The 144179-nt window shown below is 40.8% G+C and overlaps 6 protein-coding genes and 1 long non-coding RNA gene across 8 annotated transcripts; 3 read left to right on the top strand and 4 right to left on the bottom strand.

The window, feature by feature from the left end:
* The first annotated feature begins 18054 nt into the window (after positions 1–18054).
* LOC120955556 (calcium-independent phospholipase A2-gamma-like) lies at positions 18055–20253 on the top strand. The gene is made up of 5 exons (XM_040376540.2): positions 18055–18175; positions 18241–18323; positions 18414–18825; positions 18887–19107; positions 19198–20253. Exons 1-5 carry the CDS (start codon positions 18154–18156, stop codon positions 19864–19866), a joined length of 1407 nt encoding a protein of 468 aa, XP_040232474.1. The 5' UTR covers positions 18055–18153; the 3' UTR covers positions 19867–20253.
* Positions 20254–20521: 268 nt separating this feature from the next.
* On the top strand, positions 20522–38697 carry LOC120955558 (uncharacterized). Its single transcript, XM_040376544.2, has 3 exons — positions 20522–21854; positions 37372–37445; positions 38662–38697. The coding sequence occupies exon 1, from the start codon at positions 20978–20980 to the stop codon at positions 21833–21835; it is 858 nt and encodes a 285-aa protein (XP_040232478.2). The 5' UTR covers positions 20522–20977; the 3' UTR covers positions 21836–21854; positions 37372–37445; positions 38662–38697.
* A 1069-nt stretch (positions 38698–39766) lies between these two features.
* Positions 39767–46230, bottom strand: LOC120955557 (ankyrin repeat domain-containing protein 13C). Of its 2 annotated transcripts, XM_040376541.2 has the most exons (7): positions 46207–46230; positions 45993–46112; positions 45352–45393; positions 42904–43008; positions 42025–42827; positions 41699–41946; positions 39767–41296 (listed from the first exon to the last, which is right to left on the bottom strand). In XM_040376541.2, the coding sequence occupies exons 2-7, from the start codon at positions 46093–46095 to the stop codon at positions 41239–41241; spliced, it is 1359 nt and encodes a 452-aa protein (XP_040232475.1). In that variant the 5' UTR covers positions 46096–46112; positions 46207–46230; the 3' UTR covers positions 39767–41238. The 2 variants fall into 2 exon arrangements, with proteins under 2 accessions (XP_040232475.1, XP_040232477.1); XM_040376543.2 differs by lacking the exon at positions 46207–46230 and having other exon boundaries at positions 39767–41276; positions 45993–46200.
* Positions 46231–51700: 5470 nt separating this feature from the next.
* On the top strand, positions 51701–53704 carry LOC120952913 (uncharacterized). Its single transcript, XM_049610028.1, has 3 exons — positions 51701–52033; positions 52114–52421; positions 52503–53704. Exons 2-3 carry the CDS (start codon positions 52208–52210, stop codon positions 53690–53692), a joined length of 1404 nt encoding a protein of 467 aa, XP_049465985.1. The 5' UTR covers positions 51701–52033; positions 52114–52207; the 3' UTR covers positions 53693–53704.
* A 168-nt stretch (positions 53705–53872) lies between these two features.
* On the bottom strand, positions 53873–55508 carry LOC120959603 (uncharacterized). Its single transcript, XM_049610029.1, has 2 exons — positions 55138–55508; positions 53873–55009 (listed from the first exon to the last, which is right to left on the bottom strand). Exon 2 carries the CDS (start codon positions 54985–54987, stop codon positions 54034–54036), a length of 954 nt encoding a protein of 317 aa, XP_049465986.1. The 5' UTR covers positions 54988–55009; positions 55138–55508; the 3' UTR covers positions 53873–54033.
* Positions 55509–68520: 13012 nt separating this feature from the next.
* On the bottom strand, positions 68521–69738 carry LOC120956209 (uncharacterized). Its single transcript, XM_049608338.1, has 2 exons — positions 69291–69738; positions 68521–69214 (listed from the first exon to the last, which is right to left on the bottom strand). Exons 1-2 carry the CDS (start codon positions 69329–69331, stop codon positions 68521–68523), a joined length of 735 nt encoding a protein of 244 aa, XP_049464295.1. The 5' UTR covers positions 69332–69738.
* A 1501-nt stretch (positions 69739–71239) lies between these two features.
* Positions 71240–142096, bottom strand: LOC120956611 (uncharacterized). The gene is made up of 4 exons (XR_005751864.2): positions 140494–142096; positions 139561–139656; positions 77298–77381; positions 71240–77218 (listed from the first exon to the last, which is right to left on the bottom strand). It is a non-coding gene; the product is annotated as an uncharacterized LOC120956611 (long non-coding RNA).
* Positions 142097–144179: the final 2083 nt, after the last annotated feature.

The following is a 144179-nucleotide window of genomic DNA, read 5'->3' as shown; positions in this document are numbered from 1 at the left end:
GCTCTACCTAACAAAATAAGTCTCAAGAGCTCCCAAGGTTATATGTTCTACATATTGTAATCTACACCATTGACTGTCATTTGGCGAAATAAATCGCTGCGACGGAGCTCGCCACAAAAGTTATGGAATATTGTTTTTTTTTTCTTAAAAATTATTTTAAAAAATACTGTCTAGTCCAATATTTAAACATAAATAGCAGCAGCACTATCTCTTCGATATAACAATAATACCAATCAAATATGTTGAATGTTAACATTCATCACTAGTTTACGCGGTTTCATATTTCATGCAACAAGTACTCGTGTCTTACAGTTTTATTCCGGCATTTGTTCAAATTACCCACTGTGCAGTGGCAGCCAAACACCTTTTGTTTACACTTTTTTTGACTATTATTTAATTATGTATTGCAGAAATGATACCGGGAGAAGTGTAATTGAATGTAACAATTTGAAAAGTGTAGGAAATAGTGAATGTTAGGAATGAATGTTAGTTAATAAATTAAAAATAATCGATTTTTGACTTTTCATGGGTCCTTTCATGGTCTTGACTTAAAAAATAGGCTTTCGAAGAAATTATAATGATTGCAATAATAAAACTTTAAGTTAGCGTTAGATGTAATATTGTAATATTTTACTCTAACGCTAACGCTCATTTAAAAAAACGGATTTTTAAAATTGACTACACTCGAATTATTGTATCGTTTATTAGTGCGATTTGATTTAAATCAAACCCAGACAAACATTTCACGTCTCAAATCGAAAACATCATTAATATTAGAAGTAGCATCTGCTCAGCAGCATAAATCAATTGATTTTATTACCTCCCACATCGGACCAGCAGAGCGTTCACGTGTTGGGCCGTAGCGTATGCGCACGCTTCGTCGACCAAACGGTACGGTTCAATCTAAACCTCGCCCCGATCCTTTGGGGTGTTCTTTTGTTGTTAGCTTGTCAGCAGGGTGGCGGCAGCGTAGGCAACCGGTAGCACCTGGCCCATTAATCGTCGATCATCCGTTGTGCAAGTAGCCGATGAACGCCCGGCAGGATTCAAAAAGACCTTAAGAACCCACGCAAAGGACACGAAGCGGTAAGAAAGAAAAAGAATAAGGCGAGCACGTGCTTGTTTTGAAGCTACTCATATTTTAAATGTTGTAATCGTAAGAAAAGAAGATGATCCATGTGTACCGCTTTAGGTCTTGTTTGTTAATGTAATGTAACGTAGATGCATAAAACCAAATGTGTTCAAAAATGGATGAAATTAAATGTTTCTTCGTTTGCGCCTATTTGCTCAAGCTATGATCACAAAAAATCATGAACAATTGCCCAAAACGCAAGGATAATAGATGTCGCACTTAGTGTGTCGTGCGCGTGCTACAATGGTTGCTGGTTTTTACTTAGCTGAAGATAGAGCAGAAGGAAAAAACGAACGTAACCAAAATCAGATTCAGCTGGAATGCTTAGCTCTCAAACGATCAATTTAGATATGGATCGGAGATGGTTACGGGCGACTTAGGGTAACCTTCATCATTCAATTATTGTACGATCTACAACAGCATAAAAAACCCGTCTTCTACGAATGAAGACGTGGTAAGATGGTGATAACGATCGCTGAAAACGGTTTATTTGTTGAACGATTTCTACACGGTCAAAGATGAAGAATTTGACCAATGTTGATGGAATGCTCCGATATTTCTTTCACTATGTACACATTCAGAAAAATAAATAGATGTAGACACCATTCGTCGATCGCTTTAAGTCAGGGGTTGGCAAAGTTCGGCTCGTATATCGAGTGCGGATCGCGAGCTTTATCTAACTTTCTCGCAATAACATTGATTCGGCTATAGCGCTGATAGAAGAAAAAAAACCGTAGATGAGGAGACAATTTAAAAAAAAAATATTTATAGAATAAACATTTGATTATTGGAAAACTTCTAACATCAAAAAGGGGTTAGCAGTTGTGTACGTAAAAATGAAAAATTATTAAATGTGTATCATACTTCCCAATCTGTTAGATGTATGCTCAATTTCAATACTCTAACCTAATTATTCGTACTGTTCGGCTAGTGAAAAATAATTAAATTCAGAAAAGTTTTCATATCTCAGCCGATTAGAGTTAGCAGATTAGAGTTTTTATGAACAATTTTGTATCTATGCGGGGGTTTAATTTGGAGTGAATTATTGAAATGTAAAAGTGTTGCGCTGCGATGTTCGCTACGGTTGTTTTAATATCAATTGACATCATTTTATATATTTTCTTTTGCTGGAATTAGGTTTCAAACGTAGGAAATATGTGATAACACATTATTTGTATCACATTTCTATCGACATTAAAGATTAAACACATTTTTAGCCTCGGTAGAAGAATTCTCTAGTCGAAGGATTGGGTCTGAATCAAACCCTATTAAAGCGTTGTTACTGATATAGCAAGTAGTTTAGCTTAAAGGTAATGGAACATTGAATTGGTTGTATTGTTTCCAGGCTGCAAAAGCTATATCCGGTGACATTAATTTTTATGTGGAAAAAATGTGTGTACGAGCACATGATGGCTTCAGATATCACTCAATCCCAGCGGGTTCATTTTACTTCATTATATTATTGTAATGTTATAACCGTGTTCCATGAACCACAGCTTTGATGAAGTCTCTCTGCTTCGCCTGTTTTAATTTACATTATTGTGATATTATTAATAAATATTATTGAGTCTCAACTATTTAATTCAAACATATTTCAAACGAAGTAACTCGCAATATTTGCATAACAGACCATGTAATATGTATAAGATTTTTTCTACTCCATTTTCCGTACAAAGGCGTGCGAACCATCGATTATTTTTTCTGGATGCTAGCAGAATGGTGAACGTTCACAGAGTCAGACTCGATAACGGCAAAGAGATCGTGCCAATGCTCTCACATCTCTCTTATAAATACTATTATTGAAAAATTTATGAATGTTTTGCTATCTTCTTTATAAGTGACTATTTGTCTACTCTCGTCGACTAGCCGGTCTCGTAGTACAGTCGTCAACTCGTACGACTTAAAAACATGCCCGTCATGGGTTCAATCCCCAAATAGACCGCGCCGCCATACGTAGGACTGACTATCCTGCTATGGGGGGGAATCAATTAGTCACTGAAAGCCAAGACCACTAGTGGGTACAGGCAGGCCTTGACCGACATCGGTTGTTTTTTTTTTTATAAATGTTTTATTAAAAACGTGCTTAGGTTCTATTTAACATTAATTTTTACAATGAACAACGCAGAACTTCTATGTCAATCACAGCATCATTGTTTCCAATGATGTGGATGACATAGTTCGCAAACAAACTTAGGATATGGCTGCGTTTACCTGCACTAATGCCGTTTAGTACAGGCAAACGCAACAAACCGAACAATAACGTTGACGAAGACGGACACCCTGAAATTACAACGCTAATTCGCTGGTGCAGAATCTGCCAAGCATCAGCAACTCTTCTGCAGCCAGCGAATTTGTGTTCCAGGGTGTCTATTGCAGAACAAAACGAACATGACGGAGATGGGACGCGGTTCATTCGATGCAGCAGCTCTCCATGGCTGATCTTGCCGTTTACCAGCAAGAAGAGCGTGCTGCGTTGAAGGGACGATAGACAGGAACGATGAATATTGCGCCAGAGTAGCCGCCAATTCACTGACGGATTTTCCAAGGCTACCTTCGGCTCAAGAAGCACTTCCGTCATTGTTTGGCGAATCCAGCGTGTCGTGATGGTGGCTGATGGGGGTTGGTAGCCAAGTTGCTGTATGACGATACGCAGACACGGGTACGTTGACGAAACAGCGGCGATGTTCGGAGGATTCCCAGCACAAGAAATGTGCTGACCTCCGACTCGTAGACAGTCCTGTTCCGTAACATACCGGTTCGTCAACAGCGCCTTGGCCATGATGGCAGGAAGGTGAAGGTTAAGCCCACCACGGTTGCGAGGCAGCGCCAGTTGCTGCAGTGGGACTCGGAAGCCTCCGGATCCATCCCAGAGGAACGTGTTCACGGTGCAGGTCACCTTCGCTATGTCCATTGCACGGGCGCCACAAACCGATGCAACAAACCACAGCTTGGGGAGTAGGAAGGTGTTCAGCAGAACAACCTTCTGCACCACGTTTAAGTCCCTCACGCGATGAAGCCACACCAGCTGTCGGAAATGGTGGATCAACAGGTCCCAGTTGAGGCTCATAGCTTCTCGTACATTGTTGGTAAACAATATACCGAGGAGCCTAAGCCTCTCCACGGTACGAAGCCAAGGGACCTGAATGGCATTTGATGTGGTGTATCCCACGTCGAGCGCGATGGTTTTGTCGACGTTGAGGCGGGCTCCGGAGACTCTGCCAAACGCTTCAAAAGCCTCACGCACCAACTCGATTTTTTGGGATGAGGTAGTCACCACCGAGATGTCGTCGGCGTACGCATTGACCAGGTCATCCTGGTCGCAGCATATGCCTTCTAGTCTGGTGATGAGGGGATGAAGGTATAGGATGAAAAGGTGCATGGAAAGTGGATCCCCCTGACGAACGGATCGTCGGATGGAAATAGGGGGAGATAGGGATCCGTTGACTAGGATACGGGAGGAGGACTGATCACCAAACCTTCTCAAAAGCCCCACCAGCCCAGGATTGAAACCCATAGAAACCATGTTATTAAAGAGGAAGCCTCTATCGACGCGATCGAACGCCTGCGAGAGATCAAAGGAGACTAGTTTACCACACTTGCGTTTCATCTTCAAATCAACCACCCTCTCCTTAACAGAGAGTACAGCTTGAAAAATGTTGCAAGGTTTGTTGCAACACTTTTGCGCTGTCGAGATTATCCCCCATTTCCCGATTATACAATCGAGACGGGGTTTAATAACCTTCGACAAAAGCTTGTAGTCTGTGTTAAGGAGTGATATAGGTCGAATTGAAGACATGGCATCCCCACCCCCCTTTTTCCTCACCAGCACTATGACCCCGTCGACGAAGCTTCGAGGAATCTCTCCGCGGAGTGCCTCACTGAGCACGAGCCCAAGCTCGCGCTCGATGACGTCGAACGCGCGGAGATAAAACTCCTTGGGTATTCCATCTGGGCCAGGGGACTTTCGAGACTGTGAGTTTTTGATCGCATAGAGGATCTCACCAGAAGTGATTTCCTCCATGCAACCATTATTGATCTCACAATCCTCAGGAATGACGCGTGTGCATGTAAATGTGTCGTCTGTTTGTGTGTTGTCTGTGTTGTCTGTGGTGTATAGCTCTGAAAAGAAGCTCCTAATGTGAACATTTATCGCGTCTTTATCAGTTAAGGATGTCCCGTCTTCAATATTTAGTTTTTCGATCACAGTTCGCCTCCTCCTCCTTTCCTCAAGCTGGAAGGTCGAGATGTTTTCGCCACATACGCGGGTTTCATTGATACGTTTAAAGTCCTCGGAAAAACGTCTCTGAAGGAGAAGCATTTTACCTTTTATACGATTGATATTCGTCAACTCGTTAGGGTCAGACAGATATCGCTCGTATGAGGACTTCAACCCTCTGTAGAGGAGTTCGTGGTGCAAGTGGAAACTTCGGAATCTCTCATTTGTTTTCCAGCGGAAAAATGATTTTATTTTAGGCTTCGCGAACTCCACCCACCACGAGATCCACGTGCCGTAGTTTCGACGCTGTTTAGTCCAGTTATTCCACTTGCATCTGAACTCCTCCAGGTTTCTTTCAGTTAATACGTGTGGCCTCAGCTGCCAATAACCGTTGTTGGTCAAACGATTGGGCGGGGTTGGGAGGCAGAGGCAGTTGTTGAGCAAAAAAAAAAAAAAAAAATTGTCTACAATTAAAACATAATGAATAAAAGATACATTACAATGTTAGTATATTTCAAGTGGTTTTTGGCTAATTACCACAAACGTGAGGTGCATTTTTGTAATCCTCCCATTTTTAACAGGATTTTCCAAGTCACTTACAAATGTAAACATTGGTGTTCATCGCGTGTAAGATGTTAATCTACATTCAGGTTGATGTTTCATTTCCGTCATAATAATTTTTAAATTTCTTCAGAATGATTTTCAACACGACTTAAGCTGGATTGTGTTTGAAAGTTCTTTGTTATGTGTTGAAAATCATGTGTTGAAACTGAGTTTTCATTATGAAGCAAATACATCATTTGAGATGTTGAAAAACATCTTGAATGTTGTGAACAATTATGTGCACATTAGAAATTGACTTAGAAAACCCTGTAAAGGTAATTGAAAATTAAATAGGTGGTATTGTTTCCAGGCACAAGCTGCACAAGCTATCTTCGCATGATCGGTAACAGTAAGTTTTAGGGGGAAATACAGGGTTTTACAGTTCTTTGTTATGTGTTGAAAATCATGCTGATGAAAAAAAAAACGATTATGGAAATGAAATATCCGATTGATGTGGATTAACACGCACGCGGTGAATAACAACGTCTACATTCGAAACTGACTTGGAAAACCCTGTATTTTTGATGCTCGTGAATTGTAATGTTTTTCTTTCAACTAAATCAATTATTTGGTAAACGTATCGGTTCTTCGTTTTGGCGTAACGTCCTATGCGGACATGCCAGTCGCTGCAGGCTTTCGAAACTTAATCAGTACCACACAGCCGGATAGTCAATCCTTGCTTCTTGCTGGAGAAATAATCCATTCTAGACATGAATCAATGACGGGCATATTGTTTAGCCATTCGAGCTTACGACTGTACTACGGGTACTACTCTCCCGTGTATCCATTGCATTTCTAAAATGTCATGAAATGTGAAAGAAATCGTTAATAATCACAACAGTTATTTACAGCTGATCGATCAAGTCTGCACTTAATTACACTGCATACATTTCTATAGTCGTGTTGTTTGTTTTTTTCCGTTATCGCATTAGTTCAATGATAAACCCAAACATACATGCATTATCCTCTTTTACGGCAAAAGGAAAATGCCACTACGAATTGCTGCGCGGATGCACCTTGAGCTAATATTAAAAGTAACGTGCAGAACGTGCTACTCGCCATAAGCAAATGAGGTTGCATAAATATCATAGGACAGTATCGAAATGCACTGAAGGTAGGTGGAAGATAGGGCGAACGAAATTTCTTGGGATTTGTCATTGCATTCCACTGCACTGCTGCACACGTGCGCATTAGGATCTTTAAAATATTTTTTCTCTGTTACCGTGCAACTAGACATTCCGCCAAATGGTGTCGCGCCGTGACGCCTGAACCCAAAATTGATGACATTCGATGATATTTGATGAGAAGTCCACACAAAAACAATCAGTTTCACGGTGAATATTTTGATATTGTATGGGCGCGTGCAAATTTTGGCATTTCATCGAAAGTCAACGCACCATACAGAATGACAGCTGGGAACATACATTTAGGCGTGAAATATTTCAGCCATGTTGATTTTGGCTACCCTTTTCACGCTTCACGGCGTGAAATTGTCTCGATGTATCTGGTTGCACGGTGACACATTACACATACAACTTTTGCGCCAGAGATGAATCTTATGCTCCATGCTTCCAAACAAGAACAATTTTCTTTCCATCTGAACCACCAGCATAATGTGCTAATTGAAACCACAGGTGCCTGTAAAAACACCATGCAACCCGTACGCATTGCATCCTAATTAACCAACGACGTATGCAACGGTGCAGGCCTTAGGGTGCGCTTGTATGCGCGAACTAATTAGCTTCCCTTTTATTTACAAAGTGCTAAATGAAAATCACTGAGCTGAAACGACAGAAGGTGGCTCTACTGATGTGATGTTTTGAACAAATGCAACATATGAGAATAGATTTTCCACGTGTATTTGTATATAAAAAAACAACATTCTTTGTAATTGCTAAGTGATGTCGCTGACGAACGAAAAGGTTGAGAAACAGACACAGGTTTAGATGGATTACATTGCAACAGTTGTATCGTTTTTATATTACTGGTTAGTTTTCTTTATTTGTGTTTGTTTCTAGTTTACATGTTGTTGTAGTTTTACTAATATTTGGTTTTATTTATTGTAAATTTACAGTGAATAACGAGTTTCATCCGTTCCAGCGATTCACTCGTTATGCGAAATGCTCGTTATGCGAGAGACTTTTGCTCTTATAATAATTATTTCATGCCCATATAATTTCTATTAATAAAAGTAAAGTAGAAATAAAATAATTGATTCCAGAATCAAAAATATGCTGGTAGAAAGTGCATATAGGAAGCTAAAAATATGAAAAATGTCTTCATAATACGTCTTATTCTTCTTCTTTGGTACAACACAACCGTTGTCGGTCAAGGCCTGTCTGTACTACTAGTGAGTGTGGCTTTCAGTTACTTACTGAGTACACATAGCAGGATAGTCTTACGTAAGGGAGCACGGTCCATTCGCGGCTTGAACCCACGACGGGCATGTTGTTAAGTTGTATACGAGTTGACGAATGTATCACCAAACCGGTCCCTTCATAATAATAGCCATTGGTAGGGGAAATCGCGACAAAATGGGCATGTTAAGCAGTTTACTGAATATTCCTTTGAATAAGTCACAACACACAAATTATTCTTACATTATTACATGCCTACACATAGGCAACATAAAATTGCCACATATCCTGAAAATAACTTAAACACATGAACAAAGTTTGAAATAAAAGTTTATGTTTTACGAGAAGCTATGTGGGACAAAATAGGCATAACCTTGGGGCAAATATGGCATATGTAAACAATATGTGCAACAACTGCGGTTAGGCAATGGTCTATGCATTTGCGCACGTTTCGCTGAAATGTATTCTCGTCCTATCTTTTGTTTCGCTGTTCAGGAAAGCCCTTAAAAATCTTCCAAAAATATGTTATCAATATTAAAACAGTTTTTACACGTTTCAAACTGCAAAATCGAATCTTTTGAAGCTGTGCCTGTTACCATTATTGTGGGGACAAATACAACACCATACCTTCACCAAGCGCCATATGTCATAAACATCTGCCCATTTTGCTCCAAGCGTAACTGCCCATTTTACCCCACGTAAAGCATTTTTGTATTTTTTGTTATATTAATCATTCAATCTCCTACGCATTCAATACATACAAAATACGCATTCAATCTCCTTGCTTTCTTCAGACAAATTGTATAGAAATGTCATTCCTTCAAAAATAAACCTTGTAAACCTTCCACGTATCCCTGTGACACTGGTTTAAGCTTATTTTCGAAGTGACAAAAATGACTTCAATATTCTACTATATCTTATTTTGCATTTTTCTTAGTTATTTGATATTAAAGGGCTATAAAACTTTCGAGCATTGGAATGTATCTTTTTAGTGAAATAATGCTTAAATAGAAGTTGCCCATTTTGCCCCACATGCCCATTTTGCCCCGCTTTACCTTACATCATGCGTTGATCAAAGTTTAGAATCAAACGCAAAAAACACTCGTCAATATACTACACACTTGTGCACAATTATACGGTACTTCTTCTCCAGGAAATAGTTGTATATTAATCGATTCTTAGTATCGAAACTTATTTGCCTAAGCGATAATCAAAATTAAATAAAGGCTCAATGTTCGTGATCGTGATCTAGATGTCAGATTACCTCCCAAAAATGTTTATAGAAAACGAATGAGGTATTTTTTAGTATTTAGATTGGCTCGTTATGAGAGGTTCTACTGTATAGCTATAAAAAGCCTAGCTTTTGAAACTCCTACAAATGACCGACTCCTACAAATAGTGAAACGCGATTTAATTCAAACAAATCATTCAAGAAAAGCGTAATGAATAAGCATATACAAAAGAGCGTCGATTATCCGGGGTGCTCCGGTCCGGAACGTTGCCAGTTAATCGATTTCTACAGATAATAGTCATAGGCTTATTAGACGATGGAAAGTACTGTCACCTTGGTTTGGTATTTTTCTGTCATTTAGCAATTGCGTTTCAAAGTCCACCAGCTGACAAACGACAACGGCCTCAGGCTGATAAACTTTACCTCCTCCAAGCACATGAGCATCCGCAGCAACTTCTTCCAGCATGCACACCGCCTTAGTTACACCTGTAGACACCTGAGGGGTGATTCAAAGTCCCAAATCGACCACGTTCTGATAGACGGAAGGTACTTCTCGGATATTATCGACGTTATAACGTATAGAGGTGCAAACGTCGACTCGCACCATTTCCTGGTCATGGTAAAGTTACGCCAGGAACTCTCCATGGTTAACAACCAACGGAGTTAGCCCATCCTAAGGCTCAACCTGGACCGGTTGAAGTGTGCTGATGTGGCGGAGGGGGCGCTCAGGAAAGCGCTTCCGGCCGACAACAACATCGCCGCGATGCCCCTCACAGCTCACTGGCGTTAAGTGGAACGAGCCATCGGCACTGCAGCCGAACACAAGATCGGCCGCATACCACGTAGAGAGAAAAAGGAATGGTTCGACGAATAATGCAGACGAGCACTATCCGGGAAGAATGCAGCGCGCGCCCGCATGCTACGGCATGAAACCCGTCAGAACGTGGAGATCTTCAGACGGCTGAGGAAACAGCTAACCCTGCTCTTCCAGGCCAAGCAGCGCCGTTTTGAAGAGTCAGATGAACAGCTATTGGAGCAGCTTGCTCAGTCGGGGGACACCCGCTTGTTCTACAGGAAATCGAAGGAGGCACGGTGTAGACGACGAGGTGCCCCCGCCATCTCTGGATCAGATTTCCAGCGCCATCAAGCAGCTTAAGAGCAATAAGTCTGCCGGCAGCGATGGACTGGCGGCCGAGCTCTTCAAGATGGGGCCGGAGAGCGCGATCGCGAAAGTCTGGGAGGAACTACCGGAGGAGTGGAAGTAACACCCAGACCCCCAGTCTACAAAAAGGGCGACAGGTTGGATTGCTCGAACTTTCGAGGCTGGATTGCTCGAACACCACCGACCAAATTTTCACTCTGCTGCAGATCCTCCAGAAGTGCCGAGTGCGCCAGTTCCCTTCGCACCACCTGTTCATCAACTTCAAGGCGGCCTACGACACCATAGGCCGCGGGGCCATGGGACTTTCTCAAGCCGAGAAATCATTCTCAAACACTCATTTAAGTTTCTCAAGCACTCAAAACTTGTTCTCAGACGCGAGCCCGTGGCCGTCGTCAGTTTTTCTCACTTTGAGAAACTGATATTGCCACTCATGCTTTATTTGGAGCTTTAAATAGAAAATATATTTTTGATTGCATTTTTTTTTCAATTATAAACATTGAATACATTTTCCAAAGTGATTACCGAAAAACAAATAGCACAATAGCTCATATTTCAGTTAGCCGATCGCTGCATCGTCAACTTTCTCAAAGATTCTCAAAGATTTTCAAACCCGATTTTGTTCCGATTGGACAAACGCTGAGAACGAGGATTTCTCAAAAGCACTCATGAGTGCTTGAGAAAATGAGTGCTGAGAATCCCCATGGCCCCGCGGCCATAGACCGGCTATACCATAGACCGGCTATACCGATACCACTTCCCTGAGAAGTTTATCCGACTGTTAGAGATCATCAATTGTTCGAATCTCACAGGGGCCTGAGGAAAAGTGACGGACTCTCCTGTCTGCTCTTCAAAATCGCCCTGAAAGGTATCATTCGAAGCGCGGAGCTAGACAACGACGTCCGTGGCACGATCCTCTACCATCGACATCGACATCATCGGCAGGACAACAGCGAAGGTGTGTGAGGCGTACACCCAACTCAAACGCGAAGCAGCAAAAATTGGATAGAGAATCAATGCGACGAAGACGAAGTACCTGCTTGCCGGTGACTCAGACCATCAGTGTATTAGTTGACGGCGACAATCTCGAGGCAGTCGTCACTTCAGAAAACGACATAAGCAGCGAAATCCGAAAGTTTGCAGGGGAATCGTGCATACTATGGGCTTAACCAACTGTTGAGATCCAGAAGACTGCGAGACCTCACGAAATGTGGGATATATCGTACATTGATTTGACCGGTGGTCCTCTACGGACATGATCCTGGACCAACCAAGCGCAGGATGCCAACGCTCTGGGCAACGCATCATCCTTAGAGCGACGCATCCTCCGGATCATCTTTGGCGGTGTGTTCGAGCTGGAGCGTGGAGGAGAAGGATGAACCATGAACTTGCTGGGATGTACGGCAAATCGAGCATCCTGAGGGTGGCGAAGGCTGACCGGACACGATGGCTGAGGCATGTTATGAGGATGCCGGACTCATGCCCCACCAAGAAGGTGTTCGACAGCGATCCCTAGCCTGGCATAAGGCGCAGTACAGACGAAGTACAGTGTAACCGATGGCTGGACCAGGTGAAGCGAGACATTTCGGAGATCGGAGATCTATCTACATAGATGGGAGGCTGCATCCTGGGACCGAGCATTCCGGAGAATTGTTGTTGACCGGGCCATGTTACATCGACGTGGCCTATCGTGAGAAGGCCAACAAGAGAGAGAGACAGTGTGTGTGTGAGAGAGAGAGAGAGAGAGAGAGAGAGAGAGAGAGAGATTGACAGATATCTACTGGTCTATAAATCGGAATTCGACGTGATCATTTCCTATTTGCTCCGGAGAGGATTTTTATATCAAAGTTGATAGAAGTACAGTAGGTGACCGCTAACTGAGAGTTTACATTTGTGACAAAAATGCACATCTGCTATGAATTTTTCTTCGTTACATTCCGGATGTTGACCTTTATGTGTTTTTTAGCTGAAAAAAAAACAGTTAACGAACTTCTGCTTAAAACAAACTCCAGTAAAACACATCCAATTTGCGGTCACCAACTGTATTTGAATTTATTGTTGGACTATTAATAAATTAGATGAAAAATGTAAAAATAAATTGGATGAACTGACAGAAAAATGATCATGTCTTATTACACATACGGCAAGATTTTTTGCGTCAAAACCTTAGTTTGACAGAAAAATACCAAATGAGGATGACAATACTTTCCATCGTCTAATAACCCTATCACTGGTTATGTTAACAATTGTCCATATTATCAAATCAGTGTTGATACCAATCGATACATCATTAGTAGAATAAGTTTGAAATCAATAACTACACGTTTAACAATTATTATTTAATTACCTTAATCAATAAAAATAAGTTCGAAAGTATCATTAGACACTAAATATCTGCACACTGTTTTTTATACCAACCTGACCAACGCAGCTAATGTTTGCCACGATTAAACAGCTGTCAAATTCATGCAGACGTTTAAGCTGTCCGCCGATTCATCCGCCTCTGGATAATTGTAGTTCTACTGCTCCTTAAAATCAAAATGTAATAATAGTCTTTTTTACAAAATTGAAATTCAACAAACTGAACAAAAATAAATAAAACAGCTATGAGCATATTGCATTTCTAGGGTAACACATCATAATTACAACATACAAAGGAAAATCACACACAATGGATACTTTGGCTGATAGAATTGCTATTTTAAACAAATATGTTTTAGAACTTACGATCAACATAACAACATAGAACTGTTAAAATTAAATTCCATTACAATCCGCATTGTTATCGTCCTTGGGTGCGATGCAGTTTACTACAATCCGTAATTCCTGTTTGCTGCCCCATTACCGGACCATCGGTCCTGCCGGACCCGGATTGTGAGTGTGTGTATCAATCTTCTTTAATCTCGTCAAACGATCCAATCGGAAAATAATCTGCTTTTGATTTACATCAATCATTACGCGCTCACCCATACCCTAACCAGGAAAATGGTTCTTGCGATGGAAAGGACTCACGACATGAGGCGTGCTGCTGGGTGTGAGGTGTGTTTAGCACCTACACTGCGTGCTTTCTCCCACACTGACCGGTATGGATGGGTAGGCACCCGTTTGCTTCCTTTCCTGCACCGAAACCATCGCTTTAATCACACTGGGGTGAGTCCATTTAACATTAATCGTTAGTGGATAAAATTTATGTGAGAAAAGCGACATATTTTCACCAAGCGTGTCCGGCGGTGCATTCGGTATACCATCATACCCTCGTGATGACCACGGAAAATCGAATTAAATTCATATTAGCACTCGAAACAAAACTTTTGATAGAGTATTGCGGTGGCTTTAAGTGAAGGTCGTACATACTTATGATGTTGAGTCGATAGATTTAAATGATAATCCCAACGCTAATGATACTAGTGTAACAATCGCATGTAACAAAATCAATATTTTTCGTAATGCTCTTTTAGTGTTGTGTAGTAATTTAGACACAAAAGGTTATTTGATTATGACTCAAGTTGCGCAATTTCAAGATAATGTTATCTTTGTTTGAGAAAATTAAACAAGTTATATTTCGAACAGGTAAATATTTAAAAATAATGTTAATTATCTGAATAGGTTTACATACATTACTCTTAATCCAATCAATTCTAATAAAAAACTGCAACTAGCAATCGAGATTTTTGGTTGAAATTGAACTGTTTCTATTGCATTCTGCGCGATATTGCATGTGCTATTCAACATAATAAATAATAAATGACACTTCGTTGCACTTGTAACAATAATTGCAACCATAATCATCATTTATTCGACAACTAAGGCTGTAATTTAAAAACGAATCAAAATGATTCCAAATCAGCTTAAATTAAATGTCTTCTTTTTAACAACTTGGTGTAATCTTTTCAGACATTTATTAATAATCATTGAACCAACATGATTATAGATTGGTGTGAACTTTAAAATTTAGTCGTAAGAACTAACAACATACCCATAGTTTCAAGCCTCGTCATAGTTTCAAGCTTCGTTGAGTGGGGGGGGGGGGCGGTACCTTACCAAGTCATAGACAAACAAGTCCATTAGTGGCGCATGGAATGTCTAGAACGACTGCAGTTGCTGCACCGAAAAAGAATGAATTTTAGGATTAAATTAAAGATAATTAATAAATAGAAATCAATATAACATGAATTAAAAAAAAAAAGAATCCGTAAGGAATAGTTTGTCCATTATGTGCCGTTATTTTAACTGAACAACTATCTACGTTATACAAATTGCATACAAAACGGCGTTACAGCAATAGCTTTAGATTCAAAATATCACATAGAGATGGCGCTATCGTTAAGAATTTGACCCCAGAAATTATGCAATTTTAGAACAATTGTTCTAAAAAGGTTCAATTTTTGACGTTTCGAGCGAGGGTTTCTGAGGGTCAGTGTGGCAAGATTATTTTGGCAGATTTCGGATAGGAGCACCAACATTTTACCTTTACAGGTAGTGCCTGAGCTACGCGGTCCCTCTTATACAACACCAACGACTGATATTCAAATCTCACTTCCTTCAGTGCTGGTGGTTAACATTGGAGTTTAGTATTTAAACCACCGACAAACCGACGTGACACTTCGAACAAAATGAGCTTCAAAAGTTGTCACCTGATTTCAAATGAAAATACGTTAAACACTAGCGCCATCTCTATAATGATTCGCTTACTACACTGACACAGAGAAGAAACTGCTAAATCCCCTTTTTGTTTTTCTTCGCAAATTCCAATGCGTATTGTTTTATGTACTTCTCACATCTTTTGCATTGATTTGGAAACTTATAAAATGATTTTCCTGGGTGTTTTGTCCAAAAATTCTCACAAAATCTTGCCTCACACTTCCTTCGCAATTTGTATAAGTTGTTTACATCGAAGCAGCAGTGAACAGAGCTTACTTTGACAGAAGTGATCGCCTCACTGGTAAATGACAGTACTTTCGTGTGGGACACTTTTGTAACGCCAGTTTCACGTCGGTTTGTCGGTGTTTAAACAACCGTATCGTCGTTCTAGTTCTAGCGATGCATAACTTCAATGCGAAACCAAATCCACATAGCCAGCTCGAACTCGATTTGCTCGGTGAAGGTGATTTGAGGCAGTTTAACCAAAAATCGTTCTGACCACTTTGTGACTGGTTAAGAGATAGACGGTACTTTGCGGATTTATGGCACTTTGCAACAAGCACTCCGTACTGTTAGGAACCTTGCGGCTGATTAGCCTGATGTGTATGGTTCATGATGTAACTTAAACGCTTGTTAAGCACGTGTACCGAACTTAGTGGAACTTGATAGCTTTTTAATGCATGACATCGGCACGAGGTGGCTCTTGTCAAAGAGTCAAAAAATGATACCGTCAATCAATTCATTGCTATTGCACAAGTTAGATTCGTTAATTGAAGAAGGAATATTGAGTAAAGTGATTTTAATTGTTTAGTAAATTGTGTGACATTTTGTAGAATTTATGAATATTAAGGATTTAAAAATATCCATATGTACAAAAACGAGCAGATATTCTTGTTTATTTCATCGATGGCGCTTGCTTGAAAATAAAACACAAAGAAAAATAATCCCCGGCACCCTGGCACAAGGAAGCTACTTAGGGCGGTGGCAACGCTGATCGGATGCGATTTTATCGGACGAGATTTATATAGGATTTGATAACGTCGGACATGCGCGAACGACCAGGAGTACGGAAGCACATACAATTTTCGGACATGCGATTTCGTCGTCCGACGTTATCTGTCAAATCCCATATAAAAATTTGACAGGCCATCCGATAAAATCGCATGCGAAAAAGCGTTGCCATCGCCCTTATGCACTATTTAGAAGGACCGCCTGGAACTTTGATGCTGTTTAAACAAACAGCCAAAATTCCTTAAGCAGCTAATTTTGGCATGCTAAAGATCGCTGCTTGAATTCGCCTTTTGCATTAAATAAACAGCATCAAAGGTCCAGGTGGGTCTTTCAAACAGCGCTTAAGCAGTTTCCTTATGCCAGGGTACCGGGGATTATTGTTCTTTGTGTTTTATTTTCAAGCAAGCGTCATCGATGAAATAATCAGCCGTACCGGCGAACTCGTTCGACGAGAAACATTCGTCGCTCATGAGTGGACAGGGTTGTACCGCTAGGTTGGCCAGTACAAAATCTATACGGTTTTCTAATTTTTGATCTAGAGGGCTATGAAATGAGTGAAAATGAGCGTCGCGGCGAACGTTCCCAGGAACGAACTAGTCCGCCGGTATGGCTGAATTGTCGATTTACAACAAGATTTGTTTTGTTTAAGTTCATGTGTTTATTTTTAAATCCTTAGCATTAATAAATTACACAAAATTTCACACAATTTTCTGTACAATCACAATCACTTCACTCAATATTCTTCAATTAACTTATCTAGCTTGGGCAGCAGCAACGAGATGATTGACGGCGTCAGTCTTTGACAATTTGACAAGCGACCGTATCGGGGTGGTCGTTCGTCGAAGAACGTTCGTCGCTCATGAGTGGACAGGGTTGTACCACTAGATTGGGCAGAACAAAACCTAGACGGTTTTCTAATTTTTGATCATAGAGGGCTATGAAATGAGTGAAAATGAGCGTCGTGGCGAATGTTCCCGGGAACGAACGACCACCCCGATACGGCCGAAGAGCTACCTTGTACCGATGTCATGCATTAAATAGCTATAAAGTTCCACCAAGTTCGGTACGCTTTCTTAACAAGCCTTCAAGTTCTATCGTGAACACTACACATCAGGCTAATCAGTCACAAGGTTCCTGAGAGTACCATGTGCCTGTTAAAAAGCTCCATAGTTCCGGAAAGTACCGTCTATCTCTTAATCAGCCACAAAGCACGACATCGGAACGATTTTTCGTTAAATAGCCCCAAATCAGCTATAAAGTGCGAGCTGGCTATTTGGGTTATCTACTGCAAACGACGAATTCAAACAGCGTTATTTAGCTTGCCAAAAATCGGCTGCTTAAGCAAATTTGGCTATTTGGGCAATTTATACTGTATTGGACAGTTTTTGAAGCAAATTGTACAATTTGCAAGGTGTTATAAATGACAAGGTGAAGTTGTTCAGAGCAAAATGACATTTCTCGACTTGACATTTCTCTTCCGGGTGCTCCGGTATAAAAATCGGGGAGAGCTGGTGCGGGGTATTGAAATTTGTATGCAGAGAGTGACAGATGTCCCCCACAATGTCGCCCAGCAAAAGCGATAAAAATCAACCTTCTAAATACATTATCCTTGACAATTTGGACATTTGATCTGTCAAATTGACACAACCGCGCATATCCGAATCCGCGTAAGTCGAGAACCGCGTAATTCGAGAACAGACTGTACAGATAAATCGGTATTTCTGGTCACTCTGGTTGTAAACAATTGTTGGGGATTTGTTTTGGGAAAATGTGTCGTAATTTTTAACAATTTTAGTCAAAGTAATGTCCAGCTGGAGGACTGTTGGTAAATAATCCGTGAATAGGACTACGGTTCAAATAAAGTAAAAACTAACGTGTTTCTGCCCGTAGGTATCTGCTCGCCAATACTTGCCAGCGGAAAGGTATCGCGATGCGTACCACAACAACAATGGCACCACAATCGCCAACAAAATGTAACCAAATCCCCGTTCTCGTGTGGTTGGCAAAGCAAGGGTGGCAACAGCTAATCATAGGGATTTTTCTTACCTTACCTTCGATTGCAGCGTCAAAATCAGTCACAAACCCGACATGCTCTGCTGGATTTGCGCCGCAAGGCAATACCAGTTGATCGGCAGCGGCAGGTACTGTACGAGCTGGTGGAAAAGTTCGAAAAGCTACCGCAAGAGAAAGCGTTCGCGATAGAGGAAGGCGCAATCGAGCTGCTGAAGGAGCTGGAACACTCCACCGATCCTGCCATAAGGCAGCATGCGAAGCTCGGTTTGGCGCTGCTCGGGTACGTCCCACCGTTGTCAAGCGAGGGGATACGCATCCTGAGCATTGACGGGGGAGGCATCCGCGGTATAATCGTGATGGAACTGCTGCGCAAACTGGAACGACTCACGAATCGAAGAATATTCGATCTGTTCGATCTAGTGTGCGGCGTCTCGACTGGAGCTATATTGGTTTGTGCGTTGGGTAAGTTGGTGTGGGATTTAGATTGATTTGCGCCTAACCCCTTTGTGTCGTCTGCTTTTAGCCTCCGAGAAAGGGTTAACCCTTGCCGAAGGCATTCACCTCTACAAAAAGATAGCCTACAAAGTCTTCCATCGCCCGACGACGCTGGATAAACTTTCCGGAGCGTCGCGCCTGTTTTCGTCGCACGCTTACTACGATATCGAGCTGTGGGAATCGCTACTGAAACGTCATGTGGGCCACCGTCGCATAATCGACACGGTGATGCTTCCAAATGTGCCGAAGGTGGGATAAAGACGCATGGGTAAAACGAAACCTCCATTGTTCAAACGGTTCTCGACTAAGGAAATGCTGTCGCTTCCTTCTATTCCGTAGTTCTGCTGTATATCGACTACCGTTTGCGACGAGTACATCGATGCGCATGTATTCCGCAACTACACATTCCCTCAGAACGTGCAGTCGGTGTACGCTGGGTCACACACCGCACGACTGTGGGAGGTAGTGCGAGCGTCATCGGCCGCTCCGGCGTACTTTGGTGACTTCCCGCTGAACGGTCAGCTGCATCAGGACGGTGGCATACTGTACAACAATCCTACCGCCGTGGCAATCCACGAAGCCAAATGTCTGTGGCCGAACGATCGCATCCAGTGTGTGGTGTCGTTCGGTACGGGACGAACGCGCGGCAAATCGAACGATGGTCAAAAAATTATAAGCCGTAAAATACTCGACCAAGCTTCGTTGTCCAGCTCGTGGAAGACAAAGTTCCTGCGTATTCTCGATTCGGCCACCGACACGGAAGCGGCGCACACGGTGCTGAGCGATCTGCTACCGGCCGGTCACTATTTCCGTTTCAATCCGTACCTTACCGAGTTCCTGTCGATGGTTGAGGTGCGGCCGGAAAAGATTGCCCAGCTGGAGAAGGATACGGCAATGTACTATGCGCGCAATGAGGACAAGTTCGAGCAGGTTGCTGACCTGCTGCTGCGCAAGCGATCGATCGCACGCAAAGCGTACGATGTGGCACGCTACGTTTTCTATCGCTAGTGTTTCTTGAAAAGTGTTTTTGCTGCTAATTGCCAAAGAGATTCTGCTAGTATTGGTAACGTCAGGGCAGAAGGTGAATGTTGTTATAACATGATAACAACAGATTTTGTGTTTCTCGTTTGCTTGTATGAATCTTTTAGTTGCTGTACTACAGTCACTACTGACATACCTCTCAGTGAAGGTGAACAATTCAGGTTTTATTTCGGTATTACATCTTTTTAGTATTTTAGTATTACTAAGCTTGTTTGGATCCCCGTATAACGACTGTCCATGGATATATTTTGTTTTGCGATTGTGTGTAAATGTTTGGTTTATGTTTGTAAATTGCAAATAAAGTTCTGTGACGTGTAAGAGTGATCTTAAACGTAATTAGAATGATTCACAACATATTGATGCATATTCAAAAAGCCGATGATCGATCCATAGATCACAGCAAATGTCCACACACCAATATCACAGCAATGCGACTCGATAGAATGGCCAAAAATCCAAATAATCCCAAAAGAAACGAACGAAAACGAGCTGGAAAAACTTCCCATTTCCAAACTCACTTGCTACGCTTAAGCGAAGATACCTGTCCGTTGTTGATGTGAGAGAGAAAATGAGAGAACGGGGAGATTTCCTCACGACCGTATGGTTCGGTTGCTGGTTGGCGCCTGTACGAAATTGACCCGCGCAGGCAAAAGAGGACAGGTTTTATTTTTAAGCAAACCGACCGACGAACTCATCCCGATCGGTCACGATCTTCCGTAGTCGTGCACTGTTCGTGACGCACTGCACACCAGCACTTTGCTCGACTGAGCAGTTCGTCAAACAAGTTAACCACCGTTTTCGAGATTTTGTGTAGGGAAATCGAGAAGAAAAAATAAACAGGAACGGCTTGGAAAATATGTGTCTCTACCGGAAAGGGCATCCATGGCCTCGATACAGTTTTCGACGAAGTTAATTTGTAGTGAATTTATTATCTCGATCCCAAGGGAGGAAAGCATATGCATGTGTGTACGACTTTACGGAATGTAGGGTGAATGTGAGCTTGGTGCGTGATAAATAAGCGAGAATTTATACGATTTTTGTAACGACGGTGAGTGAATCGAGAGGAACAAAGGGCAGGATGAGCAATATGCAACCAGAAGAGTACGAGAATACGGGCTGGCTGTCGTACTTTAGCCGGCACAAGACGACCTACACTGCGTCCGATATTCACAAGATCAGCAACGAGCTGAACAATGTGCGCAAGAACCTGACCGCCACCCAGTACGCGTACGGCGAGCTGAGCAGTGAGCTGAAGGCACTCAAGAGTCTCCAGGAGCAGCAGCGCTTGGTGGACGAGTACGAGCAACGGGCGGCAGGCAGCAAAGGCTCGAAATCGACCGACAAGCGGCTGAAGGAACAGGCCGACGAAATCAAAAGTCTCAAGAGTGATCTTGCGAGCTGCCGGAATGAGCTGTCCAAGCAGATCGCCGCCCTGAAGGTGTCGGTTGGCGAGCAGAGCAAGAAAAAGGGTGTGTTTGGAGGTGGTGGCAAGCCTTCGCACGGCAACCCACCGCCAGCCGGCAGTAACGCCATGACCTTGAGTCTGGAAAGTCGCATCATTGCCGCGGAGGTACAGATCGATCAGCTGACAACCGGGCACACTGGCCGGTTAAGTGCTCTGGAGCAGAAAGTAGGTCAGCTAGAGCAGACGGGCGGCAGTTCGTCGGTAGATTATGAGGTACGGCTGAATGCTCTCGAGCGAGATTTTACGCGCAAGCTGCAGGATCTGACCGATCTTGTGGTGGAGCTGCAGCGCAAGCTAGCTAAGAGTGAAGCCAAACAGGTGGAAATGGTGCAACGGTTGTCGACGGCCCAAACCACACTGTATGAACAGCTGGAGCAGCGGTACGATGAGCAGTGCGGCAAACTGCGAGAATTGCAAGTTCGGCTCAGCCATCTTGGCCAGCATGACGACGTCGACTCCACGTTTGTCTGAGGGAACCGGGCAACGAGAGGTAAATAACAGAATTCATTTGGACAGTTGTACAAGCCAACGGGTGGATCTATATATGCGGAATGTTCTAAATATTATTATGAGGCGTTTATTGATGGGAGATGTATTGGCATAAACAAACTATCAGCAACGCCCCACGGCCGTCAATGCTTGATCAGATTGTCTGGATCATTTCACAGGAATAGCAAAATTAATTTAAGCGGTTTACCGCCGAAATGGTAAACTGTTTTGACCGGAAGACTAAACAGTACATCAAACAAGGCCAAGCGACACCTACACGAAGGTACAGTATGTGCTCGAGAAACGCCGATTCTGGGAGGCATAGTAGTTTTGGGAAATACTTGGGATTCGAATCTCCGAATCCCAATACCAATCCCATTTTGGGTTGCGATAAATGCATGACTATGCCGTTTTTGTTCCATGTGATTTTTATTGATTGCTTAAACTTTCTCATAAAGCCTCATTTCTCTTAAATTATTCACGTTTTACTCCATAAATTTTTTTTTATCAAAAACGTTAGTTTTCATTAGCGATTCTACGAATTGGGCGTTTCTCAATAATCCTATTGGGAGTCAATTTATATTATATTATATTTATTAGATTACTATCGCAATTGGAATTGCAACCGTATCCCCATGTAATCGCTATCGATTCCCAATGGAATCTTAACCGTATTCAAAACGTACAAACGGGAACCGATCAAATCGAATCTTTGTAGATATTGAATTTTCGAATCGTCCGAATCCCGAATCTCCCAACATTAATATGAAGCCGAGTGGAAAAGCGTGGTAGAGAAGTTTTCAGTTTCAAATTGATGTGTTTATGCGGGGAAATCATATTAAAGTTGTAGGAATGGGAATGGGAAATATGAAACTGCCTTCAATAAATCGTTGTGGCGTTTGAGCTGACGACTAGGTAGGTTTTTGTTAAATGGTCTTAGATATTTTTGTTCATCTTTTTGGCGTAACTATCTTTGGCCGGTCTCGTAATGCAGGCGTCACACCGTATGACTTAACAACATGCTTTAACCCTGAACAACATTGATGAATTGGCTTCACCACTAGCAACCATTTTTAATAAATCACTTCGCACTGGATTCTTTCCTGACCAATGGAAAAAGTCATGGATATTTCCTGTTTACAAAAAAGGCGACAGAACGTCTATCTCAAATTATCGAGCTATTTCCATGCTATGTGCCCCCAGTAAACTGTTCGAATTATTGGTTCATAAACATATAATGCATGGCGCTATTAACGTATTTACTCCTTTGCAACATGGCTTCCTACCTGGACGCTCCACCGTCACAAACTTAGTGCAGTTCTTGCATTTTACTTACAAGCAGCTAGACAAAGGGTTCCAAGTAGATTCTGTTTATACTGATTTTCACTCTGCTTTCGATAGCGTCAATATCCATACTTTGACTAGCAAACTTTTAAAGCTTGGTTTTCATATCAGTATAGTTAAGTGGCTGAATTCCTACCTATCGTGTCGTTCAGTACGTGTTAAGATTGGGGATTGCATCTCTAGTGAATTTAGCAGGGTATCTGGTGTTCCTCAAGACAGCATTTTAGGGCCTCTATTATTTAATCTCTTTATTAACGACATTGTCTACGCTATACCTGACTGCCCGGTTCTACTATACGCAGATGACCTTAAAATGTACTTTCCTGTGCGTAGTTCTAATGACTGTCTCCGATTGCAAGGCTTTCTTTCTATTTTTAATAATTGGTGTTCCTTAAACTGTTTGTCACTCAACGTCAGTAAGTGCTCGGATATTTCGTTTACTCGTGCGAGAGCTCCTTTATGTTTTAATTATGTTCTTTCTGACACTTCATTGCCTCGATCTGAAACTGTTAGGGACTTAGGCATTATATTAGACACTAAACTTTATTTAGACAAACAATTTGACGACGTAATTGCTAGGGCCAACAGGACTCTTGGACAAATAATTAGAAGTAGCAAAATGTTTCATGACCCTCTCTGTTTAAAATCACTTTACTGTTGCCTTGTTCGTCCTTTGATTGAGTACGCTTCAGTTGCTTGGTTTCCGGAGCAAGTTACTAGAATTGAGAGGCTTGAGAGGATCCAGCGAAAATTTACCCGGGTAGCTATTAAGCGGCTTCCGTGGAGACATAACGACGTACTACCAGCTTATCATACGAGGTGTCAGTTGTTAGGGCTTGAAACTTTGGAAAAGAGAAGAATGGTTGCCCAATGAATTTTTATTTTTAAACTATTAACTGGAAGAATCGATGCACCTCTATTGCTAAGTCAAGTAAATTTTTATGTCCCTACTAGACCTTTAAGAACTCGACAATTTTTAATAACTGATTTTCGTTATCGTCTTTTCTGTGCTAGGGATCCGTTGCTATTGATGTCCAAGAATTTTAATTTATTTTCAAATGTTATAGACCTGTCCTTTAGTATACCAAAATGTTCTAGTGTCATACGAGAATGCATTATGTCTAATTTTAGAAACACATAGTTTATAAGACATTAGTTTTAATTGTGTATGGAGGCCATGGAGGCTCGATACTTTATAATAATAAATAAATAACCCACGAAGCCCCGACTATCCTGCTATGGATTATCAATGGGTTGCTGAATACCAAGCGCTCTAGTGGTACAGGCAGGCCTTCACAGGCAACGGTTGTTGTGCCAAATAAGAGGACCGGCATACCATCCTATGTGAGCTTCCCCGAGATTTATTAAAAACCATTCTCTCGGCTTAGTAACTGTTTGATACGAGAAAACCCTTCGTTTGAGAAACTACCAGGAAGCCTCAGAGAAATATGAATTAAAACTTGAACACATTGGAGCACATTGAAGACGAATGCAGTTGGCAGGTACAAAGCAAGTGCAAGAGAACGAAACAACTGAGTAACAGCTCGAATGGGAATTTAACTGATTTGTCTGGTTTTACATGAGCCGGAGTGTACTGCCCATGGACTAACAACTACGATTCGAAACTAGAGGCGTTAACATAGATTAAAATTCTAGAAAATTGTCCTTTGGATGACATCAAACTAGAACTGGAAAGGTTCTGATAGAACAATAAATAAGCACTCAATTTCATTAACAACATTTCTGAATTGAGGATGATCGCGAATCATTTAATTGAGTATCGAAACAAATCAGGCTCAGCTGGATAACATTTCGGGTTTGATTGTTGCTTGAGTAATAGTGTTATCCATCATCAATTAAAGTTATTGTTGTGTAAGGAGCTTTAGAGCCACGGGGAGCCCTCATCTCTTTACAGCAAGAATTCTCACCACCTTGCTCGGTGGGAATATGGGACTCTTTCTTTAATATTGTGGCATCAAGTATCTTGATAAAATATATCTTTGCATAGTGCATTTTACCTATTCGTTAATTACACATGGCAAAAACAATTCTTATTAAAACCCTTTATTGTAATGAAAGAGAAGCTTAAACGCTGCTGTAGCCATATAGGATGTAGTTAATAAAAAATGCTCAATCCAGTTTTACAACCACAGTGACAAGCAAAATAAAGTACCAACTGCTTACATTTTCGCTCTTCTATTTTGTTTTTTTTTGTTAAAAGTTAAATTTACAGTACATTATGGGGCGGCCTTGAACAAACCGCGGTCATAAGTCATGTTTGTACTATTCACGATATGTATTACATGGAATCTCTATTATAAAATTCTAGCAAAGGCTGATCAGCGTTACTTTCCACCGGATGCTTGGATGTTTTTTGCTTAGTTTATATCCATACAATGGCAACCACATCGACTGTAGAAAACGCAACGCCGACTTAGTTTTTAGTGTTTTGAAAGGTATGGAGAAGAATGATATAAGTTACAGTCAGTATTTAATAATTGAACTTTTTTCCGTGGTCTTCTACGACGTGTAACTAAAGTTTTCCAATAAGTAGGCCAAAGAACTGTTTAGCAAGCCTCAAAATCTGAAGATAGGTGGCTTACTTTAGGTGGCCGCCACTATAAGTGCGAATGTAAGAAAACGTAGCGAAAACATTCATACGAAAAAGTAACTGAAACAAATAACATATTTTTAGGAGTAACGGGTCATGCCGGCCTATACAGGCTTCCGATAGTTAATACCATTTAGCCGGATAGTCAATCCTTGCTTAAAGCAACGGTCTATGAGATGGGCATGATGTTAAGATGTCCGAGTTGATGATAGTACCGCGGGACCCCTCGATGCAACAAGAAATAAAAATAGGAGAACTGGACTGAATGGTTCCATTAGTGAGTTAGATTCAGGTACTATTCAGGTCCCGAAATATAAAAGGGAGCAGTATCAGGGACCGGTACCAGGATCTGTTCCATGATTGATAAGGAATCTTAATCAGTTCAAGGATCAGTATGGGGTTCAGTTTCAGTACCGAATGGTATATGTTGCAGGATCTGCATGGGATCAGGATCAGTTCCAGAACCGTTATAAGTTCAGTGTAAATTCTGGTGTGAGATCGGGATCAATTGCAAGGCCGTTACGGTTTTTTTGGAACCATTACACCGCTATATATACAATTTTAGTGCCGGTAGGGTAAATGTATTAATAATGGTGCAATTTTCTGGAGTACAGATTTGCTTTAATAGATTTAAATTATCAGGAAGGTAAATTTATGAATATTTTAATACATAGCAATTGGAATATGTTTTATCTTTGCAATCACAACCATTTTTACCATCAAACAAATTTACAAAAATATTTTTTTCGAATTCGTTGTTCCTATAATGGTGGTATAGTTTCTAAAGTCGTTGTATTGTGTTACTATAGTGTTGGTAAACAAAGATTTCCAAAAACTGAGTATAATATATATGGAACATATTTTTGAAGTTGTTTTCGTATAAATAGCAATCCACAATATTGATTTTTATTAAAGAATTTCTTTTTACTTTAAAGAAATTTCTTCTTACCGTAAAAAATGTGTAAATTTGAGTGATACAAATATTGACTAAAAAACTGTATTAAGACTGCCGTTTACCCAAGCCAGGAAGTGTGTGCTTGATTTGAAGTCAATTTTTCACTTAGTTAGATATGCGAATTTAAGCCTTTTTTGGTAAATTACTTACAGGAAACTTATTTCTGTAGCTTATTTTTGTAAAAACAATACAAAATGTTAACAATATCTCGGAAAAAATCTAAAATGTCCTGTTTTTACTAATTATATAACTATGGCCACTATAAGTACATCCCTGTTTTGTGTACCTATAATGGCACTATTGTAAAAAAAACACATAAAAATGCTTAAATATGTTGTCAAATGTCGTCATTAAAAGCGCTAACAAAAATATGAGTTTCGTTATGAAAACCTAAGTATTTTGGAAAATCTTCACACATTTCACAAAATATGGGGTTTCTCTGTCACTTTAATGGAATGACCCAATTTTAAAACATTTATAGCCTTTTTAAAAGACCAAAAAACATTTCACAAGCCCTTGTTAGAGCGCATTTAGAGCCATACCACCACTACATGAACGTTTACTCTATAGGGTCTAGATATAATTCACATCCGGTATGGGAATGGGATTAACTTCACGATCGGTATGGTATCAGGATCAGTTACAGGACCAGTAAGAGGTTAGGATCAGTTCCAGTATCTCATGACTAATCCTAACACCTATACGGGATGGAATCAGTTCTAGCGCCAGAATAAGGTCTATAAAATTTTAGGTTCAGATGGGTCCGGGATTTATCCCAAAAGCGATATGAGTGATAAATCATTTTCTTTTAATCACTTGGAATTAAAACCACATGGAATTAGCGTCGTCTTTAAGAAATCCGTTGCACGCATTCTTAGGTTATTGTATACCCCAGAAATTATCTTACATAACCCTGTAAACGGGCCAAATTAACTAGTCTTGTTCAAAATGGTCAATTTATTTGTAAAGCATTATTTTAAGCGTTGGACATGCAGATAGCGCTACTGTACACCGTTTTTGCAGGGGTTTTCATATGTTCGAAATATTTTGACACACAGTATAGAGACATTCGGCCCAATAACGAGGCTGAGCAAGGGGATCATTGCGTCATACTCTAGGTGTTGGTCTTCATACTCTGGGGAAAGTCTTTATATTGGGTGCCAAAGTTTTTCTAACGTGTGAAAACCCTGTATCCCTTAGCTGTACATCGCCACAGACACATATTTCAATTGGTGAATACAATCGACTCGACGAATCGGATGTATACTTACTTACTTATCCGGCACTACAACCGCTTTGCGGTCTTGGCCTGCCTCAGGAGTGTCCGAAACCGCTCACGGTCTCTCGTTTTCGACTGTCTATATTGGCATTCTATCTTCTATCGATTGTAGGTACTGTGCATCTACCTATTCCGAAGCGTTTTTGACGGCTTCACAATAATGTTCATTATGTTTGGTGTCAGTTTTTTCACTCTTCCATCGAGAATTGATCGAAAAAGTAAGCTTCTTTTTCTTTTCTTTTGTGATAGTTGGACATTACAGATTTACAAGCACATGTAACATTTGTAAATTGTTACAAAGTCTAATTTTGCCTTCACTAATTTTAAGCAATACCGAGCAAAGCCGTCCCTCACGAATAAAAAAAAATGTTACTATCCGGAAATTGTTAACCTCATTTCTCGCAAGCATACTGTACTGGGTGGAAATATGTAATGGTGAAAGCGTGCCCCATACATCAATGTAAGGTGTCGGGAAATACAAATCTAGGGACAGAGCTTGTCAAGATTGTGAAACTGGGACTCGCTTTCGACATCCCTTTTACTGCTGTTCTATATTATGTATTCCCACAAACGGACATTTTTGAGCATGATTAGAATGAAGTAATAAGTAAATTCTGGGATAGCGTTTAAGCAAACAAATCGTATTATGTTGATAAAATTTTGTTGGCTAGCAGTGTATTACAAAACTTTAATTTAAGGTAATGTGAAACTTATATTCTGACAATCACGCAACATTTCTGGCAACGTTTCTACTCCCTTCCATTTCCACTCCATCAATTTGCTGATCGCCGCTCATTTCCACCGTCGGAAAATATTTCCGTCATCACCCCACCATGGCATCCCCTATCGTTAGCTAATGGTGCAAACACTTTCCGTCCGTTCCATTACACCAAGCGGCTTCGCGCGCAAATGGCGCAAATCGTTGGGCGTTTCGGAGTTTACGGTTCGGTTCGCCGCACGGGCCAAACACAAACAAATCCCCACCAACGATGGAAAAACAACAACCCCAACCTGTCAGCTTCAGTTTTGCTTGCGGATCATTAGACAAACAAATCATCGCTCTTGATCCGCTGCTGTCTCATGCGACGAAGCCAAAGCAAAATGTAGTTTTCCCCTCTTAAAATGAAATGGTGGTGGTGGTGGTGATCGATGGTGATCTACTTGGTAAATATGATCTACTACCGGTTGCTTCGTCGCGAGAATGATCTCACATGCGTGTGTGTGTGTGTGTGTTTGTATGTATGTCTGTATGTGGTGTTTGTATTTATATACGGTTTAGTGTCCGGTCAAATGACGTTTTTACATACTACACACCCCAACCGTCAAACCTCTTTTTTCTGCCAATTTTTTTTTTTCATCTCCCACTAGAGGCCGTTGTTTTTGTTCTTGAGGATTTAGTTAAAATGTGCCTGTGTTTTGACGGTTGTCTGTCAAAATATAGACAGTTTGAATGAATAGCAATCAACCGTCATTACAAAAAAAGGCAGATGTGATGGAGACGGCTTGTCGTTTGTACAGAACTAAAGGCACACCATAGCCATGGCCAGAGAAATTGATGAATCGGAATCAAATGTCTCTCGATCGGTAGTGATTTTGTTCGTGTCGCTCGAGCAACACTACGCACTGTTTGATAATGTAAACAACAACACCAAAACATACAGCGTCAGAATAAATACCATTCAACCCGAATACGCAACGCAAACAGCTAACACCACGACCGGCGTGAGGCGTCGTCGTCCTAGCGCTAGCGTGCGTGACAGTTGTCGCTTTTCCGGGGGTGATAAATTGACTTACACGCTGCCGGCGCTGTAGAAAGTGGTTCCTTCTTTTTCCTCCTTCATTACTGCTCCCATTTATTCCCGCTTTTTCGTTCGTTCTATGTGTTTTCATCTGCCTACACCCGCTGCCGATTTACGTCGTTTTGTATGTTAATCGCTTACCCGTCCGAAGCAGAAGAGGCTCGCTCATTTTTCGATTCGTTTTTGGTCGTTGTTATTGAATGTTTCTCGTTGGTGTCATTTTGTTTGCGTGTGGTTGTTTTAAAATGTTTTGAGCGTGCATTGGGAGTTAAAGTTCTAATGATCGTTCAGCCCCTGGGTACGTATTTTTTACTAAGCGTGACGGAAAACTGATGGGAAGGAAATACTTGAACATAAAATCTGGTCCCATGCGTTGATTTTCTTGAGTTCGTAAAAAGTAAAACAGAATGCGTGAAATTGAGAGAGATAGAAAATATAGAAGAAAAAATGCATATCGATATAAAAAAATGGTAAAAAAATTGAGAGAAAATGCGTTCGGTCATACTGACAGGTAGATATTTTTACGACACGGGCACTGTTCGTTTGTTCTAATTTATGTTTCTCTCGTGCCGTTAGGCGTGGTAATGAATGGGACAGCCGTTTCACCTATGCTTTGGTTAACAAATTAGGGTGTGCCGTCCTTTATCTTTTCTCATGTGAACTGTCCGGGACAAAAATGCAAATTGGTTTCATATATTTTAAGCTTTTAACACCAAAAAAATAGAATGTGGGTCCTCGTTGATGTGGTCTGCAACGATGTTGCAAACGGTTTTTTGTGTTTTTTTAATTACAATTTTATTCAGTACGTAATCCCTAAATCACCAAATAATAATATTGGTGATTTAAAGATTTAGTTGTTTAGCTGTAAGGAAAAAAAAACATTTTCATTCAAATAAAACCGTAAATTGTAAGTAATGTAACGATAAATTAAAAATCATGCACAAGAAAAGGAATTGATTCATCAAATTTCCTTAAATCTATAGACTCTATGTTTTAATTATAGCCGAACAAATGTTTCTTAACACTTAACACTTTATTCAAATTAGTCTCTTGAAGTCATTTTCGACTTTTTTGTGAGCGTGATTGGGTAAAATTCAATTCAAATCTAATGATCCCTAGCGTTTCAACGGTTCTTTGGTCTGATAGATAAAACATTGGTCATATGGTCTGCTTTTCCGGTTTCGTGGTACGAAACAGTCGTCAACTCGCACGACTTAACAACATGCCCGTCATGGGTTCAAGATCCGAATAGACGGTGCCCCATGCGTAAACCTGACTATCCTGCCATGAGTAACCAATAAGTCACTGAAACCTATTCCCACTAATGGTACAGGCCGTGACCGACAGTAGATGTTAAGCTAAATAAAATAAAAAGATGTGCTAATATTTCTATCCCGGCAGATGGTAGTACGCGAGATTATTTTATCCGAGACTTTACTGCATGGTGAATGTTTATTTTTTTGTGTTTGCATTCAAAATATAATTCTCAATTATACGTTCTAAATAGCATAGAATATCCATTTTGGTCAATTGTTGGTATCTCCTTCACCAAATAATTAAGGACTTATCCTTGGACATACAATCTAATCTACATTGTTTTGTTGTCTCCATATCATATCAAAGTCTTCACTATACATTATCAATTATGTGCAAATAAGAGAGTATAAAAACAAGATTATATCAAAGAATAAAAATATTATTATTAAAATAAGTAGTAAGTAATAGTAAGTAAGTAAGTAAAGCAAATCAATTCATGATATTGACTCACGGCATTTAAACATTCTTATGCATTACTCGAGACAGGTGCAGACATTGAGGCTTGCTGACCAGTTCTTTGAACCTCGGATATCGTCTTTACACATCGATGAAGGTTCTCTTCTGCTTTGCAAGTGCAAAAAATAAGACCAGTAACTAAAACTACTCATGGAAAACCAAGCATAATAATTGTTTTAATTTTCGGAACTAGTGTTATAGACATAGATCATAGGTTATAGGCACACGAAGTACAAATGCAAAGCCATTTGATAACGATAATGAATAATAACGATAATTAATAATTCAAACACTACATCGGTCATAATTACCTAGCCATGTAGTAATTTTCTTGAGGAAAAGAGACTATCCAACCTGTCGCCTTTTTTAAGTGTTGGTTTTCCAAGATTTATTAAGATAATGGCGTGATTTTTTGCAAAATCTAATGCGAAATAGCTAAATAATACGCTCATCAATGAAGAGAAAAAAGTGAAGAAGAGGTATACGTGGTTTCGTAACTATCAAAAACGGCCTCAGAGAGTGCCAGCACTAAACAACTACTAAAACACATGGTACATCCCTCATTTGCGGTTACCTAACCAAAGAAGCCAAAATTAGTAAATTTCACTCCACTCTTCCACTCTTCCACTCTTCCAAGAGTCCACTCTTAGTTAAACGAGCTGCAAAGACTGAATGTTGAAACATTATTCCTAAGCGGATCAAAATTAGCACACCCGTTGTTATTGTCTTAATCTGCAACATATATGATTACTGCTTCATTCAAATAACTGCCTAAGTTTTTCGCGGGCCGTATGTTTGACAAGTCTACCCTAGACTCTATTTCGGAAATATTTGCAATCATAATATGCAGTCCATACGGAGTATCAAACCGTGACGGGAATGTTGATCAGTCTGCACATGTAAATGTGTACTTAATTCATGTTTGTTAATTCCATAAATCATAATTTCACAGCAAGATACGAAAGAAAACCAAAACGTGGAGACACGTAAACAAATTAAACGATTCATAGCTAACAACATCACAGAAGGACTAAAATTAAAAACTTTTTTGTCAAACATGTTAATGGATCGATTCCGACAGTCAACAGATTAGTGATGGGAAAAATGAATCTCAGAAGGGATTTGAATCTTCGAATCCCAATCCTGTATGAGATTCGAATCTTTGAATACCAATCCCAATTCCAATGTGGTATAGCGTGTTATTCTAGTTTGCAACACGGGGGGGGGGGAGGATTAATTAGTTGAAGCTTGAAGAAGAGGTCATTCTGTTTTACTCCAAATTATTTAACTTTGCAGTACTTACATCATAATTAGTACAGGTCCCCGACATGCACCTTTATTCAATATCAAATCAAATAATTTATTAAGTGACTATAACTTCTCATTAAATGCTATATTACACGAACATTTGCTACATTTTGACTGAAAACTGCGTGATTCGACTTACGAAATTAGAGATACGTGGTTTCTCTCCACCCCCATTAATAGCGTATCTCGGGTAGAGCCTCTAATTTCAATCGCAATCCCAAATCCAAACGAAATCGCAATCAGAATTCCATTCGTAATCCCAATCAGAATTCCAATCGAATCCCAATCCCAATCGGAATCTCAATCGACTCCCAAACGAATCCCAATCCCAATCGATTCGTAATCAAATCCCAATCGCAAAGAAATCTTTTAGGGATTCAAATCATACAAACGGGATCCGATCCAATCGAATCTTTCTAGGGATTGAATCTTCGAATCTTCCGAATCCTGAATCTCCCAACACTACAACAGTTACACGCTGGTAACGGATTATGAAATACAATCTTACAAAAAAGAAGACTACAACGAATAAAGACCGTTGATATATGCTGAAACTAAAGTATTTAACATTTAACATTGAGAGTTTAAAATGATATGTAATACAAATTTCCTTCATTTAAAATAATGAACTACAACCTTTCCCCAATCGATTACTTGGCTTCAAACAACTTCCTTTGAACAGCTGCACCGACTTAAACAACATTTTTTTGCACCACAGCAAAAAGGTAAACCAAATGCTATGCTCTCCGTAAAGTAAAGATAAATAAACTGTGCAAACCAACTGATCGGCTGCGTACTTCATCAGCCCCAAACAGGAGTGTTGAACGAGATCGGATGTTAACGTGCACAGCATAATCGTCCATCATGGCGCAGGTCGAAACATCCTAACCTTGCACCGCGTGTTTCTGTGTTTCTAAGTAAAATAAACACTTTCTAGGAGGATTAAGGCGAGAAGGAAGGAAATAAGATCCAGTGTTCCAGGAAACGTTTTGTTTTCTTTATTCCACACTAATCTCCTGGTTGTGGTGTTTTGGACGAAAACCACCATTATTTGTCTTTAAAAAAGTACCATTGATCTTGGCCTCCTTTCTAGAGTACGCAATTCACACCAAAAAAATAGGAAAAAAATATCCAGCAACATCTCGGCACGGGAAATTGTGGCCCATAATGTTATGCCTCTCCGCAATGCACACCAACTAAAGGGTTTGGCTTGTGCCGCGCAGTTGCCAACAGGGATTTGATGCTACAGTTTAATTTGATTTGTTCGTTTTTACTTCACCTCTTGCACCAGCCCTCATTGCCCACAGTGGTTAGGACTGACCAAACGCTTTATTTATAGTCCGGAGAGACGCATTTCCAATCGTTTAGCCACATTCGCGTAGCGTCCCATCGAAGACGACGTTAGGAGGTTGTGTTTTGCTCTTTTCCCTCCACTTTCGTCGTCGCATGACAGTACATTGGCCCGCGGGTGAAATTCGTCGGGATACGTGTTTGGATCGATGCTTTTAGGTGTAGTTTTTGGCACATCGTTAAACGTGTTTTGTTTTTAGCATGGTTTTTGTTGCTCGTGCTCCTTTTTTTGTAAATGATTGAAACCTATGATCCACGTATTTTTGATAGAGTAAAAAGATTGAATGATTTTACGAATTATAGTTAATTTTGTGAACGTTTATTAGATTTTTTTAATGCTTCTATAAGGCTGTAGAGCGTGCACTATTTTCTTCATCAAATACTAAGTATTTTGCTCACAACTTCACAAAAAACGGGTTCTACCAAAAATACCTATTAACTAGAGCAAAATTACAATATCGCTCACCTAATTTCGAGCCAGTAGGTCGGTAACACCAGTACAAAATGGGAGCACTTACTAGGTTATTATTGCACGCGTCGTGGCCATCTTTAGCTTTACGCTACATCGCCGCATTACGATCAATGACATAATCTATAGATTTAATACCAGATTTGGTATGCGTCGTCCACCTGCTGGCTGATGGATTTACCGATCGTTATGGTTTGAAAGCGATAGCTTTACCTCATTCAAAATAAAACCATTTGCAATTGGAATAACTGCCCTCATGCATGTTCCACTTCCTACACACCGATGTGTGTGTAATCGAAGGAAAAAAAATCCCACTCGATAGTGTAATATACGGGAAAAAGTTCCTCCCCACTATTATAATTCCACTTTCGATTGATCGTCGTGTGAAATACAAGTCCCATCCACTATTCCCCACTCAACAATTTGGTGCATTGTGTCACTAAGGGCGAAGAAAGGGGGTGTTGCGTGTGGGAAAGAGGAAGTTAAAAATTCAGTTTATGTCGTTTTACGCTTTACGCGACTGGTTACGATCGTGCCCGAGCATGACAGTGTGGCCAGTGTGCAGTGTGTAGCCGAGTTGCATACAAAATAGAACGCGAATTATGTAGCGCGTGGTGGTGGTGGTGCGTGTTGGTGGTGCTGATCTTCCAGTTGATTTGAGGTGGTTGGAAGTATGCGGGAGTGTGATTGTGGATGACAATTTCGGTAGCTACGGAGTGACACGGCGAGCATTATCACATCAACTATCACATCGTATAAGCTTCGGAAACAGTTGAAGCGGTAGGTTTAAGTATGATTTTATTATGTTGAGAAGTACCGTATTTAAGCGTGTATAACGACCCCCTTTTTTATGTAGAAAGAGACTAAAATCTGATAAAAGGGATCGTTATGCAAGGGTAGTAACTTTTCGAATACCCCTGAGACATTACACTCGACCCCATAGAAAGGTAGTCTGGTACATGGGTATCCACAAAAAAAAACTAGAAAAGGGAAGGAATATTTCCAAGGAAATGCTTAGGGAAAAAGAAAACGATTTGGAAACTGAGGAAACAATTCAACTCACTAGTTCTTTAAATTAGTGATTCAAATGTATAAAAAGGAACCACTTAATCATGAGGTTAAAATCTAAAGCCCAGAAAATACCAAAAGAATACGAAGCTAAACTGGTGGCCTTCCATTCGCTTGTACTAGAAGCACGAAAAAATCTCATTTGATCTGATCCAAATTGGTAACATGGACACCAAGTTGTTTTGAATTTTATGAAATTATGAGTAAAACAACTCTTTGTTGCTTTTTTATATATTTAATAATTCATTTATTCGGAGGGGTCGTTATACACGCTGTTATACGGAAATTATATGGTTATTTTATAACCATAAGACGTGAAACCGAAGTTTTGTCTTGCATTCATTTAAAGGTACAATGGTTAACAAATATTAAATAAGCTTTTGATAAAAAAATGATATATTTTAGTAAAATAAATTACTAAGATTTTTCACAATTTCTCGAAAATAGTTCACAACTCGTTCTACATTTAGCTCAAAGGCTTAGAAAAATATCAATATGCTGAACCATTTAACATGTATTGTTTTTTCAGCACATTACAATTATAAGCACTGTATAATTTAAAATTGATTTTTGTTAGTTTATTTATGTTTATACATGTTTAAACTATGTAATTATGTTCATTTTAATTATTCTTATTCTTGAAACAATTTTAAAACATAAGTGAGCAAATTCACCTAACACCATGCACCTCACTGTAAGCGTGCTGCCCAATGCACCGCATGTGTTATGTTTACTTCCGCCGCCATCCTTATCATTTGGCGATTTGGAGTGGGAAACGCTCAAATTGCCATTTTGAACAGTAACTGTCTTTTACCAATGACCCTCCCCACCGTGTGTCTAACATACAGGTGCATTGACCATTTCGTATGGAACGCAAACAGTGGTAAAGTGTCGTATTGTTTAAAACCCGTTCGTTTATGGGAAGAAGTGGTCAGTCGTGTGGCGCCAATACGAGGTACATCATCGAAGTTTGAGTAATCAGTTAGTATAGATAAAGTGTGGGAAGTGTTAAGGAAACATGTCGAAGAAAGTGAGTAAAAATCCCGAGTCAATCGAGGTGATGGTTTATGAAACTATTGTTTAAGAGTGTTCAAACAATACTAGTAGGAAATGATTTATACGTACTTACCTATCTAGTGCTATAACCGCTTTGTGGCCATGGCATGCTGCAGCAGTGTCCGAAGTATCTCACGGTCTCGCGTCTTTGTCTGGTGTTCTGCCATCTTGCCAGCTCTATCCTTGTTTGTAAAAATGTTGTTCAAAGTTGGATGAAATTTTGTGTTAAAAAAAATTACGTAACATACTGAAAGGATCAACTCAGATGTGTGAGATATAGGTTGATGTACAGTAAATATACTATAATATGGGATGTAAATTTAACCAAGATCGCAAGAACTTTTGCATTTAAACTTTTTTTTAACAGAATATCTGATCCTTTAAAAATGCTGTACTTATACAGACCAGGCGCCTCCACCATAACGAAATTTTGACTTGACGACCTAGTGTGAGCAAACAAACTTCACAGTTCTCTAATTATAGGTTCTTTTCTGTGTTCGTTACAGCCAGTATTACTTGCAGCATCATTGACGCTCATATTATCGATTCTGCCGCACTCCCTGGCTAGTGATTTAGAAAGGTAAGTTATACCGTACAAAAAGAAACTTCAACATATAAGCGATATGAGCAGTAATAAAAAGCATGTTTATAACACAACTGGTTCTACTGTACGCATAATTTTAGACAGTCATCTGATACTTTTTTGATTACTACTCGTACGCTCTTGTGGTAACCTCGGTACAACCGATAAATATACCTCAGTGTTCCTGGCTTTTTCTTTTTCGCGGCTGTTAAATACATCCACACACACGCAACATCATGAGCAGCATGATACGTGCTAAAACCCTTAATACGAAAACGAGTACCCTCGTATCGATAAAAAAATGCCTTGCATAGTGCTACCACCTTCTTTCTTGTCTTTAAACAAAGTTCGACCTTTAACCCTGCCGCGATGGGAAAACATGCCGGAATGGGATAGCTGTGCAAAACGTTAACCATCTGCCAAAACAAAGTGGAAAACCAATACGAACTCCAACCCAGCGGGTACGAAGCGGCCGCCGCCGAGTTTTACCCCCTTAGACACCACACAGTGAATTAAGTAAACAGTTGCTGTGGTATGGGGAAATCGATTAGTGTGCAATTAGGTTGTAAATTGGTCTGGCGAAGAAAACCAACCAAACGGGCAAAGAACAAATACGTTACGACGAGCCGTATGAAATCTCTGGTGGGTTGAAATGATGAAAGAAAGAATTGTAGAGAGCAAAAATAGAGAGAAAGAGAAGGTAAGCAAAATAGGGAGAAAATAAATAGAATATATGTGCCATAATTTACCTCAAGCGCGTACGAACTTTTTAGCCCCGGGCGTTAATGGACACGTTAGAAGATACCTGTGTGGTGGGGGGATCTTCTAGGGTGGTGGGGAGTGGGATCGAAATTGGCAACGTGCCCATGTTTGCAGTGGCCAGAGTTTCCAATTATTGCGATTTAATCTTACGAGAGCCGACCAGTGAAGATTGATTTTGCCCATTTAATTTGCCACAAATGAGACTGAATTATGGGAGCAACCAATGGACGGGACCGTGGCCGCCGTGGTCTTACAAGTTTCGATCCATTTCCATTTGTTCCATTAATGAAGTGGCAGGCTTGACGTTGCGCATGATTAAATGCGCTTGAAAGATATATTATAGAACCGGAAAGCGATGCTTTTACCGTGCTGGCCACATAAGATTTAATTTTGTTCTGTTCTTTTGGATTCATTTTCCTTTTTCTCTCTCACCCGGTTACGCGGGATCTAGCTATGCTGCCAGCGAAGCACTCGCCCACCATCATGCTCATGCTGACCATGAGTTAGTGCACCATCATCCGGAGGCGCTGCTGCACAGCCTGGCGGCACAAGCTGACCATTCGCTCTTACATCACGACGTGCACCATGATCTGCATCACGACCTTCACCACGATCTGCATCACGATGTGCACCACCATGATGTGCATCATGTGCACCATGATCATGTCGTCGTGACTGCTACGCCGCAGCCGACCGGATTCTGGAAGAAGAAGTTCATCTGGAAGCCACGCTGGGTGAAGAGCTGGCAGGAGAAGAAGGTGTACGTCGGTGTCTGGAAGCGCGTCTGGGGACCGGTGCAGGTAACTGAATGGGTGCCAATTCCGAAACCACCGCCGGGCTGGACCAAACATCACTGAAAAGCACTAAGGCGTAAATAGTACTGTTAATGCATACCGTAGTTCTATACACGAACGTTATTCCTAAGTCATTCATTGCCGTATGGTTAGATGTAAAACAATAAATTCACCATTTCACTGTTGTGTAAAGTACAATAATTTGTGAAAAAGCTTGATATTAAAAACAATAAAACCAAATTCTATTCCATCGTGAACCTATTTCCATACCAGCAGATTGAGTCCCTCGGTCCATGGATCTAATTTATTCCTAGACAAAAACATATACTCGGAGCTGCCGGTGCCAGGTACTTGTTTGCTTGCATTCCATTCGAGCGCGAAACATTACTTGGCAACCGTGCCAACAAAACCAATCCCAAAACTATTAAGATCCGTAATGAGATAAATTCTACAAGCAGTATGCGCTAATGCCTCGCCTCGAATGAAGAGGTTATCGATGGAGGGAAAGATTTTGGGAAAGATGTGGAAAAGGGTACAGCAGCAGTACGTTCTATAGGATGATTAATTAACCGGCACTTTGTTGCCTTTGCAAATCCAATCCTTTGGTGGCGTCTTGCAAAAATTGCACTGCGTCTTAGTTCATCGCTACTACGCTACATCGCTACGTAGTTGTAAAGCTAAAAAGATGGCGTTAAAGAAGATTATTAGGTTGATTGGGATTAATTTTCTTTTTTTTTTCTTTCAACTTCAATACAAACATGGTTTAAATGAATGTTCTTTGTCATATTTGTTTTCTTCTTCCTCATGTTTTCCATTTCTTTACTCGACGCACAGTTTGTCCATCTAAGAAACATCTTACAAATTGCCGATTTTGGTTTAGAGACATCATATGTATGTATATCCGTTTGGTAGCAAGTGTTCGTGATTTGTATTCTCGACTCCTTCTCGACCCTCCCTCGATTCCTTTGACCATTGAACATGCACGACACTTCCACGAACCAGAGTTTTACATCTACACTCTTTCTAATGGGGTTGAACGACATTATCCTGGCCGACTCATATACACACACACATGCGCCCAAATAGTGAACACAGTGCAGCATCATGCAGCATCAAGTCACATACTAGCAGGAATTAAATAATATAATAGACAAATGGATGGGATTGGTAGAGCCAGGTAGATTCCATACACGGCAAAAGTTTGCGATTATCAAACATCTCCTTTCCTTCCTTCGACATTGGTATTTGGATTTAATGAAATTTGGTAAAATGTGTTTGTATCGTTCGGGCGATGCGCTTCTGCATTCCATTTCTGTATAGTTTGTTTAGTTTATATGTTTGCCAAATGCTATTATAAATTCGTTACCCACTACGTACACCAAAAATTTGTCTTCTTTTCTGTTTCTTAATTGCCTCCGCCCCTGCGGTTTACGCCTTGTTGGTCGGCAAACAATCCAAAATGATCCTCCAGTATAGTATTTATCGATTGCTCTGTTTTCGCTGCATTTGCCAACAAATGATATCGTTAGTATCTCTTCTCTTTTCGCTATTGCAGATATCGGTCAGCTGGAATTTATTTAGATAAACATAATATAAAAAAAACCTGTGAAACATTGCCCTGTATGTGTACGTTACTTATATCTTGTTGACTTTTACATTGTTTTTTCCTTCTAACAAATAAAAAGAGATCCAACAGCGGCTTGAAAGGTAGAAAATGTTACTAGAAGCCAAACTTCCATTCAAACGACCGTACCCCCTTCACACGTTTACATATCGCCGCTTTAATACAGCATGTGTAGGATAATAAAATACTATTCTAACAATTTTAATACCGTTTCCTCTACTGTCCTCTTATAACGCTATGAACGCTTTCCGCGATCTTTTCACGTTTACAACCTCACCACAGTATAGTGTTTTCCTGATTGGAGACAACCTCTGCTCTCTTCAGTGGTACAAATCATTCAAAACCAATTCGTAGATTATACCCAGAAACCGGCGGCTTAGAGAGTAAAGAGAACAACATGTCAATCCGTCCTGGCGAGTCTACATTGCTGTGATGAACAACATTCCTATCGTCGTCGACAAGCACGAGCCCAATGGCTGCGGAGGAGTTGAACACGAATAGTTCGCACCCCGGACACCGCGACCGGCTGCAAAGGCAGACAGCAGCGGAGCCAGCGGCTGCGGTACGGTTTGTCCAGGTTGGCTGGCAGCTAGCAGCAACGAGCACGCATTTAGTCGGTCGATATCGAAAGGTCATAAATCAGGAAATCTATGAAGTAAATAAGAAACCTAGCCGCGTTAATTATCGTTATCATGGGTGCCGTTACCAGGTGGACGGTGTGCTCTCACAGCAAGAAGGCATGAATATAGGCGTGAATCGTTTAGTTGAATGTTGGTGGCGTACGTTTGTTGTGCATTTTGAGAGACACAGGTGTGTGTGTGACAAATCAAGTGTATCGTGCGTTGATGTAGGTTGGTGCGAAATAAAATCGGGACGCGGACGGAAAACAAAATAGGATCGAAATAGAGCAAATATTCAGCAAGGGACGACAGTCGGAGTGATACAACAGATTACACAGAAAACGAAACACAGAAAACAAGAAAAAGAGCGAGAAGAAGAACGAGAAAGAGAAAAAACAAACGAGAGCAACGCATTAGATGGAACGCGGGAAAGGATATTGGCGGGTTTACCTCATCGTGTCCTCTTTGTAGTCCTCCGGAATGACGAACAGATCGGGCGAAATGTCGTCCCGGAACTCGAACTTTTGAAATGTGATCTTGGCCGACACCGTCGGTAGGATGGGGATGTCGATCTTCACCGGGAAGCCGCTGGGCAGTTTCAGCGTCACAAATTCCCGCAGCTTGCTGAAGTGCTTGAACGGTGCTATTACTTCCAGTACGTTTAGCAGCATGTCGACACTCAGCGGGAAGTCTTTGCTCTACGAAGGGGAGGAACATACGGACGCATAAAATACATGTTCATGCTGTATCTAGGGGTGTCCGACGGTTTTACTCACCATAGCTACTGTTGCTTTAAAATTTTTACTCGATTCCTTATAAACTAATTCACGACCCAAGTTTGGATACTGTCCTGGCTCAGCCGAAACGTAATCCTGCCAGGTGACTTCACAGTTCGGCGGTGGCTGGAGCGATTCCCTTCGATAGATCTCGCCATTCTGATCGATGCCGCCCTGCTGACCCTGGCCGCCCTTCGTCAGTGACTCCATCAGCGCTTTGTTTTTCTGCAGATCGTCTCGAGATAAGTGTTCGCGGCGCTTACGCTGCTCCAGCGTCAGCCCGTTTATTGTGTAGAGATCACTGTCGTACTGTCCGGCCACCGTTTCCCGCCGATCCTCGCGAAAGATCCAGCCGGATTGTGCTTTCGTGAAACTGATACCCTTCGTTGACATCTGCGCCGCAAGGATGTCGCTCGACATCAAGATATCGACCTCATCCTCAATCTCCATCTCGGTCTCTTCGTGTCGCACGTGCTGGTAACAACGACACTCGTTGTCGAGCGCCGTCAACGAGTCCTTTGGAGGGTTATCGCCTTTGAAAATGAACGAGATGTCGCCACGCTCCCAGCGCATATCGGAAAAATCAACCAGCGTCGTATCCAGCCGGATCGAACAGCCGGATTTGTGAATTTTGCACACGTCAGAGGGAAGGATACGGGAGATAAGTGGCACCCAGGAATGAAAGTCCCACTTGAGCTCCATGTAGAAGTCACCCATCTGCTTTAGGGCTTTCACCAGGTTCGGGCGACGTTGTTCCATTTGTTCGCGTGCCTGTTGCTTCAATTTGCGCAACAGTGAACTTACTGAAAAGCGGAAAAAATTAAAAACATCAACTTTGATAAAGCCGAGACGAGGGGGGCTGTTCAAATCACGACGTACTTATTTGACGATCTCCGTATGAGATCGCTTCCGCTAGGGGTGACCATCCTTGAGAATTTTTCACTTTAACCGGTGCGCCATGTGCAAGCAATAAGAAGATACATTCTGAAAGATGTACAACAAAATAAAAACATTAATAATTATAAGCAAACAAAGTAGATAAATATACAAACTAATTAATAAAACAATGTTAAACTATCTAAAACTAAGCCGGGCAATGATTTCTCATGCCAAATTTCATTTGTGTTTTGAGTAATCCGAGTACAATGAAATATGATAAGAGGACCAGAAGAAAAAGAGGTCTAAGATAAGCCCGATTACAATGTATTGCTCTGGGAATAAGAAAAAATGTTTAAACAGAAGGTAAAAGACTAGGAAGAAAATAAATAAAATTATTTTTTTCATCTGATTTGATTTTAACAATGTACATCTATTATGAACTTTACCAGAATCGATAGAAACGTTGTTTTATTACCATTTGCGGCTTAAAAAGCATTTCAATCGAATAGAGGGATAAGAGTAATTTCAGTATTATGCGTTTTCAGCATTTCATTTTTTTCGTAAAAGTATTTCAGTCTAAAAGACGGATAAGAGGAATTTCAGTATTATGCTTTTCTCGTTATGCTGCTCATCGATATTTTAAAAATAAATATTTTCGCACGAATTTTACTACACGATCGCTGCTACAGTGAAGGGAGAAAAAACACATTAAAAAAGGATGCGCTTGGGTAGCGATATTGGAAAAAAGTGTGAAAAAAAGGTCGCTTCAAAAATGAAAGCTTCTTTCGCAACCCGCACATGGACAGGGACTGCTTCCTTTCGAGCCAGGAATGTAGTCAGTTGCGTGACTATAAATAAACAAATGAAAACTCCACAGCGCACAGCGAAGCTTTGGTTCAAAAGACCACACCAACACGAGCCATCGAACCGCCGCTAGCCATGGAGGTCAGCGAGAGCGCAATCAATAAAGATGCTAGAGTGAAGAGGAAAGATTGGGTAAAAAGAAGGTTTGCCGCGAAAAACGGAAATCAAGAATCCTCGGCTGTCTTCCACGTCCATTTATTTCACCGTATCTTTTCCATCGGCCGTAGTGCAGTGTATCGCGACTCGGCAATAATTCCGAGGGCAAGGCGAGGAAGGTAACAGGGCTAAATCAAGGTTACTATTAAACGGCGGTATTCGTGTCGTTTCCTTCTAACTAATAATGTTCATTGAGGTCATCCGGTGTACCGGGAATGAGAACGTCTAGGATAATAGCAAGTGCAGAAATAATGATAGAAATTTCTATTTCTAATCAAATTGCCTACGGCAAAGATGAATCATTAGTTTGAAATGTTGAAAAAAGCTCAATGCATTACTTATCTGAATACAATCAGAGGGAATTAAAATAAACGTTTTAATCATGATTCTATTTTATCTATATCTATAAAATAAGTCGACAGTCACCGTGAGTAGATTTCAAAGCTATTAAAATTAATTCTTTTGCCCAAAACGGATTGGCTTTCTATCATTTTGTTGCAATTTCCGGATGAGTAACATATAGGCTCATGGAGTTCGTAGGTATTGGCAAAACAATTTTTCTTATCTCAACGTTTGATGCGAACTTCTGCTAACCGATGTGCTTCTGCTCTATTACATTGTCACCATTGTTGATTATCTAACGGCAAAGTGTGACTGGGGAGAAGTCTATTAGAAAACGATTCCAATTAAATTGCTCCCCTTCTCCAAAAGAGTAGTATAAAGATTTTTTTTCGGTTTCGAGTCGATTTCGTCCACCGGCAATGAGCAGCCACCTGTTCAAGTGGCCACCGAATGCGACACTCGGCTGATAAGCGTCAGACGAGATGAGAGGTGGAGTGTATGGGTACAACTTATGGTTTATCAGCACCGGCAAGGCTGAGGAACTCGAGGGAATGTATGTGCCATTGTACTAAAGATAAATAACTATCAATGAGGTGTGCTTCATCGGTAACAGACACTGGCAAAAGCTATAAACCTGCCGCAGATCAACATGGTTCCATCCAGTTTGTTAAGGTCGCTCTCATGCACGGTTTAAACGTGCGGGCAAACACACACACCACACACACACATACACACGACACTGTTATCACTCATCTGCACGCAGAAAATGCACCGAAGCGTGTCACTGTGCAGATCATCTCGTTACACCGCAGTTCGCCGTTATGTAGCTTGCATAATGTCTTTCGGTTAACTCTCCTTTCGAATACACCACACTTTCTAAACAAACGGTGCAAAATTTGGAGACCTCATAAGACACACACACACACTGTAGTCATTAAACATTGATTTCGTAATATTGAGTTTATCAGAAGCTTCGATGCACAAAAATGACCAAATTAGAAGCAATCGAATGAATGTGAGTGGCCATTTGAGCTGACTAGCGAGGTGCCTGATTTGTTGACGACATGCTCCTGCTGATATAATTACCTTTCTTTCCCAGCATAACAGCCAAATGGAGTGGAGTGTTTCCTAAAATGAAAAGAAAAGTAAATTGAATGATTCATTCGAGTAAGATAACCATAAATTGTTCAAAAGGAGCACCACTGTTTACATGGTAAACTATTTACAAACAAAACTATTTCGAGAGTCGCGATTTCGTTCTCTCTCTCACTCTCTCACTCTTCCTCTTTTGATGTGAGTGGATTTTCCTTCCGAAATATGTTTTATCTCACTCATGCTACAGCGCAAAGCTACACTAAAGTCTACCGCAAATGTACACTAACGCTATTCGTTTCTATATTGACGAATTGACGCACAATCTTGAATTCCATTAACTGATTAAGTCAGTCACTTTGGTTTGACTAATGCTCAATCATCCCCAAGTATACAGCCCGAGTGTAGCCTCAAAGGAAAGGAACATGAAAGGAAAATAAAATCCAGGTAACACTGCCTCGCACCATTTCGCTGTTGCGTGGATACCCTCAGCGAGGAAACTTATCGATGCATGAATACGATTATCACGTCCCGTTTGTCGCCTTCCGCTAGCGCAGCGGAACAAGCAATTCGCGATTCAAGGTGCTCCGATTCGTTCCGATCCACGTGAAGCAATTGGTACAGTTTTCACTTACCATGTTTGTCCTTTTCAGCTATTTCGTGAGTCCGGAGCAGCAGCGATAGCTTACGGGTATCACCGTTAAAGACGCACTCATGCAGCGGAAACGAGTCCGTCATTATTTCGCCGACTTGTGCTGCAATTGAGAGAAAACATTTTACTGAGCCACACGCACTATTCGCGACGCGCAGCAGTCGATTTTTTCTCGACTTCTTCCGTTGTTGCCCTACCGAGTGCCACCTACCTCCACGAACCAAGGTGGATTAAAAATATCAGGTGGTGGATTAGGGCCTTTGGGGGGTCGCCATAGTTGAGGGACTTTACGTCATTTTAGAACCGTTAACCATTGGTTTCCACACACATAGCTTAGCAAATAGAACAGATTTCTATGTTATTATGTTGATTTTTGTGTGTCTATTGATTTTATCGAAAAAATTAGATTTATTAACAAAAAAATTGATGATTTGTTTATGCACGAAATTTAAAATCATGTGAGTAAGAGTTCTAATCTCACGTAAATTGTCCATACGGCTCGTAGATAATGAGGAATTAATGTAAAAATTGAAAAATATAATGATTTCTTAGTTTTTATCATCAAAAATGTTAAAAACACAATGAATTATAGAATATATTCACGGAATAACACAAAATAACATACTTTAAACCATGTTTTAATGTTAAATAAGAACTCGCAAACTCCAAAATATATTTTTAAAGAACATTTAATCGAAAAAATGCGGTAGGTAAATTATATGAACAAATTAAATAAATGTAAACAAAGTTTGAATCCTGGGGACCTTACGTCAAGTGACGAATTGTCAAAATGCACTAGAGTCCACCACCTGATATTTTTAAATCCACCTTGTCCACGAACAGCATTTTCACCTTTCGGAATTTGTTTTGACCAAATGTCAAACTTCGGGGGGTTTGCCGCGAGCTGTCATTCCCCCGTCGTTCAGCAGTCCCGGTGCAAAATCTACAATAATTATAGGGCATACATAACCAGAGTGACCAGAAAACCCCATTTATCTGTATTCCTACCGATTTTTGATATACAGTAGAACGTCGATTATCCGGGGACGGATTAACCGGCAGGCGGCTTAACCGTGCGCATAAATCTGACAGCTGTTCATGCGTACAGCGAATGTTTGCAGCGATAGTCAAGTGGGTAACCAGTTTCTTATGCAGCTCTGTAGTGTCTCTGTAGTGATATTTTGGAAATTCATTTTTGTTCATGAACAGTTGTTAAACCTATAGTTATTGATTAAAATAATATTCTACTAAAGATTAATCGATTGATTCCAGGTGAATTAATCATAAAACTAGTGAATTTCATTTATTTTATATGCGTTTGACATTTCTTGGACCATTATCCGTGCAAGTCGATTAACCGGCAACCGTCCGGTCCCGAGCTGCCCGGATAATCGACGCTCTACTGTACCTACCGACTCTCAGATGAGTCTTCTAAAACCACCGACAAACCCACGTGACACTGGCGTTACAAAAGTGTCCCACACGAAAGTACTGTCATTTACCAGTGAGGCGATCACTTCTGTCAAAGTAAGCTCTGTTCACTGCTACTTCGATGTAAACAACTTTTCTAAATACAAATTGCGAAGGAAGTGTGAGGCAAGATTTTGTGAGAATTATTGGACAAAACACCCAGGAAAATCATTTTATAAGTTTCCAAATCAATGCAAAAGATGTGAGAAGTACATAAAACAATACGCATTGGAATTTGCGAAGAAAAACAAAAAGGGGATTTAGCAGTTTCTTCTCTGTGTCAGTGTAGTAAGCGAATAATTATAGAGATATCGCTAGTGTTTAACGTATTTTCATTTGAAATAAGGAGACAACTATTTAAGCTCATTTTGTTCGAAGTGTCACGTCGGTTTGTCGGTGCGAAAACTACCGATTTTTCATTTATCCTACCAAAAATCACAAATTTGTTTCGTAATGCTGACCAAAAAGTCATAAAACCATTTCCCAAATCACTTAATGTATTAAAATCTATTTGGAAATCACTAGCAACCAGAACCAGAAGTTCAATAGAGACAACAAAGGCCCGTGTCTGTACTTCATGAGATGCGATGATACCGGACGCACTTGTAATTTTTTATATAGGATTTGACAGATAACGTCGGACGACGAATTCGCACCTTCGACGTTATCTGTTAAATCCCATATAATTCTCATCTGATAAAATCGCATCTGATCAGCGTTGCCACCGCCCTTAGGCCGCAAATACCCCAAATAGCCAAAATTTCTTAAGCAGCCAATTTTGGCATGCTAAAGATCTTAACAAACCTTCAAGTTTAATCATGAACCCTACACATTTTGCATATCAGCCGCAGGGTTCCAAAGGCTACCGAGTGCTAAGTAAAAGCGCCTCAATTCCGCAAAGTACTTCTTATCTCTTAATCAGCCACAAAGTACGACATCGAAACGGTTTTTTGTTAAACAGCCTTAAATCAGCTTTCGAGTTCGAGCTGGTTATTTGGGACAAGACGCGCGTTTCCGCGCCCGGCATTGAAATGAAATGTCATTCGAACGCGCCACCGCGGAAACGCAGAGATGCTCATGCTGGATGTCTCTGCGAAAATTTAATACGCGTTTGAACGCGCCCGTGGAATCGCGCGACACAAGCCATCTTGTATCGATGTCATGCATTAAAAAGCTATAAAGTTCCACCAAGTTTAGTACACGTTCTTAACAAGCGTTTAAGTTCCATCGGCAACCCTACACATAGTGCTAATCAGCCACAAAGTTCCAAATAGTACCGCGTGCTTGTTAAAAAGCTTTATGGTTGCACCAAGTACCGTTTCATCTCTTGATCACCCACAAAGTATGACATTGGAACGATTTTTCGTTAAACAGCCCGAAATCAGCTATGGAGTTTGAGCTGACTATTAGGGTTTATCTCCTTAATCTCCTTAAATCGTGCCGCCCTTAACGGGCGCCTCGACACCATCTTACCTCCACAATTTAGGTCTACCACGCTCGCTCTGTCTTTGTAGACAACCTAAAAAGAGTTTACGGGCTGGGTCGTCCGTTTCCATGCGTACAACATGTTCAGCTCACCAGATGCTGTCGAGCTTGATACGCTGCACGACAGTGAGGACGCCGTCAAATAGCTCGTCGTTATAACGGCTCCCCCCTCGTCCTTTCACACATACGGGGCCAAGAATCCTTCTGTGTATCATACTCTCGAACGCGGCCAGAAGGGTTTCATTAGATTTGGACAATGTCCATGTCTCAGAGACGTATGGGAGTACCGGAACTATATAAGTACTATATAGTCCTAGCTTGGTCCGTCGCGACAGGTTCTTTGAGGTGAACTGATATCTAAGACTGTAAAATTAACGATTGGCAGCATCCTTGCTCGCAACCCATGCAAGCTATTGTTGTAACTGACCCTTGAACCGAAATAGGTGAATTCTTGGACGACTTCAAATGTAAGTTCACCTATCTGTACGTCACACTCAAGCTATCTGTACCTATCTGTACGTCACAATCTGTACGTCAAGATGGTTCCCGATGTTTCCACCCTCCAGTCCCGGATCGCCCTCTTTAGCGCCAAGTTGAATAGGAGACATGCCCTGAGAATTATCCATCCACCTTCACCTGGCAAGTGACGTTGGTCATAATCATTCTAACTAGCCTTATCAGTTTGGTCGGGATTCCAAAAGAGCTCATAGCGTCGTATAGTTTTACCCTGACTATGCTATCATGTGCAGCTTTGAAGTCAATGAAGAGATGGTATGTCATGTGTCTCTATTTTCTCTAATATCTGAATCTCATGGAGCCGCATGGTGAATCTCGCTTCGTTGATATGACCGGTACGATTTATCAACAAAACATACACAAGTAACAATTGACAGCTAGATCTAGGACAGCGGGGGTGGGAAATATCGACATACAGGTAGCGAGGGGGTATGGTGACTTCGAACCGTTCAGATGATGTGTGGAGAGAAAGAGACAGGCACATAAAAGAGCGAAAGCGAAAATGACAGTCGGTCAAATTTGAACGTAAACAAACCGGCATCATCATTCCAGCATCGTTGTCGGCCAAGTCAAGTTAAACATTGTTAGTTCAGTTAACAAAATAAGAGTTTATTCCAAGTGTTTTAATTGAAAATGGAGAACGTGAAGCGTGCTAGGAAAAGTGGTATGCTAAGCAAGCTTGGGCAGGCGATAAGGGAGGAGTGCGAGCGAGAATGGGAAGCGGAAAACCAACCAGGAACCAGCCGACGCCAAGAAGCACCAGGTACATTTTCTTTATTATTTTGTGGCGTCACTTTAGCTAAAACCCCAAGTGAAAGCTTCATAAAATGCTTTAAAAATAATAAGAAAAATGGTGTTCAAAAGTATCAGTGATATTAAATAAGATCAACCAGTGCAGTGTGTTTAAATGCATGACAAGTGGCATTTGAAGCAAAATTTACTCGACAACTATATTCCTTCATGTCACGCCAGATTGTCTCAGAATTAACGCGTGTGATTACCGTTAAAAGTCCTTCAATATCGGGAAGGTGGTAAAATGTTCATACATGCATCTGTGACAAGCCGGTGGCTTCTATTTTAGATAACTTATGCTTATTGCTGGCCCTTAAGTGTTTAACGTTCTGTTTCTTTTTACATTTCACTTTCAGTGATTGAAATTCCGCACGCTGGTTCGGAATTCGTTGATGAGAATGCCTCCGATCAAGAAGTATTTGACGACGATGAGCCCGAAGAAGAATGGTTGGAGGAATGGCTGAACGAAAGTGACGAAGATGAAGGCGAAGATAATTAGCATACAGAAAATTATGTTACGGATCCTCAATCTGAAAACATATTATCAAGGAAATTACGAATGTGGGCCCTATCTCATCGAATAACCCACACAGCTATAAATGATTTGCTTGGGATCATACGCGAGACAACGGAATATTACGTTCCAATGGATGCAAGGACGTTTCTGAAAACTCCCGTGAACGTCAGACAAAATATTACCACAGTGGCAGGAGGACAGCTATGTAGTGATGGGTCAAGTAGCACTTTTTACTGTGTGGTGCGGTGCTACCACACACAATTAAGTGTGCGGTGTTTTGGTGGTACCACTTTTGTGCAACCGCACAATTTTGTGCAACCGCACAATTTTGTGCAACCGCACGATTTTGTGCAACAGCACATTTGTGTGGTACCGCACGATTTTGTGGTACCGCACAATTTTGTGGTACCGCACAATTTTGTGGTATCGCACAATTTTGTGCTATAGCACAATTTTGTGCGCGCACTCTTTTGTGCTATGACGCAATTTTGTGCGCAAGCAATTTTGCGGTAGAGCACAATTTTATGGTACAGCACAATTTTGTGGTAGAGCATAGTTTTTAGTTTTAGATTTAATTCTTTACTATGCCCTATTCATTCTTCACAAGCCCCGAATAGAAATCAAGGGGCCCAATTGTGGCATCACAAAAACTGTCGGCAGAACCAAACCGACGTAGCACGAGAATATAGAAACGCACATTCAATGTGGTAACACTTAATATAGTTGCGCCAAACTGTGCGCACACAAAATTGTGCTATAGCTCAAAACTATACTCTACCACAAAATTGTACTTTACCACAAAATTGTGCTCTATCACAAAATTGTGCACTACCACAAAATTGTGCTCTACCCCAAAATTGCTTGCGCACAAAATTGCGTCATAGCACAAGATAGTGCGCGCACAAAATTGTGCTATAGCACAAGATAGTGCGCGCACAAAACTGTGCGGTACCACACAATTGCGCTGTTGCACAAAATCGTGCGGTTGCACAAAATCGTGCGGTTGCACAAAATCGTGCGGTTGCACAATATCGTGCGGTTGCACAAAATCGTGCGGTTGCACAAAATCGTGCGGTTGCACAAAATTGTGCGGTTGCACAAAAGTGGTACCACAATTTTGTTTAGTGTGCAAATGTGCTCACACATATTGATGTGCTGTGCGTGCGTGGTAGCACTGTGCTACTTGACCCATCACTACAGCTATGGTACCAAGGGATCGAAAAGACGCTTCAGTGCCATTTTAAGTAATAATTAAAATCTAAAGTAACATGATTTTTCCATCTCACAAATGATATATACATACATTTTTTTTCATTTATTACAGAAACACGACGCCTACTGTGGACAAATTTGCTTTAAATCTCTTCGTAGATGGGCTTCCGTTACATAACAGTGGCCCTACGCAATTATGGCCAATAATGGCGCAGATTCACGAGCTTCCGGAGGTGCCTGTCTTGGTGCTAGGCATTTTCTGTGGTTCGTCGAAACCTGACAACGTGGAGGATTATCTTCGTCAATTGGTAGACGACCTTAATCGTGTTATGGACCAAGGAGTCACAATCAACAAAACAAAAATTGGAATTGATCTTCGTGTTATCATCGCCGATTCTCCCGCCCGAGCGTTCATAAAAGGTAAGTTTATCAAAGAAAAATGTATACATCTAATTTGTAGTGTTTATTACTAAATTCCTCTTTTTTTTATTCATTTGTCAGGTGTGGCGAATTTCAATGCAGCGAACGGGTGTATAAAATGTAAAATTGTGGGAAAAAAGGACAAAAAAACCCACAGAATGGTATTTGAAGGAACAGCTGAACCGAGGACAAACAAGGAATTTAGGCAAGGAGATTATGAAATAAGCCATCAGAAACGACCAACACCGTTATTAGATATTAAGGATAAAGATATTATTAAGATCTTAAGCATAGCAGACGATTTACACTTACTACATTTAGGAATAGCAAAAAAATTAGGAAAAGGATATGCCGAAGGTAGTTTAGCACCGTTTCCGAAGTGGAACGAAGAAGATAGAGAGGAAATTTCTAAAATTCTAGCAAAGACAAAGTTACCTGCAGAGATAAATAGGGCAATGAGGCCACTGAAATATTTAGCTTATTGGAAGGGGTCCGAATATCGTACATTTCTCAATCATATTAGCATAGCATTACTTAGAGGTAGAATTCACGATGATGCTTATCATCATTTTAAACTCTTTTATGTTGCAATTACATTGTTTTCCAGCAATCATTTTAAAAATCATTGGGATTACGCGGAAGCTCTTTTAAAACAATTTGTTGAGGATTTCGGTTTAATTTATGGCAAATCTCACATTACCAGTAATGTTCACAATCTTTTACACATAGCTGAAGATGTACGTGAATTCGGACCCCTTCCAACAATATCCTCATATCCCTTTGAAAGCCGGTTAAATTTTCTTAAAAGGCTAGTTAGAACAGGTCATAGAACGTTAGAACAAATAGTATGTAGGTTAACAGAACTTAATGAGCTAGAAGCAAGTGAAAGCAAGGAGAAAATGGTTTATCCAATTATTAAACATAAGAAAGATGAGGTTAAATTGTACATAACAGATAAATTTCAATTAAGGAAAGGTGATAGGAACGGTTGGTTTTTAACCAAAGATAATAAGCTTATTAGGTATAGTAGCGTTAAGCAGGTTCCAGGATCGTATATCATAGAAGGACATCAATTAGCAGAAACACAACCAGCATTTAGTTATCCGAACCGTTCGGAAGTTATTTATAATTATATAGGTAGAGTATCAGATATTCCAACCGACGTAGTTAAAGTAGATTTAAACAATGTAAAAGTTAAATTGGTAGCGGTTTCTGTTGATGATGGCGAATCGTTTTATTTTAGTCCGCTCATGCATACTTTATTGGAATAAAACATATATTTAGTGATCTGTAGCCTGGCTAGTTGGATTACATCCTACACATGAATGCATGTATTGCTCTCAAATAAAAATAATTTCAAGAAAGGAGTCTTATTACCATAAATACAGAACTTTTCGAATAACATATAATTTAAAAAATATAAAACAAGATATATCCCATCCTTGAGTTCCATTATTTATCACATTTAATTTCAGTTTTGATATTCGTAATACAGTTGAAAGAAACTTAACCTATTATCCCTATTTGGTATAGTTCATCACAGTTCATCATAACGAAAGGAAAAAAATATCTAAAAAGCTTATAACTAATAACTATATCCCTGATATAAAAATTACGTTTCTGATATTCTTCGTTTCTTTGTCGTTTCTAACTTTTCGATTTTTGAAGGCTTGCAATTGTAAAATTTTTTGTTTAGGAATGTTTTTACGTAGGCGTCAGTAAGCTCTGTCAATCGATTGCCTCCAATCAATTTTAGTAGACTTAAAATTTGCGTATACTTCGAGAAGCAAATTTTAGGTCCCTGCTTGCCTTCTCCGGTCCAGCAACATTTCTTCAAAAAATCTTTTTCGAAAAAAAGATCGAGAACAATTGTTAACCGTTTGTCAAAATCTGTGACATCCGTTAATATATGCACGATTTGACAAACTAGGTTTACCATATACGTACCATTTTGTAACGATTGTTCAAATTTGTTTAGGCTATGTTCATCGCTTATCCTGTCTACTTCAAATGACCTAGGGACGGTATATTCGTTTCTACACACGTTGTTCATTATCATCGAAACCTGCGGTGATAACTTCTCCAGCATTTTAACAGCAATGTCAATCTTCCTTTCAATCCTTTCTTCTCGATTCATCTTTGAATATGCGATATCAGTTGCAGATACTGATGGTTTAGGTGCTATTGGTGGTTTGGATGCTATTGGTGGTTTGGATGCTATTGCCGGTTTTGGTGCTACTGTAGGTTTGAATGTTGTGCTAGTTTTTGGAGCCATTGGAAGTTTAGGAACAGAAGCAGGATCAGAAAGAACTTTGGGTTTAGGAGGAATCGCAGGTTTTGTTGATCCTGGTTGTGAGTGAGGACGAGAATGCGTTGCTGTGGATGTTGATTGTAGGGGGGCACTAATATGCATAAAAGCTGGCGGAGATGATGATCGGGAAGTGCTGGAATGAACAGCTTTCGGCGGAACTATCAATATGTTGTCTATGATGGTGATGCCACGAGACGAAGTCGGTAGAACTGCTCTGTTTCTTTCATTATTGGGTGTCTCATTATTATCAGCCATGTTTCTATTATATCCGCTAATCCTAAAATGATGAATCAATACCATTACATATTGATTAATAACACCCATGATGGCAGGACACCTGAATGGCCGTGCGGTTAACAGACCGGACTACCAATCAATCAGTCCCATTTCAATTCTAATAACAACCTCTTTCAAATCTATATCCACAGGAACACCAAAGGAGCGACACGACGCAACGATATCAAGCGAGAATCACTGTTGAAAGAAAGCGACAACTGGAACGACAATACAAGGCAGTGCAGATGGGTGGGGGTGTAAACAACAAGTGCTGAGGAAGGGGAAAGTTCGCTTTTTTTATGTATTCAATTGTAAACATGTACAAAACAAGGTTCTTCCTTTGTTCAGACCAGTGTAAATTTTTTCCGCCATGACAGTCGATATAGCCGCCATCTTGGATTTTGAACATCGGCCTTTCGACATGCGCAAACATTAACCAACCGTTCCTCCAAATGCTGAAAAAGAGGGATCGTGGTGAATTTGGCAGTGGTGAATTGTTACTTGTGTAGTACAAAACCATAATTAATGAAGGGGACTCTCAAAAACAAGGAGTTCATGATGAAAATTTGTTTATGAGTGGAGGGAAGGTCAGTTTTCATTTGCTGGAAGCCTTACATTTTTTTATAGATTTACAACTTTAACCAAATGGGTTTAAAAAAAATATATTTTAGCTTCTTTCATTATTTTTTTTTGTTTAAGACACATTTTTTTTCACACGATTCGAAATTAAAAAAATATAAATAAAAAATGTTTTCATGTTAAGGACAGCTCAATTGCTGTCGATGCGGTTACCGACTGTCGCTAGGCTATAAAAAATCGTGAGCTTTTCGAAAAATTTGTTCATATTTCACATTTTTTAGATGGCAGTCTTAACGACTGTCTGTCGTTTATAATTTGACGATCGTTTGTTGCTAGGAGACCCATACAAAAATAAAAGATAGTTGGATAATTTGCTTCACGAAATGTGCTAATGGTATAAAACCACCGACAAACCGACGTGACACTGGCGTTACAAAAGTGTCCCACACCAAGGTGTGTTTATTAAGGAGGTGAATTGTTAGCGCGTTTTCCGGGCGCCATCATTGAGTATTGTTATGTCAAATCGCATACAATTTTCTATACCCCCCTCCAGCCCTCCACGATTTTAATACCGGAGCCCCCAGTATTGTTATGTCAAGTCGTGAAATGTCAATTTGCTCTGAAGCACTTCACCTCCTAATCAAGGTGTATGGATATTAGGAGGTGAAGTGCTTCAGAGCAAATTGACATTTCACGACTTGACATAACAATACTGGATGCTCCGGTATTAAAATCGTGGAGGGCTGGAGGGGGGTATAGAAAATTGTATGCGATTTGACATAACAATACTCAATGATGGCGCCCGGAAAACGCGCTAACAATTCACCTCCTTAATAAACACACCTTGCTCCTAATATCCATACACCTTGTCCCACACGAAAGTACTGTCATTTACCAGTGAGGCGAACACTTCTGTCAAAGTAAGCTCTGTTCACTGCTGCTTCGATGTAAACAACTTTTCTAAATACAAATGGCGAAGGAAGTGTGAGGCAAGATTTTGTGAGAATAATTGGACAAAACACACAGGAAAATCATTTTATAAGTTTTCAAATCAATGCAAAAGATGTGAGAAGTACATAAAACAATACGCATTGGATTTTGCGAAGAAAAACAAAAAGGGGGTTTAGCTGTTTCTTCTCTGTGTCAGTGTAGTAAGCGAATAATTATAGAGATGGCGCTAGTGTTTAACGTATTTTCATTTGAAATAAGGAGACAACTTTTGAAGCTCATTTTGTTCGAAGTGTCACGTCGGTTTGTCGGTGATAAAACAGCAAAGTCTTGAACCAATTTTCCTTAACAGACTCCGTAGTCTTATAAAGTATACGCTCGGTAATCCGCACCTTTTTGATCCGCACGATCGATAATTTGGTTAGGAAGCCGTACCTCAGAGTAAGTGAGATACTTCATCTTTCTATACCTAGTCCAGCAACCGAGCCAATTTAACTGTACTACAACAAGAACTAGGTGAGTTAGCAGTCCATCTACATCACAGGAAGGATGTCAAAGTGGATTACCCAGATAAAAGTTACGTTTGGGAGAGTTACGTAACGTGAAATGAAATGTTACGATCGTGTTAAATGTTGTTACGAAATATTAAGATGATCATTTTTTAGAACACCATTAGTCAGCACAATACCGGCAACAAGAACTATTTTGCATGATAGCATAGCATTTTTTACGTACAGTGCCCGGCAAAATAAAGTGCTCCCTCCTTACAATTTTCCATTTTTTCCATTTTTGTTGTTGTGGAAAATGATGCTATCGCACTGCTGTATTTTTTTTTTTGAAACGTTATTGGTGATAAGCCGGTCTCGTAGTACAGTCGTCAACTCGTACGACTTAACAACATGCCCGTCATGGGTTCGATCCCCAAATAGACCGCGCCGCCATACGTATGACTGACTATCCTGCTATGGGGGGGGAATCAATTAGTCATTGAAAGCCAAGCCCACAAGTGGGTACAGGCAGGCCTTGACCGACATCGGTTGTTGAGCCAAAGAAGAAGATTGGTGATATGATTAAGAATGTGCTGTACCATACCATGACAAAAATGAAAAAATAGCTTAAAGAATAAATATGTTTTCCAAAATTGATGAAAATCACTGTGACAAAATAAAGTGCCCACTTTATTCATTCTACACAAAATATTTTTCTGAACAAATATAACACCAAACTTTTAATTTAAATGCATTTCTTTGGCATTCTTGATATATTTGAGGATATTTGGTGTGTTTTTATTTTATTTTTAAAGGAGTTCTGCATCTAGTTTTTGCGTCTGGTTCTTCTCAAGCGTTATTCAGAGCTTTAAATTTATTTGTTTGTTACACCAGTTGTATCCACCTAGAACCTACGCACCTAGAATCTGCCACAAACTCTCGATGGCACTAAGATTTAGACTTTGTGGAGGACATGCAAAGTGTTTTATTCGAAACGAGATGAGAAATATTTGTTTATTGATTGTGTGTGTTAGCATTAGGTGTTAGCCTGTAGGAACATATTTTTAGTTTTCAAACCCCGTTTTTTAAAATGATTTATCCCAAAGTATTATTGAAAGGTGCTAAAATAGGTATCAGCCATCATTATACTTTCAATTCAGACCAGTTTTCGCCTTCCATCACCTCGCCCGATTTACAACAAAGTTAACAAAGCCAAATGGTTTCGATATTATCAAGAACATGCATATATACCTTTAGATTGTTGAAAAACTGATCTTTGGACAGATGAGTCCACATTAGAACTGATGTTCCAACATATCTAGACGATAACCAACAAATGATGATGTATGAAGGGTGCAATGTGATGACCAGGGAGGGGTTTTCTATACGAGAAGTGGGGAGCATGGTACGAATCGACGACATAATGAGAGTTAATACCTATGTATGCATTCTGCGTGAATTTATCTGTTTTATGTGAAAAATTCGGAGTTAGTAAATACAGGCGGTCCCTGAGATACACGGTACATCTTATACTCGGATTCGGAGATACGCTGATTTCTAAATATGACAGTTCTTTGAGCAAATTGTACTAATTTGACACATCAATTATAAAATACCACATTATTTTCCGTTTTCATCGAATGTTAAAAACTATTTCAAAAGGTTTGAAACTGTTATATTCAGTCAGAATAAAATCAAATAATTAGTAAAGTGGCTAAAACCATCCCCTAATTGCAAAATTACACGAAAATTAGTGATATTTTTTTTTTTTTTTTATTCAGGAGTAACGGTCCAAAAAGGCCGTATTGCTTAAGAGTAGAAAATACAAATGTAATTCATGGCGCTACAATCCATATTGGCAGGGAGACATTTCCTTCTCTGAGCCATGGAAGGGCACCTTATCCCGGGTGTACTCGGACGGTTTGGTTTTAATTAATCCAGTCCATGATTTTGCGGTCCTATAAGCGTGGCGAAGGTCTACATCATTCGGGTTTCGAGGTTGTCTATTCCAGTTCAGTGTTCCAAATGGCATTGCGGGGGTCTGTATCGTGTGGATTCCAAGCATTTCGTCGGATCCATCCATCAGAAGCGGTCCGAGTATATTTCCATTTAGTGGCTCAAATGACATTGCGAGGGTCTGTATCGTTGTAGTCCTTTCCTTCAGTGGTCCGAGTGACATGGCGGGGGTCTGTATCGTTCCAGTTATCTAGTAAATCCTTGCAAGAACATCGTTCGAGCAAGGATCTTCTGTCTGCCGTCAATGCCGATTACTCAGCCATACACATTGCACTCATTCATTCTTACATTCATGCATACATTCATCCATCACAAACATACAAGCGATGTACAACATGTAACACATGGACAAACAAGAGGAAATAATATAGGATGCAAGATTGCTGTTGCCAACAATGTTGGTTGGTTCACAGACATTTTGCTTAAGGAAAGTCACACAGTTAAGCCGTTCTCTCTACAGAAATCGAATATGGCCTTCAGGTATTCCCAGTCCGATGCCGCTAATATATCCCGAATCGGAATATCAGTACATTTTCCTAGTCTTTCGACCGCGTCCAGCAAAGCAGGTCGAGCAGACTCGTATTCCACGCAGGACCACAAAAGATGATCCATGTCGTGGAATCCAAGCCCGCAGCCACATACCTTGGAGTCGACCAGTCCTATACGCTGGAGATGTGCGCCTAATGCGAAATGATTAGACCTAAGTCTAGACATCATTCGAATAAACGCACGATCGCCAGGGGTGTTATGGAACCAAGGCTTCAAGCTTACACGAGGAGTGATTGTATATAGAAACCTTCCGAGTTCATCCGAGTCCCACAGGTTTTGCCAACGTGCCATGCAAAACGCCTGTGGGGCCTGCAAGAACTCATGAGGAAGGATAGGCCTATCAAAGAAAGACCCTTCTGCAGCTCCCCTTTTGGCCAAATGGTCTGCCTGTTCATTTCCTGGTATACCACAATGAGCAGGTAACCATACTAACGATATGCGAAACGACTTTTCAAACAGTGAGCTTAAAACCTTTACAATTTCTTTCACAAAATGGTCTGGGCTCTTAACAGCCTTTACGGATTTTAATGCTTCAATAGCGCTTAAGCTGTCTGAAAAAATTACATATTGATCCGCTGGGCATGCACTTATCAATAATAAGGCATAAAAGATTGCGGCGAGCTCCGCTACATATACTGAGCATGGTTGGCGTAATTTAAAGAATGCTTCGGAGCACGTGTTGTATACACCAAATCCAAAGCCCTGCTCTGATGAGGATCCGTCAGTATAAAAATGGTTACTGTTAGCATGGCCATGTTTCTCCACAAATTTGCTGGGAATTGTCATCCGGCGAAGGTTATCGGGGATACCTTTATTTCCTCCTTCAATGAGGTATCTACACTTAAAATGGAACTGCAGGACTCTGGTAAGCTGGCACTAGTTATACTTTGAGAAGTACTAGGGTGCACCTGTAAGGAAACAAAATCATGATAGACCTTCATGATTTTGCATTTAGAACCTATCTCTTGCAGTGTTTCAAAGTTCTCGATTATCAAGGGATTTGATACTGTAGAGCGGACGAAAAGGCGAAGCGATAGTAGCTCAAAACGTAGCTTTAGCGGCATCACTCCGGACATCACTTCGAGTGACATGTTATGAGTCGACTTCATGCTACCTAGCGCGATTCTAAGACAGCGATACTGAATCCTCTCAAGTCGGATTAAATGCGACTTGGCTGCCCAGTGGAAGCATATGCAACCATACTCCAAGACGGACAGTATCGTAGTCTTATATAGGTTAAGGACGTCTTTGGGGTGTGCACCCCACCAGAGTCCGGTAATCGTTCTGAGAAAATTGATTCTTCTTGTACATTTCTGTACCAGATAGTCAATATGTGTCCTCCATACATTTTTGCTATCAAACCAAACCCCTAAGTATCGAAAAGATCTGCCAATGGATATCTTTTTACCATATAAAAAGATATCGACCTTTGGGTCAACCAAATTCAAGCGTCTATTACTCTCAGTGTTGTAAAAGAAAGAGAATATCAGCATTTCCGTTTTCTCTGGAGAAAACTCGATACCTAGGTTTGTGGCCCACACTTCTAAATTGTTGAGTGTGGTTTGCAAAGGACTTTGAAGGTCGGCGATGTTGTTGCTGGCGACTGATACAACACCGTCGTCCGCCAATTGCCTAAGGCTACAGCCAGGTGCAAGGCAAGTATCTATATCGTTGACATAAAAATTGTACAACAAGGGGCTCAAACAGGACCCTTGTGGTAGTCCATAAAAGCTGACTCTCCGAATTTGCATGAAGCCATTGTCGAAATTCATTGCCTTTTCCGAAAGGAGGTTGAATAAGACGTTATTCAGTCTTGGGGTTAAACCCGCAGATTCTAACTTTTGACACAGAACATTGACTGATACTGAGTCAAAAGCCCCCTTGATGTCAAGAAATGTAGATGCCATCATTTCTTTACGAGAATGAGCCATCTCGATTTCGGACACAAGCAGCGCCAAGCAATCGTTGGTACCCTTGCCTTTGCGAAAGCCAAATTGGGTACTTGACAAGAGGCCTTTGGATTCAAGCCAATTGTCCAGTCTAAAAAGAATCATTTTCTCAAATAATTTTCGCAGACAAGATAACATTGCTATCGGTCGATATGAGTTATATTCTGATGCCGGTTTACCAGGTTTCAAAAGGGTGACTACTTTCACTTCTCTCCACTCCAACGGGACGGTGTTAAGCTCCAACATAATGTTGAATAATCTCAACAGCCGTTTCCTCGCCAGATCTGGCAGATTATGGAGCAATTTGTTCCGAATCTGATCCAGTCCTGGAGACGAATTGTTGCTGGAGTACAGAGCAAGCGATAGCTCAACCATTGAGAACGGTGAATCCATTTGCGGATCACTCCCATGAGCACTCTGTTGATATGGTGGTGCTTGAGCGAAATCAGGGCAGACTTTTTGTGCAAATGGCTCTAGCCATGCCCCAGAAACCCTTTCGCTCTCGTTTGTTGCTTTGCTGTTGCGCATCCTTTTCGCCATGCTCTGAAGCTCCGTTAGCGAAGTGGAAGGCTTGAGGTTTTTGACATACCTCGGCCAGTATGACCTTTTTTTTGCTTTAAGCAAGTTTTTGCACCTACGCTCCAGGCCTCTATAATGAACGTATAGATCCATGGAACCGGTGTCTCTATACCTGGCAAAAGCCTTCCGCTTCGCTGAGAATGCCGCTTTACAATCCGCGTCCCACCAAGGAGTGGGTGGTCTTTTAAAAATCCTTGCCTGGGGGGGCGGCCTCGTTTGGGCACCGAGGGCGCACTCGTTTATCGCCATAACGAGATTTGCATACTCCTCATTTACGGAGAAACTGGGTTCTACGCGGATTAGCAAAGCGGTCATTTGGTCGCCGTATTTCGTCCAGTCGATGTTCCTCGTTAAGTCACAATTAGCGGGGACTTGATCGACTGTGCGACTCCTCTTGATAATCGAGATCTTTATTGGCAGATGGTCGCTACCAAGCGGGTCTTGGATTACCTTCCACATAGAATCCAGCCCTAAAGACGACGAACAAAGAGAAAGGTCTATTGCGCTGGGTCGTGCCATAGGTGAGGGCACCCTAGTTGCTTCACCAGAGTTTAGAATTGTCAAACTGTGTGTGTCGCAAATATCCCTAATGATTGGTGCACGATTATCGTCATGCGTGCAACCCCAATCTGATCCATGGGCGTTAAAGTCGCCCAGGATGAAAAATGGTTTTGGTAGTACCGTTACTACTGTCTCAAGATCCTTGTTGATCTTCTTTGGATCCAGATTGGCTCCCGGTGGGATATAAATTGAGGCAATAGAAACGTCAAGATCCCCTAGCTTTGCCTGGATCGCGACGTATTCGATTACCTCGGGTGTGGGGAGGGGTATTCTGCTGAAGCTGTGACTGCTACGAATACCAATTAACACTCCCCCACCACGCCTATCGCTAGTTGGGTCATGTCGATCTTGACGAATAATATTATATCCCGGGAAGGTAATATTTTTATCGGGTGAGAGCCAAGTTTCACTTAGGGCAAATGCATTACAATTATATTGCCCTAGTAATACCTTAAAAGAATCTATTTTTCCCAAAAAACTTCTGCAGTTCCATTGTAGTATAGTAGTCATTGGAGGCATTAATCATCCAAGCGGACCATCATACTTAGACATGGCCATTTTGATAACCATTGCCTGACCATTCCTCTTAGGAAAGGAAATGCCAGGGGAATCAATCCGGTAAGGGGTTCCGGGAGGTGGAGGGAGTCAAGGAGAGAGTGTAAAATCTCTGTCAGGCTTGGGAGAGATGGCCTGGAGAAAGATCTGGGTTCGCTAGGGAACGCCAGATTGCTGGGATTGGAAGGGTTACGGGAACGTGGATGGGTGCGAGCGTCACGGGGGGGTTTGGAGCCCTGGGGTTGGCGTGGGGTCGCGTTGTCGTGACGTCGAGGTGCCTTTTTGGGTGAAGCTTTAATAATTTTTTTTATTGTCTTTTTGTTCGGTACCCGTGTTGTATGCAATCTTTTAACTCCATTTAATGGTGCCAGATTGGGCAACGGTTCATTACCCTCCAATAGGGAAAGGTTATCGAACGGATTCACACTTGAGGTCGACTTCAAAACATCGGCGTACGATCCTCTTGTATTCTGCAAGACGGCCCGTTTGTGTTCTGATTGTTTTTTTCGGTACACAGCACACAACGACATTTCGTGCCATTCCTGCTTGCAGTGAATGCATTTCTGGGTTTCGGCCTTGCATTCGGATGTTGAATGCGATCCCTTGCATTTGCCACACTTCAAGGAGTTTGTGCAGTAAGGCTCTGAATGTCCAATCTGGCTACATTTTGTGCAGCATGCTATTTTTTGCACAAATGGTCGACGGATGGGCACTCTGAGTCCTTCAATGTACAGCGTGTTTGGCAGGACTGTACCCTCGAAGGTGATCCGGAGTGAGGAAGTCTCACGGAAAACCTTCTTTCCATCGACCGCACTTGAAGCGTAAAGTTTTTTAACTTCAAGGACCTTTACCCGAGGGGAAGATTGGTGCAGAAAAGCCCCTTGTCCGTACTTTAGGATGTCCTCTAAGGGGTAATCTAAGTCATCAATGACACCGACGACTTCCACCAATCCACCGGGAATATATACCCGGTAATCCTCCGTATTGGACGGATCGGCCGCAATAGCATTGGCTTGCATCCGGTCCTTTGCGGTGACCCGCAGCTTGTTTGGACGCGGGCGAATAATGTCTAAGACACCAGGATATTTTTTATAAACAGATGCCGTAATTGCTCTTACATCGAGCTGTTTATTTTTCGGCATGAAAAATACATCATGTATCCCGTTATAACATGCGGGATACGCTCGGAATCTGGGATTCCCCTTCAACGATTGACCCATCAATTGATCACGGGACGTTGAAGGTAAGGGCTCGTTACTAGCCTTTTTTTTCGCATTCTGTCCTGGATCAGAACTTTTTCGCTTCACTGTAGTAAAGCCCTCCTCCGATTCATCCATCGGCTCCGCCTCCATGAGAGAGTCGGAGCGAGAGAAAGAAACCAAACTGTGTGACGAGAAAGGATAGGTAAACAAGAGAGGATCACTTACCACAAATAGACACACGAGAGCGAGAGTACACGACGAACGAGCGCTACGCACCTGTCCGACGAATGCGCTCTACACTCACAAACCTACACAACAGTACACACGCAGCGCGTATACACGCGCTGCACACAACTCTACGCACTACACACTGTACGCACTATACACTAAGCACAGATCGCTTTCCGATCGTTCTCGCACGTATTCTCTTGCAGTGCGTATGGTCGAGGTCAGTGGCTTGTTGTCCGGCAAAAAATCCATCCACTTGGAGCGCGTATCGATCACGTCTGATTCGCTTCGTGGTTGGGGACAGAATGTCACGAAAATTAGTGATATTTTAGCAGGAAATTATGAGATTCGACTTACGCGGAAATTCGATATGAGCGGTTTTTTAGTGGCCGGTTTCGGTCCCCATTAATCGTGTATCTCGGGGACCGCCTGTACATTTCATTTCATTTCATTTATTTCATACAATATCCGCCATCAAGGCTAAATATAATAGACTTAAAACTAATTTAATACTAACAAATAAACAAAATAATTCATGAAAAACTAAACCTAACTAACCTAGTCTTGACCTAGCAAAAAAGAAAAGAAAAAAAACAAGAGTAGAGCGTAGAGACTATCATAAACTTAACAAAAACAAAAAAAAAAAAGAGAGTAATAGAAAACTAAGGAGAGTAATTAAAGGGAATTAGAAGAAAAATTACGGTTACGGAAAGAGTTAAGAGAGGAGTCGAAATCAAAGAGATAGTAAAATTGGATAAACAACCTGAAACAGGACAGAAGAGGGTCATTGAAAGTATAAAGAGTATGACGTGTTTCAATTGACAGAGGATCACGTGGACGAAGAGAACGAGAGGGAACATACAGCGAGATGGACGAGAGTAAATCAGGAGCATCAGTAGCAGAAAGTAATAAGCCACCAATAAAACAAGCCTGAAACACTTGGCGGCGGAAGCTTAAGGAGTGAAGATTGAATAACTGCAATCGCGTTTCATAGGGAGGTAGTGAGGCAGCACCGAACAAACGACGAAAGGCAATCCTGGTAAAGAGGCGCTGAATGCTTTCAATTCTCGAACAGCCATCAATAGTGGGAGGATTCCAGATGATACTTGCATATTCAAGAATAGGCCTTACCAAAGCACAATAAAGGATTCTTAGGATGCTTTGATCTCTAAAAATAGAGGTAAAACGTAAGATAAACCCAAGGGTTCGATTTGCTTTTAGTAGCACCTCATCAAGCTGCAGTTTAAAGTTAAGACGACAGTCAAGTATAATACCAAGGTCACGGATGGACATAACACGAGAGAGGGAAGCGCTAGAGAGAGTATAGTTAAATAAAATAGGAGAAAGAGAGTGAGAGAAAGAAATAACAGAACATTTTTCGGGACACAGGCGAAGTAAATTGGAAGAACACCAATGAGCAAATGCATTGAGGTAATGCTGAAGTCTCAGACAATCAGAAGAAGAAGACACAGGTAAAAAGATTTTGATATCATCCGCATAAAGGAGATGACCATCAGGAGGTAAAACATTACAAACATCATTGATGAACAAAGAAAACAGAAGTGGACTTAGCACACAACCCTGAGGGACACCTGACGTACAAAAAAACTCCTCAGATAAGTACGACCCGGTTTTAACCCTGCATGATCGATTACTTAAATATGAGGACAGCCAGCTAATAATGCCATCACCAAAACCAAGTTTAGATAGTTTAGCTAATAGTAAAGAGTGGGGCAAACTATCAAATGCAGCATGAAAGTCAGTGTATATTGCATCAAGTTGGGTACCGGCCTCAAAAGATCTAAAAATATTGGAAATAAAAGACATGAGATTAGTTGAAGTAGACCTACCAGGCATAAACCCATGCTGTTTAGGGCTAATAGCTGAACTACAACTATGAAGTATGGTTGGAAGGATACATAGCTCAAAAGTTTTGGCTGTGGCGCAAGTTTGGGTTATCCCACGATAATTAGAAACAATGCTACGGCATCCCTTTTTGTGTATCGGAAAAAGCCAACAGGATTTCCAAAGAGCAGGAAAAACCCCAAGAGAAAGTGAAAGGTTGAAAATTTTAGCAAGGTGTGGAGCAAGCACGTCCTTACAGTTTATTAAAACAGAGGCAGGAATGCCATCTGGACCAGGAGTAAAAGAACGTTTCAACCCAAATAACACCTGTACAACTGTTTCAGAGCTATCCGAAATATCGGAGAGATTAATTAAGTTCTCTGGCGTGTAGAGTAGCCCACCCTCAATAAGGTTAGGGTCACTAACCGGTGGCTCAAACATTTGGGAAAAATGTGCAGAGAATAGCTCACAGATCTCAACAGGCGTAGAGGCAGTTCGAGAATCAAGTACCATTTCATTAGGTAACGTATTGCACCCTCTTCGAATCCTAACAAATTGCCAGAAGGATGCTGGATCAGAACGGAAACGCGATTGCAGTCTACTCGAATAGGCCTCAAAACAAGCCCTGTTGTATAGTCGATGCGCAGAGGCAGCGTACTTAAATAGACGAAAGTTGAAAGCAGATCGGTTCAGACGATACCTCCTAAGATATTTCATTCTATCCTTTTTCAGGTTGCGAAGAGTACGATTGGACCAGGGAGGATTAGGAGGGGAACGAAAAATAGGTGTACATGAAAGGAGTGCAGAGGTTAACAAAGCATTAAACGATTGGACAGCCTCGTCGACCGATGTACATTGATAAAAAAAAGACCAGTCGGAACGAGATAGAATTGAATTAAGTTTACGATAGTCTGTGAGCCGAAAATTATAACGAACTCTCAATGAATTAGGAGCAGAAGGTAATACATTCATAACCCTACTAGCCCTAAATAAAGAAGACGGTAACGCAATTTCTAGAGCAGGATGATGGGCATCCTGGGGCAGGAGCAGTGACGAAGCAGGATACACAGAACAACAAGCAGCTGCAGCAGAGTTGGGGAGCACCAGGTCCAAATAATGATTTAAATGGTTATGCACCCCGTTCAGCTGATAGAGTTCATGCACATATCCAAAAAGCAGGAACTGGATGTATTCGAAGAAATATGTGGTACATAATGTCTTATAGCTGAAGATGAATCTGGCCTTACTGCGGTAGAAAGCGACCACTCTAACGCAGGTTGATTGAAGTCACCCAGAAGGATAAGATGATCATTCGGTTTCATTTGCATGTATGCATCACTGATGAAAGCAGAAAGGGATTCGAAATAGTTGCGGTCGCTGCTCAAATACGGTGGCACATAAACAATCCCCACATAAAGACGAAACTTAGAAAAAGAAACACGTATACATAAAGCTTCAAGCGTGGGTTGATTAATGTTAAGTGCCACAGAAGGATATCGAACGGAACATGCAAGTAGCACACCACCCCCACGCGAACGTTCGTTGTTTAACCTGCTTCGATCACAGCGGTATATGTTGTAGGCATCACTATCAAGGACCATGTTGGATGGAATCGATTCATTTAACCAGGTTTCAGTAAGGGCAAGCATTTCAAACCCAGATTCATTCGCAGAAAGGCGCAATTCATTGTATTTGGTGCGAAGGCCTCGAACATTTTGGTAATATATCACAAATGGGTCTATTAATTGTGAGCTATCCGTTTGGCAAACGGGCTGATCTGTGGTGAGCGGTTCGTGTTGCTGAGATTGGATTGTGATTGAAGCCCCACCCCCGGTGATAACTGAGGCGGTGTGGGAGGAAACTCCAGTTGAATAGCCTCTAGGATCTCGGTCATCTGGGATGGTGATAGAATCACGCGCTGTGGGAGTGGCGATCGATGTTCCAAAAAATGATCCGGATGAGCGGAAGTTTTTGGCACAGCTGAAGAGCAATTTTCACTATTTCACTATATTTTCACTGCGAAATAAGCTCAGAAGGGTCAAATCGAGCCCTTTCATGTACACGTTGCTTTGGTAGGCCACGAGCAACAAACTCCCGAACAGTAAGTGAAACTGGCCAAATAGTAGACTGCAGCGCAAGCTCCTTAAGAGATTTAGGAACACTCACTTTGAACGATATGAAGGACATCGAGTCCAGGTTCACACCCTTTTTCGTGAGACGGTAAACATTAATATCGTCCGTTGGTAGCACAGCTTTAAGCCACACACGCATATCATCAGCCGAGACATGCGATTTGATGTTCGTGAAGTATAACCATACTTTCTCGGCTATGCCCGTGTTGGTGGTGTTTTGGTTCAAAACAGGATCAGAAGATGCTTGTGTATTTGTTCGATAGTTTCCAGCACTAACATCACTAGTCGGCTTAGTACGATGATTGTAGTCGTTACAGTTGTCAGAATCATCCACAGTGTTGGTATCGTTCGCAGCTTGGATATCATCAGTGAGCTCCGTTGAGTTAGTAAATGTACGGCGAGCGGAAGCTGTTTTAGTCGTTCTGGATGTATTTGTGGCATTGAGCGACGATACATTAGTGGATGTGTGCGATCGCGATGCGTTGCTAACAGACGGCTTAGCTAATATGGGTGTTAGCGCTCGCTTATCAACGAGAGCGAGGATCTCAGGAAGCAAATCGCTCTTGATAGCCGATCTAAGAGAAGAGAGAGATGAGTCAATTGTGGTGAGAATATCTGCTTTCACCAATTCGAGTAGGGCTGCTATCTCACTTGTGAGAAGTGAATTTGTGCCAATGCGAAACTCGTGACATGTTTTGCACAACCACAACAATTGATTATTACGCCCAAGCTCACGAGTAGAACCACGGGACAACCCCGTGCAATGGGTGTGATGCTTGGAACCACAAACACCGGCACAGGACACCGAATTAGCACTATCGGTGGGTGCATTGCAGGTTGAGCACTGCATAATGATGACTCAGCACAATCTGATGAGTGACAGGAGCAGAAACGAAGCCAAACACTTTCTCGGCAAAAATGTTGAATAAACAGAAGCAGCTTTATATTAATCGAAGGCACGCACTAGCCAGTACGAACAACTCAGCAGCACCACTGTTGCAAATGTTGAGATTCCAGAAATAACACGGCAAAACAGCGTATAAAATCAGGAGCACGAGGAAGGCACAACCACTCAGTTTGACAGTCAATCTCTCTCTGTCAATCTCTTAATGTTCCAACGGGAAGATAACTCAAGATATACACGAAGATTTTTTTCAATCGAATCGAATAAATCTTCTTAAATGTCCCCACTTAGTCTTAATTTTAATCCTATTGACATTTCGTGTGCGAGTTTTGATTATTGTATTTTTTTATTTTTAAATGGAAAAATGGCTTCATCTATCAACAAGTCCCACAAACATGCTTTGGTCGCGGAGTAATTTCTTTCCGTAGAGTAATTTTCTAAAGGGAAGTTCTAGGCTGTAAGCTGGTGCAACTTAAGCTGTAAGTGCCCGATATGTCGATAACGTTTAAGATTCTACATTATTCGAGGTGTTATAAGTGGCGCTAACAATTCCTAAATTAACGGCTTAATGAACCGTCATTGTAATAGGCCAAGAATTGGTTTATGGTACGTACTAGGACGTGAAAATCCATGGGATATGTTAACATACTATAAACCCCTTCAATTTTCAATGTTTTCTACAGGTGAATTCATGGTTACCCTTCATGATGTCCATCTTTCCCATATAAGGTGTCCATCTTACCCGGACATTTCAAAACTGCACGAAAAAAAATCATGTTTTTATTTCATGAAAAAAAAAACATAAACATCTATAGAAACTTAAAATTTTCAACACATTTTCTAATAAAACATGAGTTTAAGATAATATTCTGCATACCTACCTTCCCCTATCTAACAATGTACATTAGGTCCCCGAGATACACGGTTAATGGGGACCAAAAACGGCCACTAAAAAACCGCTTAACTCGAATTTCCGCGTAAGTCGAATCTCGTTATTTCCAGCAAAAATATCACTAATTCTCGTATAATTTTGCAAGTAGGGGGTGGTTTTATCTTCCTTGTTAACTATTTGATAGCATACTAACTGAATATATTTTTAACCTTTTGAAATGGTATTTCGGATTCGATATAAAGAGAAATTGCCTTGCATTTGACAATTTATGTGTCAAACCAGTAAAATTTGCTCAAAGAACTGTCAAATTAAACAAATAAACGCGTATCTCCGAATCCTCCTAAAAGAGGTACCGTGTGTATCGGAGACTGCCTGTAATTATTTCAAAAACGTATAGAACATAAAGGGAACCATGTTAAACGCTTCAAGCACAAATATAAACAATATTTACTCTGTAGAGCAATGCAGGAAAAAATATAAAACGAGAAATTAGAGATCGCTCCGTTTTTACACTAAATACTACTCCCCATACTAGGAACAGTACCGTCAAATGATGTCCACAAAATATGTCCATCTAATCACGAATGTTTTTAACCAGTTATGTTAAATATCTTCGGTTCCTGGTTGCTAAGGTTGACCTGGCCATGTAGAAACAAGGTTGACCGGGCCATGTCACAATAACGCCGATTCTTAGGCAACAAATAGGAAAATTTCTCCATTGTTCAATACCCAATTTGCTTACTTTGTACATTTACTATCATGCTTTTATGACAAATGACAAAAATGAACTTGCTCCACACAACATTGATCTTGACTACCAAATAAGTTTATTTTTCTTCTTTTACATCTGACAATATATCTTATACAATGTAAGTAGATTTTTTCTGCAATTGTGTGTGTGTGTGTATGCTTCATTTCATCCACGTATCTCCCCTCCTTTGTGCTAGATTGTAAGGACCATTGTCCTGTTACGTTGCATTTCGTTTGAATTTCTTCAGCTCGTTGGAATAAGTAAGCTTGGGTTGAAATGTTCTCCGGCTCGTTATTAGCGTTAGCTGCGGTATAGTTTAGTTGACATTGACTGATGGTGAAGGATCAGGAGGGCATGTGAAGAAGGTGAAAGCAAATGGCAATATTACAGAGGTTATCTTAAACCATAGTTCTTTCTGCCAGCATACATTTGCCGGTAATGTTTACTCTGTAATTCATTTCGTAGGTTGTTTTTTTCTCTTCTGTAATTGTTTGATTGAATTCACTTGCTCTTTTAAGTGCCGGTTTGATTGTTGATTTACATGTGTCTTTATACTGAAGAAACTCTTCATACACTTGTCGTTTTGTGGATTGGATTGAAAGTATTCAACATAAAACCATTATCAAATGCTGTCTGCACGACGGTTGTGTTACGTAAAACGATTTAAGAACATTCGTTTTTGGTTTACTTTTGGGCAATTTGCGGCTCACTGTACCGATTCGGTTCCTACAGCTAATAGTTACTTTTCACCATATTTTTAATGTTATCTTTACAATTTTTCATACATCAAACTCATCAAATAATTCTTACATCGTAGATCAGTGTTTCTGCTTTTTGTTGTATATTGATAAAGGGTTACAAAAATGTAAAAGTAACGTTGTAGTATTTCACCGACCGTATTAAAAGACAACAGGAAAATAAAAAGTAAAAAAAAAATGGTGTTAGAAACTAATTTAAAAAAGAAACGCAAAACTAGCAGGAAAACAAATTAACAAATCAACGAAAAATATAAACATAAACAGTCACTGCGTGTTGCGAGTGAGTATTGTTAGTTAGTAGTACTTAATTTATAGGAACTCTTTTTACCATTTTCGTTAGGTTAGTGTGTTTGTTTCTTATCTTCTTTTTAACATTTGCTTTTGCTGCTCTTTCCTTTGCGTTTTCTAGGGTTACATTTGCTCGTGGTTGACTACAGAGGGCGGGGTGGATTTAACCGCTGCCATTAACGACATTGTTGAAATCCAAAACTGCATCGAGTTTAATGACCTGCAACATGATGACGTCGAGTAAACATATTTACTATCTCACCCTCTGGAAGAAAACTGGAATCAATTCAAATCACCCACCATGGAAGAAACAACACTTTGCTTCTGGTAGCTTCAGTGTCTCCCGAGTGAAAATTTGAACTGTTTCAAATTCAGTTTTCGTTTTCATCATTTATGACGCTACGGCAATCCTCTGCCATCACGCTCACACATCATGTTTCATCTAATCATTGTGAAATGCTATAATTTATTCTGCCAATCATTGAAAAAGTGTGTCGGAAGTAATACCGCTTCAATAAGCATCATTTGACATGGAGTATTGTAAAGGTTCTTTTTTTTTCTTGTCTGAGGAAAATTTGAACGAACGACTTTAAAATAAGACTAACAAATATGTTAAAATAACAAACTGAACAATTTCCCCACGAGCACCGATCACACCCCTTGCGATCGCGTGCCAAAAAGCAAGGGAACAGGAACTTTGTAGTAGAGGTTTGTTTTCTTTTTTAAGCGCGGTTTAGTCTTGGCCTTCCACTGGATGCGTTTGGTTTGTTGTTGGAGTTTTGGGTTTGAACTTGCTTAAAACAAGGAGTATAGATCACAACAGGTTAGTTGAGGGAAATAAACGGCAACGAAGAAAGTAGCCCTGGTATTTGATCTCTGTTCTGCTGCCTTCTGTTGAGTAGTTGTTAGTAGTAATAGTAGTAAGTAGTAGTATTGGTAGTAACAGTAATATTACTAGTAGTAGCAATAGTGTGTTATGTTGGTTGACATTTGACACATGAAAGAACGTTTTCTTCTTCGGCTTCCCTCATCTAAATGATTCACTTTTTTTAATGCGGTTGGGTTTAAAAATTTTCTTAGTTTCACTTGTTTAATGCGAGGGCAAAAGTAATCGTTCATGATATGTCGAGTCTTTCTGTGTTTCTTTTATCTTTCGTTATCTCTTTCTCTGACCTTTTCTTGCGCGCGGCGTTCAGTTCAAGTGGATTGGGTTGTAGAAATGTTTGATTATATGTGGTTGTGTGTGTTGTTTATCATTATGATTTGATGTTTAATTTGCATGAATTGCTACGGTTTTCCGGTTTTGTATGGTTATTTTTGCATTTCTTTCTTTGTCTATGTTTGCCATATTCTTTGCTCACACTTGTGTTTTATCGTTTTCTCTCCAATCTCAAATAGGAACAAAATTCGTTTCATTTAAAGTTATGCATGTTTTGCCATTACATGTCCGCACCCTAGCCACCTTTTGAAACAGTCAAACATGCTGCTGTCCTCTCTCTATTCAACCTAATAAACTATTATTGTTGTTTTCGCGAGTATCAATTGTCATGTTTTTGTGTAACATTCAATTTTGGTAGTTTCAGTAAATTATTTTTCACGAAACAATCCTTCAGTGTGTTTTTTTGTTTTTCATTGTGTGCCTACGTGTGTTGGTGATCGCGTGCAGTGGTGTTTTGGTTTATTTTACCAACAAACCTTTTGTATTCATATTTATACATCGAATAAAATCTCTCTTCGAGTAGTAAAGCGAACATTTTCGTTATAAACGAAACGATTCAATTTGGTGAACAATCCATTATTAAAGATTGTTATCTCAGACAGGCAGGATGCTGTCTTAAAAAAAATCCAACGCTCGTTACAGTACTAAGTAGGTGGAGTTCGATCCGGCAAATTAAACTCTCTCGATGCACTGGTGTGAAAGTTCCAATAGTTTTTTATACATTGCACTGTGTTTCCTGCCGTTTGGACCGTGTAAAGCAGTTGCTCTAGGCAGAAGCTATCATCATCACTAGATTCGGTAAGATCCCTCGCACGTTGGGGCAGGGTATGCGTATAAAGTTGCGTCTCTACATGCATCGAATCATTATTGGAAACTGCACAAACTAACTTAAAACATTATCAAACGAAACATAGCCATTTATACATACGCTTGTTTGTTTAGTAGTATCATATAATAGATTCATAATCACGTTGAAGTGAGTGTGTAATGTAATGTCTGTAATATTAATGACAAATGGTCGCACACCCTCATTCCCGATCGGCTCGAAGAATGCGGGTAATGCATTATAGGAACTTTTCATCAGTTAGTGCTACCGCCTAGCCACTGGCCGTATGACTGCCGTCTTCTTTAGCTCTTAGTAAATCTAAAAAAATATCTCATATCAATCGCTGGCTCAATCGAATCATTTCTCCCCTTTCTGCTAATTCCCTTTTATCTCCTAAACAATAGCTGCAAATATTGATGAATTTTAATCCCTACAACGTTAAATCCGTTTTGCTGTCGACTTCAGCAGAACGGTTTGAAAGTTATAGCCTCCCCCGTTCACTCGGTTCACACACACCAACACGAAAGAGACAAAAGGAACGGTGAGCCTCCTCGCATATTCAGCACACCTTCCCTCTGTCTGTTTCATTGCTCAATTTTACCCTATTTCCTAATATCAAACTGTTGTCCGATTAATTATCGCACACAACATTAGCGAACAAATTTTATGTTTCATTGCACATGGATTGTATGTTTGCACATGAGCCGACTGATCGTACGCGCACAGCAAGCAACGATCGAACGCACTCGATCACTGTCACTGTGGGTGACGAATATAGTCGTTAGAGATCAATTGATTTTCTTCGATCGTCAATGAATAATAAATATTCAAAGGGTATGTATGCATATGTTTAACTTTCATCTATTTTACGCACTCGATATTTTTTTGGTTTTGTTTTATGATTTTTATATTTTTTTGTTATATTTTCCCACGTTTTATAAAATATGTCTATGCATTTCGATAAGCTGACTACAATAGTATATAAGATCGCAATGCTTATCTTGTTGACGCCCAAAGAGCCCGCTTGAGTGAAACGGTGGTAAGTTGATGTTGGAATGTTCCACTGGCTGGTCCAAACTGTGTTGTTGATCGCGCAGAAACAGTTGGTTGTTGTTTATGCTGCAATGTTTCGAAAATCGCCCGCATCAAAATATGGAAACGTGCAAAGAGTAGAGTTTAATAGTTCATGGATCTTTCTGTCAAGTGTTTGGCGCTGGAAACTCTCTACACCTTAGCCCAGAGAACAGCAAAAAGATAGGTAACGGCGCAAAGATGTATGGTACAAGAATCAAAACCCTATCATCGAGATGGATTATGAGATCGATCTCGATCTTTCTGCTGCCTTTTTGATATCATTATGTTCAATGGTGCTTTTACATTATACTGCTGCTTGATTTCGTTTTAATTACACACACACACACATCGTATGGCATTGTTCGTCATGATTATTCGTCTTTTGTGCTTTTCTTTTTGCAGCTTCTCCTGTCCATCACTTTATACATTTATTCATCAGTGTTTCATTGTCTCACACATCATTTTACGCTTTGTTTGCGTGTATTTGTTTAGCTTATGTTATCATTTAATCATTCGGAAACGAACTTTCTTTTCACTTCGGTTCCAGTGTAACTTTCTTAATACTAAATGTTATAGTAAGTAGAATTCTAGGTCTCATCTCAATTTGTGTTGAGATGAGAACAAGCGAGGTGCAAAACTGTTCTGTCTGCCATGTGTGTGGCGACGTTTGGGTGTTTATGTTTTACGTCATATTTGATTATTCCACACTGCAGAATGACACATCATTATAGCTTAGATCCTAAACCCTTTTTAAGGATTAATCGCGCACGGTCAAAGTGGTCTTCACGCTAAACAGTCCGGAGACCTGCTAGTAGGTTCCGATGGCGGAAAAACGCTCCAACCGTAAGGAATTGATCATTAAAATATAAGGTCTAGGAGTAGAACTATGCATTATGCTGATCATGTTCATTTAGCATAAGGGTTGTTTTTTCCTAATATTTCAAAACACAATCATCAACCAAACGCCGCCACCGCCAGGGCAAACGTTCAGTCTCTTGTAACTTTACATTTTGTCACGATCACGATTTGCGTTCACATGATTTTTTTGCTGATGTTTTTCTTTTCTCCTTTTCTCTCCTACTCACAAGTGTGTATATGCGTCTCGGGGGGTGTGTATCTTTTCCTTTCATTTTCTATCTCATCTTCTTTTCGTTTCACTTCCCAAAAAACATCGAACAATCCGATTTTGGGATAAATTCATGCGCCTAAATAGTACAATTATTACACTCTCGTTTATAACGTATATTTTTATCTATGTTTCATGTTTCATTTTTCTTTATTTTAGAGTAGGAACTTAATTGTTGCATTTCTTCTGTTTATCTGTGTTTCTTCCTGCTTCCTGCATCTGTATCGTGTCGCACTAGCTCTTGCTTCTTTTGCGCGCATGTTTTACGTCGCAATCGGTTATGTCAAATCGTATTTTTACGTCAGGTTTGTGCTCCTGGTGAAACTGTTAAGTTTCGACGCTCTTGTGCGTTTGCTGCTAGAGCAAACGCTCCCTTTCAGGATAGAACGGAGCGCAGGGTTCGTGTGGCGGGTATCGTTGTGTGCATTTCTCGTGCTTTGTTCTGTGTAAAGCGAGCGGGTTTCGGCAGGAATCTGTTTCCCTTTCCGTGGTTTGGAACGTATATTGTAGTTGTTGAAACATTCGAAATATTTTGTAGGCTGTACAACCCAAACCATTTTTAAGTTGATATTTCGTACACGGGAGCGTGTGTCGTCCACTCGAAGGTTGTTTTAGTACTAAGTGATAAATTTCCAGCTAAGGAAACCTGTCTAGCAGTTTAGTAGAAACGTCAATGAACGAAGGTGTGAAAGCAAGGACAGAACGAATGAGAATTATATTGTGCTGTGCTGTTCAATTGCACTAGAACGAGAAAATATAATAAAAAAAAAACAATTTAAAACAATCTTTTATACACTTTTATCGTAATACAAAAACATACCTGTAATGAAACAAAGTAGTGGAGTTGGTTACAGCAAATAAATTAGCCAGAGTTACCATGGTCGATTCCGTTGAGTGTTCGTATCTATAATGAAAGCCAAGAGTACATAGAATGAGTAAACTGTCATTAGTAAATAGGAATTGGTATGACTATAAATAAAACGACACGTAGCATCAGTAATACATAAATTACAGCAAAACAATACAGAACATAAAACTGAATGGTATAAAAAAAAGGAAATAAAATGGCGTCCCTCCGTTAGAAGGCAATCTGCTGACTATGCGCTAATGCTCACTTTCCATCTCAGTCAGGCGCATTCGCCTGTGTGTATCATCGTCACTCTTAATTAAAGCAGCAAATTAAACGAAGCACCATCGCTCTCGTTCTCCATGCTCATGATGCTGCGGAAAGGGGCAGGGATGGAGGAGAACACGATAGAGAAGCACACAACGGAAGCGCACTGAGACGAGATACTCATTCGCTTAATGGTAGTAGTGATAGTGGCTGTGAGACGACTAATCGAGACAAAACGATGGATGCAGTATAGTATAGAGATTATTTCCAGCGAGCGATGTACGAAGGGATGAAAGAATAAATGAATCAAAGTTACGTTGGGATGATGGCAAGCCGGGTTTGCGTAAGAATGAATGAGAGATAATCAGTGTGAGAGAGTGAGAGAGAGCACTTCGTACCACCCATTTTCATTTTCCTCGCTTGGTTTAGCGTCCCATTTAGTGAAATGGTACGAAAGTAAAGAAATGCTTACTGTAGCGGGTGTGTATTGGTGTGAAACAAAAACCCTCGCTACAAAATCGCGACCGGCTTTAGATGAAGTGTGACAAGCGAGAGAGAGAGAGAGAGAGAGAGGCATAGAGAGGCAGAGAGAGAGAGAGAGTGCAGTAGGTGGAGAAGAGAAGTTACCCCGTAAGCAAGAAAGAAAGGAACGGAAGACATCATCTCCCCTACGAAGGATGTGTTGGAGACACCATCCCAAACCCACGAACAACAACAAAAAAGAGCATCTTTGGCAAGGCGACGCCAGAAAGTGTTTATCATGCGCCTCGGTGTATGAGTGTGTGAGTAGGTGGAAGAAAGGATAGAGAGCCATTTGCCATTTATTTCCATCGGCCGTCAACCCGTACGTGCGCTAATGTGTGAGGTATATAATGAGATGAATATGGTGAGCGAGAGATGCGGGGGATGAGAGGGAGGTTGGAGGCGCCTGAGGGGGTGTTGAAGAGAAGGAAAAACGGAAGAGTATAGTGGTGGTGGTAGCAAGGCGGCAAGCAAACAAAGGGAGGAAAAGAACGATTATACCAATGTTTTCCACCATGATGTTGCCATGGTTTTGCCAACGTATTAGTGAGCGAACGTCGACGTGGGGAGTCTCCGGAAAGACATTGGGCAAACGACAAACACACCAAGCTACACATCACCACCAAAAGGAAGGAAGGAAGGAAGGCACAAGCGGAAGGATGTGTGGATGAAACCACGCTCTCACTGTACTAATTAGTACGCCAAGCGGACAGAACGAGTGAGCAGATTCACTCGACACGAGCAAAGGGGATCCGTTTTTTCCCACCAAAGGATAGATTAATTTATAGGACCGAACCGGAAAAAGGGCGTTCACGATGCTTGAGCTGGGAAAATTAAACGGCGTAGTATCGTGTGGTAGAGAGGCAAAGTGAAACCCGTCCGGAGTGTAATTGGCTGTCGAGTTAGGTTGGGCTTCCCAGCATCCTATCATCCTAGGGGATGTAACAGAACGTATGTACATAATTTGCAGAACCCAAGTGGAGCTGAAGACGATGGAAATAAAATGGCGGACGGAGCTGATGATGATTTAATGTGCTACTTTGTAGCACGGTCGGAAATAGTTTCCACAATGTATAAAAGCGACGAATGGGAGTAAATTTAAGTACATAAGGTTTCTCGTAATACACGATAGAAGTACTGTACTGTATTACTAAAACATTGTACTAGCCTTTTTGATAGTTGACATAGTTTACATGTCAGGTAAATAGATGAAAAACTCGTTAATATTTATTCTTTCTCTTTTGGATGTTAATCCATAGTTTATCCATAGTTTATAGTTTAATCTTTTTTCATTTTATAAAAGTAATATTTTGATTCATCTTCCATTTGAATTTTTCTGGAAGAAAAATGTCCACATGATTTCCTGCCTCCCGTTTATGGCTGTTAATAAAATCAATCCAAACATCATGCGTCATGTGCGTCAACACAACGCGACGGCACGGGATGATGCGACAGAGTGATTATACTCATTGCAGACGCATAATAAATGCATCTTGCGTCAGAGCAAAGCATCATTCCACCACATAGGACTCCAACGACCATGATCGTTCAAGGTTTCAAGCATCCGTGCAGCATCCGAAAGCTTCCAAACGCGACACCGTACTTTTCGAACCGTACAGCCGAGTTAAAAAGGTCCAGATAAAGCCGGCCAGTATCCCTCTCTCTCTCCCCCCCCCCCCCCCCCCCCTTCGAAACACTGATTGTCAGATGTGTCGTTGCAGGATTGGCTTCTCCCGTACGAATATGTTCTCCTTCCACCGTTCCGCTATGATAAAGCGCCGTGAGATGAGATTATGGTTCTTTGTCCCACGTGGCTCCGGGTTGCTGTTCCCGAAGCACACCCCCCTACTGCCACCATATTAGTCCATTAGTCATTCAAAATTTCATAACCTCATGAATAGCTCATGGAGATGGCTCGAATCCGCTCGCCCCAAAAGCCGAAGCAGCAAGGCATCGGTGCCGGGGCCGTGCCGTTATGGTACGAAACGAATGAGTATAATTGAAAATGTTGAAAGTTTTCATATTCATCAATAGATTAAATATGAATGAGTGCGCTGTCCTCCGCCGTGCCCGGTGCCCTCTCTACCCTGAGTGGGGGGGGGGGGGGGGGGGGGAGGGGTCCTCGTAGCAACGTAGCAGTGCACCCCAAATTGCGCACCGCGTGGACCATGTTCTAAGACCATTCAAACTAAAGCCCGGCGTTCCGAGAAGGACCGGAAAGTGATTTGGTTCGGGAGGATATTCGGGAATGGAGACGCCCGTTCCCTAGTTCGCTTGAACGTTGCCATACGTTGCATTCGAACCGGGATCCAAGCACACCCAACCGTATGGGTGCTAATGGGTTTTATTGGGGGTCTTTGCTTTTTACCAGTCGCCGGTCGCTTCTACTGATGGGTAGGAACAATACACGCTGAACACATTCCATACTTTCCGCTCTGATCGTGTATCGTCTAAGCTGCACGTGTTCGTACCGTTTTCGACATTGCAGGCTAGTGCAGCCAAATTGGGAATATATTTACATAAAAGCGCACTTTCTGTTACTGTACAAGTTTGGGCCCGAAATTGCATCAAAGATCGCTCATTTCGAACGAAATGGTAAACGAGTGGGGCTTACTTAATACAACGTTTTCCCCACTGGTTTCTACTTGCATCAACGGCTTGTGTGCTTGAATTGAAATCAGCTTATAATTTTGGAAAAGCAGCAAATTATAGTTCAGTTTTCAACGTTTCACATCATAAAGTGATAATGGTAAATTCAGCATAAATTTCGTACCTAAGCAAAACGACAGCTCTGCAAACGGCTTTTTAGTGCGCGAAGTGCTCGTTGTTTAATCAACACGGAACGCGTACATTTTGAAATAGATGGCAAGCATCGTTCCTATATGTCGGGATAAAATGAACCCGGGCATGACAAAATTATTGTAATTCATAATTTATGATATACCGTTCACAAGCTCCCCTATTCTATTGAACCTTTACGGTATGTGATTTCTGCTCATGCACGACCATTCAATGGGGGAGTTTAGTTTACTTCTGAAAATATTGCTTTATGTCCCTATAACAGGCCCCCGTCCGTTCGTTTCATTTGCGCGAATCGACCGTAACCGTAACCACAAAAAACCGCTTTGTGGCAATTTAATTTCAAAACGGACGATTTTGCATAAATTCAATTATCAGCCTCCTGACACCGATATAAACAGCAAAACTAAGCTCGGTCATCATCGGCGCTTTGTGGCTGACCGCGCGAATGAACGTGTGAATGATCAAACGCATTCAATATGTGGGGGTACAGAAAAAAAAACACACACACACACACATAGAGCGATGATAAGCGATGTACATTGGATCCTTTTTTGTGGGTAGTTAGCAAAATTAGGATTCTATGGAATGATGCATCCCCTACATAGGAATAAATTGACCACTAAACCGATTGGAATGCAATTGTGCAGCGATCCGATAATGGGTTAGGTTAATTTGTTCTGTCGTGTAATGTTTAAATTTACATTTTGTTTGCCTCGCGACCGGAAGCTCACAGATGAGATATCCAGTTAGGTTTGAATGATAATTTTTAAGAATGTGTTAAATAAAAAAAAACGCTTTGAATACATAAACGTTGATTTTATTTTGTATTTTCTATCATCATATTTTACGCAGTTTTTTATGACCATTAAAGGTTGGTTTTCATAAATTTGTTGATTGAAAATATAGTACATATACCATACATTTTAATAAAGTAGTATTAGTATAAAAGCAACCTTACATCACGCTATAACATTCCCTCGATAATATACAAACAGCTAAGCAGTGTTTGATTCGTACACATCTCAGACCGGCAGGACCATAACGAGGGCGATTTTGTCAAAAGCTCCCACACAAAAAAAGACTCACGACAAAGTACCAAGAAATCGATAGCATTAGGAGAGGTCAGTTTGGGAATCGTCCGAAAATTCGCCCTAGCCCTAGCGACACTGGCAGTAAGAAAGAAGAAGGATGCGATAACTTGACCAGAAACGTTGCACACGAAGCAAGCAAAAAAGTGGACGACAATGTGAGAGCCTCGCCCGTACAAATGAACTCATTAAAAGTTTTTGAGTATCACTCGCAGCGGGCTACGTGTTTGATGCGATGAGCAAAAGCGCTTAAGGAGCGTCCAAAATTAAACTTTTTTTTAAATGTTTTGCATGTTTTTGTCGTAACTGTTCACATTATTTTGCTTTGGATTTGTAATCATTACTTGTTGGTCATTTGAATCTGTGGATCTACTTTATACTAAAATATGCAATATATACATATCTGTTAAAAATTCATTACACACTTTACTTCATTATTTTATCCTGTTTTCTTCTTTATTTGTTAGTGCCTACTTGAGTCCCAGAAAAAAAGCCATTCCCAACGGACAGTGTCAACCGAAGAAGATCATTAACGAACACGTTTCTATGGGACTTATGTATGTCTTATTGGTTTGGCTATTTTTGCATTTCCATCTTAACTTCACTAGATGATGTGGGTAGAAGGAGGTTTTTATCCTTCCCTCCTGATCAAACACTGCCACCTCAGAGTGCGCCCTTCATCCCCTTCCATGGTGTTGCATTTTACAAGAAGCCCCATTGAAGTCCAATATTCAAACGTGAATTTGCGTTTGCAGCTTCCCTCTTTTTGCCACCCCATTCCCCCACCCTCACTGACGCTTTTGATTGCCCTTTGACCCATTCGCTCTCCCACTGAGAGCCCTCATTTCCCGATAATCCCTACCTTTGGCATCGTTATCGAAGAAAAACATACATATATGGGAATCTCTCACTCTTCCTCTCTCTCTCCCTCTCCCTCTCTCTCTCTTTCTCTCTCTCTCTTTCTCTCTCTCACTCATCTCCCTCTGTTGCTCCTTTTCTTTCTCGCTTGCGCCCTATCTTCTGTCCCAACTCCCAATCGTCCCGGGCACTCTACGTACAAGTGGTAGTCTTTTAGTTAGTGGGAACCGCTTTCGTGGGTCCCGGGGTTGGCAGCGTTCGTTAGCGTTGTAATGAAATTCTGCCATGCGCCGGTATTCCCTGCGCCACAGCCACACCATTCCCACCAACAGCCATTGGCAGCCTTCGTGCATTTCCGGTTCCGCTCGCCTGCCATTCCCATGCTCATCGAGGCTTTAGGTGTTCCCTTTTTTGTGTGCGCACACGGTAACCACCGCCGCTTGCCATCCTTCCGGTTGACGACGAACCGAGGCAATTCGTTTTGCTTTGGTGAAGTTCAATTTCTTCATTCGATTGACTCGTGCCTTTGCTGGTGCTCGCTTTACATTCAGATTCCTTCTCGCAGCTTTCACAAAACCCCGCGCCCCTGTACCGCGTCGCATACCTTCTCAGGACGATTGAGATTATAGGTGGCGCTCATTCGAAATAAAACTTCGCGGATATAAGGTTCCGATAGGAGTGTGGCTGCTCGTTGAGCCTTGTGCTTAACGCATTCCAGAGGAATTCGGGACCAAGTGTAAGCCTAAAGCGATGTTGTATGTCTTATGTAGATGAGCCCAGTCCCATCGGTCGCATACGTAATCGAATAGATTGCAGGGTGAAGGAAGAGCAAGAAGAGCAAAACCTTGCTTCTCCAGCACGTGTGGGGAATTATGTTTGTGGTCTTTTTTCAGTTACTTTTTATCATTACAGGGCTAAGTGTATGGGTAAAAAAGAGACACAGGAAAGCAGAACCGAGAATGAGGATGAACAAAATAACTCTAAACGTTGTTAGATTTACAAAAACCTTATCAGGCTGGTGGATGGATACTTCAATATAAAGCCTTTTAACTTTGTTTGAAAAAAACAAAAAGCCAATTATGTTACTTAAATGGAGCAACATCCGAAATGACACTGACAGCATGTTCACGTCACACGTCAGACCAACCAAAGGGTAACTGCAATCGGGGGCTAAAACATACATTGAAGTACTGCATCCTGCTCGATTTGTATTGGCCGACCGTACCGACCAGCGCACCTTCCTTCAGACGTCAAACTCATTTTCTCACATCGTGACACCATGGCAGCAAGAGAAAACCATGAAAAAGCACGAGCACATTCACCTTACCGCACATGGCCCGGGATGGGGAGACACGTAAATAAATAAAACTCAAATTGAAGAGAAAGTTGAATAAAAATCAATTTACTTTCCATCTTCTAGCGCGGGCCATCGAACGAAGACGGCCAACTCCCGGTTTCCGGGCTTCACTTGGGGTGCTGTGTACGCTGCCTCATACGGCTAATGTAAGACGACCTCGCAAGGAACAAGAGCAAACAGCGAACAACTAAAAAAACGTATACAGAAGAAGAAAACCTTCGCGTTTACCATTTTCGCCCGTTACTTAGCAAAGGGCAGAAGCTTTGGGAGTTTTTACAGCCTCCTACAACTGCTGTACGGGTATGTGTTTGTGAGTCCCACTCGTGCCATGTCAGGGTAGGGCAGAGGTAAGACGGCATGGAAATGAAAATTGGTAGAAGCGAAAAATAAAGTAAAAGCATGCCGCACTCCACAAGCACACACACACACACGCGCGTGCTCGTAGGATTCCACATAGTCCCAGCTCCGTGTGTAGCAACGGCATCGGTACGGGCGGTGGTGCGCGTGGTTGGAAAATCGCAAAAAGGGAAGTGGAAGGAAAATTTGCACACGCGAATTCAATTCCACGCCACACGAGAATGGCGGCGGGGGGTATAAAAGGGTGTTTCCACTGTACACTCACCTACACATACACATAGATACACACACACGCTCTTGACGTGTTTGCCATGGTAACGCGCGAATGAAAATCTCCTCTAAGCGCTTGCCTCACCGCACCACGCGGTCGGCTCGCTCTGCCGTCGCTAGCGTATCGTAAAGGGATCCCTTCGTTGGTGGAAAGAATTGCGCGTTCCTCGGAGCAATAAAGAGCTTTCTCGTGTCACACACCAACCAGGGTGAAGATGGAAATTGCCGACGGCTTTCCATTATTTTAATGACGTCGTGTCGAGCAAGTTGCCGGTGCGTCGGTGTGTGGATGGATGCTAACGAGGCGAGGGGATGCAGATTGACGAATATATAGGGGCGCGTGGATGATGACTGAAGTTGACACCAAAGATGTATGTGACATACTCTCTTTCTCTTTCTATCTCGATTATTCTCTCTCTCTCTCAATCTCTCTTTGTCCCTCTTTCTCTCACACATACACACACTCATTCGCACGCGCTGATGGAGGACGTGTGTGTATGGGGGTTCAAAAAGAAAAGCTCCCGATTTGCTTTGGTTTCGTTTCATTTCTGTTTCGGGAGTGTTTTTTTTCTTTCTTCTTTTCCTCAGGAAGTGTAGAGGTTTTGATTGCAAATGGCAGTTGGTAAGCACCAGCACGGCTCGGGCACACACTCACTCACCCTCCCGTGCGTGGAAAGTGTTGGTGCAAAATTTGCAAAATTGAAAAGCGAACCAATAAACGGATTCCGGGCCCGGGACGGGTAGGTAACGAGGCAATATCGAAAACGAGTCTCGATTGAAATACGAGTGATTCGATGCAAAATCTTATTACCGCTTGCTTGTTAGTAGTTTGGCTGGTTGAGATGGATGAGCTTATCCATCGAGGAGTGTTTGCGCGAAACAAGAGTGGTTTTCAAATAATGGTGACGTTTTTAAATATTTATAACACTAAACAATCTTTTATTGTGTATGTACTCATAACTACTATTAATCAATATCATGGTAGTATAGGAATGCTAATAATATACAGAACAATATCAGAAAAAATAATTTATTGTTGCTAGTATATTCCTATAAAGAAAAACTTTCCTTCATTGTCGCATGATTAATAATTGCATGATTTATTTAACGGTTATATTCACAACAAGTGCCCTTTTTCACCTTAGTTTGATTAGATTATTATGCCACTGTAACCATTTATGGATGTGGAACCAACCACGTGCAAGATCGTTTTTTTCTTCTTATGTTGAAGCAATTCAAGGAAAATACCAAATAACAGATAGCTCGAAGAGATCGCAAATCTGTAAACGGCCGCATTCAGTGAAACCTTTTATTTTGTGGCCAACCAAACCGCCCTTTAAAAAGAGCGATCGTAAACCGAATAATGCTTGAATCACAGTTTAAAGGACGCCATAGTAGACGAGATTCCCGCCAGTCAGCAAACCCAGACGGTGGAGTATCACCCAAAAGTGACTTTAAACACTTTTCAAGCACTCCTCGTTTGACCTTCCCTGAAATGATGCCCGGCATAAAGTGATGTTTTACGACAGACTGAATCGGTATCTTCCCTTCATGGCGCTGCCCGCGCGCTCTCCTGCCTGTACAGGAATTTAGTTCACTTTCCCCCCCAGCTCGATGGAAAACTGCTACACCAATATCACTAGGCCACGCTCGCATACACACAGGTGCTGACCTCAATCGAGAGAACTGTCATACGTCCAAGGACGTTCGGCAGGAGCGCACTTCTTCTGCGTCGGTGATCCGGGAAGGGGGCTGGACCGTCATCTGCCGTACGATGGATTGTTCAAAGTCATGCTGCGCTTCTGGAGCGGCTGTGTGTGGATTCTAGGAAGGAAGAATCATCAAACGACACCAGCCCGCCCCTGAACCCGAGCAGCGGTGCACGACGCAATCCATCCCAAGCGCTCCAACTCCAACTCCAAAGCGCGCCCAACAAAACCAAAAACCGTTGGATGCTACCATTTTCTAAAGCGGTTAACCTTTGCAACCTTTGTGCGTTGTTCGAAGATTTTCTGACACTTGTAGAGGCCTCCCCCAAGAGTACATCCAGTTTGCCAGTGCGACCAACCGAAGGGTCACCAACTCTCTCGAGCGAGCGAGCGAAAAAATCGAAGGTGAACAAAAGGGAATGGCTTTAACTCGGCTTTCTGGGTCTGTCGGTGGCTCTAAAAAAGCGGATGCAGCGGATACGATGGGGCTACCGGTGGGAGGTTCAACAAAGTGAGGGTTATAGCGGCAAAAGCCACCCAGACGACAGCGGCAATGGTCAGTGTCTGACGCTACCGGTCGGTGGGTTATCGAGCGGTACACATGCACACATATGCTTTTGCTTGACCGGTCGTTTTCTTCCTCTTTTCGCAAGTTAAAGAGGTTGCGTCCGTTTAAGGATCCGTGGACGAGACTAAACATATTTTGCTGTATCGCTGGGGAGGGAATATAAGGCATCAATGCATCCTCAAAACGGTGCCCTTTAAGTGTGAAGCTGGTTGGGTTATCATCGTTGGGAGATAAAACCGTTTGATCGATAGCATGTTAAAGAAGATGCTTCCAAGGACTCTTTCTTCTGGTATGCGCCTTAAGGATACTAAAATATTGAGTATTTGTTACATTATATTTTGTGCGATCAATTTGAATGGCTTTGAAAATCATCATCGCTTTCCTTATACAGCATAAATGTGCTCGACTTTACTTACTTACTTACTTATCCGGCGCTACAACCGCTTTGAGGACTTGGCCTGCCTCAGGAAGACTTCAATTTGGGCCTACCACGCCTCCTCTGTCCTTGTGGAAAATGCGCTCGACATTCTTGCTCATTCATAAGCAATTCCGCTTAAATTATCAATATTTTGTTGATTCAGTTCTATTTAATTCAAAAGACACAAACTGAGGAAAAAACGGCTGTATTTAAACTTCCGTTCTTCTAATTCTAAGTATTTTAATTTCATTACTAAAACGTCATTATTGTGCAAAGAATATGAATACATTAATGACGCTCCTTTATCATCCCCCGACGATCCGAACGGTTATTATTGTTCGCTTAGAATGATTTAATTTTACGGGTACACAAGCGTCGCTTAAATATCAGCCCGGCCAGCTTTTTTCTAAAGTGCTTCATTAATCCCGAAACATCAAGCTTCTGCTGGATGGCAGTAGCATGACGAGCAGTACAACAAAGTAATAACAAAACCCAAGAAGCAATCAGATGGAAGCCATAATGAAAGTAATTTCCCCGGTCAACAGTCCCCGGGTATTCCGGTTGCCGGCGAGCGGTCGAAGCTCGAATCATTTCCACCCAGCGCCGAATGGTGGCGGGAAATTCTCTCTTCTCTCCTTTTCCTTCCTCTCACCAAACCGCCCATCCAAACCCCCATCATCCAGAAGCCGAAGGGCCTCAACTCAATGATGATGGCAATGGAATTTAATTGTGTCGCCATCGAGGGACTCTTCGGTTTTAAAAACAAAATGCCGCCGCACCGTGATTTTATGCTGTCTGTGGTGTCCGCTGCTGTCCCCACCCCCAACCCGGAGGGGCTATTTTTTATGCCCTCCGGTCGATAGTCACCCCGTCCCCCTTCGTTCGGCTTATGCCGACATGCAATATTAATTTCCGCCACTTTTCCGCAGCGATGGTAGATCCTTCGACTCGGAGTCCGTAGCAGTCTCGTTCCTGTGTCATTTCCTTTTTGGACGGTTTTGTTTCTTGCTCCTTTTTTTTGCTCGATCGAAATCGTAGCATCCCTTTGGTTTGAGTTTTCGTTCGGTTGCCAGCAGAGAGCATGAGCTGTATGTGTGTGAGTGTGTGTGTTTTTTTGTTTTTCTTACTCTTATCTCTCGAGTTTTTTATGCTTTTAATATCACTTTATAACGCTCACTCGATGACAGGACGACAAATGGTTCAAATGACTGAAACGGCTAGACTGTGCGCGTGATAGTGCTGCGCGAATCGGGGAAAAGGATGCAATGCGTTCGCATTTTCACGCCAAACAATCTACCCAACCGAGGCAATCCCATGAAACTGTCTACTCCCCGTCGCACTCTCCACTCGCACTCGCTGTCTGTACTTTTCTCATCCATCGTATAATTAAATTGAATTGGGTGTTCTTGATTATGGAGTGAATCGTTCGTTCGTTCGTTCGTTCGTTCGTGCGTTCGTTGATGCTTTCCGTTCCACCCCGAGCCTCGGTTGGTCGGTTTTGCATTTTTGCACAATTTATTTGCACTTTGTTTTGCCTCGCAGCTCCAACTTTTTCAGCGAAACGAGTAAAACATTAGTGTGCGAGCGACTGGGTTTTTTCTTTCTCCGGAAAAATTGAAAATGAATAAGGGTACACACACATACACAAGTGAACAGGGAAAGTTGTGAAATTTTTAGCGAACGCAACTGGGATGGGCTATGACAACGAGGAAGTTTTTCCCTTTTTTCTTATATTCCTCTTTTCGCGCCATTCGCATTCTGCTAATGGAAGGATGTAATTTGAATTTTAGATGTACACAGACACACACACATACTTTTTCTGTCGTCTATTTTTTTTTGTCGTTCAACTTCTTGCGCCTTTCCAGTTCCTAGCATGAACGGGCGCATTCTAGCGTCCTTTCGCATCGCGGGATACTTTTTTTTCATCATCATCATCAACATCGTACACTTCTGTACCCTCCCTGCATTTTCTTAATTGGATTTTTAATGAGATCGTCCCGAGTTTGCTGCCATTACCACCTCCGGGCGTGTTCGTGTGGGGAGGGTGGTGTTTTTTTATTTGAAAAAGAAAATAAAAACAAGAACATCGAAAAGAAAGCATGCTATACGATCCTTACCCACCTCTGAAACTGCACCGCCTGGAGACGGGCGGGAAGGAAAGAGCTATTTCTTATTATTTTATTCATCTCGCCTCGCTCGGAAGTGATAGGAAAATGTCGATACTTTACGCTCGGAACGCACGTGGACGGGGGGCGGAGAGTAAGGTTAATGGTTTTTTCTTTTCTTTTTTTGAACTCCCTTTCACCCCCTCCCCCCCTCCCTTCCTCACTTGAAAGTGTTTCCATCGAACGGAAAGTTCATTATCTCTCTTTATTCGCTGGACAGTGCTTTGCCGATGGAGAAATTTAACTTTCTCGCAAGTGGTTTAATCTTTCCCCGGAATCGCTTAAGCCATTCGGCGGAAGGAATGGTGTATCTAACGAGACGCTAGCGCTCTATTCCGAGTGTATTTTTATGTGCTACTTTAAAAGTTTGCCCGCCTCCAGCGTTGTAGTGCTCATTTATGCATCTTTTGTTGCGATCACAATACGAAACGCCGAAGCAGTGGAGTCACACCGTACTGCTTATGGTTCTGTGTGTTCTTAAGAAATAATTTTAATAGGCGAATATTGTCACAGCAATGTACTTATAGTATTAAAAAGTATCCTAAGTAAAACCAAACTCTCACACTAACTTGCGTTCAAAGCACAGTTTACATACATCAAAGCACGCCCCATTGGCTCTTAGCGATGGCCATTCGGTTGCAAATGCGTATGGAATGATATTGAAACAACCTTTTCAATCGTATGCAAAAGCATGTCGGGCATGCTCTTTGATCCTGTTGCATATCCCACAACCGATGGTGGTTTCGGACTACTGCCGAAGCAACAGTGAAACCCATCGCATCACATTGGTTACTTGCCGTCGTCTGGCTGGCTTGGAAGTCAGAATAAAATAACAATCATATCAACGGTACAACAATGTGAAATAATGTCGAATATATTTTCCACCGTTTTTGCCCCCTTTCTCTGGCCCACCAAAGAGTTCTTTGTGTGTGTGTGTGTGTGTGTGTGTGTGTGTGTGTGTGTGTGTGTGTGTGTGTGTGTGTGTGTGTGTGTGTGTGTGTGTGTGTTATCTCTCGTGATGCTTAGCCATTTTTTGTTCACGTTTTCGAGTGCGTGCTAGGAAAAATGAACACCCGCTAGGATGGATCGGTTACCACGTCAACCGGATGGACCAGCACTGTGCGGTGTACGCAGAGTGTATCATGTCTGTGTCCACACTGTACGTACACCAAGATATTGTACCATTTACAAAAACGAGAAAAAAACCCAACACATTACATAGGTACATCAGTACCAGCTTGCAGAAGCGTGTGAAATAAGACCGAACCATTGGCCATTATCATCGCACGAGCGGAAAGGAAAGCGACTCAACCCCAGAGCTCGAACACAGCGCAACGGAAAAGTGATTGAAAGGAGTAAACTAAAGCACGAATACCAGTTGTGCGAATGTAAAGCATAAAAGAGTAAAATCGACGGCGAATCAAAATAACGAGATTGTCTTTGGTCGCGCTGCTGTCTCGTGCCCACTCACCTCGTCCCTTCGTCCCTCTACTAAAGGGCTAAGTCATGTTCCTTTCACTCGGTGCCGAACACGCTCGGTTTGCCAATGTAATCTGCATATCCAAACATGGTCACATGATTCGCATGAGCTGTTTTCGTGCGAACACATACACACAGACAGTACGCCACGCTACCACCGAGCTGCTGGACTTTGAAATGCTGCCGACATGTAGGGAGTGCTCAGATGCTTTCTTGTCCTTTGCTATACGCTAATCTCGTGTGTGTTTGGGTCCTAGCATGCACGTTTCCTACGACAAACGTTCTTGTACGGCGCACAAAGACTAGCTAGTCTTCAGATGAGAAGTGTGTAATGTGAGGTGAAATTAATTGAATTTGATCGAAATCACGAAATTCATTCCCAGTCCAGACGGTTGACCAAATTCAAGAAATTCCTGCTATCGAACCCTTAGTTCTAGCGAAGGAAATAAATTCTCATTTCAACAAATCACCCCCCGCCCCCGCCCCCCCCTCAAAGGGCACGAATATTGGGCGCGTAACAGTGGTGGAAATTAAATTCCACGAAATCGAATGTGGTTACGCCACGAGACCCAGCGGTTGTTTGAGAAGGACCCTCGAAACCATCATTCAAAAGCTGGTGACTATCGTTCCCATAGTTTTACAGTTTACAAAACACCGTGAACCCGCTTGGGTGGGGTTTATATAAATCTTCCCAGCAAAGCACTACGCAGCGCGATTGAAATCAAACTGGAGTTTATCCTTTTTTGGTTGGATTTTTTTTTTCGAATGGCAAGGACTTTAGATGTGCCCCTGATAAAAAAACACGATTAATCACCTAGGAACGGAAGGAATGAAGAGGTCGAAGAGGCAGCCCTCGCAAAGCGGAACCGGAAGTGACAAACGATGGTTAGGGCTGCCCAGGACCACCGATTGGTTCGGTTTCAGCATTTTACAAAGCTCGTGTTGAGTCTGTTCCCTTATCTTGATATCGATTTCGATTTCATTGCTACTAATCGGTCGGGCTGAAAGCACTTAAGGAAGCAGCTGGGATCCGGTTGAAATTGGCTAGCCTTTTCATTTTCGATATACGTTTTTAAAGAATGCCTTATTTTCAAAAGGAAGAATGAAGTATAGCTTACATCATGTCAGATAATAGAAATAGAAAATCAAGTTTAAGCTATTGATAAAAATGCATTTTTCATGACTGAATTGCTTACCAAATGTTTCACTTTATTTAATTTGTTAAATTAAACTACTTGTTTGTTATTATTACTATGACTTCTCCTTTTATAAAATATTGCCCGACAATATCGCTATTGAATTTAAATCCCAGAAACATAAATGTATACTTTCTCTGTCGTCAGTGTCATTTCCCCAGTTAGAGTTTTGTCGGCCAGTTCGTTGCTTTTCTACCCTTTTGTATAGCGCGGACCGCCCATGCGAGGACGGTACAAAATCAATTCAATAAATATAATTAGTTTTCCATTCAATCGTGCATCGTAAAGGTAAGGCAGGAAGTAAAGCCTTCCGGAAACATTGGTCGTTCTGTTCTGTGCTGTTGCCGTTTGGCCCAGGAACACCAGCCCATCAGAGCCAATGCTACGAGGGACGAGCACCACGGGGAATGGGTACAACGCAAAGGGGCGAAAAATTACATTAATTGACTTTCAGACCCGTCATTAAAATTAAATACCAGGTTTACGTGCGGACTTTTACAATGAGTGCTAGCGACTCTTTCCTCGATCTACCGTGTGTTTTTCTTGCCTTTTTCCGACTTACAACGTGGCACGGTTGCGGGATTGTCAGGAGCCATCTGATGGGACAGCGTAGCATTCACTGAAGCCATGCATTACGCCTGCGAAAGGTGGCCGAGTGTGGCGACCTACCGCGGGAAATGGATTCCAAAAATCGATACCTAGTTTTTCTGGCGTGATGTGAAACGATTGTTTCATTTTGTACCAGTAATTACAAAAATATACAAACGGTGATTTTATCAAAATATCTATTTTTGAATGTACATACGTTTGATTTTGCATTGTTTTGATAACATTATCTGTAAAACAAACTTAAATGAAATCGACATTAGTAAAATCAAAGCGTTCTATATCTCAATAAAACCTTAAAAATAAACTCTAAGAAACTTTAAGAATATCGCCCCATATGGTCAGTTTAAGTTAAAAGGTTTATGATCTTCACCCGGCATCATTAATAACAATGATAAACGATAAAAACTGCATCAGGTTCAAAGTTTGCGTTGCCCATTTCAAGTCATACGCCCTAGGTGTGGTCCAAGGGTAGTGCGCTTTACCGCCACAAAAAGCATGTTATGTTAGCTTTCTTCAAAGGGGAAAAGGGAGGGAGGGGGTGATTTTGCTCTTTTCCTTAAAAATTTAACTCCAAGTGACTGTTCGTACACTATCCGGTAGTAACAGGCTATTTTGAGAACGGTCCAGCAACTAAGCATCGAGAACAGAACACCGGAGTAAGAAGGTATCCCAAGGTGTGCATAATTTATGCATCATCCACATTTGTCGCCTCTCCTAAAAAAGCGAATGTAAATGAAGAAGGAAAACATTCAACAGAGAACATAAATAAACATGAAAAAAGTACAGCAACTATAGCGCAACTATATCTTGAACGGAAAAACCACTTCACACTTGGGTGTACACGGTGGTGGTAATGACTGTAGCTATGCTGGATACGGGAAAACAAAATAAATAAAATCCAATCTAGACCGGTGCTCAACGTCCACGATTCTTGGGTTGCAGTATTTCACATTAGTTGAAACTCCATTTTTCACACGTCCTGCAGTCAGAAACGCCTCGTGCCTGTATCTCGTGCATGGACAGCAGAGGAACATTTTTCATTCGGTAGAAACAGTTGCAAAACTTTCTTTGTATAATATTACACGCCACGGGGATACAGTTTTGCCGTTGGTTGGTTTGTGTGCCATGCATTGGGATCCATTGTTTCAGGATGCATCCAAAATACGGTGTAGCATTGGTGGACATTGCCGGGACGAACAATGTTCGTACTGAGTGAAGAATAGTCTTTCATTCTTATAATGTGTCTTAATTTAAAAATAGAGATAATATTTGTTGTAGTTATTTTTTTCCTTTTAGTATTCAATTTGAGCCATTTGAATTTTCTAAAGTAAAAGAAAAATCATCTCCTCTTAGCAACACATTCAAATTGAACAATAGTTTACAAAAAGAAAACACTTCAAACCCCAACAACAATAAAACATACAAAGCAATTTGTAAATGTAAAATAACACAATGATGGCATCGGGGCTGGTTGCCAAAATGGTGTCAATAAAAAAAAAAAACCCCTTCACTACGCCCCTGGCTGAGCAGTGCCGAAAGCAGAGAGCATAAGCATGTGACATTTTTTGGGAGCGAAATAATAAAATATGGGCGACAGATTTTGCCATCGTTCGAGCAAGTTACGGGCCATCCGTGTGGCAAGCGAACGCGTTCCAACGTTAACATTTCTGTCGATATCCATCGCTTGCTGTTGGCGCTTCGTCAAAGGGCAATGGCGTAAAAAAATGTATCATCCACCCATGCGAATAGCGAAATGTGTGAAATTAGTGTAGCACACTTCGGCTGGCTGTCGGCCGGTTAGAACGTGGATAGAAAATGATGAAACATTTCATTCTGCGCCCGCGACATGTATGGGAGAAAGGGAACGCAAGTCAACACCACCACATCCATGTGCAAAATGCGAAAAGCTACGAGAGTAAAAAAGGTGATGAAAAGCGGTGAAACAGTTCGCACTGGCAAGTAGAGTTTGCGTACCCACCGAGTAGCCTACCCAGGACCGTACGTTAGGAAATGGATCTCGTTTAGTGGAAGAGCGTGTTTCTTTCGAGACTGGAAGCAATTGGAGCAAATGGACGGGGTGTGTAGCGGGTAAACATAAATATGAACATATTATGAAGGTTTTGGAGAAAGTATCACTTCCCAAAACCAAGACGTGTAAATGTTTGTACGACAGCTCCACGAGTTCCACGTGTTCCACACACGAATGCCATCCAAAATCGACGTTGTATGAATTTTGTCGCTATGAAAAATTTTCTGATTCCATCCTCCTCCACTGGTCTGCGTTTATACTTTTTTTCTCGCCGTATTGGAGAGTAAAAAGTTGTGTCATTATTCATTCAACGACACGACGCAATCGCGAAAGAGGGCGCTAGGATACAAAAAACACACACAGACTCCAGACCCACCTCACAGGTTTCCCTTCGTTATTGGGTTGCACGTGTGTGTGTGTGTGTGGACAGAAATAGCAAACAAGGATAGGATTGGTAGAATGCACGCATAATTGAAATCTCAAGAGTGAGTTTTCTCAATATGAAAATTGGTTTTATTCCTACAGACTCGTTCCGGGGGAATCAATATCACGCGTTTATGTTGCTTAAGCGAACACAGTATATGCACAAACACACATAAATTTAAACATATTTTTCTCGCAAGTTTAAAAGCAACAGCGAATGGAATAGCAAAATATGCAAGTTAGCTGGAAATGTTCCAGGTGCAAAACATACCTACACATACGACCAGATACATCGGATATCGGCAGGCCAATGATATGAAGACTGGAAAATTGTTTTCTCACCAATTTTACTCATTTTGGGTTGACCATGATCGCGATCGTATCTTTGGACGAGCTTCGATTGTCAAAAAGTGGTGGCGATGGACATTTGAGCGTACTAGAGGTTGATTGTAGTGTGATATGATTTATAAAAGCTAATACAAAATGATTATCCAACATTCCAAAATTTTGATTGTTTTTTCAACAAGACTTGCAAAATTTGAACATGGCTATCGAGTTAAAAGTGCGAATTGTTCGTTGGTTTTTAATAAGATGTATTGTATTTTTTTGTTTTTTTTTAGGAGCCTTCCATGAAATACGAAACGCTCTTATATGCATCAAAGTTATTAAAAATACTTTAATTATAATTGTATTTATAAATGAGTTAAAATTTTGTTTTCATGGAAAAGCATGCAATCCACAACAGAATAGAATAACATGAAATCAAAAAATAAATATCTAAAATATGAAACTTATTCAGAAAAAAATAGAAAATAAAAGGAATGTAACACCGTTATTATTTTGATAAAATAATAAGTAGTTTATGGATAATCTTTGAGAGACCTATTTGTACGATGTTTATTTTAAATATTTTATGAAAACTATAATTAAGCACAATTAATGAAAAGTTTGTTAATGTTAAGTTTGAGAAAGGTAGGGCATAAGGTTTAAAAATATTTCAAACAACCTGTAATGTATCGCATAGGATTTTTGAAAATTTAGAGAAGAAGTTCTATTAGAAATAATCTATTTCTATAAATAATCTATCTATAAAAAATATTTATTAGTTCTATTATAAAACCAATATTCACCGGAAAAAAGACATTTTTGCGAAAATTTGACTACGAATATGGTTTCTCTCTTTTGACTGTGTTTGTAACATTACAATTACACACTGAATCAACGTCTGAACATGCAAAAGTCATATACATTCACTAAAGAAAGTACGAACATGTGAAAACCCTTATTACAAAAAATGCAACGCACATTCCAAAATTGGTTCTACAATTGTATCAATGTTGTGTTCGAACCTGTTATTAAACCTGTTCGAACGTACAAAATGCGTAAATATGCAGTTTGTAACGGATGAAAAATTATAGTACAAGGTTTGGTACTTTTTAATGATTCTGGTAGCCCGTCCATTCTAGGTTTTAGCTTTTGAAATTAAAATTAAAAGAACAAAACAACTGTTCAGCGTGGATTTGTTTGCTTTATCGCCTTAACTGCGACTACCCGCCAACAAATCGACATCTCATCGACCTAACTCCGACCCAGGTGCTCAGCAAAACACATGAATAATTGATGTCCTTTTCGGACCGTTCGGTTTCGAAGAAGCGGGGGAGAGTGGGGGAGGTGTAGGAGGGGACTGAATAATTATGACACACTCCTTTCCGACGTTCATTTCCGCACCGGTTCTTGCACACACCGGTATTGAAGACGACGGAAGAGGGACGTTGCACGATTATCGCATGCAACATCGAAAAACCATCGAACGTGGTGTGCACGTAGCTGAAGGGTATTCTCGTCAAGGAATTGTTTGGGTATTGTTATTAGAAAACGGTCGTTCGTCTAGAAAAAAGGATGAGGTGGGTGAATGGGTCCTGAGTTGGCCTGGTAAAGTGGATGAGCTTATGAGGTAGATTGCGGTAGCAGTGGTAGTGGTAGTAGTAGTAGAAGAAATTGTAGACAACCAAAGGTGGACTGACAATCGTTTGTTACAAATGAAATGAACGAAGCGGAAAGGTAGGGTGATTTTTTACCCCTCTTTCTGAATGTGGTGTCTTGTTCGCACAGGGATAAGAAGGAAGTGTAACGTTGTATCATGTAGTGGCCCTGTTCCGCTAGATAGTTGATGACAACGGTATAGGCGGTAGGAGGATGGTTGCGTTGAGGTAAAGAATATGAGCTTGTATCCTCGCCGGGATGTGGTCGATGTGAACCAAAAAAAAAAAAAAGAAAGACTCGAGAAGTTCGGTAGCATATTGATCGATTATACATGCTGTTATTATGCATCGTATTCTTAGTGTGTGGTTTGGTTTTCGGGTGCGAACTGTGGCGTACCGTGGATGGTGGTCGCAAGTGGGCACAGCAATGGGAATGACACAAACAAGTCGCTCGTAAACATGAAATCACGTGGTGTAAAAACTCGGTGGCGTCATAAAAAAGCCACAGGACACTTGACGGTGACAGTTGCGCGAACGAGCCGCAATTCTCCATCTGTCGGGCGTTTACCAAACGTGCCAACGTTTTGCGACGCACTAATGGACGGTAGATGGTAGAGGAAGTGATATACTTAACGAGAACATGCTCGAGCAGAGTTCAGCTTAGAGGAAGTTGGTTGTAAATTCATTCGGTGTGTAATAGATGTTATCGTCTGACAAATAAACAAAATTAAAGGAAAGCTTAACATTCCTCACAATATTGCCAAAACTAAAACTAAAAAAATCCCTGTTTTGTAAATTAAAACACATGGATGTTTTTTAGTAAACCTATTTCATCAAAAATCAAAAGAATGAAGGTCTGGTGAGTTGAACAAAAATGAAAAATTGTAATTAATTATTATTAATTAATTAATTAATTAATTATAATGTTATTGCTAACATTAAAAAGATTTTTTCAACTTTTTTTTAAAGTTCCTCATTTTGTGGTTGATTAATCATGTAAATTAAAAATGCGAATATTAAAGCCCTTCCATCAATAATATTTAAATATTAAGCGAAGTGTGTGTATGATGTGTGTAAACTAATCGTCAATTTACTTGAAACAATAAGTAAATTGTGTTACATTTACTGGTATAATATTTTTAAAATCAAAAAAGCAAATTAAAACAAAAATAATTAAAGTATAATAATTCCATAAAAACCTGCATTGAAAATCTCAAGAAAATCGAGGATGCCCTACCTTGTGTTACCGCTTATACGACATTCACTATCATTTAAATAAGACCAATATTGGTTCTTTCTATTAAACTTTTGCCTTTTATGATTCAAAAAGTATCTATGTTTTCGAGCTGCTCACATAAAAAAACCATTGCAGCGTGTAGTTCCGGTTATTCCGTTACAGAAACTACGAGTTCTTTTCAGTAACTGGTCCGTACCTCAAGCATTGCCTGATGTTGGGCGATGAAATCAGAAGCAAATCGCATCGTGACAGCGATTGGTTTATGAGCTTTGATTCCGTTTCTAGGTCGTCGTTTTAATTTATTTACGTAAAATGACAACGAAAACGCCGAATGAGCCACCAGGAGCAGGGCCAGCAGGGAAACGTATTTCGTCTTGTTTTATTTTACCAGTACGTGGTTTGGGTCGTAGCTAACTCCCACCCGTTGCCACATTGGGATGTGTATTTGATGGTACCCGATTTGGCCTACCGGAAGGCCACGTGCATAAGCAATGGTGAGGAAGTTTGATTGATTTTTGTGGTTTTGTGGCATGCCAGCTTTGGTGCTTTCGTGCCATCTGTGATGCTTTCGTTCAATGGCGGCTTTATTATCCGTTTCGGGTTTACGATGGATGGCCCACACTAAAGGATGGCCTTTTTTCTTACCACCTTTTAAGAGGTTTCATTTAGCCTTGCCTGAGTAAATAAATCCTTGGCTCGAATTTAAGCCATGCTGTGGTGTATTTTGTGTGTGATTGTGTGTGTGTGTATCAAATAATGAAAACTATTTTGCTTTTAGACGAAATGGCAGTGTCTGAACACCGCATTATGGTTTATGGTTGCACATTTCAACTAAGTTTTGAAAGTGTTTACAAAATAACTTTTATTAGTTAAATTATAATAAAATACTTTAACAAAAGCATACTGAGCTAAATAACTTACAACTCCTCTAAAACAAGCCTTCCTTCAGTGATTCTTACCTGAAAAGAGACAACAATATAAGGAAAAGTTACTTCAAATGTTTTTTTTGTAAAATTATTCAGTACAATGTGTTTTTAACTAGAATTATAAACCATCCCAACGATGGGATCAATAATTAGTTAATAGAATTAATAGTTATTGTTATTCTTATTACAACAATATTATAAAAAAATGCGTATTCGCCTTTTTCTGTTCTACAACTGGTATATTTTCGGCATCAAACATAAGATTAAATCAAAATTCGTGCAAATGCGTGTGATAACCGCATTATTGACAATAATCCAGGTATATGTAATAACATTCAGTGAAGTGATACCTCGACTGAGCAACGCCAATAACACATATAAGTAGCCCTTCGATATTCATGATGAGATGAAAGGGTAGGGAAATGCATTCAAAAGTAGTTTTTCACAACTTTTTTATCCATACAAAACACGTTGTGAAAGTAGTGCAACGACCATTCCATTGCAACGGAATAATGATGTATGCAAATGTAGCGATGTCTACAGCAAGAAGCAGTTTTTCGCGGATGTAAGGCATTCTCTAGGTTCTCGCTCTAGATCGCTTGTTGGTTCGAGATACTGTGTGAAGAGAGCTTTTGAAGAGGTTGAAAATCAGTTCATACATGCGATTTATAGGGTAGGGTAACATTTCATCAGAAATATGCATTGGACGGGTTTCCAGCTCTAAGGCTGAGAGATTGAGGCGTAAGCCAGAACGCACACCTACAGCAAAGCCGTAATAATAAGTTTAAGGATTACCTTCAAATTGCAATATACGAGCGTGCATATATGAAAAGAAAACATTTTTTAATAAAGCCCACCAGCAACACCATCACCGAGCTTGGTTGAAGGATTCCTGTTGCTGGCAATTTTGGGAGTCTCTTTACTTCCCCGTTGCTTGGAAGCCTCGATGTTTGGAGGAAGTTAATTTGGATTGAAAATGGTACCGAAATTCTGCACTTTTCTGCAAAGTTGCAGCTCCTAGAAGAGCTCCTAGAAAAAATGTTGACGAAAAAGGAGTACAAATAAGCTACCGGGAAAGTGAAAGCTTTGAAGTTTACTGGACGGATTTTCCGGCCAAGGGTTTCCGTCCACAGGATTTGTCAACGAACCAAAGCAAGTGTACACTGTATGCATGGAAGTATATTGACTACTTACAACCTAACAAGCTTTAATTTGGCCAAATGTAAATATATAACCACATGCAAAGCAGAAGTAGGACGGTATCAGAACCTCGTTTCGTTTTCCGGCTGCTCTTCTGTAGAGGAAGAACGAACGAAAACTAACGACGTTTTGTAGCGGACAAAGAAGGAGGAAACGGAAAGAGCACGATCATGTGCAAAAGTGACATGAAGCGAACGAGAATAGGATTTGAGCTGCAAGATCTAGGAAGTTTTGAAAAAAAGAGGCAGGTTCAAAAGATTGGAAGGAACCGACCGTGTACTGATACACATCCTTAATTGACTTCGGTTATGGTTATCGAGTAACCGGGATGTGTGCTTTCGCACTTAAGTCATGTGTTTGTAGTACCACCTTTTTTGCTTAAAAACTAACTGTTCCAGGGATAGTCGCAGAAAGTTTTAACGCTGAAACTTACGATTTTTTGCCAGGGTGAACAGATAGGCATCAATATTATGTATATATGTGATTTAATTTAAATCTATCATCGATAATTCATCACGATTTTTTTAAGTACGCATTGGTACGCCGAGAAATGTACACAAGATAGGCGAATTTTTAACTCGTACAATGCGCATTACAGTGTATGCGACCAGCCAAAGATATTAGCAAGAGCACATTCTGCTCCATGTCACGTTCCGGGAGTGTCATTCAATTGCCTGTGTTGTCGTGCTTTGCACGTTAATGAACAATTTTCCTTGCTAAACGATTGCCTACAACATTAGGTCTTCTATAAGCCACTTAACTGCTATCGTCATTATTATTATCATCATCATCGTACTTGTTTCCCTTCTTCATTTATATTACTCTGTTTGGTAGGAAAAGTCATCAAGGGTACAGTTATAAGTGTAACATATGCTCACAATTCATTAGCTGTTGTGATTCAGTAGCACAGGCGAACGATTATGATGGGCTGTTGTTAGTAAGAATCGCATTAATGTGACCGGGAGATTCTACTGAACCCATGGAGCCCATTTTTGATATTGTCTTCCCCATTTCATTAGCAGCTCGTTATGGTGTCTCCTTTTATGTGTGTGGTTACGAACGGTAAGAGGGAAAGGATTTTAACCGACTACAAATCGTCCCATTATCTAGCGCAGACACACAACTCGTAGATAGCTTAATTAAATCACTTCCGACACAATAAATCATTTCATTAACGTGGCGACATACGTGCACACGTTCACTGCCGGATGCTTTTCCGTTTTCCCATTCCTGTGTGCTGGTCATCGTATGCATTTCCCTGTCCAACATATGCTTAAGATTGAAAGCATAAATTATATCGCACAACTCATGCCTCCACTGAACCGATCGTATCAGCTTTCCTTTGGTAAGATTCCCTATGCTGGACCGTGTCTTCTGTCATCTAAATTGCTCGTAAATTACCACCAACCATCCAGCTGAATCGGACACTATCAGGCGGCTAATGTAGTAATCATGTCCTCGGACGCGAAAAGTTCGAACCGAATCCTCCTGACCATGACATAAATTAACCTCATCTCCTTGCCATGTTTCTTCCATATGGATCCTGTCTGCAGAAACGTCGGAAGAGAAAAGAAACGACCAACTGCAGTGACATAATTAGAAGGAAGTAGCCCAGAAGGTGCTACTACTACTGAACACACACGCACACTCCCTAACGCGATTGAAAGAAGGTTGTCGCCGGTGGTTAGTGTACGGTGTGTTATTTTACCCACCCAACACCAAAGCTGCAGCCGAAAGATGCTGACTTCTTGACGGACCATGATCTTATCGATGTTCGGTCCCTCGAAGGCACGATGTGTACAAGACATTCTTGCACCCTCCGACTTGTGGTCAACTGGAAGGGCCTCTCGAATGTGTACGGTCGTTAGTGCTGACCAAAAAACCCGTGACGATGTCGATGATGATGGTGATAAGACGTTGCTCAAATTACAGGCCGCACACGTACGGGCTGGCTGCTCCCTGCAGCAAAAGTTATCGTTTCGGTGCTTGTTCAAAAGAAGCTCAGAGGTGTTGGGCCGAAAATGAGTGAAAATAGCAACCGTTTCGCAAATAATCCCGCTAGTCGGCATCACATCTGAAGGGGGAAGTCACCCTGACATACTGGCAACCGAAATTAAGACCGAAACTGTTGTTATTATTGCTTGTCTGTTGTTGTGGAGTACGGAAGTTGCACGAGACACAAAAACAATTGAATTGAAGCTCATTTCAGTAGAGCAAGAGAAGAAAACCAGTTTTCGGGGCACGGTCAAAGGTATTGATAATTGAAAGAGGAGAAAGTTTCTACAATTCTGTTTTCCTTTCGGATTAGGATGGCCAGTCAACCGAAGGCACGTGAGTATGTATGTGTGCACTTCAATTAGCTGCCGGAAGTCACCACGTGAAGACATACTTCGTTACGCAGAACTGACGCAAACTTGACTGCCTTCTTGGTTCGCAGAATGGAATGTAAACACACAGCCACACAGTGTGAACATGTCAATCTGGTATCTGGATGTATTGGGAAGCTGTTTTATTAAGACGCGATCCTGCTCGCTTCCGGAGGGTAAGTGTTGGTGCGTGTAATCGAAACTGAGTGCGTCGCTTTCATCCACGTTTGCCAGCAGTTTGTTCTAATTGGATCAATTAGTTTGTTTTCCTTTGCCGAATGCTGGACATCGGCTGAATCAATTGCGTATGCTTGGTAATTGGGATTTGATCAGTTATCCGGTAAACAGACAATTGAGTCTCGTGTGAAAAAAGATTTCCTCGGACGAAAAAAAGATGAGGGTGTTGAGAAGCATTTCAACAGGTGTTAGGAAGAAATTAATTATCTCAGTGCGTATCGGCAAGAACTTGCTTATTGTGGGAAAATTTCCCTCAAACGTTGTTCATATGATTTATTGCGATTAATATAAGCAAAATGTATTTTTTTTTTATCAATAGTTGCTAATAAATTGTTTCAGTTATTTTCAGCTTTAAAAATGATATCATGATAATCTATCAATCACAAATCAACGAGTTTAAACTGTACCGAAATTATCAGATGCAGATAAAAAGAATATTAAATTTACTGCAAGAGAATACCTTTAAATTCTCAAATCATATGAGTTTTCTTTTGCTCAGGTAAAATAATTGATAATACACAAAATGTATATAATAATACCACCACAATACGCATTCACAATTCTGGCTCTAGCTCATTACGTTCAATTTGCTACCATAACGAGCGTGAAAGACTGATCCGTACGTATGTGACAACATGTGTCCTCGCACACGCTTGCGATAGGACGATAATTGATCATTACATCACTCATTTGTCCGTTATGATTTACATTATGCAATGACAGACTGCTAGCAGGACTGCCTATCTACAGGACCGCCCTTCAGCGTTTGTCATCGCCATGCTGTACATCCATTCTTTGTCTCCCAATGTGTCCTCACTGCAATGGGAAGCTTCCCTGTTCCACGCCATTCCCGCTCATTATTATCGTCAACGAGGTGGAGAACTCATTAGTATGCATTCGTTTGTTGGCCGTCCGTCGTCGCTCTGTAACAATGTGTCGAGTGTTCATCCTTCTGGTACGTGAAGCGTACGTTACCCGGAGCCGTTAGTGTCCTTCTGGAACGTGGGTGTAAAGGTGGGTTCCGAAAAAGGGTTCGTCACTTCCGCATCCGGTTCGAAAAGCGCCTGAATGTCGTTTGATTTGTGCCGATTGGTTGTATATTATTTTTGTACGAAATCATTAAGCTTAGCTCTTGTGCTTTAATCTTTTACACTCTACTACTACACTGTACTACGAAATACTGAATTTGCAGTTTATTACGCGTTTGTTGGACGATAATGAACGGTGTGTGGTAGAGAGCTAGGGGTGATTTCATAACTTTTCCATAATTATTCATGAACTTCCCACACCATAGAGCGGTACCAACGCGGCTGATTGGTTTACTCGAGGCACAATCATGAAGGCCAACGCCGTAAAGGCCAGCCCGGAAAGGTTTGAAAACGATAATTTCTCTCATTTGGAAGCAGCAGCGAGCGGCAGGTGCTGGCTGGAGCAGGGTGTAGCAAACGTGCGAAGATAATCATTATGATGAATGATGATTTGATTTATAATTTATGCGTTACGAGTGATTAGTGTGTCATGTTTCCGGACGCTTCAAGTTGGAACAAAGGGCAACCATTTCGGGGAAGCCGGATTGAAATGTGAAGAAACCGGAAAATGGGTGTGAAGGAGGAAGGGTCGAAGGATAGCGCTGTTGGGTGTGTAACGCTAACGAGACAGGCAAGAAGCTTAATTACTGTAGCGCTAGCTGGTATCGATTTTCCCCGTCAGTAGCAGCTTTCCACTTCTATTGTGGTGGTGGCAGGTTCTGGCCCCAGTCAGAGGTATATTGACGCATTTTGACCCTCATAAAAGTGGAATAAAAATGCATTGGAATATGTGTGCAAGGTGTGTGTGGGTGAGAGCGTATGTTTAATACGTACTAGGATATCATCAATCATGCATCTTTAGTGGGGATCGATTGGAGCATGGGAATAAACAAGAATTTGACGCTATATGGTACTTTTGGATTAAACAACGCTAGCGAGGTGTATTTTAAATGTAACGTGAGCGCGGAGTTTAAATTTTTTAGCATATTTGAAAAGAAACCGTTGAAATGATTGTCATCGTTTTCAAAATGTATACGGCTAAATATCTCTATAAATCGGATAACTAACACATGATTATATTTAAAATTTAAAGGACCTGATGAACTGAACTCCTTTTGATGTGAATGAAACTGATTAATGGACTCTACGAGTATGTGGAGATACAGAATTGTTTTAATTATTCTAATCAATATTTGTCCAATTGGCAAAAACCATCAATTTAAAGGACCTGATGAACTGAACTCCTTTTGATGTGAATGAAACTGATTAATGGACTCTACGAGTATGTGGAGATACAGAATTGTTTTAATTATTCTAATCAATATTTGTCCAATTGGCCAAAACCATCAATTTAATTTGTTCTAAATCTAAGCGATTATTTTAAGCAAAGTGCTAATAATAAAACTCGAAAAGTGAACAATATCTCACTTCAGGCGTTCATTAACCCTGAAAGACAAATTTCTCTCCCTGCTCATCAGAGGAAAAACTCTTTGCATTATCACTCCCAGCATCCTTTTGCTATGCAAAAGAGGCAAAACAAATATCCCCATGACCAAGTGAAAACACTTCACATTGTCGAATAGCTTCCCTTGCGTCGCAAGAAAAGAGGGAAACGCGTTTTCCACTTACTAGCGCACTGGATGATGCTGGTAAAAGGGGTGACTTTTCAGGTTTGCATACGCAACAAGCCAATGATGACATGGTAGAGAAGGTGGTGGTGTTAAACAGCCGCAAATTGCTCGCTTAATTAATTGCCAGCTTGAGAGGCCGTACCAGCGCAACAGGTTAATTAAACCTAACCCTTTGGAAAAAGGGGTATTAATTTTCAAGAGGGTTTGTGTTGTTTGTGTTGGGAGATTTTAGTCACCTCCTTTTTGTTTGGCCAATGAGCTGGGAGCAGGGTGTTAAGTAAACGCTGGGAACGCTATCATCGTGGGAAAATTTGGCCCTATGTGAGTAATGCATAACGCAACTCCTTTTCATTAGCATTTGAATTGTAGAATATTTTGAATGTAGTACTGCATTCGGTACAAGATATATGAATACGTGAGGAATTTTGTTTAAAGTAGTGATAGTTGAAGCATTTCAGCAGTCAGGTATGACATGCTCTCTCTTTTTCATTTAAATTTTAATAGATGATATCTTATGACCATACATAAACAAAACAGCTACACCAGATTCGAATCATTGGTCGAATACCATCCCTAATTGCCTACGTAATCTTCACAGATCAAGACATAATTTCTCATAAACATCCCACCCCATCTAACCATCGTCCGTTATCTACCCAAAAAGTCAAGTTTGTGCATCTACAATGAAGCAAACAAGACGCAATAGAATACGCCAGCCGAGACGCTGAGCACGCGCTGTGTGCATAACGATTTCCGCTCCCAGGGATGGAGTTTTTTTTTATGAATTATTATTAAATTATTAGCAGATTTTTTGCTGCTTTAAATTTGGCGTAGAAAACCTCATACTAAAACAACCTTACTATCTAGTATTCCAAGCGCCGTGACGTTCGGGGGTTGCCTGCCCAAACCATCCTCGATTGAATTTGTTTTTTCTTTTTGGCGTAACGAATCAAACCCCAACACACAACGTGCGAGAAGTGGATGGAGTAACGCAAAAAAAAAATGAAATCATCTCCATCCCAGCGGGAGTCAAGACATTACGAAGTAGCAGAGCAGAGCAGAACACGCACACATAGACGCAGCATCGTAGCGTCGTGGTACTATGAGTCTGGTCCCTTCCGTTCTTCAGGCAGGTGCTGCCGTGGAGGGATTCGGGTCGATCCTTTTTCACCTGTAGACAGTGTAAAGGAACGGCAAGCTGGTGGTCAAGCAGGTGTGCAGCAGCATTATGAGCAGTTTCCACTGTCCAAACAGCAATGCCGGCAGACACAGAAAGGCAGCCGAACGAGGCACGCACAACCTCCAATAAACTCCTTGGCCAAATTATGCACGTAAACAGAATTATGTTATTATTTCCAGTGCTCCGCACATTTCGCTGGTGTAAAGAAGGCCGAAAATGGAAGAATTGCTTTGCTTTATGCGTCGGCCAAAAAGGAGCGCCAGAAACATCGTTCAACGATAAGCAAAGATCCCCGCTCGAACGAAGGTGGAACGATGATGGAAAGAGAGGACGACGGTGTGTAAGCTAAAAACCAGCGTCCGGCAGCATCACCTTCATCCGACTCCACGGGACAACACAGCATTATGAGGCATCGCATAATTTTCATTTTCCTCGTTGCCTTTCTTTGCATTTTTTTATCGTTCAGTCGAATAAGCGGTATGGTTTATACTCCCGCTGGAAATATACACAGACGAAAACCCCGCTCATCGATGGCAAACGGTACACGTTCGGTCATTGGGATGGAACGAAAATTTTCATCACCGTATTCTACGCCTAAGCATCCCTTGACTGTGGCCGTTCAATATGCGATGTAATCAAGAAATTAGATGATAGAATGTAGAGTCAGCCCCCGGATGAGCTTGGGTTTTTTTTATTGATTTTTGTAAACTGTTTATTTTTCGTTTTGATTTTTGTTCCATCCTTTTTTTTGCTTGTTTGTCGTTGAATTGAGAAGGACTTTGATTTCTGTACAAAATTTTATGGTGGCTTAAGTCATAAGCAATGTATACATTTTTTTCTACTATTCTGCAGTAAGCACACCAGGGTCAAGCCACATGCAAATTTACTAAATTAATACGCCTTTGAATGATCAGGTGATTAACACGGTGTGATACATTATGTAAAGCTCATAATATGAAATTTAGAACCTTAGAACGTTGAGACCATCAAAAAATTATAAAAAAAGATTTTTATTTTCAACAAAAGGATAGAATTAAATCCACTCCGACTTCCCCTTTGCGGAACACATTGTTCAAACCATGGAAAACCAATAACCCCCTGTAGATGGTCCGAGAGAAAGGAAAATGAAACTAAATGAATAAAAAAAATCTTTGCGCGAGGCTTGCTGTTGCTTATTTATAATTTATTACTTCTACCATAGCCGCTCCGGTGCCATCGAATATCTCCCTCGTGCACCTCTTAGATATCCATCCGATGCCATGGTATAGCTTTTCCAATACGATTCCGTACCATTTATCGTTTTGTCTTCCTCTCTCTTTCGATTTCTCGCTCTCTCTCTTTCTCTCTCTCTCTCTCTTTGTCTCTCTGGCCCTCTCTCAGATTCTTTCTCTTTCCCTCTCTCTTGTTCATCAATCGAAGAGAGCATTGATCTAGGCAAGTTCGATTCGTACTGTTCCGTTCGAAGGGTGGGTTTTGATTTTCTCTCCCTTCAAGCGTAAGGTCGTCTTGGCCCTCTATACCCGAACGTATCCGTTGGGAATTCTCATCATCCCTATTTCGTACGGAGTTTTTACTTCCCTGCTCATTCACCATACCTAGCCGGAAGAATCGTGGATCGTAATTAAAAAGGGAAACTTCTGTCCGCTATACGCCTGGATAGAGTCTCCAGTAAAAGAATCGGTATCGGAAAATAAAATAAAAATCGGATCATAAACCACCCCTTGCAGCGCGGATAAAAACGAACAAGGAAAAAACGCAAAAATAGAAAAGAAAAAAGATGCTCCGTCACAAGTGCAATGGCCCTCGGTAAATGTTAGCACTGTGTGCGTGCTGTCAGCTTCCCGTTTGGGCCGATGATAATGATAATTTTTTATTCCCTGCTACCACCACACCGTCACAGCCACAGGATCACGACCGTCTAATGACGGTCCTTCGAACTATCGAACGTTGCGTCTTTCTACGGCTCAGTTCAGCATGTGTCGGAGTGGTTTCCTTTTTTTCATAAGTGTGGAGCACAGAGGGCATGGATAGAACAGGAAAAAAGGCACACATTAGAAACATGTGGAGAGGAAAAGCCGCTTGTTTTTCCGTTCCCCGTACTTTCCAGTACTGCTTATGACGAACTTTTCCAACATTTTTGCTTCATTTCCCTTCCCAACACTCCCGCATTTCCAATCATGGTGTTAGACTCAATAGGTGGCCCATCACATACTCGTATGTGTGTGAGTGTGTGAGAAAAAAATGAGAGTTTTTGTACCTTTTTCTTGGTCATATTTTCCGGCAAAAAGAAAACTCTTCCGTGCCTCACACCAGCGCGGGACAAAAAGATGCTGTGCTCGTTTCTGGGTAGTGCTGTTGCTGCTTATCATACACAAAGACGCTCACAGATTTTTTACTCGCCTACGAAAGCGCAAACACATTCATTTGCCGCCGCCGCCGTTCCGTTGCCGTTGCCATGTGGATCGGCAAGCCAAAGTTGAGAGCTAGCCTGTGGTGTTTCTACATATGGGACGCTTGGGAGTCTAATGTTCCCCGCTTTTTCACTTTTTAGCCCTCTCGCCCTCACCCACACTGCTGGCAGGAATGGAATGGAAGCGAGGAGACGTTTGAAGAAGGAGGAAAAAAAGTATTTTTCATTTTTCCATCCCCACCGTTTTCCACTTCACTATCCCCCGGATCATGCAAGCTTAGCTGTATGTATGCTGTATGTGCATGTTGGGAAGGAAAAAGGCAACATTGGAGAAAGCACCGAGCGGAAGGAAGGAACGAAGGTTAGCCCGGTTGGGTGAATGTTTATCCTTTCTTTCGCCTTCTTTGTTTGAAATAACACAATTAAGAAATTGTGTATACTTTGGCCACCGGAGAGGACTCGAACGACCCCAACGACGGACAGCGCTTGATGGATGGCTTGGATCGGATTGCACGGTGGCGTTGTTACGATATGTGCTCATACATGTGTGTGTGTGTGTGGTTTATTCTGAGAACAGTTTTTCTGTATGGGTGTGTATATGTGTGTGTTATTCAGCGAGAAAGGATGCTAGAATTTTTCATGCAAAAGAAAATAACATCTTTTCCGTAAGCAGACGGTCGAGGTGCATTGAAGGGAATCAAGACGGGGCGAGGTGTTTGAATCAAATTTTCATACATGGTGCGCTCTAATGGAAATTCTTATGTCACAATGTGGACCCGTTCGCGAACAGCGTATTCCAGGGCGAAAGGGATGGCATCTCCGAAAACAGATATTAATAAAAAATCGCCAGCAGGCGAATTACCAAACGACTATATGGTTATATTGGTTCTGGTGGCTCCGTGTAGGAAAGTGAGATTCGAGATTCTTAAATTATATTAAATTGTTTATATTATTGGTCCGATTGCCAATTTTAAAACATTGTTAATATTACAAATTTGATTTGTTTAATGATTGGTTTATGAATTATTAAAATAGGATAAATTAACTTGTTGAACTTTATCATGGCTTATCGTGGCTTTTGTATACCGTCGCATTAATTTAACTTGAGTTCTAATTTTCATTGTAGGGGTGTCTAAAATTGTTCAATAATTACTTGCCTGGTGCGTACTGGAGATGATGGTGTTATTAAAATTATATTTAAATTACATTGTATGGATTAGATTAGATAAGATTAAATAGACTTCAAATTTAGGATACAATAAATAAATAATTACTAAGAAGAGGAACAGGCCAAAAGTATTGCAATTAGATGAAAAATATTTTAAGCTAAATAGCATTCTTTGTTTGATAACGTCGCATATGTTCCCATTTTATTTGGCAAATAGCAGCGTTAACTTTAGTTAAGATGTTTGCGAGCCTCGATTTTTTTTCTATTCACGCAGCCCATTGCAAGTCACCTTCCCGTAATATGATATGAAAATTTATATCTTTGTGCACACCTACTTGCATCAGCGTATGAGGCGGAAATTGTGTGCTGTGTGTACATAAGACAACAAGACTGTTGGAACCATATCGTGGCGAGGAAACCGCAACGGGCCGCATGAGATACGTTTATTAGTGGATATTGCCAAAACGAATTATGTGCTCGTGTTAAGGGGATGATAAGAAACTAATGGACAGGGCAGGCCGGCTTCAAAAGAACGCAGCAGAAGGAAGCATTGTGATTAGGTTGTCCTTCGGCGAAGAGACATATTTTTATGCCCCGTCTCATTGCGGGTTGCTTTTTACGGTTTTTTATGTCATTGTTTTGTGCGCTGTTTGCGCTGTGCAAGATTATCATCACACACACACACACACACACACACACACACACACACACACACACACACACACACACACACACACACACACACACACACACACACACACACACACACATGTAGCAAACCATATAAAACCTCCAAGGGACGAGCCGGCATAAAAGACGAAAAAATCATTTATCCCGTCCCGTCCCGAGCCCGCAGACGGTTCAAGAAGGACAGTTTTGTTTTCCGACTCAGGCTGGGCGAGTGGAGCAGGAAGTTAATCTTAATTGTAATTTCATACCGCTCGGTAATGGGTCGACCGAACGTATGAAGCAAACCCGTGTTCACATTGTAGCTTCTGGGAACCGAGTTGAGAGACCGTTTTTAATATCTCTGCCTCTGGGTTTGGACGGTGAAGGGATGTGTGTAGAAGCATGAGATGGTTAGTAGTGGTAGAGGATGGAGATGCAATTTATTTTGGAATTAGTACAGACTAATGGAATCCGTAAATTATATTACATTCAATGGAATCGACCATAATTCAGACGGTACTCTGTTGGATTCAGATTTATTTGTTTGTTTTGTTTTGTTGAAGTTTGTCTTTTATGTTATGTTTTAATATTGATAATGTGTGGCCTGTTTTCATTCACTCCATTTAATTTTATTGTGCTTGACACGCATGACATTGGTTGCTGCTTTTGTAGAACAATAGACTTGACGTAATATTTAAAAAGATTAATGAACCACAATACTCAGCTGCCCACGTACTATTATCATACAAACATTAATCATGTCTGTATAAGTATTCTATCGTCCCGATGCGATCCTCACATGCTTCAGAAAGGGTGTGTCGGTACGAATGAGACCGAAATAACGCACACCAGTTGAGAGGATTCTTTACTTTTTTGTTCAAGCTGCCTATTTATTTCTTTTTTCGATTCTTCACTTTCTACACCATCAGCTTCTTTGCCTTCCGCTCAAGCTGCTGGAGGGTGGAGTGGTTGGAAATTTTGCAATGAGGATTGAACAAAACGAGATTCACCCGGGAGGGAAATAAGACCGCGCGTACCAATAGTATGCTCGTCCTTATCGCATGTGTTTTGTACGCGAGCTGAGATGATAAATATAACGTACGACTGTTGTTCCAGTTACAGTGGGAGCAGCAGCGCGTGTGTGTGAGTGTTTTTTTTTTCTTTTTTCTTTTTGCACGTTCCGTACTCATCTACTTGCCCATCAAGGAGTGACACAGCGGGCCCTAGGGGAACGGGAAGCAATGCGAGGCAAGGAATTACTCCGGTGCGGTGAAAGTCGCACCGCCTGCGCCAAAAGTACATACCGGACGACCCGTATGGGAGGGAGGCTAGCGCTTGCTCGATATTTATTCTCTACGTATGCAAATTTATTCGCAACCTTCCTTACATCTGCGAGAGGGTACGATATATTAGATTTCGCGTCACACATACGCGCTTATTTGTATGTGCATGGTATGTGCGCACAATTTCCATGGTGTGATACTTATTCTTTGCCGAATCTTCGCTCGTTATTTTACCCGGCATTTACATGTTTTATTTTTTTCCAATTCGGCATCTGACACCAACATTAATCCGTTGAAACCGTTGGAAAGGAAAGCAGGGAGAGACATTCAACAGTGCATACCGATCGAGGGCGAGCCACTATTTTTTTGTGATAATGAAGGGAAACCAATTGGACTTTAAATACTCTTACTAATGATTCGAACAAGCAGTTTGATCGAAACTTGAAGATTGAAATGTATAATTGCGTCCAATAAGCGTGTATTTCCAAACCCTGACAGGCAGTTCAAGAAAACAGATGAATTTATGAATCATTCAACTTATACTGTAAATCGACGTGTAAAAATATCACCACTCACATGGATTCAGACAAATGGTGAGCTAGATAAGAGCAAACGTGCTCGATTGGAGAACGGAACAAAAAACACTCTCATTGCAAAACGTGAGGAATTAAGAGAACGCAGAAGAGGCAGCAACAGTCGGGTGAAATTTCCTCCCGCGTCCTTCTAGCAGAACGATAAAAAAAACCGAACCCATACCCAAAGGAATCATACGTGGTGATAGAAAGAGAGCTAGTAAGACCATGTCCTGCCATCTCGCTGGTTCACGATAAGAGAAAGAAAGCGCAATTTAAAACGCAAATAACTTTCCCCTCATACACACGCGCCATACCACGTAGGGCACACATACAGCATGGTGAGATGATGCGAACCATTTACATATCCTCCCACACACCCACACACACACACACATACTCGCACACGGTTCACACATGTATGGCAGTATATGTGTGTTTGCATATCTTCCTTTCACTAGCTCACTCTTTCTCTCTCTCTCTCTCTCTCTCTCTCTCTCTCTCTCTCTCTCTCTCTCTCTCTCTCTCTCCCTTTCGTTGTGACTTGCATCATCCCTCTAAGGTACCATCGTAGTCCGCGAAGAAATTTGGGGATTCGATCGGAAACGGTTCTCGAGCGGTCCTGATGGAAATGAAAGGACACGTAAGAAGGCCAAATATACGCAAATGAAGAAAGAATGAAAACCCGACAAGAACAGCAGTCCGGGGGTACCCCGTAGGGGGTAGGGTAGTCAAGGAGGCAAGGGTGCAAGCGAATGAAAATGAAATGCCAAGGAAACTAAGCAGGCTTCTTTCGGAAGCCGAATGACGTCTCTGGTGGAAGTGAAGGCGGGAGGAGTGGAGAAAACCCAAGATGGCATCCTTCCACATCACTTATTCGTTGGGTGGTTTAATGTGTTTTGTTCTCTTTTGCACAGGAAAGGAAATTTTAAAAGTTTTGAAAAAATAATTGTTGTCGGCGGAACTCGGGCCAGGCCACGCGAAGGAAAGGCCTTCAATGTCCTGAGATTCAACCGAAAACAAATTTATATAAAGATGGGTTTCTGCCCGAAAGGAGTTACCAAAATAAATTGTACATTAAACCTTCGGCTAGTGTTCGCGGTTCGTGGGAACCTATGCTTCGAAAGTGGTACAATTCATTCAAATAACTTTTCGGATGGGGGCAGAGGGACCCGGATGAGACCTAAAGAAAAAAACCTAGGAAAGGCCAAGACGTTCAAAACAATCGAGACGTTTTCCGTTCAGTTTCTAAATTAGATCTGCTCGTTTATTTGACAAAATTGGTTCTTATATGCTAACATTTTTGATGGTGTTGAACGTGTCCGTACACGTCGTTTAATTGTATTGGTGCCAGTGTGTGAAAGTACCGTGGCCCTTTTTGTCAATGCATGCAGCAATTTGTTTATACTTCAAGTCTACGCCTTCTAGATTGATCCTACAAACACTTGACCGTGGCCCTTTTTTTGCAATGCATGCAACAATTTGTTTATAATCTTTATGTTTTCTTTTCTCCGGTCGTTCTTCATGCATTTCTGTCCTCCTACGGGGTGCACCAGATCTAAATATTTTTATTACCCTACGCGTTGGTCGAGTGGCTTATGCTTATCGATGAACTCAAGAAACGGGCCGTTCCAATTGTATGTTTATTTAGGCCAGCGATCTCGTTCTCATACGATAAGTTACAATAGCTTCGAATTTCTATCCAAACTTAGCCGTTGCAAATGAAATATTGCGTTGCAATTTAAATCTCCTCAACTCAGCCGTTGCAATTTAAAAATCGCCTCAAACCTACCCGTTGCTACCGCAACATTCTCCCCCTTGTAATTCATCACTATGAATTACACCTAACTCTTGGTTTGAGCGATGTATGGATACTTGATCCGGCTATTTTACTTCCATTCAATATATTGTTTTCCTTAATTAAATTGAATAATCTTCAATCAATGCAATACAACGGTTAGATGACGATCAGCCGATGCTTATATATGATGCTTGCTTTTGATTCAACGTCTGTCGCAATTCGCCTCGGATGATGTCTGCGCGGTTCCAGAATCTTCCCCAGATGACCAAATAGTTTTCCTCTCTCGTAAGGAAGTTGAAGTTTGTTTTCACCGTGTGCTTTGGTGAAAGTGGCGTATGTTGCAAGGATGCTCGAAATCCAAAGTAGTAAGTGCACGTAGTAATTAATTAACCGTTTGCAAAGATTGTTCTGCACCTCAGTTATTGCGGAAGTTTCATTTATGCCTAGCTTTCGTATTTTCAATGTATGCTCTTTTTCTTGGCTTTCTTTAGGAAAATATTTTTTTTATTCTCTCGTTTATGTTAACTACTTTTGCAACTGATTGCATTTCCATCAAAAATATTTTAAACTCCTCCCAATAAAGGGACCATTTCTTTAAGTCGTATCTCGTGTTTGCTTTGATGGGTTCTTGTGTTGATAATTTCATTTTCAGATAAGTCCTACCAGCATCGTTATTGTCTCTTTCATAAAAGTCTAATTTGATTTTTAACCCACGCAAGAGTTGTTTGTTCAAAGTATTCAAACTTGTGATCATTGTCATGTCTAGTGTATTTAGATCTTTTCTTGAATGTTGAGCTGTATCGTTATTTTTGTCTAGCTCCTGATTATTTATTTCGAGTTCTGATACTTCTTTTATTTCATTATATTTTCCCAATTCTGTTTTCGTTATTTCCTGCACATTGAAATTTGTCAATTCATTTTGTTCTATACCCATCAAAATACTCTCATGATCATGATCAATAAATGTTTTACCAATCGAAGTTTCTGATACTGATTGTACTTCATTACTGATATCAAATGATATACCTTCATCTAAGATTTCAATCTTTACCTCTATTGCCTTTTTGTGTCCAAAAATGTTTATGGGTTCTAGCAAATTTTCAATTTCTTGCACACCTCTATTTACTTTAATCGTTCTCTCATTATTTTCCTTGTTCTTATCGCCTTCGGTTTGCATTTGATTTTCTTTTCTGTCCGCACACTCTAATTCTGTTTCTGTTGACATTGTAACTGATTCATCTTTCCTCTTCTCTTTGACCTTCCTTTTCGGTGGTTTCAATCGTTTACGTTTGTGAGGCAACCTATTTATTGTGGTGTTCTCTTCTTCCTTTGCTTCGTTTGAACAAATGTTATTTTGGGAAGTGATTGCTCCTAGAAAGCCTAAGATTTCCGAATGATCGTTTGTTCTTGATGAACTAGTTTCTGCTAATGATTTATCATTAATAAACCTGGATAAACTATTTGAGTGTTCTGGCCGATCTTTTATCGGCTCTGGATTGAGCGATCCTTTATGACAAAATATCATATCATCAAAGAATGTGTTATTACCTTTGCTTGGTATATGTAAAGTTGCTGAATAATCCAAATGATTATTTTGTTTCGGTAGTTGCCGTATTGTGCTTGCGATTGGTATGAGCCAATCCGATAAATGCGTAAGAGTGACAATCTCGTCTTTCTGAATGTTACCTTTGTATGCAATCCAATTAGTTTGGAGGTAAAATGGCATTTTGCCTACCAAATCATCAATAAGTCGATGATCGTACAAATATTCCTTCTTTTTCATAACCTGCATGTTCGTTACAAGATTTTCAAGCGCTTCGCTTAGTTCGGGGATTTTGTTATTTTCCACCTGAATTTTTGTAACATCGTTCAGTAACTCCTGATAAACGATTTCAGGTCTTCCGTATACTTCCTCCAATCTTTTGATAATCATATTTACGTTTATGGGATCCAGAAAAAGTGATCTTACGCTTCTTTCTGCGTCTCCCTTAAGATAAGTTTGAAGGCGATTCAAGTTTTCTAAATTACTGAACCCAGCTTCCTCCGAGGTTTCATCAAATGCCTTTTTGAATTTAGGCCAATCTTTTGCTCTTCCATCGAAGTATGGAAGTTCTCTTAATGTTGTACGTTTGTAGAACATATTATCGTTCATGCGATTTTGCTTCAGTGCTTCAATCAAAGCCGATACCACAGAATTGTGGGCTTTGGGAAGCGGCATTTCTTGCGAAAAATTATTCTTACATTTAATACAAATGTATTCTTCCCCGTTGGTTGGTTTCGTGTTAAGCTTAGCACAAGCCAAGTGAAACCATCGGTCACACTCTTCACACTGGACCATTTTTGATTCGGAATCATCTGCCTGTGTACACAGTCTGCAGAGTCCGGCTTCGTTATTAACGAAGTACTTCTTACCCTTTAAACCCATTTTGGTGTTGATTGATCTTCCTTCTCTGGTTTAGCAACCGAAATTATTATGCAACTACTGTTGCTCAAGGTAGCGCGTAGGTCAGTTTTTTAATAACTGAAGGATTTATCCCAACAGGTAGAGTTCGCTTGTTCCTTTTGCTATGACCCTTGAAATTGAACGCCTTCTCTGTGGACAGGATCGTTCTTGTAAAAAGTTACTCTCTTTACAAACTGGATCGAATAATAATTCGCATCCTCTCCGGTGCTAAACCAATGTCAACGAATAATAATTCGTTTCATCTCTGGATGATAAGGAATTCGTCTCCTGACTGGAGCTTCAATCTGTACTGACGAATGAGAATTCGTTTCCTCTCTGGAGCCACCAATGTTGTCGGCGGAACTCGGGCCAGGCCACGCGAAGGAAAGGCCTTCAATGTCCTGAGATTCAACCGAAAACAAATTTATATAAAGATGGGTTTCTGCCCGAAAGGAGTTACCAAAATAAATTGTACATTAAACCTTCGGCTAGTGTTCGCGGTTCGTGGGAACCTATGCTTCGAAAGTGGTACAATTCATTCAAATAACTTTTCGGATGGGGGCAGAGGGACCCGGATGAGACCTAAAGAAAAAAACCTAGGAAAGGCCAAGACGTTCAAAACAATCGAGACGTTTTCCGTTCAGTTTCTAAATTAGATCTGCTCGTTTATTTGACAAAATTGGTTCTTATATGCTAACATTTTTGATGGTGTTGAACGTGTCCGTACACGTCGTTTAATTGTATTGGTGCCAGTGTGTGAAAGTACCGTGGCCCTTTTTGTCAATGCATGCAGCAATTTGTTTATACTTCAAGTCTACGCCTTCTAGATTGATCCTACAAACACTTGACCGTGGCCCTTTTTTTGCAATGCATGCAACAATTTGTTTATAATCTTTATGTTTTCTTTTCTCCGGTCGTTCTTCATGCATTTCTGTCCTCCTACGGGGTGCACCAGATCTAAATATTTTTATTACCCTACGCGTTGGTCGAGTGGCTTATGCTTATCGATGAACTCAAGAAACGGGCCGTTCCAATTGTATGTTTATTTAGGCCAGCGATCTCGTTCTCATACGATAAGTTACAATAGCTTCGAATTTCTATCCAAACTTAGCCGTTGCAAATGAAATATTGCGTTGCAATTTAAATCTCCTCAACTCAGCCGTTGCAATTTAAAAATCGCCTCAAACCTACCCGTTGCTACCGCAACAATAATACTATATTTTTCATTTTCCCTCTTTAATCAAATCAACGAAATCGAAATGAACCCATTTAACAACAATAAAATCGATTAATGTTTAATTCTTTTTTATACAATGTGAACTATTTCAAATACTTTATTTGGTGACAGACTTTAAATATAAAAAAAAAACTTAATAATATCAATGTAGAAGCAAAGCAAAGGGCAAATTAAATATTAAAAAAACAAATGCAACATATTTTTATGATTATTGAAACAAAAACTAAAAAGCAAACATTAAAACAAGCGACACATTTCCTTTAACTACAACCCCTATGTGTTGTTCTCTTGCAAACCAACCCCCAGTTCTTGTTCGATTTTTTTATCTCTGGTGTTTCATTCAGCTGCAAAACCGAGCATTCGTGCGCGTTGAACTGAAACAACGAACCGAACGAGGACCAGCGGAATCGAGTGCACGCCATGTTAGCATATATTGTATTTTAATGAAAATACATAAAGATCCATCGATAATCGGGACGTGGAGTGGCACAGCCAGGAGGGGGTGAGCCAGTCGATAGAAAGTCGTTCGTTCCGTGATGCTGGCAGAGGATGATGGCAACCAGGGGGCAGATCCCACATCGTGAGGAGGTAATAAGGACGACCCTAGATCTTTCCTCTCGCGCCAACACGTCCTTGCTGTATGTGTGAGGTACATGTGTGTAGGTGCATTTTTTTTTCGATTGGAAATCGGTTCGCTTCTCGAAGTGTCGTTACACTCTCGGTACTCGGAGTGTGTGTCGTCCTTTAGCTCATTTTATGTGTGGTTGCGCTAGTCGTTTTTTTTTTGGACTACTCTGCCACCTTCTCGCTTCCGGCATAGAGAGGTGAAGGTTTTTCTTGTAGTTTTATTCGGCTCACTGTTGGTGCTCGTTTTCTCATCTTACAATTCAGTCCAGCTAACGAGTTTAAGCAGCGAAAAGAGAAGAAAGGACATCGGCCCTCCATTCGAAATGTCCATGCAGGGAGTCAGAGGAGGAGGAGGAAAGCAAATCTACTTTGCATACGCCCGCACATGTGCTGCTTTTGGGTCGGTTAATGGTTGGGAAAACGCAAGGGAAGATTCATTGCGAAGGAAACCCCAGGACTTTCTGTTGGTCCTTTGTTCCATAATATTAAATGAAAACTAGTGAAATAGAATATTTTCATCGGTTTCGGTTGTGCTCCAACTATTGCTTTCGTATTTTAATTAAAAAATATGAAACGTTTCATTTTATTATTACAGCAAAAGTTTAACAAAAACTAATATGTTCCACACATGAGAATTATCACTACACCGTGGAAAAATAAGAAAGTCCACCGACTTAACATCCTTCCTCGGTTGTAAGCATCATCCCAACGTCTGAAATGGATTATTGGCAGAAAGACAACATTCCATTATTTCCCGTAGGAAATACGCTTTCATAACATTTTCCTTTCATAGCATAATCTGGAAACCTGGCAATGGAACATGCAACAATCGCGGATTTAATCCATCGATAAGATGCCTCATTGTCTGGCGTCTGACTTCAGCTTCGTCTTTCAAACGGTGTACCATACAGATTTGCCATATTCGTATATCAAACAATAGCAGACAGTAGCCGCGTCAAGACAGTGATTCACGTTGGAGCAACAGGGCTTAGTACAAGCATTACGCTGCAGCTTTTGCAATATCAACAACAATTAAAACCATTTTCTGCACACAAAGTCGGTTAGATTACTCCCTACGTCCCATCCAGTGACTTCGACCAGATGACCTCATTATCCCTCTTTGCCATGACTCAGTGATGGATGAAATGTAAACAAAGCCTTACTCTTGGTAAGAGATTTTCGGTAGAACGGTTTTTTGATAAGGTTCCGGACGATTACTGCACGTACAGTACCCTCTATTTCAGAACTTTCTTCATCTCAATTGGGTCCCTTAATTCTGCAATGCTATTGTTTCTTACTCCGCGTTGAGCTCCGCAGTGAGTTTTTTTTGTGGCCTATACGTATCAAGATCTACAAAGTCATCGAATTTATGATGCACATCCTCTAAAGAACCGTCTCGACAGCGAAAGTGACTTGTATATTTTGCTTCGGAAAAGACGAGAAGAGAATTTTACGCCAACACGTACCACCGAGCCATACAGTGCGGTTGGGAGAAAACGGAGAGACATCGGTAAACGGTTGCACTTCCGGCAAAATAGTGGTGGCACTCGGCACACCCTTTGCAGAAATGACAATTTTCACCCTCGATTGAGTCTCGTAATTGTCGTTTAATTCGAAAGTATTGCTCAAAGGTCTTATAAATGGATTGTGGCGCCAGTATTATTACCTCTTATTGGAAAGACAATTCGTTCTCAAAATGAGGTAACCCCCCCCCTCCCTCCCCATTTTGCGTTGCAATCAAACGTGTTTCTGGTGTATGTTGTGCAAGATAGTCTTATACAATAGATGTTGTACTGTTCAAAAGATGAAATAACTTACATGTCTCCGGAAAACAAACAACTGTTATTGATTATGAAGATAGTTATGCAAACATCATTTACCTAAAATGGAAAGAAAAACAAACAACTTTTGTGAAACATGATCTTATGTAAGATATAACTGAAAAAAGTTTATGCAGCTAATTTTTGTTTTTTCATCAATATTGTTTTGGAACTAGAAACTAAACTGCAGCAGATGATGCTGTATAGCTTACAGTTCTTAACAAGTTTATCAAAACTTCTTTATGAACTTATGACTGATGGCTATGATACTTTTGGTTATTTCATTATTTAACTTAATTATTGCATAGCCTTTATTTGTGTTGGCCTAAGCAACTTAAATAAACTATCTTAATACTATGCTGTAACGAACGATCTACCATCGAGGTCAGTGTTATATCAAGCTACCGTAGCAAGGACTGACTGGCTGCGTGGTAATTAATTAAGTCTCGTAAATCTGTATAGGCCGGCGTAGGACGTTACGCCAAATAGAAGAAGTTATATAAAACTAAATCGTGATTTTTATACATCTATATCTAAAGTTCTATATATCTATAAAGTCACCTGTTTCGGTCAATGCTTAAATTTTCATAGTGTCTTAAAATCCAAGTAGGATGTTTGCCATACGGCGATGTTTGAGAAAATTAATACCTAACATTGAGCTCCGCGTGCTATAAGGAGCATCGAGCCACAGGTTTTAATTAAGGATTCGACGATTGCAGTTTTTATCGGATTCGATAATAATGCTGATGCTTTATCAGTATAACATGATGTGTAGTATATCCTTAATATTTCAAAGTATCTAAACAAAATGTGTAATTCAAATTCAACTAGAAACGTGATAAATAATATTACGCATAATACTGCTTGTAAATGAAATAAGAACATAATTCATTTATTCATTGTTTTCAATGTTGTTACGACGGCGAACGGATCTGTGGGCCACGCGAAGGATGCGGCCTTGTGAGTCAAACCCGCTCGGGTAACAGCAATCTTCTCAACCGTTCAACATCACTAATCAACCTTTCCGCTAGTTGCTCTCTCAAGTAATTTGAGGAGCCTATGCCGCAGAAGGGAAAATTAAAAAAAGCAAAGTTCTATTAGAGTTGCAAGATCCGAATGCTTTGTTTATTTAAATTCAGTCTCTTTTATACCCCCAGAAGCCCATACATTTTTTGTGGAGTTAGTGCATCCTTTCCAAGGATAATTAGTACATAAGTGTACGTACGCGTGAGTGTCCCATGTTAGTGTTTGTTTCGTATATTTATTCCGCTATTACATGCAGCGTACCCGGTTTCTAGTTTAAGGTGTTCGCGCACTTCGCGAATTTACAAGTTTGACACGTTTGTCATGGAAAAGTAGTCGCAAACGTAACAAATGTGTTTAATGACAACATACTGGACCATTAGTTTACAATCAATACGAACTATTTCCTTGCGAAACTATAATGTATCTGACGTTTTATTTCCCTTTCAATAGCTCACCCCCATTTGTATCAATCCTACGTGTAACGGAAGATATATGAAAAGGAAGGCAATCTCATATCAAGAAAAAAGGAAGCTAAATGCAATCTCTTACACTCGCTGAAATCATTTAATCAATACACCAACATCCCGTTCGTTGCTAATCCTACCTCTCGGGCAGAAGACAGGTTTTGTAGTTACACAAAAACATATCCAAAGCACAACGGTTGTAACTTATTTTCTTAAATAAAAATCCGTCTCGATTCGTTTGTTGGTGGCGGAATCGATGAAAGTATAGATTCGCCAGCTTCTTTTTCCCCTCATCAGAAGAAACATGTTTCGTTCGTTTTTACGTTAAGCGCAGAACGGGGCTCAAGCCACATGGCTCATAAATATATAAAGGGTAATCAAATTTTGGGATGAAACCCGTTGATTAGAATGCGCAAAATTAGGGCCGAATTGTTTGGCTGCGCCCGACATTGTAATGCAATATGCCCTGAAGCAATTGGTACCATGTTGCTGGTACGGTATCTTCATGATGTATTTTTGGTATACTTTAATCGATGAGTTGTAGGAAAATTTATCATTAGTACACGGTTTTTTTTTGTATTAAATGCTCCCAAGTGTAGAAATAGAAGGTTAAACAATTATGTTATGGAAGTTCTACAAAGAGAGCTTTGTTTCTATTTTTCTTTTGCAATTTTTTATGTCCAAAGTTTTAGTAATGTTAACACAGTGATTAATTTTTCTGAGTGTTAAACGAACAGCAAAAAAAACACATCCCATTGTAAAATTAATCATTTTAGTATTGATTACCTTTCAACCTGCTATTCAACATCAATGTGTTTTTTTTTGCAACAGGCCGTTAATGGATTACCTATACATCAATTACACACTCGTCAAACGTGCACTCTATCATAAAACATGACATGAGAGTGCAGTAACTTTAAATAAGAGTTTAAAATAAAAACACAAAAATACATCTGTAGCACATTTATACAACTGATTCATCCTCCCACATATTTTGTCGGGAAGCAACAACAACAAAAGCACAGTTCGTCAAATGCTCATCATATTCAAATCATCATATTCTTCATTCAGGTTCACCCGACCGTGTGCGTTCGCCTTCTCGTTTTTCCACTGTTGCTCAGCATTCAAACTCAACGATTCAAACGGATTTTGGTAGCAAAAAAAATGCATTCAAACTCGTACAGCAACACATCAGCAGTACATAATCTTGTATCAAAAGCATTTATGAAATAACAGGATTTTTGTGTGTGTTTTTTATTCATTTTTTCGATCGGTTTAAAATGCGGGAAAAGCGTAGCATCAAGTCCAGCATAACGAAGTAGTTCCGTTGTCTCCCTCTCGACAACGCAAAGAAAAAAATCTCATTACATCTTTTCAAATGAAAATGATACGTATGAACCTTTTCCAGTCCATTTTATCGGCATGATTATGGCATGATTACAACAGCGAAAGAGCATAGAGAGCATACTGCCCACAAGCTAAGAGAACAAGTAGAACGTCAATCCTATAACTACACTGCTACACTGGGTTCTTCTGCCGTGCCGTGTATCGTATGTACCATCAATTGACGAAAGTTCGTTATCGGAACCGAAATGTTGGCCACATTCCATCGTTCGTTCAAACTTACTCCCGATACCATTTATGGGTTGTGGCAGTGTGCATCATCAGCGGAAAAGATCTTAACTCTGCCCCGCCGAGTACCGGAGCGACTCCCTCCGGAACCATCAACCCTAGGAAGGAAGCTGCAATATGCTAGCATCAACGGAAAAATTGCGCCTAATTGGAGTACGCGCTTATACGATGTGCATGCTGTCTTGATTGTTTTTTATCGCTTCCGCAGAGTGCGCCATTTTGGGGCGAAATTTCTTTCGTCTCATTTTCGGCCCCCGTGGGTGCCGCACGTTTTATATATTGTTTTTCGCAAAACATACGCTGGCAAAAACGGAAAAGGGGGAAGAGTACGGCCGGTTTTATGACCTATTTTTATGATACCTCATAATCCATAAATAATTTTTAATTGGATTTACGCGAGGCACTGTTGTGCGCACGTGTGTCCTTTTCTGAAACGATGCTTTTAGCCTCAGTCACAGGAGAGGAAGTTTTTTGTGACGATAATGCTGTATGTATGAGCAGTAATACAATAAGAAGAATAACACAATCCAATGAAACGATACCAATCTGTGTTAATTATTCACTATGCATCATAGCATAGAAGCAACTAAAACATTTGTGATTCAATTTCATCGTTAATAGTGTATGAACAAAGATCCATGCTGTAGCTCGAAGGCACAACTATGTACCGACGCGTATCATGTATAAACGGTATATACTTACATTTGTTACCCTAAGAAGTTATGCCATGTACTTAGATGGACAATTTCGAAGCGTAGCGAACAAACTAAAAAATTATAAAAGACTAGCGTTCATAACCACTAAGAATTGCATCTTTGGATGAAATATGGACAATTTTCCTTATACTTCAGCAAACAATTATTAACTAAGTTTTAAAAATTTGATTTCGAAAATTCATATGATGATGAATTCGCTGATGATGAAACAAAAAAATTCTATTATTTCTGCGTTCAATTTGTATATGTAATATGTAATGTAATTTCAGTCTAACAGCATTAATGATGCTGTTAATTCAACGCTCACGAGTTGGTTTTCGACAGTTGTCATCGATTTGAAACACTTCTTCTTCTTCTTCTTTGGCTCAAAAACCGATGTCGGTCAAGGCCTGCCTTTACCTCTTGTGGCGCTTGGCTTTCAGTGACTAATTGATTCCCCCCCATAGCAGGATAGTCAGTCCTACGTATGGCGGCGCGGTCTATTTGGGGATTGAACCCATGACGGGCATGTTGTTAAGTCGTACGAGTTGACGACTGTACTACGAGACCGGCTAACCGGACCGGATTTGAAACACTATTGTTTTTAAAACGATTCAATTAACGTCAAATTAACATTGGAAACTGCATCTGAAAAAATGTATTTGTCGGTTCCTCTTTAATTTTAATTAGTAATTTCAACCTAATAACCATACTTGGTGAAGCACTAAAGTTAGAACGTGTTTATTTGAATGATTTTTGGATAAATGTGTTTATAATCGGAGATAAACTTGCATGAAATTTAGTTAACCACATTAAACATCTAGTGATTGTGATAATTTATTTAACAAATCTTTACGTCGATGGTGATATGTGCTTCAAAAAGCAGATTGGCCTAACAACCATAAATAATGTTTAGCTTGCTTGCGATTAGCTAGTAATAAAACAGTGAGAATAGTTTGAACTTTTCTTGTAAAGATGTAACTTTTTTTATTAGAAACATCGCCCTATTGTTCAATTTAATGTCTCCTCACAACCTCGCAAACGATACTGGTTTCATCACCTCAGAAGCTTATTCGGAGGTGTTCAAAACATTGTAAGCTACTACACTACAAACCAATCATTTGCTAAAACCACAATACACCTCAATGCTCGGAAATGGTTTGGGCGAAACTAGCGTAACACCCTTCGAAAAAAAAGTAACGAGAATGTATGTATCCTGTTGTCCCGTCGAATAATATGCACTAAAACTGCACCCAGCTAAACAGTTTAGAGTATATTTGGCCGCTCAGCACACGGGCAACAGCAGTGATGCGGTGGAATAAAAATGACTGACATAAATAACGTCAATTTATGCAATACTTCTTCTTCAGTGCAGGAAGGTGCATTCTTTTTTTCCTTCCTCCTGTCTTACGATTCACCCTAGGCAACGGTAGTGTGTTTTCGTGGTAGAAAGAGGCCGAAAATCCTTGCTAGAAGCAACATAATATTAAACGAACGAATTTAGCACACATCATTGCAGTGGGCCACCATCCAAAAGAGACATGCATGGGGAAGGGTTTGGTGTCGGCATGGCGCAAAGCAAATGCATCCAATGTATGCAGTTCATTTAGATTTCTATCAAAAAACGTATCGATTTCTATCGTTTATGAGCGTCGTAGGCATGCGTCTGGGAGCACGAGGTACGACCGAGGGATTATGATGCAACGACGAAAACAAATGCACCGTACCCTATTGGTGTTTAGAAAGTAAATTACTCGTCATAAAGCAACGAAGCGATGGATGCATTTGCTGCATCAGCCCCGGTGCATCGGCAGCAGGTGCATCGAGCCAGTAGTATCTGTCTGAAAAATGAACCTCTGTTTACAGGGATCAATCGGGTGCATGCATAACAGCCGCTTCCCGCTTCACATCCTTGCCCACGGTTCGAACGCACGCGATACGTGTAATAATAAAGGTAATAATAATCCTGCACCGTTTCCTGCATAAACATTGACCTCCAGCGCTGAGGTTGAGGATTGCGAAAGAAGGAGGTAGGAAATGAGACATGGGAGGAGCATTGGTGTCAAGGAAAAGCTTATTATGCACTTTCACGTATGGCAAAGGTACGGGGGAGTGGATTAGATTTCCTTTGCAGACAGGGCAACGATCGGTAGCTTTGGCATTTTCTTACAAAACACTATCAACCCCATGCTGCCAGGCGATTGCAAAGCAAGACCCCGCGACGGTGGTGGCAATATGATGGAAAGCATCAAACGCGTGCCAAGACAAAGAAACGGATGGAGTTTCGGGTAAAAATTGCAAAATGCAGTAATGAAACGGTTGGGTTCCAAGGGAGGGAGGAAAGACAAGAAGCAGGAGCAGGTGAGAGAAAAGTAAAATGCAATGTGTTACATACATCCATCGTTCTCGCCCTTTCTCGGTACAGTGAACAACGCTGGCACAGGGAAAGTATCCAGGCACGGGACCAACTTTGACAACGGGCCCGTAAGTTAAATGTTTGCTAGAATGCAATGAACAGAGGGACCGTGCAATGCGAGAAAGTGAAATGGAGCATGACATAAAATAAATATAATGTAATAAATTACACCTTCTCTTTGTTCCAAGTTTGTTGTCGTGCACTGAAAAACAGGGCCAAAAAAACCTAGTGTATCGTTGTTATTGATATTCCTATGTTAAAATGTGTTATCCTTCAGATGGCTTCATGATATGTATAAACCACCTTTCCAAAATTCAAAAAACTTTCATTATTCTTTACAATACATTTAACACAGTTATAATTGAAATATACTACAACTTCTTTCACCGAACAAAGATCTTTTATTTATTGAAAATAACTAACCTACAGAGAAAGGACAATACAATTTGGCCGACAAGATAAACGAATAAAATCCAACGTTTTGGAATGAATGAATTCTGCATTGATTTGTATAACCTTCTCACGAGATTCAATACATAAGATGTGCAGTGCAAGAAGAGAAAAATCGGTTGCTGGACTTATTTGCTACTACTTTTCTCGAACCAATATACATCGTTTCGAATTTAAAACTTGCAGCAAAAGTACAACTCCATTCCATTAAAACAAAACCCCCTTTTTGCATCCTTCCTATGTTCAATGCGGATAAGTTGGGATTCTTTCACCATACGGCTGCATTGTTTTGGTGGCAGTCGAGGAGCAGGAGTGTGCTAAAGTGTAACAAAATTGGATTTTTCGTATCAGACTTTGATGAAAATGCCATTTGGTGCAAACGAATGCAAAAATGTAGCAGCACTGAGCTAAGTGTGAACTCCCTTCCTTTCCTACTATTTCATTGCAAACTATCAGGATCACAGGAAAAGGCAGTTTTCAAATGAATTGAACTATCAAAGTTGTTTTATTTTTTGTTTCTGAATTTTTGAGGCATGCTTTGTAATTCTGCTGGATGTTACGGGAATGCACAAAATTGGTTGAAATCAGTTTTTTTCTTATATAGACTTTTAATGTGTGTCTTGGTAACGGTTTGCTATTTTAAAATGCAATAATAAGTATGTCAAATTGAGTTAGTGGGATATTAAAATTTATATTAATCGAAATTGAAAAATTATTTACGTATTATTACTTATTATCATTAAACTGATACATTGTTTGCTACAATTAAAACAGATTTAGTTTTTTTTTCTTGAACACGAAACGAGCTGTATCTAATAACCATATTGAAATGACAGATAAACCACAACAAACGTTTAAAATGATTTACAAATCTCTTGTCTTCAAACCAAAACCGAACCCCTGTTTTGGATTCTAAAGCCTCGAAAGTGCGGAAAAGCATGTTGACAATCCGTAATTTATTCATGACCAGCAGCTCATTCTTTTCTAATCCGATAGGTTGCGTTTAATCGTCACGACACAACCACTTGCCTTATTAACCTTTCCAATAGCTTGCGTTGGCAGCTCAATGCGGCAACCCTTCTATTTTCGGGAACACCAGATTGAAATGGAAGTTAGCATCATCAGTCGTCAGCAACGGTAAGGATGACAGAGTACAGAGTAGATTCACGTAGGGAAGGGTTCAGTGATTTCCTGAAATGAATATTAATTGGGTGTAATTTCCTTAATTTCATTCCTTTGCCTTGTAAAGGGGTACCCTTTCTTGTGAGACACATATAAAATGTTTCTGATTACCCCGTTGTAAGATTTCCTTCTTCCTGCGTGTACACAAATGAAGAACACGGAAAGACCAGTCATTAAAGATTTTCATTCTTCTAGGTCATCGTTTCTAGCTGCTGCTGTGTGTGCCCGAGGGTATGTTTGCCGATGTATTTGCCTTTTTATTCTTCCGCTGGACAAATGAGCACATCGCCCGAAGGGTTTGCTCAGTTACAGTGGTCGTCAACGGTATGTTAGCATTGAAAGGGTTGAAATATTATTTTAATTAGGGCGCTTTTTATACCACGCGTAACGGGTGGTTTCGTTACGGGTTGAACAAGAGTGATTTTGTTTAGTCTAAGGGTAGGATGGCACGTGTCCAAGCGGGTCAGCATGTTTCACATCAGTGGGGTGTACCCAAAGAACAATGAATGGCAGTTATGTAATCTGCTCTTTATGCACAGTAGCAGTTTATGATTTTGAGGAGTGTTAATCTTTGTAAAAGATATTCACACCTACTTTTAATGATGGGTTTCAAACAGGAATATGTTTTCCTATTTCTCGTTAAAACGGGCTAGTTGGTCGTATCACTTAAAAATAATATATTGTAAAATTCAATTCAAGATTAATTCAAGATTCAAGATTAATTAATTCAATTCATTCTTATCCACGCAGTAAGTGGTTTGGAATTTAAACGATGTTGTAATGTGAAATGGAGCCAACATCGCTTGAAATAAATTAACTCAATAACGCACTATGTTATTGACATTGCACTGTTTCGTGGTGCTAAAGATAAACAAAGTGACGCCATCGAACAAAAACATACAAACATTAAACGTATCAACAGGCGTACACCTCAAACGTACACATAGGTCCTTAACTTAAAGCTTACTGAGCGCCTCTGTGAACATTTTCTTTGTCTTTTTATACTCTTCTTCCCGAAAAAAAACTGATAAAAAAAGTTCTGAAACACCCCGTAAAGAGCAACTTGAAGACAAGTGCCATGTGAGGGTCTCACAGGATAGCCGCACCAACACGCACAGTGACAGACCACAACGGCAACAAAAAACTATTCTCATCCAAACCCAAACAAAACCTTTCTGGACGGCTCCTTGAAATCGAAAGAGCCTAGCTAGCCAACGGCTATTATCATCGCCGCCGACAGACCAAAACACTTCTTCATCACTTCCACAAGGATGCGAAGAGTACCGAGCCTAGCTCGATGTTTATCTGTCCAGTCGTGCTTGTCACGTGGTGTGTGTGTGTGTTTTTTTTCGACTCGAGAAGGGACACCGGCACAGGAATTGAACCGACACAACCAAAACAACAACACGGAAAATCGCTTCAAGGTTTGGTTCCGATTTTCCCGCCCGCTCAAGCAGGGAGGCGGCAGCACGCTGAAAATGGGAAAGGAAATGAACGTTTTGTCCGCCGCGGTGCGTCCAGCTGGTTGAGGAGTGTGGGAATAAAACATTCCCCTCAGCAGCTCACCTCGGAAATGGTCAAACCATAGCGGTAGTCTTGAACAAAGTTTGAGAGGGATAGTACGAACAGTCAGTCACGCATTGAAACAGTTTGAACAAAAAAACGCGCAACGCAAAGGATCAAAAGGTTCGGGCAAAGCGTGAGGCATGAAGAACGTATCGGACACCCGGAAGCAAAAGAAAAACAAAGCAGACCAACGCTACACATGCTTTCATCGGCTACATGAACTTTGCGTGTTCGTTATCTTTATTGCTACAATCGTACCATTTTGTTCACCGGCGATGTCCTTTGGTCAGTTTGTTTGAAAACCTCGAGGGAAGGGGTTGCGGTGACAGCGTACGGTAGTAATACGAACGGTAGTAATGGTGCAACAATTAAATTCACATAGCACTGCTCGCACTACAAAGCCTGCATTGGAACATCCGCTGCATGGGAAAACTATGAGCCGGTTCAGTAAAATTTGAAATTTCTGTCTGTTGGTTTAACACAATCAGTAAAACAATCAGGAATTGTTAGCATAATTATAACACACTGTAAAAGTAGCCCTCTCATCGAGCTGAATTAACATAAAAAATGCAGTTAATGTGTGGACACTGAGTCTTTGCCAAAAGCAACCATTCCAATAATAAAGCAAACCAAATCGTGACTGCAATACTCCGCCTTGGACCAACGTCGCCCAACGTTGCCCAACCGGTGAATAACCTTTGAGCATTGTCAATGTGAATCGCTTTTCAACTAGCACCAGCACTCCGGCTGTCTCTCTATCTCTCTCTCTCTCGTCCCTCAATGTTCAAAACCTTCCGTCTGGAATTCGACTGAAAACAACCTTCGCCTGAAAATACCCGAATCGCCAGCAACCATCCTGACCATCGCAATTTCATTCATCCATTTCGGTTTCCACCTTCCGGTACCGGTAGCCCGCTGGAAGCATAGGTAGATCCTCCTTCTGTTGGTCTTGGACAGAAAAGGTAGCGGCTGGTACGCCGGGCTTGTTCTTATCATCCCCTGTACGCCCATTTCCCGCCAGCAATCGGACGGGGCAGCCAGCAACTCCTGCCGCTGTCCTTATTATGGGCTTCGAGTGTTGTAAATTTTTACGATACGCCAAAGACGACCGCTTGTGATGTGATGTTATGTATCAGTTTTTTTGTGCCGATTCTTCCTTTTATTTTCACTCAAATGGCAGTGATTTTTGTCAAGGAGGATGTTTCCTAGTTTGTCCTACTTTTGCTACTAAAACAACGCAGCATTGGTGGTATTTGGTAAGCAGCCAGGCAATGCTGTGGTGTGCTTTGCATGCTACCCTTTCAAGTAAGCGCTAAAAAGTATCTTAAATAACATTTTTTTTAGTTTGTTTAATTGATTGTTTATTGTTTCCTTTTATTCGACTCTAAAACATGAATCATTTAAAAAATTTTAAACTATTTTTATAATGCAGGACATTGAACATATTTTTATAGCAATATATTATTTTTCATACTACAAGAAAGCAGTACAAATGCTGTCAAGATACACAAAAAAGGAAAAAAATCTATTTACATAAAATTCTCTAATGAAAGCAAACCCATAAGCTCAATGACAAGGATAGTATCTAGTCGAATGTTTTCCCACCGCTTCGGTGCACCCTCACAGTATAGAATATGTACTTTCTTTTAAACCTAAAGTATATGTATGCACGTGCTCGTTCGTCTGTGTGTGCATGAAAAGCATTTACCGGCTAAGACCCGTCAGAGAGGATGCATTTGTCTTTTGAATTTTGTCAAAAAACTCGCCTCTTATTACACTCTACTGCTCTTGCTTTTCTACCTTCTCTGTATGTGTGTTGGTGTTTCCCTCTTAGGTCTGTTTGAATTTTCTTCAAATTTTTCCCGCTCCTCTCGCGCCTCAGCACACTCTCCATTAATTTCTTTTTCAATGTCTCCATAGCACTTTCGTATGCTTTCCTCACCAAGCGTTTCTCCTATTTGTTTTTCTCGAACCTCACTCGCGCGCGCACACACACAGAGAGAAAAGGTTTTCCTTGCATCTTTCTCTGTTTTTCTCTCCCAGTTACTTCAATCCTTCGCTTTCCCTTCTCGCTCATAATAGAGGTGAGGGGTGGGTTTTTTTTGCTGCTCGCAACCCTCGTCAGTAGCTCGTGATATCGATTTTTACCGCACTTTTTTTTACATTTCTGAGCCCTTCAACGGTTGCAATTTTTTTTGTATTCCTTCCTCTCAATTCAGCTCCCTCACCTTTTCGGCTGCAGGCAAGTTTCTCCCTCCGCATGCCACCAAGGTGCTTCGTCCTGCTTTCGCACACTCAAAGACACGGTACGTTCTTTAGCAACTGCTTCAACGATTCATTTTCCACCGTCACCATCCCTGGGCAGCTAACGGCTCACCCCATTAAATTCATCCATTTGCCAGCATCTTTCGCAGCCCTTGTCTTATTTTTTTAAGTTCCTACTTTTTTATGCACACCCAGTTGCGTTTTTCCTTCGCTTCACGCGACTAGAAGTCTTTTTGCAAGATTTTACTCCAATGTCTGCCATTCCCTGATGACTCCTACACGCCCCGGTCGCCGACTCACTCACACACTTGCACATTCGCATTATATATGCAATAAATTATAGCCACCGTTTGAACTGCCCGCGGAACGGGGAGGAAAGGAAAAAGTTGGCAGGTTTTTTTTGTTCCTCTTCCCTGGCGACAGATGAAAAAGAGAAGAAAAAAAACTCCCCGTACCAGTGAGAGAGGGTGACTAATACAAGAAAATCTCACAGCGCTTTTCACCGGATGCTGTGTACGGTCGGTTTGATTTGAGTGGCGCGGAAGGGAAGTCGATTCGAAGGAAGGAATCGAAGATGAAAAATGCGATGATGATTTTGGACGGGGAGAGGGAACTGTCGAGTCGACATAGAGATATAGAGAGGAAGGATGGGATGGGAAGGACTAAAAATGTGAAAGCACACACGAGCGCGAAACGAGTGGAGTGCTTTTGTTGCTATTGCTGTTGCTGCTGCTACCGCTGGTGATGAAATATATAGATATATAAAGTATACGCAGCCAGCAACATTGTCTCGGTAGGCAGCAATTACAACTACCAAGGTAGGTATGGAGAAATTATTGATTGAATTTGAACAGTGAAAGAAAAGAAATTCTCTAGAATAGGTTCACATTCGAAATCTAGCAATATGATAGAGTTGGCGACGTCGTTTTCCTCCATTTTAATAATTTTTTCTGTTCCAAACAATACTATAAATTAACCTTAGAGAAAGTGAAATGAATCTTTTTTCCCAGCAAAAAAAATGAACCCTAGCACTTATTCCAATAGACCCTATAAAATATTTAATATATGTATTTATATTCTTTGCAATATTTCGCATTTCATAATTTTCCAAAACATTATATTTCTATATGAATAAAGCTGTACTAAATACTATTATCAAAACAATGCTTGCATAGAAAATATTAGGCGTTAAATGTTAATATAGAGAACTACTTAAAAATATCTAAAGCTGTTGTCCTGAAATATTTTTTTCCAATCCATACCTAACAAATGACACACACACAAACGCACACATTCTGTTTCCGGCAATCATCTACCGGGACCTTCGATGTGCCATCCGCCATGACGTTAGCAAATCGCTTCGTAACGAACAACCAATTACAAGGCGCAGCATCGTATATGTGTGGCCTGATTTTCATATTTTGCAAAATCAAATTTCGCGCAAAATCCTCACACATGCATCTCGCCTTCCGTGTGCACGATTGCATGGTGACACGAGTGAGCAGTACAGATGGCCAACCGTTTCACTCCCTCGCACCGACTACGAATAGCATTGGTACCCTTCTCCTTTTATCCTTTCTATCCCTGTCACACTTTCTTCGGCTCATTTCGGTGGCTCATTTACTTCACACATGTGCTCGTATCGGTGGGACGACTACTAATGTTGCTACTAATACACGTACTAACAGTGCTAGTAGCCGACTCCACACCAACACACGTGCATCGGCGGATCGTAATAAACACCAATGATAAGCTCAAGATTGTTTATGTAATTATGATTACATCGCGCGCAATGCGAGATAAATCGAGAAAAGTGTCAGAAAGAGAGCTGCTGTAGGAGGACGAAAAGCCAGCGATAGTATTTAACCGTACTGGTAAAGCTGTGTTGGTAGTTTTTATGTTTTCCAAGACCTGTCGCACACGAACAGGTTTGGCTTGCTCGTAGGGAGTCATTTTTTTATCCCTAATCCCGCTCCTATCGGGAAAAATTCTCTCTCGTCCGTGTTGCTTATATGTTTTTTTTAAGACTCACTCACACACTGCACAAAATGTGTCCTCTCTCGCTCTCATCTTCTCATCTCATATTTTGTTTTCGTTTCTGTGCGAAGTCGCGTTTCCCCTTATTTAGGTTTTTTTTTGTTGGTCATTTTGTATGTGCAAATGCATGATGAGCAATGTTGGAGAAATTTCTGGTGGGGAAAATGCCACCCGAATGTTAAACTTGCCATTTTAAGGAAATGAGAAATTATTTTAAAAAATCTTCACAACACTAGTTTTAAGACAGAGTAGAGTGAATGTTTCAAGAATCGTAGTATGGTCATTGTAACGTTGTAATTTTGAAGCGTAGTACAAGTCCTGCTTTTGATGCAATAAATCTACTAGTATAACCTAGCATAAAACCAGAAAATTAATTGAAACTTTAGTTAAAGAATTGTTGGTACTTGAATAATCAGGCTGCATTCATCATTTAATGAATGATTTAAGATAGTAATGAATGTTATTATGATTTATTTTATTTAATTATCTTTTTTAATGTTACTATTAAGCGTTACATTTAATGTATATCTATCAAGCTATTAATTAGTACTAAAAATATGTTTTGCGTAATTCCCTGTGAACTAATTTTATTACAATATACGGAGCAAAAAAAGAAGTATTACGAAACATAAATTATATGTTAGTAAATTTTATCTTCACAAATGCATTTTCCTGACATTTTTTAGTGTATGCAATCTTGTTCCAATTGTTATGCTCAAGCACTCAAGCTTTACTTATTTAATTAATAATTACTTTAAGTCAGTTGTATGTTAATTAAATCATGGTGCCAATTATTTTTATTTCCTGCAACCCTTTTATTAAAGAGGTCTTGTTCTCAATTTACTCGAACTGCGAATAAACTCAACTGCGAACTGCGCTTAAAAGTAGTGCATAATTTTCTCTGCCTTTGCTAGTTAAAAGTATTCCACATTTTGTCGCCTGCTATTGCTAATGTATTACACTTAAGATCAAGACGTTCCTGGTACAAACACGAACTTTTTTTATGCCATACTTGGACGCTCTATCTTTACATGTGGCTCTCTGTTCTTTCCACCCACCCCAAATTTCACCCTCCCATCGACGGAAAGTCTTTACAACCAACGAACTGAAATACGCGAGAGCGAGAGATTAGCTGATGATGAGACGAGATGAAAATATGTACATGAGCGCCAGAGAGGTGTGTATGTATGTAACAAGGGACAACGCTTGGAACGTTGTTTGATATTTCTAACGACGTTGGCAGCTGGCTCTAGACCGTGATGGTGCGGTATGGAAAAAGCGTCAGAAGCGTGCAAGGAGCAGTGGAAAACTTAGGAACCAAACAACAACAGCGGTAGCAATAATAAAAAAAACACACACACACATTCATATGTGCCGGGATGCTGGGTGCTGATTGTGGGAGTATGAATTTGGATGGCAGTTTTGGTTTCATTCTTTACCAATTTTCCTTCTCATTCTCGTAGCCGCAGTTAAAAGGCATTGCTAAGATCCTGCGTTTTTTTATTGCAATATTACCTCTCCCATACACGAATTTATTAATAAGATGAAGGGAAAAGAGAGCAAGAGAGAGCAAGCTTTGGCACATGTGTTGAGGTGAGGTTGAAGTTGGTACACATATGTACGTGTGCTACCATGTGAGAAGTGGAGAAAAAGCAACCCGGAGGGAAAACGAAGACCAAAAAAAGGGAAGAATATGGGATTTTTCATCAGAAGCTTGCTGAGGGGGGAAGGTGAGGAGGGCGGTGCTAGGATACGTGCAAGAGGAAATTCCGTTTGCTTGCACTCGCTCCATCATTGCTCAGAGGAATGTCACACGTACGCGAAGTGTGCGCAAGAAGTGTGTGTTGCCGCGGCAGGCAAAAACGACAACGGTACGGCCCCGGCGACGACGACGTCGGCGAAGACGATGAAAGTACACGCTTACACGATCTTAATGGGTGGTGGCCTCGCGTTGCCAGCAGAACGAACGGGAATATGCTTATGGGCTTCCACCATCATCCGCTTCCACCCTTCCATTATCATGTACGAGGCAAAACTGATCGTGGAATGATTTCGCGCGCGCGCTTACAGCAAAACAGCATACATGAATTTATGTATATTGTCTCTCCCACGGATGAGGTTCGTACGTACGAGCTTTGAACGGTAAATGGAGAAAGGGGCAGCAAAACAATGGAGAAGAAGTGGCAAGCAGCGCCGTTGGAAAATTGGAATTGGAAAATGTTAATGATGAGCAAGCCCTTGGTGGGGATCCTCCGCTCAGAGTGTGTGCGAGATAAGACGCGAGATGGAAGGAGGGAGAGAAGAATAGAGAGAAAGAGAGAGAAAAAAGAAGAGAGAAGAAGTGTCAAACATGCTTAAATAATGCATAAGCGAGAAAGAGACCCCCACACGAGAAGGAAAACCTGTACCTTCTAGTGACTCGATTCGGGCGTGGAAAATGAGTGGATTCCGATGGATTCTGAGGATGACAATGGCAGCGGATGTATGTTTGGAGATGGTTTTCCGAAGGGTTTTACGTTCGCTTTTCTTTTATTTCTTTTTTATTTCGTTTGGCGTTCCATTCTACTGGGAGCTCGCGATGGACATAGAGATTAAGGATTCCCATAAGCAGTTCAACGTAAGGGAGGGGGGACTTCCTGGTGAGTGGCGAGAAAAAGCGGACAGTCGAATAAAATTATGCTAAACTACCTTACTCTTCCTACACACAAACACACCACCGTTGGTTATTCGAAGGACGAAAGAGGACAGTTTAGTAGTTAAATGGATAATAAAACAGGAAAATGGAGTAACGATACACACACTCCCTAAGATATGACAATATGGCTATTGCGTAGATGTGGGCGTTTCCGGGCCACGATTTTTTGGTTCCACTGGAAACAGGTTCAATTTCGTTAATTGTGTTAAATTTAGATCATCTCAAAGGAGTTCTCAAAACATATCAATTCACATACTATTGATCGGTTATTACAAGACATAATCAATACATCCGCTTGTTTGGTTAAAAAGCTTAAGAAAAATACCCGTAAAACTACCTGGAATCAAACTGCCTATTCCGTAGTTCAAAAAGAATCTAACTGATCAGTTGATGTGTATGTGCCAAATCTCTATGCCATAGTATGCTCTCGGTGAGGCTTTTGCGACACTGACGATGATGCTGAACATTACGATGAAACTGTTTTCGATGACGAAAGCAATGTCTCGGCTTGTGTTGTGAGTGTGCGTGTGTGTGTGTGTTTTTTTTTAGTGTGTCTGTATAAAACCTTGACCTTCGTCGCTTACGCAGACACGATGATTTTGACCAAAATTTTACTTCCAACCTCATCCTCGTCCGATCATCCATACCGGTCATATCACGTGGTTTGAATGGTGGTAAATTGGGGTAAGGAAGCAAGGTTTTTGGCGAGGATCAACATTACGAAATCTTCTGGTTGAATCGCATTTTTTTTATTTCATTTATCTTTTTTCATTTTGCTTAGTTAATAGAACAAGTGGACCCATTTTGACCACGTGGATATAAATTGTAAGATTGTTAGACATAATGAGATAGTTATTCTTCTTCTTTGGCATGTTTGTCATGTCATGTTTGGCTGTACTACTAGTTGGCTTTTGCTTTCAGTGACATACTGATTACGTATAGTAGGATGGTCAGTCCTACGTATGGGGTTCATTCGGAGCTTGAACTCATGACGGGCATGTTGTTAAGCCGTACGCGCTGACGACTGTAGCACCAGATCGATCCTGAGATATTTATTAGACTATCTCAAAGCATTATTATGAGTCACGGAAACAATTTTTACTTCAAAAACAAGGTAATACTATGCATTTTGCATGTTTAGTCTAAACATCTTAAATACATAATCTCTCATCACAACTGTTCCCATGAGTCACTATAAGCCATCGTGGTAAAAATGGGTCCCATGAACTTGTGCATGCTCGATGGAATTTGGTAGGTAGAATAATATCAAATTAAAACTCGAAATTAATTATGTCTTTTTCTCCCTATACGTTGTTGTAAAAATTGGGATTATTTGTGCTACTGTTTGAGCAACGAATACTGTTGCTAGCTATCAAATTATGCGAAATAAATTAATTTTATTCTATTTTTTCAAAATGCATTTTTCAGTACCATTTTTTGTGAAGATTTTCAATAAAATATGTTAACTCCACGTTCAATCCAAATCGATCGATTGATTTATTAAAAAAATGTGTATTACCATCATCAACGTAGAACCATATTAAGTTAATTTATTCGAACCAAAAGGATTCAAGATATTTAAAGATACTTACAGGCGTATCTGCGATTGTAGTAAAACATAAAATCGTTTTGATACACATGCCAATACAAAGACTTATCTCAATTATAAGTCAACCTAATGTGAATCTCTTTTGCACTAATGAGATATCTTTGGCACTAATTCAATACAACATGCTTGTTTGAATATTACTGAAATTCAAAAAGAGCATAACATATGTATAAATATTAAAATACTTTCAAGTAAATTAATTAAAGTAATAGACAACTGTGGCAACCTCAATTTTACAAAATGGGAGAAAAACATTTAAACATACCTTGATATAGTTTGGTTGTTATTAATAACATTGTTGCTTTTCACGTTTGGTTTGAAGAATCCTGGTTGAATAATATTCATGGTCAAGTCATTAATTCTAGAAGAAGAAAAACATAAAGTTGATATATATATGATGTTTAGGAAATATTTTGTTTTAATATATCGTTTATGCACGTTGAAAATTAAAATCTTCAAAAAGTAATCACTCTAATGGTGAGACGGCTTATCCTTCGTTTTGAAATATACAGAAAAAAGCATAATAACGTCTTCTAATCTTAATCGCTGACCATTGGACATTGAGGATATGGATTGTTTGCTTTTCTAAAGATTTACGTATGCCTTGCTCAATTGCGACCATTTTAATCAATGATTGAATAATGTAAGAAATACAGTGAACACCGCTAAGTGATGTTCATTATTGAGAATATGTTGCACTCTATGTCATATTTTATGTGTGGTATTTGTTGCTGTTGTCAATAACAATGTCATTATAGTGATATAATTTTGAATTGAAAGAACTGACTCTCAACAACAGGTCCTGTGCAACACGTTTACAGAACGGCGATGCTCTTTTTTCAACCAAAAACACCACTAGAACCTGAACAAATCGGCCATATGTGCAGCATACAAACTATACGCAATTCGATTCCTCGTACGCACCCCGGAAATGTGCCAAGCCGTAGCATAAAACCCGCTAGGGTTGGCTGTGTTTATCCGATAGGTTCATTGAACCAAGCCCTTTGGGTCGATGCTAGGAGCTGTTTGTATCGACCTCGCCAAGCCTAGGTTGGCGTTTGGCAGTGCATTGTTTAATCAATAGTGGAACAGTTAATTATCATACTAAATAATGGCCGTGCGAGAGAGCCTTTAACAGTTGTGAAATTGCGTACGGTATAAAATGAACAGTTTTGTTGATTGATCACTCCATACTTACCAATAAGAAACGGAAAATAAATAAGCAACGGGAGTCATAGGCAGCCAAAGAATCTTTACAGGAGTTTCACTTGCCATTTTGTGCACACCGTGCCATGTTGTTTAAAAATAAATTGAACGAAGAATCACAAAGTTCGCACTGTAGGTAGCAAATAAGTTGCTGTCCAACAACACCGATTGCACTGTGTTGTGTTTTGTGTTGAAACCATGGTTCAGCAGCACGTTCCAGCTCCGGTTCCGGTACGGCACAAACAGCTGAGTCTCGCATTCACATTTATGCTTATCACCGTCGAGGCGAGAGAATGCACTCAATACTATCGTCGTGTGTCCTGCCGTATCCTTCCGCGAACCTGACGACGCTCGCACATGATGATGACGCACTAGGTTACCATAACCACTGCGAAAGGCGGGTACGGGTCATCACGCATCGAACTGGTTTGTTTACACTCAACGGTAGAAGGGATGAAAGTTCCCATAATTGAACGCAAAATATTTTGTGTTTCCTAAAACTTTATAGTGTTATTGTACGTTCACGGATTAAAAAGGTCACAAAACGAAAACAACAACCGTTACTGCACCGGGCTAGATTCACCAAATCACATGTACCCACGAAAAAAAATGCGAATTGAGCGTTTAATTAAACACACTCATTTATCCTTCAATCTGCTTCCGTTCCTGTAGGATGGTTTTCCACTGCATACCGGAAGAGCTACAACATCTTGCACAATGACGCGAGGCCACTGTCGTCCACTGCACGTTTATTGTTGACAGGGTCGGATGATAATAAACAAACGAAAACGTACACTTTTCACACCGGTCACGGTTTCGGAGAAGGATAACACACACGCTTACGCTGCACGCACACCACCGCCGCCTGGAGAAGGTTTGTTTTCCTGCCGAACTGCTGCGACTGTTGTTGTTGTTGTTGTTGTTGTTGTTGATGTAGTAGCACAGTTTGCGTCAAATATTTTTCCAGCTGAACGAACGCACTGACCACGACGCAACGAAAGGGCTGCTTGCTGGTTGTAGCCCATCTTTGCATCCTTTCGACGGTATGACCACTTGCACTCGCACTCAACACACTCAAACGCACCACACTGCCGAACGCTCGCGTTTTCCGTCCAGGGAAGGATTCGCAATCTAGCGACACTGCTGACCATACTGCCATCCGGCTACTAGAACCCACTGGGCAACTGTTGCGAGGTGAACAACTCTTTGCTTCGGGAGTGGGGGGCTGTTGCGAAAGCGGTTACGTTCTACCAACAGCAGCGGCATCAGCAGCAGCAGCAGACAACCGTGTCCCGGTCGATGTGTATTAGCCGAGGGACATTACACAGTTAGCCGCTGCTGCCGTTGCGCTGTGTGGTGCTGCTACTGCCGCCGCTAAATTGCTGGCAAACGGCAGCAGTAGCAGCCAAAGGCAGCACCCAGCAGCGCTTGCCAGGAACCGTCTGCTGCCGACGCCGCCTGCTACGCGTATGCATGCATAAACAAAGTGGACTGGCGTAATGATGTAAAAATGGTTACCGCGGAGCAATTATTTCACACCAGAATGAAGTTATCACCGAGTGGGAAATATTAAAAGGAAAAATTATTTCATATATAGCAAATATATGCAAATTAAGCGCTTGCTCTCTCGCTCTGGCCCGTGGTCTACTGGCGCACACCAACACCATTGCGTCCGACGATGGGTAGTAAATGTGCATACACAGACACACAAAAACGAGTCCCTGCAGGAGGGGAGGCTTTGCTTTACGCTGCTCGCTAATGTGCGTTTTCCATCCCGCCGAGCGGCGGTGAGATCGTCAAAGCGAGATGACACGTGTCGATTAAATACCCTTCGGCTTCGTCCTTTTCGTGCTCCGGTTACTTACGACCCAGCAGGGAAACGTGCGGATATGGTGCGGATGCTCGGTGTGCCGTTTCTTCCACCCCGTCTGCCTCGTCATGCCGTCAATGAAGGGTTGATTTTCCCTGCCACAAGCGCCACATTGCAAACGCGGTGACTGTATGTGTGTGTGTGTGTGTACCAAGAGGGGAAAAATGAAACTGTTTGCCTTCTTTCTCTTTCCGTCTCATCCAAATGGTTTCTTTCTATGTGAAAGGTTCGAGGTTGTATTTAGGAGCGCTGGTTTTAATTGTGCTTACATATGTATGTGTTCAAATATACTACCATGGAAGTGTGTTTGTATGAGTGTACAAGTAAGAGAAAGAGAGAGAGAGAGAAAGAGAGAGAGAGAGAGAATGCGATCGAGAGAAACAGAAAGTAGCGGAGAGGGTGCATAGTTGGGAGAGCTGAAGGGAGAAAATTTACGTAAAAGGTAAACAAACGCCCGAGTAGCGTGCTCGTGCCCGGCGTTCGAGTTTTCTGCACCGTATCCTTGAAGCGATAGGGGTGAGTTATATTTACTGTTTCTTTTTTGTCTCTCTCTCTCTCTCTCACTGTCTCTCTCATGCTACCATGGCTGATTTTTTATGTCAGTGCGGCGAAAAACAAAACAGTGCTGGAATATTTGCATGGGTTATTATAAAAAATCATTATTTTGGAATTGAATCTTGCTCCTTTTATTTTTTATATTTTGTGTACATCACCCACATTTTAGAACAAATAAGTTATTTATATTGAAAAAAAAAAACTTAATATTGTAAATAATTAATTAATAAATTCAATATTAGTATTTTTTGGAAAATCATAGTCTATGGAATGTTGATGTAACGTAATACTACAATACAACGTTATGTTAAATAATAAATTAATTAAAAAGTGTGAAAATCATAACAATCATATTAATTAAAAATATGAAAAACAGAATTTTCCATATTTTAATTTTACTTCAAATTGTACAAAGCTAGCATTGTATAACATAATTTCGCACAAAACGTAATAAAAAAGCACCGAAAAAGTTGGCAGCACGGTCACGGAACCGAAAAACCATCATATCTTACCAAATGAATGGGGCGTTCGGGCAACCTCCCGCGACTGCTATGCTGATGAGAACACCCGGATGAGACGGTTGTTGAACCACCGCTCCCCAACCACCCCCGTTCTCTCGCCAACGTTCACGTGTTCACGAGTGTGCGCGCAAAATATTTCCTTCAGTTTTTGGGACGCAAACAGCAAAAAAACAAGCAATTTCCCTTCTTTTTTACTCCCGGCAAAAAAAGTTGCCCTCAAGCTACTTAAAACTCTACTTAGTCACTCTTACTCAGCACGGGTGTTTGTATGTATGTGTTACTATTTTATGATTCCTTCTCGCTCGAAGTAGTTCTCCTCCCGACTGGATACGAATTTCCCTTCGTCTTCGTCTCATTTCTCTTTTTCCCAGTGTAGTGAAGGTATGGTTTTTCTCATTTGTGTAAAATTAGAAGCGCGTTTGTTCATTGGCTAATGAGAATCGATCGCTGTGTGTGTATGTGTGGGTGCGTGTATGTGACCGTATGATGGCTAGTATGTATGGGTACTTGTATATAACCATACTAGTACAGTACTGCTTGATGGTATTCGCGTCTAACACCCTCTAACGTTTCAAATGGTAAAGAAAACACATTTTCCCCAGCGAGCCTGTTTTCCGAGCCTGCACCTGCGCACAATGTGCCTTCAAATTGGTGGTGGTACGTTCATTGTTTTTACCCTCATCAAAACATGTGGTCCATTTTCCTCAATATGCATTTCTCAGTAGATTCTCC

The sequence above is a fragment of the Anopheles coluzzii genome, chromosome 3, assembly GCF_943734685.1.
Source record: "Anopheles coluzzii chromosome 3, AcolN3, whole genome shotgun sequence".
NCBI lineage: Eukaryota > Metazoa > Arthropoda > Insecta > Diptera > Culicidae > Anopheles > Anopheles coluzzii.
The sequence above is the reverse complement of the archived record's forward strand: the minus strand, read 5'-3'. Positions and strand labels throughout refer to the sequence as shown.

Coding starts and splice junctions, on each gene's coding strand:
- LOC120955556 (XM_040376540.2), top strand. CDS start 18,154: ATGTCCAGCTGGAGGACTGTTG. Junction 18,176..18,240: donor GTCCAGCTGGAGGACTGTTG/GTAAATAATCCG, acceptor TTCTGCCCGTAG/GTATCTGCTCGCCAATACTT. Junction 19,108..19,197: donor TGCTTCCAAATGTGCCGAAG/GTGGGATAAAGA, acceptor TCTATTCCGTAG/TTCTGCTGTATATCGACTAC.
- LOC120955558 (XM_040376544.2), top strand. CDS start 20,978: ATGAGCAATATGCAACCAGAAGAGTACGAGAATACGGGCTGGCTGTCG.
- LOC120955557 (XM_040376541.2), bottom strand. CDS start 46,095: ATGACGGACTCGTTTCCGCTGCATGAGTGCGTCTTTAACGGTGATACC. Junction 42,828..42,903: donor ATACGGAGATCGTCAAATAA/GTACGTCGTGAT, acceptor TCCGCTTTTCAG/TAAGTTCACTGTTGCGCAAA. Junction 41,947..42,024: donor TTAAAGCAACAGTAGCTATG/GTGAGTAAAACC, acceptor TCCCCTTCGTAG/AGCAAAGACTTCCCGCTGAG.
- LOC120952913 (XM_049610028.1), top strand. CDS start 52,208: ATGGCGCAGATTCACGAGCTTCCGGAGGTGCCTGTCTTGGTGCTAGGC. Junction 52,422..52,502: donor CGCCCGAGCGTTCATAAAAG/GTAAGTTTATCA, acceptor TTCATTTGTCAG/GTGTGGCGAATTTCAATGCA.
- LOC120959603 (XM_049610029.1), bottom strand. CDS start 54,987: ATGGCTGATAATAATGAGACACCCAATAATGAAAGAAACAGAGCAGTT.
- LOC120956209 (XM_049608338.1), bottom strand. CDS start 69,331: ATGTCACGAGTTTCGCATTGGCACAAATTCACTTCTCACAA. Junction 69,215..69,290: donor CACAAATTCACTTCTCACAA/GTGAGATAGCAG, acceptor CTCTTCTCTTAG/ATCGGCTATCAAGAGCGATT.